General features: G+C 37.6%; 3 protein-coding genes and 1 long non-coding RNA gene across 5 annotated transcripts; 2 read left to right on the top strand and 2 right to left on the bottom strand.

Annotated features, from left to right (window-relative positions):
- The first annotated feature begins 35,212 nt into the window (after positions 1 to 35,212).
- Positions 35,213 to 38,660, top strand: LOC128014023 (uncharacterized protein K02A2.6-like). Its single transcript, XM_052597263.1, is given in 3 exon segments — positions 35,213 to 35,226; positions 35,364 to 37,906; positions 37,945 to 38,660. Coding segments are annotated over 3 exon segments (3,237 nt in total). The 3' UTR covers positions 38,625 to 38,660.
- Positions 38,661 to 67,238: 28,578 nt separating this feature from the next.
- LOC128014681 (uncharacterized) lies at positions 67,239 to 71,949 on the bottom strand. The gene is made up of 4 exons (XR_008183619.1): positions 71,626 to 71,949; positions 71,376 to 71,438; positions 68,308 to 68,358; positions 67,239 to 68,168 (listed from the first exon to the last, which is right to left on the bottom strand). It is a non-coding gene; the product is annotated as an uncharacterized LOC128014681 (long non-coding RNA).
- A 14,731-nt stretch (positions 71,950 to 86,680) lies between these two features.
- LOC128014669 (periphilin-1) lies at positions 86,681 to 97,167 on the top strand. Its single transcript, XM_052598384.1, has 5 exons — positions 86,681 to 86,764; positions 86,842 to 86,942; positions 88,152 to 88,219; positions 88,317 to 88,430; positions 96,714 to 97,167. Exons 1-5 carry the CDS (start codon positions 86,748 to 86,750, stop codon positions 96,912 to 96,914), a joined length of 501 nt encoding a protein of 166 aa, XP_052454344.1. The 5' UTR covers positions 86,681 to 86,747; the 3' UTR covers positions 96,915 to 97,167.
- Positions 97,168 to 97,402: 235 nt separating this feature from the next.
- prickle1a (prickle homolog 1a) lies at positions 97,403 to 122,116 on the bottom strand. Of its 2 annotated transcripts, none has more exons than XM_052598359.1 (8): positions 121,870 to 122,116; positions 104,792 to 104,965; positions 102,671 to 102,784; positions 101,840 to 101,977; positions 101,557 to 101,760; positions 100,489 to 100,675; positions 99,535 to 100,383; positions 97,403 to 98,843 (listed from the first exon to the last, which is right to left on the bottom strand). In XM_052598359.1, exons 2-8 carry the CDS (start codon positions 104,951 to 104,953, stop codon positions 98,032 to 98,034), a joined length of 2,466 nt encoding a protein of 821 aa, XP_052454319.1. In that variant the 5' UTR covers positions 104,954 to 104,965; positions 121,870 to 122,116; the 3' UTR covers positions 97,403 to 98,031. The 2 variants fall into 2 exon arrangements, with proteins under 2 accessions (XP_052454319.1, XP_052454318.1); XM_052598358.1 differs by lacking the exon at positions 121,870 to 122,116 and adding an exon at positions 108,559 to 108,752.
- Between the last annotated feature and the right edge of the window lie 22,063 nt (positions 122,117 to 144,179).

Raw genomic sequence — 144,179 nt, 5'->3', positions numbered from 1 at the left:
CTTATTTTATAGACTTGTATAAGACGATTGCATAACATTTTACAGTATAAACAATAAAGGGTAATGTTAACCCGTTTCTCCCATGATCGCGGTTACATCCGTGCGTTGTTTGGAGCTATCTGTGCCAGAGAATTCATCCAAAACGACTCGTGGATAAAATGTTATATACTTCAAATTTGTCAACGTCACTTAAATGTCTTACCTTTATGAAAATGTCGAGAGCAGACATACATAAACGGAGATATGTTTCCAAAGGTGATGTTTTTGCGTCGCACAGCTCCAACCCAGGCCATCCGACACCTCTTTGTTATACGTCCACTACAAGCTGTCCATGTCCTTTCTACAAACAGGGAAAACTAAAAAAAAAAACTTACCCCGCTGTTTAGTTTGTGACCCGTTCTGTCATGAGACTTACTATTGCAGCCTATCACACAACAAGAACGTACCATTTTACCACATTTAAGACCAACACAATCCTCCCAATTGAACACACTAGCATCGATACCTTACAAATGGCGGATATACCCATAATGCATTTCGTGTTCCACGAGTGTAACGTCACCTGACAATGAGCGATTTGTCCAAAAGACGAAGATTAAGACTAAAGCTAAAAGGGCTGCCAAAAGCAACACCGATTTCAGCCTATATTAATAACCTCTATGTAAAAAAACATAAAATACCGTTCTTACCAAATTCATTCAACACGTTATTAAATTATAATTAGCTTTTAAACACTGACAGGAACTTTCAGAGCCGATTCCAAAATTACTGCGTTTATAAAACAACTCTATGAAAGACTCAGATCACGTATCTAAAAAAATAAATCGCTTTAGTAAAAGAGAAATAATAAGAGGAGTGAAATTTCCTACCGTTGTGCTGTGTTTGGTCCTCAGGCGCCTCTTCACCTCGCTCACACGCGCGTTTACAACGCTAAATTAATCATCTTTGCTAATTATTATACATTTACCCTTACGAAAATTTACCATGGTTTTACTACAAATAAAACCAAAAAACCATGGTTACTGTAGTTAAACCATGGTAACCACAAATTAACCATGGTTTTGCTATATTTACCATATTTTAACCATGGTATTTGTAGTAAATCTGTGGTTTTACAAATGGCAGTCAATACGCCAAAAAACCATGGGTTACTACAGTTTTACTATAATAAAACCATGGTTATTTTTCGTAAGGGACTTCATTGTCAGCTTCAGGTACTTCATTTATTATTGTTCAACGAACTGTTTGAAACAAAAACAACAAAAAAGGTTGCATTTCAGTGTCTCTGCAGGGGATTATAGATCAACAGCGCCACCTGCTGTCGATATGCGGCTATTGGTAGTGATGCTACAGTCAAAAATCAGTAATAATTCACTTATCAAAATAAAATATATAAAATAATGTTTCTATTTTAATATCCTTTAAAATATCATTTATTTCTGTGATGTGCCGCTGTATTTTCAGCATCATTCAGTCTTCTGTGTTACATGATCTTCAGAAGTCAGTCTAATATGATGATTTATTATTAGAATTATTAATAGCTGTGCTACAAAATATTATTTTGGAATCTGCAATACCTTTTTCAGGATTCTTCAATCTATACATTTTTTTAAAGAACAGCGTTTATTAAAAATATAAATATATTCTAACAATATTAATCTTTGATATCACTTCTTATGAATTTAACACATCCTTGCTGAATAAAAGATTCTAAGATCTAATAAAGAATAACATTTCTTATATAAAAAAAGAAAGAATAAACATTTTCTGACCTCAAACTATTTAACTTTAGTGAATATTGTTAGAAAATATTTATATTTTAAATAAATGCTCTTCTTTGTGTGTGTGTGTGTGTGTGTGTGTATAAGCCCACTAACACACTAGGCAAGGCAAGGCTTATTTATATAGCACATTTTGTACACAATGGTAATTCAAAGTGCTTTACATAAAAGAAAGTAAAATAATCATGAAGAAAAATAATAAAAATAAAACAAACAATTTTAAAACTTTTAAAATGACAAAAAAAAATTACTTACTTAAAATGAATTTAAAACAGTTAGAAAATGATTTTACATAAAATAAAACTGAAAATAAAGTGCAATCAGTTCGGACATCGCTCAGTGCTCATTCAGTAAATGCACAGCTAAACAGATGAGTTTTGAGTCTAGATTTAAATGTGACTAGTGTTTTAGCACATCTGATCTCTTCTGGAAGATGATTCCAGCTGCAGGCAGCATACTCCCCTTGTTTTGTGTGAACACTTGTTATTTCTAACTGACTTGATCCTAGTGATCTGAGTGCTCTGTTAGGCTTATATTCAGTGAACATAGCTGCAATATATTTCAGTCCTAGGTCATTTAGTGACTTATATACGAGTAAAAGTACAGAAATAAGAAGCAAAGCACAGAGCAGTAAGCTAGAACGTCCGAACGCTAGCAAAGCCGGAAGCAATCCCTCACAAGCTAACCCCCACAAGGTTATTTTTTATTTTTTAAAAGACATTTTTAAAGCACACTAAGAATACCATATAAAAGCTAACAAATAGGACTACAGAGTTCTGTTCAGCTGAAATTATAAAGCATAGGTGATTTAAGGGTAACTGGGACAGTTTATGAAATTCTGTCTTGTGCAAAGTTTTTTTTTTGCTAAATTAAAAAAATAAGTTCTGTATCAGCTGAGAAGAGACGATGCTAATCATCAGAGGACCTCAGATGATGCTAACCCTGAATCAACAACAGAAACTAACAAATATTGCTACAAGTGTGACTGCATCATATTATAATTATTAATTATTAATAATATTAATAATGTTCATCGTCTGGCTGACTACGTCCTGTATTAATTTTCTAAAAATCCTGTCATACGTGCACAAATTGACAGTCACCACTTATAAGCTATTACTAAATATTGTAGAAACATAATTTTCTGTAAAGTTGCTTTGTAACGATTTGTATTGTAAAAAGCACATACAAAAAAAAACATCAGAAACATTTCTGCAGTACTGAAGATATTAAATATTTATCTGAGGAGGAAACTATATTGCATCATAATGAAAGGATGTGTGACGTACACTTTTCTGTAAACTGAGCCAAACATTTTTTCACTGAGTAAGAATAATTACTGTATTGCGCAACTTAGTTCATACTTAGATATAATTTTCTATGCAACATAACCTTTTATTTTCATCATCATCTTTAAGAGTTCATGATCATTTATGGTCAACTTTATTTCTCAGTTGATGAATCCATCCACAATTCATAAAACACAACACATGCAACTGAGGTACAAGAAGGCTTGACTTCCAAAAGCCATTGAAATCATTTTAAAATCACATCGACAGGTAAAAAAAAAAAGCCTCAGGTCAGATATTCATTTAACACAAATTAACTGTTTGACAAACACTTTCTGCTTTGATGTCCAGGTGTGAATTAAAAAAATATCTCAAACAGGCTCCAAAGTGCCGATCTGAATCAACCGAGTTGCGAACAGGCTCCGAAGTGCCGATCTGAAAACTTCAACCAAAGAATGTAAAAAATAACTCTATTTCTCTAATAACTCTACAACTCTATGAAAGACCTAGATCACGAATCTAAAAATAAATCGCTATAGTAAAAGAGAAATAATGAGAGGAGTGAAGTTTCCTACCGTTGTGCTGTGTTTGGTCCTCAGGCGCGTCTTCACCTCGCTCACACGCGCGTTTACAACGCTAAATTAATCATCTTTGCTAATTATTATACATTTACTTCATTGTCAGCATCAGGTACTTCATTTATTATTGTTCAATGAACTGTTTGAAACAAAAAAAAAGGTTGTATTTCAGTAATAATTCAAAATTATCAAAATAAAATAAAATAATGGTTTCTATTTTAATATCCTTTAAAATATAATTTATTTCTGTGTTTGTGCAGCTGTATTTTCAGCATCATTCCTCCAGTCTTCAGTGTAACATGATCTTTAGAAATCATGAAATTATGATGATTTATTAATTCAATTATTAATAGTTGTGCTACCAAATATTATTTTGGAATCTGCGATAATGTTTTCAGGATTCTTCGATGGATAATTTTTTTAAAGAATAGTGTTTATTCAAAATATATATCTCTTCTAACAATATTAATCTTTGATATCACTTCTTATCAATGTAACACATCCTGAATAAATACAATTTCTTATAAAAAAAGGATAAAAAGTTACTGAGCCCAAACTATTGAACTGTAGTGAATATTGTTAGAAAATATTTATATTTTAAATAAAAGCTCTTCTTTTTAACTTTTTATTCATCAAAGAATCCTGAAAAAAGTATCACAGATTACAAAATAATATTTATCAGCAAAACTGTTGATAATTCTAATAATAAATCATCATATTATTCTGATTTCTGAAGATCATGTGACACTGAACACTGGAGGAATGATGCTGAAAATACAGCTGCACATCACATGAATAAATTACACTTTCATGTATATTAAAATAGAAAAATGTTAATAATATCTTACAATATTACATGTTTTCCAGTATTTTTGATCAAATAAATGCTGTCTTGATGAGTAAAATAAATTCTTGTAAAAAAAACAAACAATCATTCTGATCCCAAACTCTGACCGGTAGTGTGTGTTTGTGTGTGTGTGTTTATATATATATATATATATATATATATATATATATATATATATATATATATATATATATATATATATATATATATATATATATATATATATATATACGCCCACTTACACACTAGGCAAGGCAAGATAAGTTTATATATATATAGCACATTTCATACACAATGGTAATTCAAAGTGCTTTACATAAAAGAAAGTAAAATAATCAAAGAAAAATTATAAAAAAAAAAAACAAGCAATTTTAAAATTTTTAAAATGATTAAAAAATTTACTTAATATGAATTTAAAAACAGTTACAAAATTCGTTTACTTAAAAAAAAAAAAAAACAGTGAAAATATAGTGCAATCAGTTCGGACATTGCACAGTGCTCATTCAATAAATGCACAGCTAAACAGATGAGTTTTAAGTCTAGATTTAAATGTGACTAGTGTTTTAGCACATCTGGTCTCTTCTGGAAGATGATTCCAACTGCGAGCGGCATAGAAACTAAAAGCAGATTCCCCTTGTTTTTTGTGAACCCTTGGTATTTCTAACTGACTCGATCCTAATGATCTGAGTGCTCTGTTAGGTTTATATTCAGTGAGCATATCTGCAACTGCAGTTTTTAAGGAGTTTGGAAATGTCCCAGAAAGAAGTGAAGTGTTCACCACTTCTAAGAGATCTGCTTCTAAGCAGTTAAGCACACTGTTGAAAAAAGATGTGGGAAGTGTGTCAAGATAGCAGGTTGATGATTTTAGGTGCTGCACTGTGTCTTCCAGAATGTTGCTATCAATTGCTTCAAAAATAGACAGTATCTTTTTGATATTGTGGCTGAATCTGTCTGACCTCTGCATTACTTGAGGATGTGCTAATCGCCTTCCTGATATTGATGATCTTCTCAGAAAAGAAGGATGCAAACTCATTGCATTTGCTGTCTGAGAGCATTTCACTGGGAATCTGACTTCAGTCTATGTCTCTTAACTTTGAACGCTCCTCTGGTTTCAGTTGTGTTTTTGTTTATTTTGGTGACGTAGAAATAAAATCTTCCCATCTGCCTGCACTTGAGTCTTCGCCTCTTGCGATCCGTGACACTACGTCCTTAATAACAATGGATGAAAAGTTTAGAGCCCTACTGATGATTAAGTCTAGAGTGTGTCCACCTTTGTGTGTGGGTCCATGTCCATGCTGAATCGACTGGTAAAAAAAAAAGCCTCAAGTCCAAATATTCATTTATCACCAATTAACTGTTTGACAGACAGTTCCTGCTTCGATGTCCTGATCTGAATTTAAAAAAAATCTCAAACATGCTCCGAAGTGCCGATCTGAATCAACCGAGTCGCGAAAATGCTCCGAAGCGCTGATCTGAATCAACCGAGTCGCGAACAGGCTCCGAAGTGCCGATCTGAATCAACCGAGTCGCGAACATGCGGCGAAGTGTCGATCTGAATCAACCGAGTCGCGAACATGCGCCGAAGTGTCGCCCTGAATCAACCGAGTCGCGAACAGGCTCCGAAGTGCCGATCTAAATCAACCGAATCGCGAACAGGCCCCGAAGTGCCGTTCTGAATCAACCGAGTCGCGAACAGGCTCCGAAGTGCCGATCTGAATCAACCGAGTCGCGAACAGGCTCCGAAGTGCCGATCTGAATCAACCGAGTCGCGAACAGGCTCCGAAGTGCCGATTTGAAGCTCCGAAGTCCTGATCTGAAACAACCGAGTCGCGAACAGGCTCCGTAGTGCCGATCTGAATCAACAGAGTCGCGAACATGCTCCGAAGTGCCGATCTGAAAACTTCAACCAAAGAATGTAAAAAATAACTCTATTCCTCTAATAACTCTACAACTCTATGAAAGACCTAGATCACGTATCTAAAAATAAATCGCTATAGTAAAAGAGAAATAATGAGAGGAGTGAAGTTACCTACCGTTGTGCTGTGTTTGGTCCTCAGGCGCATCTTCTCCTCGCTCACACACGCGTTTACAATGGTAAATGAATCATCTTTGATAATTATTATACATTTACTTCATTGTCATCTTCAGGTACTTCATTTATTATTGTTCAATGAACTGTTTGAAACAAAAAAAGGTTGTATTTCAGTAATAATTAAAAATTATCAAAATAAAATAAAATAATGGTTTCTATTTTAATATCCTTTAAAATATAATTTATTTCTGTGATGTGCAGCTGTATTTTCAGCATCATTCCTCCAGTCTTCAGTGTTACATGATCTTTTGAAATCATGAAATTATGATGATTTATTAATACAATTATTAATAGTTGTGCTACCAAATGTTATTTTGGAATCTGCAATAATGTTTTTAGGATTCTTCGATGCATAATATTTTTAAAGAACAGCGTTTATTCAAAATATAAATCTCTTCTAACAATATCAATCTTTGATATCACTTCTTATCAATGTAACACATCCTGAATAAAAGATTCTAAGATCTAATAAAGAATACAATTTCTTATAAAAGTGCCGATATCAGCTTCCGGCTTTGCTACCGTTTGGACGTTCTAGCTTACTGCTGTGCGCTTTGCTTCTTATTTCTGTACTTTTCTATAATTTTTCTAAGATTTTTACTTCAACAGATCAGCACAGTTTTCAAACAACAGATTTTTTGGCACAAACGCTAAAACTAAAAACATTGGGACTGGAATAATACTACAAAAAGAAGACTTTGTCTCCCACTGCTAACATCTTACATTCCTGTGACGGGAAAACAACTTCCTACATTCAAACAGAAGAGAGAGAAAATGCCTCCTGTTGGATCTACTTGTTGCATGAACTGCTGCAAACTTCTACAAAGGATTGTGATTCTTGAAACCAAGTTACTTTCTGGACTTCCAAAACAGATGGAACACTCAGCAGACCGTCGTCATGGACCCCCTCAGCAAACAGCCGGTGAGTCCCATGAATCTTCAGAATCTCAACAGTTTATACCAAGTGTAGAGGAACAAGCCAAAACTGATCGCCACTCTAATCGATGGCACAAACAGGGAGCGAGACCCAAAGGAACACGAGATATCAGATTGTCACAAGCTTCTCATATTGCTGCCATAGCTTCCTCTACCCCAGTTTCGACTATGACAAGGCCTGTAAATACTGGTATTCTACCAACCCCTATACATCTTGAGAACAGATTTCAAGCATTTATGAATGCGGGTGAGGAACCCCCATATGTGATTCAACATGGATCGGATCAGCCAGCAGCTAACACCGCTACTAACAGGCGCTCAGGGACGAGCAGACAGCGGCATTCAGTTCAGAGCGCAGCCGAGCCAAGGACTCTGATAGTGGGCCACTCTGTTATCAGAAACATCCGTAGCAGGACTACAACAACATGCTGCCTTCCTCAAGCAACGGTCTCTGATGTGAACAAGGAACTTCAGAACATTCTGATGAAGCACAAGACTGCAAATCAAATCATCATCCATGTGGGAAAGAATGATATTTGGAAAGAGCAGTCAGAACTCCTTAAGAAGGACTTCAGTGAACTCTTTGAAACACTTCGAAGACTCAAAGTTCAGTCGTTCATCAGTGGACCACTCCCAGCTAGGGGAACGAATATGTTTTCACGGATGCTTGGGCTGAACACATGGCTACAAAGATCTTGCAGTATAAAAGGAGTGAATTTCATCGACAACTTCAATCTTTTCTGGGGCCATAGACATCTGTTTAAACCGAATGGCCTCCACCCAAACAAACTTGGTGCCAGAGTGCTTAAGGACAATATCTACTTCTCCCTCCGTCATCCTTCAGCAGTGTGTGTCAATCCATTCAGCACACACACACCGGGTCCGAGTCATCATGTGGTTGACATATCCCACAAGGACACTGATAACACCACACAGCCAAAACAATCACTGCTGATAGACACTATCCCGGCTGAGCCCTGCCCACAGAGCTCCTCACAGACAGACTGTGATGTATCAAAACAGCTACAAGATTCAGCACCCAGGGATGACTTTCTGGAAAACAGCCAGGGAAGCCAGGACAACACATCACAGCCACCGGAAACACCAGAGACACAGCCCATCTCACCAGACACATTATCCCTTTCTCCAGCATCTCCACTTCTGTGCTTCTCACAGAAAATGGAGGAATTGGTGTATGCTGGGACTAAACTCTCTCACTCATTTGCTGCTAGCCCTCAGATATAAAAAAAAAAAAAAAACGGCGGGCCCCCCAACCACCTAAGCCTGTGGGCCCTGTTCCTGTGAGAGCTCTCCGACCGCTGCCACAACGCCAGGGCCCAAACCCTCTATCTGCTGAAGGTGAACCAAAAACAACTGATAGCAGCTCTCAGTGATATGTGTCGGGTCCCTGCTATAATAACAGCAACATTCACAAATGCCTGCAGAACAAGCGGGAACCCAGTGTGCCTGTAGCTTTCTCCATTTCAGTTTTATCACGTGATAGAAAGTCTAAGGCCATCTCAAGCCGAAGGGCAAACTCATCTAATCTGCGGCCTATTATGCATCAAACTAAGATTGATATAAAGACACAAAGCACTGCCATCAAGTTAGCACTTTTAAACATTCGCTCACTAAAAAATAAATCATTTCTAATCAATGACTTTATAACCACAAACAATCTGGATTTTATGTTTCTAAATGAAACATGGCTAGAAGACAGCTGCAGTGCAACAGTCCTAAATGAAGCAGCCCCTCCTAACTTCACTTACATGAGTGTTTGCAGGACTGTTAGGAGAGGTGGGGGTGTAGCTGCTCTATTTAAAGATGTCTATCAATGCAAGCAAGTGTCATTTCGTCAGTACTTGTCTTTTGAATATCTAGGGATTGTGCTGAAAGGTGCTCCACGCATTCTGTTTATTATTATTTACAGGCCTCCAAAATACTCTTCAGCATTTGTTGAAGAGGTCACAGAAATGTTATCAATAATTTCCTCAGAGTTTGACTGTTTTGCAATAGCAGGGGATTTTAATATTCACATAGATTACAAAACTACAAAAGAAATGATAACGGATTTAAACACTTTTGACCTGATTCAGCATGTGCATGGACCCACACACAAAGGTGGACACACTCTGGATCTAAAGGGGTCTTAACATCTCATCCATTGTTATTAAGGACGTAGCACTATCTGATCACTTCTGTATTTTCTTTGATATACTTATCTCTGCTACCATTGAATCTAGATCTGTCTCTGTCAGAAGGAGATGCATAAACGAGAACACAAGTGTACTATTTACGGAGGCTATATCTTTAACACCAAGCATTTCTGCAGACTCTGTTGATATTTTCCTTGATTCCTTCAACTCAAAAGTTAAGAATGTTATCGATGATATTGCACCAATAATAGTCAGTAAGAAAACAATTAGACAGAAATCAGTTTGGAGAAGATCAACAGCAGTTCAAACTATGAAAAGACAATGCAGAAAACCAGAGCGGATGTGGCGGAAGACGAAACTTGAAATTCACTATAGCATCTATAAAGACAGCCTTCATGCTTATAATGTGAAACTAGCCACAGACTGACAAACCCCCCAAGTCAGATTCCCAGTGAAATGCTCTCAGACAGCAAATGCAATGAGTTTGCTTCCTTCTTTTCTGAGAAGATCATCAATATCAGGAAGGCGATTAGCACATCCTCAAGTAATGCAGAGGTCAGACAGATTCAGCCACAATATCAAAAAGATACTATGTCTATTTTTGAAGCAATTGATAGCAACATTCTGGAAGACACAGTGCATCACCAAAAATCATCAACCTGCTATCTTGACACACTTCCCACATCTTTTTTCAGAAGTGTGCTTAACTGCTCAGAAGCAGATCTCTTAGAAGTGGTGAACACCTCACTTCTTTCTGGGACATTTCCAAACTCCCTAAAAATTGCAGTTGTTAAGCCCCTCCTGAAAAAGAGCAATCTTGATAACACAATTTTGAGCAATTTTAGACCAATATCTAATCTTCCTTTTATAGGCAAAATTATAGAAAAGGTAGTTTTTAATCAGATGAACAAATACTTAAACTCAAATGGATACCTGGACAATTTTCAATCTGGTTTTCGACCGTATCACAGCACAGAGACAGCACTCATTAAGATAATAAATGATATTCGCTTAAATTGCAACTCTAGCAAAATATCGGTGCTGGTATTGCTAGATCTCAGAGCTGCGTTTGACACTGTAGATCATAACATACTACTAGAGAGACTGGAAAACTGGGTCGGGCTTTCTGGGGTGGTACTCAAATGGTTCAGGTCATACTTAGAAGGGAGAGGCTATTATGTGAGTCTAGGAGAGCATAAGTCTAAGTGGACGTCCATGAAATGTGGAGTCCCACAAGGCTCAATTCTTGCACCGCTCTTTAGCCTGTATATGCTTCCACTAAGTCAAATAATGAGAAAGAACCAAATTGCCTACCACAGCTATGCTGATGATACCCAGATTTACCTAGCCTTATCTCCAAATGACTACAGCCCCATTGACTCCCTCTGCAAATGCATTGATGAAATTAATAGTTGGATGTGCCAGAACTTTCTTCAGTTAAACAAGGAAAAAACTGAAGTCATTGCATTTGGAAACAAAGATGAAGTTCTCAAGGTGAATGCATACCTTGACTCTAGGGGTCATACAACTAAAAAACAAGTCAGGAATCTTGGTGTGATTCTGGAGACAGACCTTAGTTTCAGTAGTCATGTCACAGCAGTTACTAAATCAGCATACTATCATCTAAACAACATTGCAAGAATTAGATGTTTTGTTTCCAGCCAAGACTTGGAGAAACTTGTTCATGCCTTTATCACCAGCAGGGTGAACTATTGTAATGGGCTCCTCACCAGCCTTCCCAAAAAGACCATTAGACAGCTGCAGCTCATCCAGAACGCTGCTGCCAGGATTCTGACTAGAACCAGAAAATCTGAGCATATCACACCAGTCCTCAGGTCCTTACACTGGCTTCCAGTTACATTTAGGATTGATTGTAAAATACTTTTACTCGTATATAAGTCACTACATGACCTAGGACAGAAATATATTTCAGATATGTTCACTGAATATAAACCTAACAGAGCACTCAGATCACTAGGATCAAGTCAGTTAGAAATACCAAGGGTTCACACAAAACAAGGGGAGTCCGCCTTTAGTTACTATGCTGCCCGCAGTTGGAATCAGCTTCCAGAAGAGATCAGATGTGCTAAAACACTAGTAATTTTAAATCTAGACTCAAAACCCATCTGTTTACAGAGCAAACAGGTCTGTGGACGATGCAGTAAACATCGGACTGCATTATGTTCTGCAACACCTAGACAGACCGGGGACTTATGTGAGGATCCTGTTTGTGGACTTCAGCTCGGCCTTCAACACGATCATCCCAAACCTCCTCCTGCCCAAACTAAATCAGCTCTCCGTGCCCACCTCCATCTGTCAGTGGATCAACAGCTTCCTGACAGACAGGCAGCAGCTAGTGAGGCTGGGAAAATACACATCCAGCACCCGTACAATCAGCACCGGAGCTCCCCAGGGCTGCGTTCTCTCCCCACTGCTCTTCTCCCTGTACACTAATGATTGCACATCTAAGGACCCCTCTGTCAAGCTCCTGAAGTTTGCAGACGACACCACACTCATCGGCCTCATTCAGGACGGTGACGAGTCTGCTTACAGACAGGAGGTAAAAGAGCTGGCTGTCTGGTGCACTCTCAACAACCTGGAGCTTAACACGCTCAAAACAGTGGAGATGATTGTGGACTTCAGGAGAAACCCCCCTGCACTCCCCCCACTCACCATCATGAACAGCACTGTGACTGCAGTGGAGTCATTCAGGTTCCTGGGAACCACCATCTCTCAGGACCTGAAGTGGGACAATCACATTGACTCCATTGTGAAAAAGGCCCAGCAAAGGTTGTACTTCCTTCACCAGCTGAGGAAGTTTAACCTGCCACAGGAGCTGCTGAAACAGTTCTACTCCACCATCATCGAATCCATCCTCTGCACTTCAGTAACTGTCTGGTTCAGCTCAGCTTCTAAATCTGACCACAGAAGACTACAGAGAGTAGTCCGGACTGCTGAGCGAATCATTGGTACAACCCTCCCTTCTATTCAAGAACTGTACTTATCCAGAGTGAGAAAAAGGGCTGTCAAAATCACTCTGGACCCCTCACATCCAGCACACTCTCTCTTTGAACTGTTGCCATCTGGTCGACGCTACAGAGCACTGAGCACTAGAACGACCAGACACAGGACCAGTTTCTTCCCCCAGGCAATCCATCTTATGAACAGCTGATAATAACTGCGAACACACTACACTTTATATTTATATACACATACACTTATTTATCTAACACACATACTTAGTATACACTTACATTTTGCACATAATACACATGTACATACATAACTGCATTTTGTAATATACCTGCCTACAATTGTCAATTTGTATATTGTCATTCACTATCTACTTATTTGTATTTTTTATTCTTTTATTATGTGTTTTATGTTCTGTCGCTGTCATTCTGTTGTACTGTGGAGCTTCTGTCACGAAAACAAATTCCTCGTATGTGTAAACATACCTGGCAATAAAGCTCATTCTGATTCTGATTCGGTTTAGCTGTGCATTTATTGAATGAGCACTGTGCTATGTCCGAACTGATTGCACTATATTTTCACTGTTTTATTTTATATAAAATCATTTTCTAACTGTTTTTAAATTGATTTTAAGTAAACGTTTTAATCATGTTAAAAGTTTTAAAATAGCTTGTTTTTATTTATTTTTTCTTATTTTTCATGATTATTTTACTTTCTTTGATGTAAAGCACTTTGAATTACCATTGTGTATGAAATGTGCTATATAAACAAACTTGCCTTGCCTTGCCTAAAAAAAAAGAAAGGATAAAAATTTACTGAGCCCAAAATATTGAACTGTAGTGAATATTGTTAGAAAATATTTATATTTTAAATAAAAGCTCTTCTTTTTAACGTTTTATTCATCAAAGAAGCAAAACTGTTGATAATTCTAATGTTTATATTCAGTGATTACGTTTACATGCAGCCAATAACCCGTTCAAAACCGGGATATTAGCAATAACCCGGTCGCGCACCGCCATTTAAACACCGGCAAAAACCCGGATATGCTCATATCCCGGTTTTTAAAAACCGGGATATTATACCTGGGGTACCCCTTTTCTAACCCGAATATTTGGTCTTGTAAACGCGTTTCGGCATATCCCCATCAAAATGTGTGTTCTGCGCATGTTCTATTCGCAAGGAATCTTGGTCTTTTGAGTCTTTGGATACAGGAAGAAGAATCGGAAATGACGCATATTGCGTATTACGTCCAGACGCTAACCGTGCGTCGCCGTTTACATCGGGATATTGGCGACTGATTACACATTCCATGTATACAGGAGTAACTCTCTCTGCTCACGCATGTAAACGGGTTATCCCGAATGTTTCAGAAACCCAAATAGTGACCTTAACCCGAATTTTAACAGCTTGTAAACGTAGTCAGTGAGCATATCTGCAACTGCAGTTTTTAAGGAGTTTGGAAAGGTCCCAGAAAGAAGTGAGGTGTTCACCACTTCTAAGAGATCTGCTTCTAAGCAGTTAAGCACACTGTTGAAAAAAGATGTGGGAAGTGGTCAAGATATTGAATCTGTCTGACCTCTGCATTACTTGAGGATGTGCTAATCGCCTTCCTGATATTGATGATCTTCTCAGAAAAGAAGGATGCAAACTCATTGCATTTGCTGTCTGAGAGCATTTCACTGGGAATCTGACTTCAGTCTGTGTCTCGTAACTTTGAACGCTCCTCTGGTTTCAGTTGTGTTTTTGTTTATTTTGGTGACGTAGAAATAAAGTCTACCCATCTGCCTGCACTTGAATCTTCGCCTCTTGCGATCTGTGACACTACGTCCTTAATAACAATGGATGAAATGTTTAGAGCCCTATTGATGATTAAGTCTAGAGTGTGTCCACCTTTGTGTGTGGGTCCATGTAGGCTACATGCTGAATCGATAGGTAAAAAAAAAAGCCTCAAGTCCAAATATTCATTTATCACCAATTAACTGTTTGACAAACACTTCCTGCTTCGATGTCCTGATCTGAATTTAAAAAAAAATCATTTTTTCACTGAGTAAGAATATTTACTGTATTGCACAACTTATATCATACTTAGAAATAATTGTATATGCAATATGACCTTTTATTTTCATCATCATCTTTAAGAGTTCATGATAATTTGTGGTCAACTTTATTTCTCAGTTGATGAATCCATCCACAATTCATAAAATACAACACATGCAACTGAGGTACAAGAAGGCTTGACTTCCAAAAGCCATTGAAATCATTTTAAAATCACATCAACAGGTAAAAAAAAAAGTCACAGGCCAAATATTAATTTATCACAAATTAACTGTTTGACAAACACTTTCTGCTTCAATGTCCAGATCTGAATTAAAAAAAATCTCAAACAGGCTCCGGAGTCTCGATCTGAATCAACAGAGTCGCGAACAGGCTCCGAAGTGCCAATCTGAATCAACCGACTCGCGAACATGCGCCGAAGTGCCGATCTGAATCAACCGAGTCGCGAACAGGCTCCGAAGTGCCGATTTGAATCAACCGAGTCGCGAACAGGCTCCGAAGTGCTGATCTGAATCAACCGAGTCGCGAACAGGCTCCGAAGGGCCGATCTGAATCAACCGAGTCGCGAACAGGCTCCGAAGGGCCGATCTGAATCAACCGAGTCGCGAACAGGCTCCGAAGTGCCGATCTGAATCAACCGAGTCGCGAATATGCTCCGAAGTGCCGATTTGAATCAACCGAGTCGCGAACAGGCTCCGAAGGGCCGATCTGAATCAACCGAGTCGCGAATATGCTCCGAAGTGCCGATTTGAATCAACCGAGTCGCGAACAGGCTCCGAAGTGCCGATCTGAATCAACAGAGTCGCGAACAGGCTCCGAAGTGCCGATCTGTAAACTTCGATCAAAGAATGTAAAAAAGAACTCTACAACTCTGTGAAAGACTCAGATCACCTATCTAAAAATAAATCGCTATAGTAAAAGAGAAATAATGAGAGGAGTGAAGTTTCCTACCGTTGTGCTGTGTTTGGTCCTCAGGCGCGTCTTCACCTCGCTCACACGCGCGTTTGCACTCAGAAAATATTTATATTTTAAATAAAAGCCCTTCTTTTTAATTTTTTATTCATCAAAGAATCCTGAAAAAAAGTATCACAGATTACAAAATAATATTTATCAGCAAAATAATGATAATTCTATTAATAAATCATCATATTATTCTGATTTCTGAAGATCATGTGACACTGAAGACTGGAGGAATGATGCTGAAAATACAGCTGCACATCACATGAATAAATTACACTTTCATGTATATTAAAATAGAAAAATGTTAATAATATTTCACAATATTACATGTTTCCAGTATTTTTGATCAAATAAATGCTGTCTTGATGAGTAAAATAAATTATTGTAAAAAAACATAAAAAATCATTCTGATCCCAAACTCTGACCGGTAGTGTGTGTTTGTGTGTGTGTGTGTGTGTTTATATATATATATATGCCCACTAACACACTAGGCAAGGCAAGGCAAGTTTATATATATAGCACATTTCATACACAATGGTAATTCAAAGTGCTTTACATAAAAGAAAGTAAAATAATCATAAAGGAAAATTATAACACAAATTAACCAAGCAATTTTAAAACTTTTAAAATGATTAAAAATTTACTTAATTTAAAATGAATTTATAAACAGTTACAAAATTTGTTTACTTGGAAAAAAAACAGTGAAAATATAGTGCAATCAGTTCGGACATTGCAGAGTGCTCATTCAATAAATGCACAGCTAAACAGATTAGTGTTTAGTCTAGATTTAAATGTGACTAGTGTTTTAGCACATCTGGTCTCTTCTGGAAGATGATTCCAACTGCGAGCGGCATAGAAACTAAAAGCAGATTCCCCTTGTTTTGTGTGAACCCTTGGTATTTCTAACTGACTCGATCCTAATGATCTGAGTGCTTCTGTTAGGTTTATATTCAGTGAGCATATCTGCAACTGCAGTTTTTAAGGAGTTTGGAAATGTCCCAGAAAGAAGTGAAATGTTCACCACTTCTAAGAGATCTGCTTCTAAGCAGTTAAGCACACTGTTTAAAAAAGATGTGGGAAGTGTGTCAAGATAGCAGGTTGATGATTTTAGGTGCTGCACTGTGTCTTCCAGAATGTTGCTATCAATTGCTTCAAAAATAGACAGTATCTTTTTGATATTGTGGCTGAATCTGTCTGACCTCTGCATTACTTGAGGATGTGCTAATCGCCTTCCTGATATTGATGATCTTCTCAGAAAAGAAGGATGCAAACTCATTGCATTTGCTGTCTGAGAGCATTTTACTGGGAATCTGACTTCAGTCTATGTCTCGTAACTTTGAACGTTCCTCTGGTTTCAGTTGTGTTTTTGTTTATTTTGGTGACGTAGAAATAAAATCTTCCCATCTGCCTGCACTTGAGTCTTCGCCTCTTGCGATCCGTGACACTACGTCCTTAATAACAATGGATGAAAAGTTTAGTGCCCTACTGATGATTAAGTCTAGAGTGTGTCCACCTTTGTGTGTGGGTCCATGCCCATGCTGAATTGACAGGTAAAAAAAAAAAGCCTCAAGTCCAAATATTCATTTATCACCAATTAACTGTTTGAAAAACACTTCCTGCTTCGATGTCCTGATCTGAATTAAAAAAAAATCTCAAACATGCTCCGAGGTGACGATCTGAATCAACCGAGTCGCGAAAATGCTCCGAAGCGCCGATCTGAATCAACCGAGTCGCGAACAGGCTCCGTAGTGCCGATATGAATCAACCGAGTCGCGAACATGCGCCGAAGTGCCGATCTGAATCAACCGAGTCGCGAACATGCGCCGAAGTGGCGATCTAAATCAAACGAATCGCGAACATGCTCCGAAGTGCCGATCTGAATCAACCGAGTCGCGAACAGGCTCCGAAGTGCTGATCTGAATCAATCGAGTCGCGAACAGGCTCCGAAGTCCCGATCTGAATCAACCGAGCCGCGAACAGGTTCCGAAGTGCCGATCTGAATCAACAGAGTCGCGAACAGGCTTCGAAGTGCCGATCTGAATCAACAGGGTCGCGAACAGGCTCCGAAGTGACGCCCAGCTCGTGACGACGTAACTGGACCAGACCATATTCGTTGCAGCGATGTCCCAAATAACGTTCCAGCGACGTAACTTGTGATTCCCACAAACGTGGAATGTGAATAGTAACCTCCTAACGAACAAACTGGCACGTTATGAGGACGTGACCTTACCGGATAATATTGGTATTATCCGGTATCGGCACTTCGAAGCGAACAGGCTCCGAAGTGCCGATCTGAATCAACCGAGTCGTGAACAGGCTCCGAAGTGCCGATCTGAATCAATCGAGTCGCGAACAGGCTCCGAAGTGCCGATCTGAATCAACCGAGTCGCGAACAGGCTCCAAAGTGCCGATTTGAAACAACCGTGTCACGAATATGCTACGAAGTCCCGATCTGAATCAACCGAGTCGCGAACAGGTTCCGAAGTGCCGTTCTGAATCAACCGAGTCGCGAACAGGCTCCGAAGTGCCAATTTGAATCAACAGAATCGCGAACAGGCTCCGAAGTGCCGATCTGAATCAACAGAGTCGTGAACAGGCTTCGAAGTGCCAATCTGAATCAACAGGGTCGCGAACAGGCTCCAAAGTGACGCCCTGCTCGTGACGACGTAACTGGACCAGACCATCAGGGTCAATGCAGCTAGCTATCAGGAGATTTTGGAGCACTTCATGCTTCCATCTGCTGAAAAGCTTTATGGAGATGAAGATTTTGTTTTTCAGCACGACCTGGCACCTGCTCACAGTGCCAAAACCACTGGTAAATGGTTTACTGACCATGGTATAACTGTGCTCAATTGGCCTGCCAACTTTCCTGACCAGAACCCCATAGTGAATCTGTGGGATATTGTGAAGAGAAAGTTGAGAGACGCAAGACCCAACACTCTGGATGAGCTTAAGGCCGCTATCGAAGCATCCTGGGCCTCCATAACACCTCAGCAGTGCCACAGGCTGATTGCCTCCATGCCACGCCGCATTGAAGCAGTCATTTCTGCAAAAGGATTCCCGACCAAGTATTGAGTGCATAACTGAACATAATTATTTGAAGGTTGACTTTTTTTGTATTAAAAACACTTTTCTTTTATTGATCGGATGAAATATGCTAATTTTTTGAGATAGGAATTTTGGGTTTTAAAGAGCTGTATGCCAAAATCATCAGTATTAAAACAATAAAAGACCTGAAATATTTCAGTTGGTGTGCAATGAATCAAAAATATATGAAAGTTTAATTTTTATCATTACATTATGGAAAATAATGAACTTTATCACAATATGCTAATTTTTTGAGAAGGACCTGTATGTTCACAACCAGTCAAAAATCTGGAATCTTTTCTTTATGGTTTTCAAGAGAAGTCTCTTCTGCTCACCAAGGCTAAATTAACTTGATCAAAATTACAAAAAAAAAAAAAAATTTAATATTGTAAAAGAAAAAAAAGAAGAAAGAAATAACAGTTTTCATACTCTTTTTCAAATATACTTTCAAACGTATTTATTGAAATAATTATGAGGCAAAGCTGAATTTTTCAGTAACTTTAGTCCAATCTTCAGTGTCACATGATCTTTTTCATATACTGATTTGCTGCTTTTTCATAAACATTGCTGATTATCATTAATCAGTGCATTTACATGCACCTAATCACATTATTGCCGCTATGATCAAAGTGTACATCTGCTCATGACGTACATGAATGATGTGAATCACATCTGCAGTTAGCTTACTACGGTCATTAGTTCCACTGAACTCTATTGGTAACGAAGGAACTTGTGACCACAGTTGGTTTTAGGGAAACGTACCCCATATTAGAAATGATGGGGGAAGAAAACTTAGCATTTCTGGAGAGTCACTTTTTTTCTTCATGATTATTTTATAAAAACAAAGTTCAAAACATTGAAAAAAAAGTAATCTTTTGTGAAATTACAAAAGTGTTCTTTACCAATGGTATTCAATTTTATGCATCCTTGCTGTTAGCTCCCCCCCCCCCCCCAAAAAAAAATATTTAACTGTAGTGTAGACAAAAGGTTTGGGCAGCACAACTGTTTTCAACGCAGAAAAATTTATTGAGCAGTAAATCATCATTTAGAATGATTTCTGAAGATCATGTGACACTGAAGACTGGAGTAATTAATGCTGAAAATATAGCTGTGCATTATAGAAATAAACTTTACTTTTAAAATATATTTAAAACTTTTGACTCACTGTGTACATTGCTACATTTAAATGAAAACTCAACTTGTAATAAACAATGCACACATTCTCAAAGAACTTACATTCTGGTGATTACTTCCTTCCCTCACTGCTGTCTTCTTCAGTCGTTCACAGACCTCCTTAGACAATTTGCAATTTGCATTTTGGATAAGTCACAAATTGCAATAGTTATATAACTATAATCACAATACTCAATTATATATATAATTATAAATATATATTGAATCAGCACACAAGTATCGGGATAGTATTACCCTTCCGTATTATAATACATTAGCACAATGAAAGATTATTAAGTCTTTCTTGTTCTGTCCCATCTACCACATGTTGCTGCCTTCATTACTGTGCTATACATTTAAAAGAAATGTATTTTACACACACACATACAATATGTATACACACAAACACACACACACACACACACACACACTTTTGCACATCCTGTCATACCGGTGACTGGGTGTTGCTGCAATAGACTCATTTTGCAGCATTAAGGTTAACGATTAATCGATTAATTGATCGTTAATTTAAACGACGATCGATCATGGAAATTATTGAAAATTGACATCCCTACACAGAAGTATAGAAATTCTGCATTGATTAAAAAAAAGCAAAAAACAACACTGATATCTGATCAGATTTACTGTCTCATAGTGACAGCCAATCACATTAGTTTTCTGGTATTGCATGCACTCGATTTGCCTGCGTCTGCGCTAGGGTATTTGCATAAGACATACTGTCTGGAGGACGGCTGCATTGGCGCTTGAAAAGTTTTCAACTTCTATTTAGAATTAATTTCTAGAATTAATTTCACCATGCTTGACGTCACACCATTTGAAACACATAACCAACTGAAATCAATTTAAATGTATTTAGTATTGCCTGAGTGATGCTGAAACAACCAGGTTTAGTTTTTCACCCAGGATAAACTGCTTCCTGTGGAACAGTCTCCATGAAGAATGATCTCGTGATCCTGGATCCTTGCTGCCATCCACTCGGAGATGATTTGGATGATATGTGTTTGTGTCTAAAGGGTAATGAATAAATGTTAAAAGAATACTGATAGCAGCACTATAGAGCATCACAGTCCCGCCCACAGCCGGTGCCGGAAGTAAAAATTCAATACAATTTCTGCATTGACATTTGGGGTAAAACCAGCTACGGCTGTACTAAGCGATAGTATATGCTGATATAAACGCAAAAGTTTCATGAGGCACTAACCTTGTTTTGAGATAAATGCCTTTTATTTGCAATGTCCTGGATAAGTACTTCATTATCCACAATCCTGAACAATCCCACAATCCTAGAGTGATGCATCTGATTGGTGGAACTCGTGTAACCTTCTGGTTAAACCCCGCGAAGGTCCGGGAAGACATCTCGGTTACGTATGTAACCACGGTTCCCTGAATACGGAACGAGATGCTGCGGTGACGTCACCGGTATGGGAACACCCCTCGGTGGGAATGTCTGAAGCCCTATACCATCCCGCCAATCCTATTGGCCAAATAGCGCTTAGCACTGCCCTACGCATGCGTACGCATCGTATACCTGAGTGCCATGCGCTATTTCTCTCAGATATCATGAACTGAAGAAATGCTATCAAGGTACGGAACGGCCGAGAATTAAATCCAGTAAAATGAACATCGGGCCACGCCTCTAGCGTGATTACAGCAGCTGTGTGAGCCGTCATAAACAGGCTGTCTTACTCAGCCTCTTGTGCCGTCCCTCAACTCTGAAGGCTGGATTGTGTAGAGTGTCTGAGGGGGGCGCTCAAGTGATAGCTCGATCCAATGATGCTGCGAGGCAGTCAGTGTTAGAGCGTGGGGACTACAGCGAGAGGGCTGGATGTGCATTAGCAGTCCAACAGGAAGGGAAGCACATGCGTCAAAGTCGCTGCGTTTCGTTGTGTATAATCCTGAAGCGTATCCACAGGCAGGATTTAATCCAACAAGATAAACATTGGGCCAAGCCGCTAGCGAGAACACGGCAACTGTGTGAGCCATTATAAATTGCTCATCTTTGTCAGCCTCTTGTGCCGTCCCTCAAACTCTGAAGGCTGGATTGTGCACAGTGTCTGAGGGGGCGCACAAATGATAGCTCAATCCAATGACGCTCGAGGTGCCTTTGCTGCGAGACAGTCAATGTTAGAGCGTGGGGATTGATGACGAGAGGCTTTCTCATTAAGAGCTGCCATAAAGTGAAGTAAATTTGTTGAGATTAGACACGCTTCGACACACCTTCGACGAGACTTTAGGCCGCGGCCGAGTTCGGCGCAATCCGTTCGGCTAGAGAGTATAACAGAAGTCCTCCATGTCAGCAATGTTGGTGAAACCATGACGTGCGCTGATTAAGGCTGCTTCCAGGACCTCGAAACCTCTTGGTGGAGGTCTGTGAAGAAGGGTAGCGGCTCACGGGGGGGATAGTTTAAGGGGAGGCGCGTTTCTCCTGTCCGCTCAGAGGGAGAGAACCGCATGTGCTGGCCAGAGCCTACTCTGAGTTCGAAGCCGCGGTGGACAAACATAGTTTGAAAAAGCAAATCTGCTGATTAACACACTCGAGTCAGGGAGAGCGAGCAAGTGGAAAAACTCCAGTGCATCACTGTATTCATAGTCAAGCCGCACATATCGCCCCTAACCAACACCTCTTGCGGGGCCTCAGCGACCTCAGAAGCAAAACGGTGGGGGTTAGACGCGAGGCGACCTATAGAAAATAGCGGATTCTTTTTTTTTTCCTGTAGCCGTAGGCTATCACAGAGAGAAAATGTAGAGAGGCTGCTAACGAACCTCTCATGAGTGCCTCCTCATGATAAACCCATTATACGGCTCTTACCTTTCGTTGACTCATCGCGTCCGCGAAGAGGAGTTAAACACTGCTCGAAGAAAAAACGATGAGAATGCGAGATGGTTTCCTTAGGGCACAGATGATTCGCTTTCCTGAAGGAATGAAATCTGAGTGAAATAGCGCGTGGCACTCAGGTATACGATGCGTACGCATGCGTAGGGCGGTGCCAAGCCATATTTCGCCAATAGGATTGGCGGGATGGTATAGGGCTTCAGACATTCATCACACCGAGGGGTGTTCCCATACCGGTGACGTCACCGCAGCATTGAAGTGACCTATGAAAGGGAACTGAAGATCATTAATAAAAAAATTAAATAAAATAAAATCCTTTGTTGCGTTTTTGCACGGTAGACTTATCAGTGCAATCATGATCTCTTTGGCTGCCATGATGGCTTTTTTCAAGGAGGAAAACAAAAGTGTTCAAAGGGTTGAAAACCACTTCAGATAGGATCATGTAACGTTAGTTGAGTGTAGTGTGTCCGAGGGTCAGCTTGTGGGTTTTGTAAGGGCCAGAATGAGGGACAAGATCTACAAAGTTTTGGTGAGTTTTGCAGGGAGGTTGGTAGCGTTAGTTAGCATTATCGTCCACTTTAGCTAGGCTACTGTAGCCTTCGTACGGTATGAGTCATATCAAGCATTTTATAATGCCACTGTTAAAACAATATTTAGCCTAGGCATACCTTCTTGTGCATTTACTGAACATTTGTGTAATGGCGACGACATGTGTTGACGACTGAGCTGTGATTTCAGTCAGGTACAAAGCACTGCACCATGTTGCTGACGTTATCGTTAACTGCTTTCACACACGCACACAATATATACACAATACACGATGATAAATATAAAAATCAATACACAATACCTATATAAAACACTATTTATTTACACGATTAATACTGAAAGAACTGCTTTTAGGGTGGAGTGCTTGGATTCGGTGCATAATTTCACAATTTGTCTTAGAGAATCTTCTCTGCAGCTCTCTCATGAATGAATCTTTGTTACCCAAGTTCTCTCTACGCACACCAGTTGAGGAAGTGACTACAGATCCACACAACCTGCTGCTCAGGATCTGCGGTCTCTTTTCTTGTTTTTCGAAACGGTCTTGGCACTTTACAGCCATTTCCTCCACCTCTTTCCACGTCCTCAAAAAAGTTCTCATCCCTGTACTGCTGCAGTGTGTCAAGCAATGCCTCAACAAGATTAACAGCTGTTGCCAGGTCCACTGAAGGTGACTGGAGCATATCGGACAAAAATGTTGACTGACCAAGAATTGTGTTGAAGGATGGCAAAAGCCCAATAAGTGTTAGATCAAGTTGTGCTAGTAAGCCTCGTGCTTCCACTGAGCGATCCCCACTATTGTCACAATCTCCTGAAGAAGACGAAATACTGCAGGGAGCCGATCTTTCAAAATGCTGCATCTAGGCTCTCAGCCTGCTGAAAGTTTAAAAAACTTTCATGTACAGTGCCATTGTAGTAATACCTTAAAACCAGAGACACCTGCTCCTTTTTCCCTAGATCTTTTGTTTCATCAGCGATGACCAGGGGTGGAAAAAGTACTCAAAAGTTATACTCAAGTAAAAGTAGCTGTATCTAAATAAAAAATGACTCCAGTAAAAGTAGAAAGTCCTCCATTCAAACTTGAGTAAAAGTACAAAAGTATCTGATTTAAAACATACTTAAGTACCGAAGGTAAAAAGTAAATATTCAAATTAACTGTAAATATCAATAATTAAGCAGATCAGTTGTTTTGGGAGTGATGTGCAGTGTTTTAATTGAACAAATGATGAGATTAGATACTTAAGAATTTGTTAGATTTACAATCAAAAGAGACAATGAAGAACCTTATCGCAGTATAGGGATTGAACTTTCAATAGACATGTTCCATAACATCATAGCTGCATCAAACATAAGATGTGCAGGATACAAGGTAAGACTGTTTCAGAATATCAATGGAGAAGAACCACCTCTTTAAAGAGTTAGTTCTCCCAAAACTGAAAATTATGTCATTTGCATTTTAGGGGCTAAATATCACGTTACTGGTATTGTCGCTTCGACCTGCGGACATGAATAACAACCACAGACTTGGCAACACTGACAATCTACACAAAATCGATTTTTTATTCTCAATTTTGATTTTGTGTTAGTTGTCGGTGGACTATGGCTCTGTGTAACTGCCGCTCCACCTGAACCGGTGTTGCCAAGTCTGTGGTTGTTTTTCATGTCCGCCGGTTGAAGAAACCCCAATCCCAATAACTTGATATTTAGCGCCTAAAATGTGAATTTTACCAAGGCAACCCTTCCAATAAACGTTTTTTTTTAACCCCGGGAAGCAATGTTTTATCGGGGAACCTCCTGGAACCGCGTTTGGGATAGTTTTGGACTAGTTTTGAGAAGCAACTGGTCAGGATTTGTTGAACTGAACGCACATGCTGGAGATATACTTCTAATTACAGGAGCGTCTTTACTGATGAGATGAGCATGAAAATCGCATTCGATTTTTTGCACAGCCATCCTGAAATTTCATTCACCCGTGGCAGGCAAAGAAGACATTTCAGCCAATAAGAATCTCCCTTGACTTCAGGGAATTCAAACATATCCTTGAGATATGGCCATGGATGATCCCTGTCGGTGTCGGGAATCACCTATTTTAGCGGTCATCTTCCACCTCGAACTAACTGCTGCGTGAGCGTATGTTGGCAAAGAACTCGTGAAGTCGCGTGTTCTTTTTTTCAAAAGAAAACAAAAATTTTCATTGGTTTGTAAAATCAGTGTAATAAATACTTGAAGCGGGCATGTGGAAATGTATCGGAGTAAAAAATAAACTTTGTCTTTAATAAAGAAGTGGAGTAAAAGTGAAAGTAGATGCAAATAAAACATACTCAAGTACAAATCCCCGAAAAAAATACTTAAGTAGCAAAAGTATTTTTACGTTACTTACCACCACTGGCGATGATGCTGAACACTTCACTGTCCTTAACTTCTTTGATGATTTCAGTCTGTACCATCTCTGCCAAGCCTTCCAATATTTCATTTGAATTCCACTGCTAGTGTATTTATAGTTCCCATAAGCACTCATTCGCTTCTTTATAAGAGGATCATGTTTGGCTACCTCTTTTCCAAAATGGCAATGAAGTTCTAGCCTGACTACGTCAGACTTCCTACCTCCGCTCAATTTCTGATACAGCGTCAGAGCTTTCTGTTTGCCACCGGTCTGGAAACAGCCGGGCCAATCAGCGAACAGAGGGCGGGCTGAGAGCCGTGACGTAGATGCGTAGATTAACTTCGCATAATCTGCAAAAGTCGTTTACAGCCATGTTCACTCCGGTATTTCGCTCGCATCATCATGTGTTTACAACAGGTTTACAGTTGAAGTTCAATCATAGATTTGAGTTCGATGCACGATGTCTGTGCTTCGATGCGGCTGTACAGGCGCATAAAATACGTCATAACTAAACGTATCTGATTGGCTTACGGTAACCAATGATTTTAAACTTTAGACAAGCGCCCCCTAGCGAGAGAGAAAACACTTCTCTATTGTGCCATTCCAGACTCTGTCTATGAAGCAAAGTGAAGTAGCAGAGTCTGGTATTACCAGGCTAATGAAGTTCCCTTTGTTGTTTGAATTCTCAGACTCTCTATGGCCTCTCTGAGAAATATTCTGTGTGGCTGTCAGTAGAACAACATCAGCAATTGTTTTGATATACAACTGATTTTCTTTGATTTTCTTTTCTCTCTCCTTGTTGATGGAATCTAATATGCAAGATTTAGTTTTAACAACATGCTGGTGTTGCTTCCATGCATACATTGCATTTTGATGGTGGTCTGATTTAGAGTGAGCTTTAAAGCCCCTCTCCCTACACAAGGCTTTTTTCCAGTTGGAAAAGCCACGGTTGTGGATGTGAAAACAGATGATGGTGCATTTGGAAGAGAGAAATGTCTGCAAGCATAACAAGAAGCAGAGTCTTTGCTTAATGAGTACTCAAGCCATATATTGTCCTTGTACCAGGAATCTTTAAAAGCTCTCTTCCGGTTGCCCATTTGTGTTTTGGGGAAAGACCTGATATGAGGCTGCATAGGTCCCTCAGATCTGGATTGAGAAATGTCTGGGATGAAGCATATGAAAATGGAAATCAGTTCTCAGTTCTGCAATTAAGTATTGGCTATTTTACATGTAAAATATAAAAAAGACATACCAGCAGGTCCAGTAGGAGCAGTATCAGAAGTGAGTGGAAGCTCAGATTCCGTTTCTGAAGGTGGGGAAGTATCCAGTTCTTCCACATCACTTTCACTCTCATCTGTAGCTATAACACAAAGGCAAATTAGTAAAATACAAGATTTTAACCACATAACTTTATACATTCATAGAATAACACTCAGGAGTGCACTTTTTTCTGTATGATACTGAAATTAGCAATATACTAAAGTGCCAATATATAAATATAGGGACTTATGTGATTTAAGCAAATGTGCAGCCCTGATTATACCATACCAAAGTCATATCACTGTCCACTTTCTAGTTTGTCTACTAACCTGGTCGAGGGTGTGCAGGGCTGTTCTGACCTATGCTTGCATCTTTCTGAACCAAGAGGTCTCCTGTTGAGCAGCCAGGCTCTGAACTCACTGTGTGTAAACCATCAGACAGACTCTCCCTCACTGGTTGGAATGGCTTTTTCTTTGCAAAAAAATACTGGATATCTCCCTGCCTTTTCATCCTGTAACACTGCCTGAGATAACAGAGGTAAAAAAAAAGGAGGAAAATTACTATTCGTTTAAATGCTATTGTTTTATTGGCAGATGACAAAAAGTTTAGACATTTTTTCTACATGAAGATGCAAATTATGAATATGGTGCGTTTTGAAGTGTTTATCCAAACAAACAATATTCGTAGATTCTACTCTAACGTTGTTCCGCGTCATCATGACTCATGCAGCCGCGTACACGTAGACTCTGATCAGACTCAGAGAGGCACCAGCACCGCTGGTTTCTTGGCTTGCAGTTTGTATATTAGTTAATGACAGAAGCAATGGTTTTAAAAAAGTATAATTGCAATTCTAATAAAGTCATTATCGAATCATGCAGTTAAAGACTTTAGAGTATTTGTTCTCAAGTCAGAGTCAAGTAATTTTCTTCATTTATTAGAGTGTAGTCACGTAACTCAAGACCTCCACCTCTGATAGTTAACGTATCGTTAGCTTTTAAGGCGAGACACTACAGGTGAATAGGGTAAAATTAAGAAATAATAGATATCACCATGAAACTTCCTCAGTTGATTACTTACACAAGTTCATAAAAAATTATTTACAATTTTTTTTGTATGTCTAAATATGCAAATTAGGCATTATCTCATTAAATATGCACAATTTTGCATATATTTGCGGACATTTGATAAACATGATTTTCAATTCAATTCAAGTTCATTTGTATAGCGCTTTTTACAAAACAAATCGTTACAAAGCAACTTTACAGAAAATTATGTTTCTACAATATTTAGTAGTAGCTAGTAGTTTGTGCACATTTGACAGGATTTTAGAAAAAATAAAAATAATAATAATAATACAAGACGTAGTCAGCTAGACGATGAACTATCAATATTATTAATTAAGTTATTATATGATTCAGTCACACATTTAGCAATAATTGTTAGTTCTGTTTGTTGATTCAGGGTTAGCATCATCTGAGGTCCTCTGAGGGTCAGCATCATCTCTTCTCAGGTGTTCTGGATCCAGACTGGAGCTAGTGTAAATCCTAGTTACCACGGGATGTGAATCCCCTGGCGAAACATAGAAACAAAATAGAGACATCATTAGCATCGATGCTGATCCAACAAAGTAAAATTAGTTCAACCCAAGCTAATGAATAAAAATGCATCTTTGATCAGATGCAACTACACTCACAAATAAAAGATACATTATTCGAATGCTTGGCGAAAGAGATGTGTTTTTAATCTAGATTTAAACAGAGAGAGTGTGTCTGAACCCCGAACATTATCAGGAAGGCTATTCCAGAGTTTGGGAGCCAAATGTGAGAAAGCTCTACCTCCTTTAGTGGACTTTGCTATCCTAGGAACTACCAAAAGTCCAGCGTTTTGTGACCTTAGGGTGCGTGATTGCAGAGACTGTAAAATTGGGGTAATATGATCATATTTTCTTGACCTCGTAAGGACTCTAGCTGCTGCATTTTGGACTACCTGTAGCTTGTTTATTGACGAAGCAGGACAACCACCTAGAAGTGCATTACAATCGTCCAGTCTAGAGGTCATGAATGCATGAACTAACTTTTCTACATCAGAAACAGATAACATGTTTCGTAGCTTGGCAATGTTTCTAAGATGGAAGAATGCAGTTTTTGTAACATTGGAAATATGATTTTCAAAAGTCAAATTGCTGTCTAATATAACACCCAGATTTCTGACTGTAGAGGAAGTAACAGTACATCCGTCTAGTTGCAGATTGTAATCTACAAGATTCTGTGTAGTGTTTTTTGGTCCAATAATTAGTATCTCTGTCTTATCCGAATTTAATTGAAGAAAATTATTTGTCATCCAATCTTTTACATTTTTAACACTCTCTGTTAGCTTAGATAATTGGGAAGTTTCATCTGGTCTCGTTGAGATATATAGCTGAGTATCATCAGCATAACAGTGGAAGCTAATTCCGTATTTTCTAATAATATTACCAAGGGGCAACATGTATATTGAAAATAGAAGGGGACCTAGGATGGATGCTTGTGGCACTCCATATTTTACTGATGATAAATGAGATGACTCCCCATTTAAGTAAACAAAATGGTAGCGATCGGACAGGTAGGATCTAAACCATCTTAGAGCCTACCCTTGAATACCTGTATAGTTTTGTAATCGATCTATGAGTATGTCATGATCTATGGTGTCGAACGCAGCACTAAGATCAAGTAAGACTAGAAATGAGATGCAGCCTTGATCTGACGCAAGAAGCAGGTCATTTGTAATTTTAACAAGTGCAGTTTCTGTGCTATGGTGGGGCCTAAACCTGACTGAAATTCTTCATACATATCATTTTTATGCAGGAAGGTGCTCAATTGAGCAGACACAACTTTTTCAAAAAATTTCGACATAAATGGAAGATTTGAAATAGGCCTATAATTTGCCAGTACACTAGGATCTAGTTTTGGTTTCTTAATAAGAGGCTTGATAACCGCCAGCTTGAATGGTTTTGGGACGTGACCTAAAGATAACGACGAGTTAATGATATTGAGAAGCGGTTCTTCGGCTACAGGTAACAGCTCTTTCAGTAATTTAGTAGGTACAGGATCTAATAAACATGTTGTTGGTTTAGATACAGTGATAAGTTTATTTAGCTCTTCCTGTCCTATGGTTGTAAAGCACTGCAGTTTATCTTTGGGTGCGATGGATGAAACTGAAGTGTTAGACGCTGTAGAATCTACATTCGCTATTGTATTTCTAACGTTATCTATTTTATCAGTGAAGAAATTCATAAAGTGGAATATTTGAATCAGGTGGCGTCTGGTAATTTGTTAATTAAGCCACTGTGCTAAATAAAAACCTTGGATTGTTTTGGTTATTTTCAATGAGTTTGTGTATATGCTCTGCCCTAGCAGTTTTTAGAGCCTGTCTATAGCTGGACATACTGTTTTTCCATGCAATTCTAAAAACTTCTAAGTTCGTTTTTCTCCATTTGCGTTCAAGACTATGAGTTACTTTCTTGAGAGAGTGAGTATTACTGTTATACCATGGTACAGTACGTTTTTCTCTAACCTTTTTCAATTTGATCGGGGCAACAGCTTCTAATGTATTAGAGAAAATAGTGCCTATGTTGTCAGTAATTTCATCTAATTCATGTGTATTTTTGGGTACAGATAGCAGTTGATATAGATCAGGCAGGTTATTTGCGAATCTTTCTTTGGTGGCTGGAACAATAGTTCTGCCCAGACGGCATCACTGCGACATATAGTTAATATCAGTTATACGCAGCATGCACAATACAAGGAAATGGTCTGTAATATCATTAATTTGAGGCACAATATCTATAGCAGTAAGATCGATTCCATGCGATATAATTAAATCTAGTGTATGATTAAAATGATGAGTGGGCCCGGTGACATTTTGCTTGACTCCAAAGGAGTTTATTAGGTCAGTAAACGCAAGTCCTAATGTATCATTTGTATTATCAACGTGAATATTAAAATCTCCCATGATTAGCGCTTTATCAACTGTAACTAGAAGGTCTGAGAGGAAATCTGCAAATTCTTTTAGGAATTCTGTAATAATTCTGTATATGGCCCTGGTGGTCTATACACAGTAGCCAGAGCAAGAGATACATTAGATTTCTTTTGCATGTCTGACAGAGTAACATCTAGCAGAAGTATTTCAAAAGAGTTAAACCTGTATCCTGTTTTCTGGGTAACATTGAGAATATCACTATATATTGTTGCAACACCCCCGCCACGACCAGTCTGACGGGGCTCATGCTTATAACAGTAGTTTGGTGGAGTAGACTCATTTAGACCAAAATAATCATTTGGTTTTAGCCAGGTTTCAGTCAAGCAGAGTACATCAAAACTATTATCTGTGATCATTTCATTTACAATAACTGCTTTGGGTTTGAGTGATCTAATATTTATGAGCCCAAACTTTAAAAATTGTTTTTGTTCATTTACTTTACATTTTTTTGGTTTAATTGCGATAAGATTTTTTCTAGATCCTACATTATATTTATATTTTGACCTCACTATTCGGGGAACAGACACAGTCTCTCAATAGTTTTTACAGCGCAAGTACTTTCAGCATTAAAGCGGGTGGAACAAAACTCATCATAATGGTTATTTGAGAATTGTCTTACTAGTCACATGGAGCGAAGTGTCCTGGAGATGTTGTCAGAGAGAAGCTCCGCTCCGATTTTGCTGCGCGAAACAGCCTAGGACGCTCCCAGAAAAGATTCCAGTTATTAACAAATAGCAGTTTCTGTTCTTTACACCATGACAACAACCATTAATTTAAAGCAAAAAGTCTACTGAACCTTTCGTGTCCTCGTCGATACGTGGGCAGTGGTCCTGACACGACGATCGTCGCAGTGGGTGTCGTGCTGTGAACCATCTCGATCAGGCTGCTGAAGTCCCTCTTCAGTGTCTCCGTCTGCCGCAGCGTGGTGTCGTTTACCCTGGCATGAAGCACGACCGCTCTGGGGCTCTCGTCGGCCTTCAGGATCGCGGGTATCTGCGCAGAAACATCGAGAACACGAGCACCAGGCAAACAATGAGTGTGCACTTTACCTTCAGCTAACGTAGCACTTACGTGTCGGACGATGGAGTCTCCGATGATCACAGCGTCGCGTCCTGTCTTGCGGAGGGGAGCGCAGCGGTTCCGGGTAGAGATCTCGAAGGCAGGAGGGGGAGAAGTCGTCGCCCGGGGCCTGGCTCGTGTCCTCCGCTGTGGATTCACCCAGGGTCCATGGTGTCCCGGCGTCGCAGTGAAGGACATCTGGGAAGATCGCGTCCTGGGTGCACCGGGCCTGTGCAGAGAAACACACGGAGTAGACGTGGTTGGACTGTTAACAGCACGCTGTATACTTACCCCGGACTTGTGAGCGTCAGCCCGGGATGATTCCAGCGCGGCTCTCTGCTCTCTCAGCTGGGCCTGCCAATCCTCCAGGTCGGGAATCTGCTTCCCCATGGCCTCGAGCTTGAGCTGCACAGAGTGGAGACATTCATCCGCCATTAAAGCAAGTAACAGTGAGTACAGCAGTGGTAATGTGTGTGAATAGAGTATTAGCAATGTAAGCGCAGTTAGCAGCAACCACGCTTGCTGATGCTAACTGGCTAAAAGCTAATAGCGGACCCGGGAGATCAAAATAAAACTAGTGATAGCGAGGCGCTCTGATTGTTTTTGTTGTAGAATACAATAGGAGGATATATTCACACGTTATATAAACGGAAACGATTATGTATAAAATTGATTTAAGTTAAAAATAGTCAATGAAAAGAATATAGTGACGGAGCTCAAACGCAGTACAGCCGTCAACAACAAACAGGAAGTGACGCCGGTTTAAAGCCAGGTGCTAAATTATTTTTTTCATTTTGATTGCACACAAGATGATAAAAGATGTTCAGAGGGATTTCAGCATATTTATATATTTTCTGCATTTTTTTTATTTTTATTAAAATGTCTCATTAATCAGGCCAGTAATGATTTATTAACAAATCCCTCTGGAGATATCTTCAGAATACAGAATATAAGTGTATAACTGGAGAGTTTGGTGCACATAGCTGCTACATAGGCTAAGATATTTGTACTGAAGGATGACAAAAAACTCATTTTGAGAAAACGGCATTTAAAGATTTGTAATGTAAAAGCTAATTTTTTTTTTAGTGGAAACAACTATTTACAGACACAATATCTTGTCAAATCCTTAGCGATGAACAATACAAACCAACTAAAACACATCAAAACCTATAACTCAGAATTTATGGCCTTCAACTAAACAGAAAAACTGTCAAAAACACTGTGGAAATGTCAGAGCACGTCACGTGATGCGTCTGAACGAATCGTGTTGTCGGAAATTGGCATCAGCCAATGAGATTCACTTTTAGTGTTAAATGCCCCATTGTACTTTCACAATTGGTTGCTGATGAAAAGGAAATGACCATATTTGGATCCGAGAACATTGTATGGGAGAGAGAGCTAGAAAGAGAGCTTTCCAGGGTGCAGACAGCAATCGCGGAGCACCAAGGTGATTTAGAACGCCAACTGAATTTATGAGAAATCTACAGACGCAAATAGACTAAAGGTGTAGTAAAATAAAGACCTATATGTGTATTTTGGACTTTTTTTCATCACAAGTCTGAAATAAGACATGTTATTGAAGACAAACAGCCCCAAATCTGAAAATTGACCAGTAAAAAAAACTATACTTTTGCATGTGTCTCACCCATAGACTGTAAAAAAAAAAAGTCTCAAGTGTGTAGCGTTAGATAAACATCATACGATTTGTTTCGTCACCTCACTTAAATGAAAAAAGTCGCTAATCGACTGCATGATTCAATAATGAATTTATTAGAATTGCAATTATACTTTTTTTAAACCATTGATTTAAATTGGGTTGTTGCCTATATCGGCGCGTTCGGCCGAAAAATAAGTAAATCGTAACGCAGTAAACCCCTTTTACATTCAGCATCAGAGGAGCAAAGTAAATATAATGATTAGCATCTTGGTCTGCTCTAAGAGATAACATCCTCATCAAACCTGGTCTGTCTAACACTGAAAGACATTAACGTTAGTACCAAACACTTCTTGCACTGCAACAACTCGCTAATCGAAAAACATAAGCTATATAAAATAGATCAACTTACCGTGTGCTTTTTTTCGTTAGAAAACAGCAGCTCGCTATTCTTGGTCCTCGTTGAGAAGCATCGCGAGTCGCGACGTAATCATTAGTTATTTACTAAACTGAAAGATTATGATTTGAATTTGTGAGTGAAGGGTTGACAAGTAGAAGGGTGGGGGCACACTGGGGGGCCAATCAGTTTTCAGGAGGGGCCAGTGCCCCCATGGCCCCTCCCCTGGCTACGCCACTGCTTGTACCTTTGACTTTTTTTGGATTTTCTATTAAATTTTTCATTCAAAATGATATGTTAAATGCTTATGAGTTTAGCCGTAGCTGGTTATCCTCACACATGCTCTAAAACTCTTTAGATACGTATTTTTCAGAAAGTCAATGGGACAAATGAATGGGAAATTTACTTCCGGCACCAAAGCTCTCTCGGGCTGTGGGTGGGACTGTGAAGCTCTATTGAGAGTGAGTCACCTTGCATTCACGCTGTTAATGGCTTTAATCTAACCAGGACATTTACATCTTGCAATCACACATTTAACTACCCTAGCCAACCCAGAACTGGTTTGTCCACTTTGCAGCCCCCAACACAAAAACCAGATACAGTATGTGTCATTGGGCTAAAATCAAATTATAACTAAACATACACGGCTTTAGCCTACATCAAAACATATTGGAAACGTTAGTGTACATTGAAGAACTCGTTACAATCTAGTGTTTACGAAACAGTCGCATTTACTTTGTCATTTTGGTCGAGAAGTGCAGTCTAAATGCAATGTAATTACAATACACTAAAACGCATGTGATTAAACTTACTTTGGCCAGTAAAACACTATTGTCATCACCTGCTGTAGATGGACCCAGCCACAGCAGAAAGCCTCGTAACTTTCCAAAGACTTGTGGCTTTTAAACTCTTGCATTGTGTAGTAACTTAAACCAAAAACAATATAATTCCCAATGTCCTTATGCGTGCATGGAGGTAAATGGTCCAGGTCTCTGTGCTGCTGCAGGCAGCTCGTATGGGTCGATATTTTGGATGCTTGAGAGCTTCTCCAAATACCGCTGTTTTGCGCTTGGTGTAACCTAAAAAAACTGTATTCCACTGTTCCTGTGTTCCATATGTATCGTGAGAGGTACTGGAGCAGTTTTTAACGCATCAGTAACTTCCAGGCATGGTAAAACAGTGCAGAATAGCAAGAACCTCCTCTACTACTGAGTTAACAACACATGAAAACAATCTTGTTTCGCCGGCGGTATCCTGCCAACATAGCGGAGACTGTGATTTCGAGGGAGGGGCTGGTGACTGGGTGGAATATGTCGAGAGACTGGAGCACTTTTTCCTGGCTAATGACATTGTGGATGAGGAGAAACAACGATCAATCCTCCTGAGTGTGTGCGGGGCTAAAACGTACAGATTGATCCGAAATCTTGCAACGCCGCAGAAACTGGGAGAGATCGGGTTCAAAGAAATTGTGGAGATGGTGCAAAATCACCTCAAGCCCTCTGTGATTGTGCAGTACTTCAAGTTTCACACGCATTCACGCAAGTCAGGAGTGACAGTGGCGGAGTTTGTGGCAGAACTGAGGCAGCTATCTGAGCACTGTGAGTTCAGGGCAGTGCTGGAGGACATGTTGCGGGACAGGTTAGTCTGTGGAATTAACGATGACGTCATACAGCACCGCTTATTGAGTTAAGCCACACTGACTTTCAAAAAGGCTTTGGACATTGCCCTAGCCATGGAGACGGCGGCAAACAACACGATGGACATAAAAAATGCAGGGGGAGGGACGCTATCAGATACTGCCCATTTTGTAGCAAAAGAAAGCAAAAGTAGTTCAGGAAGACCCACAGAGTGTTATCGTTGTGGGGGTCCGCATTTTGCAAATGACTGTGGCTTTAAAGACGCTGTTTGCCATAATTGCCAGAAAAGGGGGCATATTGCAAAAAAGTGCAGGGGTGCTAAAAATAAACAGACAAAAGGATGGGGAAAAGCACCTAAGCCCAACACACATCACCTGCAGAGTGAGGATTTTGAGGAGCAGTGCTCATTCAACATGTTTAATATCCGTGGCCAGCCCCGGGCTCAGCCCATATATGCAACAATTAAGGTGAATGGCAAAGAGCTGAACATGGAAGTGGACACTGGGGCCTCAGCTTCAGTAATCAGTCAAACCACATTCAACAGGTTGTGGAGCTCAGGGGGTGCACCTGCAATGGAAGAGACAAGTATTAGGCTCAGAACGTACATGGGTGAGTGCATCCCACTCGCAGGGGCTATCAAGGTGGACATTGTATATCAAGAACAGCAGGCCGCGGTGACACTGCTTGTGGTCGAGGGGGAGGGACCGAGCTTGTTGGGGTGGGATCTCCTCCAGAAAATTCACCTGAATTGGGGACAGATCTGGGGTGAAATCAAACATACCACTGTGGTACAGGACATCGTAGGGAAATATGCTGATGTCTTTAAAGAGGAATTGGGTACCCTCCGAGGGACCACAGTTAAACTTTGTGTGGACCCCAAAGCACAACTGCGTTTCTTCAAACCACGAACAGTACCATATGCCATGAAAGCTAAGGTTAAGGCGGAGTTGGAAAGGCTACAAAGGGCAGGGGTGATTGAGCCTGTGGAGTTTTCTGACTGGGCAGCCCCAATAGTGCCAGTGGTGAAGGAGGACGGGGAAGTGCGCATATACAAAATGACCATTAATCAGGCCTCACATCTCGACACCTACCCCCTACCGCGATGGGAGGACCTATTTGCTACACTAGCAGGTGGAAAAACATTCACTAAACTAGACATGAGTCACGCATATCAGCAACTTTTGCTAGATGAAGACTCTAAGCAATATGTGACTATAAACACTCACAAGGGCCTATTCAAGTATAACCGCCTGGTGTTTGGCGTTGCCTCAAGCCCGGCTATTTTCCAACGCACCATGGACAATCTGTTTCAGAACATTCCCCAGGTTGCCGTCTACCTGGATGACATTCTCGTCACAGGTAAAACAGAAGAGGAACACTTGCAAAACCTTGACCTGGTGTTAAAGAGAATGTCTGAGGCTGGGCTGCGTCTGAAATGCAGTAAGTGTGTTTTTCAAGCTCCAAGTGTCACATATCTGGGCCATCGGATTTCAGCTCAGGGCTTGTCTCCAGTCGAAGACAAAGTGAGAGCAATTAAGGAAGCCCCAACACCAAAGGACATTGCAGAGCTTAGGTCGTTTCTGGGTCTAGTGAACTATTATGGGAAGTTTTTACCAGACCTCTCGACCGTGCTGGCCCCACTCTACCAGCTGCTACACAAAGGCTGTGTGTGGAGATGGCAGCAGGATCAGGACAATGCTTTCCAGCACGTAAAGGGACTGTTACACTCAACACGACTGCTGGTACATTTTGACCCAGACAAGGAGGTCATTCGATCGTGTGATGCCTCCCCGTATGGACTGGGGGCAGTTCTTTCGCACCGCATGGAGGATGGAAGTGAAAAGCCAATCAGCGATGTGTCACGTACTCTTACTGCAGCAGAAAAGGGGTACTCGCAATTAGAGAAGGAGGGCCTGGCGGTTGTTTTTGCAGTAAAGCATTTCCACCACTACCTGTTTGGTCGCCCTTTTACCATCTTCACAGACCATAAGCCTCTAATGGGTCTGTTCAGTGAGACAAAGGGCAATCCACCCATGGCCTCAGCAAGAATACAGCGCTGGGCATTAACCCTGTCAGCATACCAGTATAGCATAGAGTACAAGGCGGGTAGCGACAATGCAAATGCTGATGCTTTTAGCCGTCTGCCTCTCCCAGACACACCACACCACACAGGCAGCGCCACTACACCCATGGCAGGTGTACTACTACAGACACACTGAGAAGCATTTTCGCAACACATGGACTGCCAGACACAATTGTGATAGACAACGGGCCCACTTTCACCAGTGAGGTTTTCAAGGAGTTTATGGAGAGAAACGGGATTCGTCATGTCTGCACTGCCCCCTATCATCCCGCGTCCAACGGCTTGGCAGAGTGGGCTGTGGAGACTTTCAAAGAGGGGCTGCGGAAGATGTCAGGACAATCGCTGGAAACCAAGCTCGCACGCTTCCTGGTTCAATACATGATTACTCCACACACAACTATGGGAGTGTCTCCAGCTGAGATGTTGCTGGGGAGGAGACCAAAGTCTCATCTGGACCTCCTCCAGCCAGACATCAGAGCGAGGGTTGCCAGGTATCAGGAGGAGCAAAAAGCAAGGCGGGACCAACATGCCAAAGAGAGACATTTTCACCCTGGGGACAGAGTGTATGTCAAGAACTTAGCCATAGGTTCACCCTGGTTGCCAGGGGTAATCCACCGCCAGACAGGGCCAGTATCTTTTGTTGTGGAATTATGTGATGGTAGGCAGGTGCGCAGGCACCAAGATCACTTGCGGGTCCACCATGATGGGGGAGGGAAGAGTTCTCACGGGGTTTCATGCAAAGTCAGTGGGGGCGGCTCTGCAGAGGCCGTGCCAATAGCTCCAGGGCACGCGGAAATGTCACATTAGGGTCTGTCTGAGCCCTCAGAGGAGGCACCTGATGAATTGTCGGAGCAGGCAGCTACGGCTGACCCTGCTCAGAGCCTACCTGGGGGACCAGAGCCTGCCTCCAGTGCAGAGGACACCATTCCTGAGCTTAGGAGATCTAAGAGACAACACAAGCCTCCAAACAGACTGACATGTTGAGCTACAGATACGCAAACGTTAAATATACCATATAAAAGAGTGTTGTTTGTTTAACAAAAATTTGATATTCATATTGCTACCAATGTTTCTCCTGGTAGAGAGGCACTTATCTTACAGTGTGTGTATTAATGTTTTATGTTTGCTCTTTAAGAGGGAGAGGTGTTGCAGAGGGACTATTTGCGGTGTAGGCCGGGGTGAAACCCGGAATGTTTGTTTGTTATTTTGCTTCCCCCGGTCCTAGTTAAGTTGTTGCACACCGGATGTTCTGGTATGTGTTGTTGCCGTTTTGCAAGCCAGTTTCTGTATTTGTTCTGTATCAGTTTCTGAGTTTAGTAAAGACGATAAACAGCAATTTCTGCGTGCATCTTTAAATACTCGGGTTATCACACTCATATTGATTTCAATTTGTCCAAAAGACCAAGACTAAGACTAAAACTAAAAGGGCTGTCAAAAGCAACACTGATTTCAGCCTATATTAATGTAAAAAAACATAGAATACGGTTCTTACCAAATTCAGTCAACACGTTATTCAATTATAATTAGCTTTTAAACACTGACAGGAACTTTCAGAGCTGATTCCAAAATTACTGCGTTTATAAAACAACTCTATGAAAGACTCAGAGCACGTCTCTAAAAATAAATCGCTATAGTAAAAGAGAAATAATAAGAGGAGTGAAATTTCCTACCGTTCTGCTGTGTTTGGTCCTCACGCGCGTCTGACGCTCTGCGGCGCGTCTCCGTCCCTCACACGCGCGTTTACAACGCTAAATTAATCATCTGTGCTAATTATTATACATTTACTTCATTGTCAGCTTCGGGTACTTCATTTATTATTGTTCAATGAACTGTTTGAAACAAAAAAAGGTTGCATTTCAGTGTCTCTGCAGGGGATTATAGATCAACAGCGCCATCTGCTGTCGACACGCGGCTATTGGTAGTGATGCTACAGTCAAAAATCAGTAATAATTCACTTATCAAAATAAAATATATAAAATAATGTTTTCTATTTTAATATCCTTTAAAATATCATTTATTTCTGTGATGTGCAGCTGTATTTTCAGTATCATTCCTCCAGTCATCATTCCTTCAGTATTACATGATCTTCAGAAGTCAGTCTAATATGATTATTTATTATTAGAATTATTAATATCTGTGCTACCAAATATTATTTTGGAATCTGCGATACCTTTTCAGGATTCTTCAATCTATACAATTTTTTTAAAGAAAAAAAATGTCTAACAATATTAATCTTTGATATCACTTCTTATCAATTTAACACATTCTTGCTGAATAAAAGATACTAAGATCTAATAAAGAATACAATTTCTTATAAAACAAGAAAGAATAAAAATTTACTGAGCCCAAACTATTTAACTGTAGTGAATATTGTTAGAAAATATTTATATTTTAAATAAATGCTCTTCTTTGTGTGTGTGTGTGTGTGTGTGTGTGTGTGTATAAGCCCACTAACACACTAGGCAAGGCTAGTTTATTTATATAGCACATTTCGTACACAATGGTAATTCAAAGTGCTTTACATAAAAGAAAGTAAAATAATCATGAAGAAAAATAATAACAAAAATAAAACAAGCAATTTTAAAACTTTTAAAATGACAAAAAAAATTACTTAAAATGAATTTAAAACAGTTAGAAAATGATTTTACATAAAATAAAACAGTGAAAATAAAGTGCAATCAGTTAGGACATCGCTCAGTGCTCATTCAGTAAATGCACAGCTAAACAGATGAGTTTTGAGTCAAGATTTAAATGTGACTAGTGTTTTAGCACATCTGGTCTCTTCTGGAAAATGATTCCAGCTGCAGGCAGCATACTCCCCTTGTTTTGTGTGAACCCTTGGTATTTCTAACTGACTTGATCCTAGTGATCTGAGTGCTCTGTTAGGCTTATATTCAGTGAACATATCTGCAATATATTTCAGTCCTAGGTCATTTAGTGACTTATATACGAGTAAAAGTACAGAAATAAGAAGCAAAGCACAGAGCAGTAAGCTAGAACGTCCGAACGGTAGCAAAGCCGGAAGCAATCCCTCACAAGCTAACCCCCACAAGGTTATTTTTTATTTTTTTAAAGACATTTTTAAAGCACACTAAGAATACCATATAAAAGCTAACAAATAGGACTACAGAGTTCTGTTCAGCTGAAATTATAAAGCATAGGTGATTTAAGGGTGATTGGGACAGTTTATGAAATTCTGTCTTGTGCAAAGTTTTTTTTTTTTTGCTAAATTAAAAAAATAAGTTCTGTATCAGTTACAAATTATCATTACTTACCTATAAGGCCCTAAATGGTTTAGCTCCTGCGTACCTAACTAGCCTTCTACCACGCTACAACCCATCACGCACCCTAAGGTCACTAAACGCTGGACCTTCGGTAGTTCCTAGGATAGCAAAGTCCACTAAAGGAGGTAGAGCTTTTTCACATTTGGCTCCCAAACTCTGGAATAGCCTTCCTGATAATTTTCCGGGTTCAGACACACTCTCTCTGTTTAAATCTAGATTAAAAACGCATCTCTTTCGCCAAGCATTCGAATAATGTATCTTTTATTTGTGAGTGTAGTTGCATCTGATCAAAGGTGCATTTTTATTCATTAGCTTGGGTTAAACTAATTTTAGTTTGTTGGAACAGCAGCTATGCTAATGATGTCTCTATGTGTTTCTCTGTTTCTGCTGGGATCTTCATCCTGTGGTAACTAGGATTTACACAAGCTCCAGTCTGGATCTAGAACACCTGAGAAGAGACGATGCTAATCATCAGAGGATCTCAGATGATGCTAACCCTGAATCAACAACAGAAACTAACAAATATTGCTACAAGTGTGACTGCATCATATTATAATTATTAATAATATTAATAATGTTCATCGTCTGGCTGACTACGTCTTGTATTAATTTTCTACAAATCCTGTCAAACGCGCACAAACTGACAGTCACCACTTATAAGCTATTACTAAATATTGTAGAAACATAATTTTCTGTAAAGTTGTTTTGTAACGATTTGTATTGTAAAAAGCGCTATACAAAAAAACAAAAACAAAAAAAAAACATCAGAAACATTAAATACTCATCTGAGGAGGAAACTATGTTGCATCATAATGAAAGGATGTGTGACGTACACTTTTCTGTAAACTGAGCCAAACATTTTTTCATTGAGTAAGAATATTTACTGTATTGCACAACTTATTTCATACTTTGATATAATTGTATATGTAATATAACCTTTTATTTTCATCATCATCTTTAAGAGTTCATGATCATTTATGGTCAACTTTATTTCTCAGTTGATGAATCCATCCACAATTAATAAAACACAACACATGCAACTGAGGTACAAGAAGGCTTGACTTCCAAAAGTCATTGAAATCATTTTAAAATCACATTGACAGCTAAAAGAAAAAAGCCACAGGTCAAATATTCATTTATCACAAATTAACTGTTTGACAAACTCTTTCTGCTTCAATCTCCAGATCTGAATTGAAAAAAAATCTCGAAACAGGCTCCGGAGTCTCGATCTGAATTAACAGAGTCGCGAACAGGCTCCAAAGTGCCGATCTGAATCAACCGAGTCGCGAACATGCGCCGAAGTGTCGATCTGAATCAACAGGGTCGCGAACATGCTCCGAAGCGCCGATATGAATCAACCGAGTCGCGAACATGCACCGAAGTGTCGATCTGAATCAACCGAGTCGCGAAAATGCGCCGAAGTGCCGATCTGAATCAACCGAGTCGCGAACAGGCTCCGAAGTGCCGATCTGAAAACTTCAACCAAAGAATGTAAAAAATAACTCTATTTCTCTAATAACTCTACAACTCTATGAAAGACCTAGATCACGTATCTAAAAATAAATTGCTATAGTAAAAGAGAAATAATGAGAGGAGTGAAGTTTCCTACCGTTGTGCTGTGTTTGGTCCTCAGGCGCGTCTTCACCTCGCTCACACGCGCGTTTACAACGCTAAATTAATCATCTTTGCTAATTATTATACATTTACTTCATTGTCAGCTTCAGGTACTTCATTTATTATTGTTCAATGAACTGTTTGAAACAAAAAAAGGTTGTATTTCAGTAATAATTCAAAACTATCAAAATAAAATAAAATAAAATAATGTTTTCTATTTTAATATCCTTTAAAATATAATTTATTTCTGTGATGTGCAGCTGTATTTTCAGCATCATTCCTCCAGTCTTCGGTGTTACATGATCTTTAGAAATCATGAAATTATGATGATTTATTAATACAATTATTAATAGTTGTGCTGCCAAATATTATTTTGGAATCTTCGATAATGTTTTCAGGATTCTTCGATGTATAATTTTTTTAAAGAACAGCGTTTATTCAAAATATAAATCTCTTCTAACAATATTAATCTTTGATGTCACTTCTTATCAATGTAACACATCCTGAATAAAAGATTCTAAGATCTAATAAAGAATACAATTTCTTATATAAAAAAAGAAAGGATAAAAATTTACTGAGCCCAAACTATTGAACTGTAGTGAATATTGTTAGAAAATATTTATATTTTAAATAAAAGCTCTTCTTTTTAACTTTTTATTCATCAAAGAATCCTGAAAAAAGTATCACAGATTACAAAATAATATTTATCAGCAAAACTGTTGATAATTCTAATAATAAATCATCATATTATTCTGATTTCTGAAGATCATGTGACACTGAAGACTAGAGGAATGATGCTGAAAATACAGCTGCACATCACATGAATAAATTACACTTTCATGTATATTAAAACAGAAAAATGTTAATAATATCTTACAATATTACATGTTTTCCAGTATTTTTGATCAAATAAATGCTGTCTTGATGAGTAAAATAAATTCTTGTAAAAAAACATAAACAATCATTCTGATCCCAAACTCTGACCGGTAGTGTGTGTTTATATATATATATATATATATATATATATATATATATATATATATATATATATATATATATATATATATTAGTGCTGTCAATCGATTAAAAAAAATTAACTAATTAATCGCACAATTTTTTAAAATTAATCGCGATTAATCGCAATTAATCGCAATTATAAGACTGAAACTTTTTGGATATGTAAATGTAAAATGTAAATAATTAATGTAAACTCAAGACATTTAATATGATTGTTTATAGGAATTTTTGTTTAACTTGTAACACAGATTTTCTCATGTAAACAACATACCTGCAATAAACCATCAATATCCTCCAAATTAACTGTTGGCTTGAAAGCCATATTTATTACAGAAATAAAAATACAGGCATGTAAGTACCATTTGAATTTCAAAACAATCAATGCCAATGAAAAACAAAAATGATTTCCATGTTGAATTCTAAGTGGACTGCAAAAAAATTCCAAAGTATAGTCATTGCCAGTGCTTTAAGTGGGCCGGTACACACCAGTACTCAGTACCGCCACTTCCAAATATAGCTCTTGAGCGTACCGCCACCTCTCCGTGCGCCCAGAACGTGCTTGTAGCGTACCGGTACGCTCATCTGGACATCTGTTTTAATAGAGGTTTTAATCTTTTACCTGCACTGCCGATTTTCAGAGCGCCCTTCACAATGCAAGCTTACTAATTCATCCCACCCAGAGCAGAAACTACATTACCCATTCACCCTTAAGTTATACAAGTGAATAGCGCATGTGTCGCTTTTCCTGCTGTTAAGTGTCAACAACTCAACGTGGCCGGAGAAGGTGTGTGAAACTCGTTGTGAGTTATACTAAAGCAAAATCTTGAGTATTTATTGTCTGATAAACATTAAAAACTGTCTGCGGAGGTTGAGTCGTCCTGCAGCCCCCGCTGGCTGTTCATTGGCTGCAGCATCTTTTTTCTAAGTTCTAAAAAAATACCGTAGACGGCAAGGCACAAATTTAGATATTTATTTATCGAATTAATCTATAGCCTATGCACAAAGACAATATGATCTTTTTGTCCCCTTTTTGTTTTAAAGCTTGATGAAGAGAGAGAGCGCAAGTTGCTGCAGCTGCGAGGAGGACAGTGATGCACGCGCACAGGGGTGATTGACAGTTCGCGGCACTGTGTACAAAAAATACTCCGCTACACAATTATTTCGTTTAAGCTTATTAACGTTAGCGTTACAGAAAGGTCTGATTTACGCACTGTTACAGTCATTGTTTTTTTTTGTTTTTTTTAAACAATGACATTTGAGTTCATGATTTTAATGTTGCTGTTTCTTGTGGCAGACTGAATGAAGAGTAATGTTTCTTGTGGCAGACTGAAGAGTAATCCGGCAGAGTTTTATAATGAAACTTTCCGTCTAAAAGTCCTTCCTTGGTCTTATCCATATTTCTTTGCACGTTGAACACACATAGGCCACAACTGGAAATAAAAAAAACTGCAACCGCGTTAATTGCGTTATTTTATTTTAACGCGTTAAATATTTCAAATTAATCGAATGCGTTAACGCGCTAATTTTGACAGCACTAATATATATATATATATATATATATATATATATATATATATGCCCACTAACACACTAGGCAAGGCAAGTTTATATATATATATATATATATATATATATATATATATATATAGCACATTTCATACACAATGGTAATTCAAAGTGCTTTACATAAAAGAAAGTAAAATAATCATAAAGAAAAATTATAACACAAATTAAACAAGCAATTTTAAAACTTTTAAAATGATTAAAAAATTTACTTAATTTAAAATGAATTTATAAACAGTTACAAAATTCGTTTACTTGGGAAAAAACAGTGAAAATATAGTGCAATCTGTTCGGACATTGCAGAGTGCTCATTCAATAAATGCACAGCTAAACAGATGAGTTTTAAGTCTGGATTTAAATGTGACTAGTGTTTTAGCACATCTGGTCTCTTCTGGAAGATGATTCCAACTGCTAGCGGCAAAGAAACTAAAAGCAGATTCCCCTTGTTTTGTGTGAGCCCTTGGTATTTCTAACTGACTCGATCCTAATGATCTGAGTGCTCTGTTAGGTTTATATTCAGTGAGCATATCTGCAACTGCAGTTTTTAAGGAGTTTGGAAATGTCCCAGAAAGAAGTGAAGTGTTCACCACTTCTAAGAGATCTGCTTCTAAGCAGTTAAGCACACTGTTGAAAAAAGATGTGGGAAGTGTGTCAAGATAGCAGGTTGATGATTTTAGGTGCTGCACTGTGTCTTCCAGAATGTTGCTATCAATTGCTTCAAAAATAGACAGTATCTTTTTGATATTGTGGCTGAATCTGTCTGACCTCTGCATTACTTGAGGATATGCTAATCGCCTTCCTGATATTGATGATTTTCTCAGAAAAGAAGGATGCAAACTCATTGCATTTGCTGTCTGAGAGCATTTCACTGGGAATCTGACTTCAGTCTAAGTCTCGTAACTTTGAACGCTCCTCTGGTTTCAGTTGTGTTTTTGTTTATTTTGGTGACGTATAAATAAAATCTTCCCATCTGCCTGCACTTGAGTCTTCGCCTCTTGCGATCCGTGACACTACGTCCTTAATAACAATGGATGAAAAGTTTAGAGCCCTACTGATGATTAAGTCTAGAGTGTGTCCACCTTTGTGTGTGGGTCCATGTCCATGCTGAATCGACAGGTAAAAAAAAAAAAAAGCCTCAAGTCAAAATATTCGTTTATCACCAATTAACTGTTTGACAAACACTTCCTGCTTCGATGTCCTGATCTGAATTGAAAAAAAATCTCAAACATGCTCCGAAGTGCCGATCTGAATCAACCGAGTCGCGAACATGCGCCGAAGTGCCGATCTGAATCAACCGAGTCGCGAACATGCGCCGAAGTGCCGATCTAAATCAACCGAGTCGCGAACAGGCTCCGAAGTGCCGATCTGAATCAACCGAGTCGCTAACATGCGCCGAAGTGTCGATCTGAATCAACCGAGTCGCGAACATGCTCCGAAGCGCCGATCTGAATCAACCGAGTCGCGAACAGGCTCCGAAGCGCCGATCTGAATCAACCGAGTCGCGAACAGGCTCCGAAGTGCCGATCTGAATCAACCGAGTCGCTAACATGCGCCGAAGTGTCGATCTGAATCAACCGAGTCGCGAACATGCTCCGAAGCGCCGATCTGAATCAACCGAGTCGCGAACAGGCTCCGAAGTGCCGATCTGAATCAACCGAGTCGCTAACATGCGCCGAAGTGTCGATCTGAATCAACCGAGTCGCGAACATGCGCCGAAGTGCCGATCTGAATCAACCGAATCGCGAACATGCGCCGAAGTGCCGATCTGAATCAACCGAGTCGCGAACAGGCCCCGAAGTGCCGTTCTGAATCAACTGAGTCGCGAACAGGCTCCGAAGTGCCGATCTGAATTGTAGCAGAAATGAGTCGAATCAGACAAATCAAAGAGTCTATCAGAGCTGTGTGCATTGAAACGAGAGCCGAACTCCTCAGGAAGTCATAAATCAGTTCTAGTGCCACAGGAACCAAGCAAGATAACCAACCAACCAACTTGTTCACACAACAGCTTTCAACATTAACACCAATAGAACAATTATTGACAATTTTAATTCGAAGAAGAGATTGTCAAATTTATTGTTCGTGATTGAGATGCAACGCTGGACATCAAATGTAAACCCAGGAGATCAAGTTAAATACTTGCATTGACTTCCCCCATCCAGCAGAGCCAGACTGAAATTCCTAAGGGGGAAGGGCTTTTAACCTTTGTCTTCACAGAAAAGTCCATTTGCCAGAGAATGGCAAAGAAACTGCTTGTTGTACATTATATATGGACCAGAATGAACTCAAAAAGACTTATAAATGAATCTTTCCATTGCTTAACTCCATATTCATTTATGTGTAACCCACACATTTGACTATCATGTATAATCACTTATTGTGTATGTCTTTTGATAACTATAGGATACATAGTCATGACTAGTATTGATATAATCAAATTTTCTTGCTTGATATTGTCCTGACAATCATTCATTTGTTAAATATATCATAATTGTGTTATAGGAATCATGTCCAAAATTAGATCCTGCGAGGCAGGAACCACATGCTTGGTAAGATAAACAAATGATTTATGACCCCAGACCCAAGACCATATCTGATTGGTCAAGGCAACACTTGAGGGGTGGCCAACAAGGAAGTTTAAATACGTTGGACACGATGCTTTTTTTTTTTTAGTCTGCTTTTAGTTCTAGCATTGCTTGTGCTATCAGTCATGCCTTGTTTTTTTTGTCTGCTTTAGTCGCTAGCTGCTGCTATTAGCCATGTCGGCTTTTAGTTCCAGCCTTGCTCGTGCTATCAGTCATGCCTGCTCTTAGCTTGTAGCTTTGCTACCTAGCTTTAGCTTGTAGCATCTAGCCATGCGGTTAGTCATCATGGTTCTTTGAGCGCGGTTCCAGTGTGCCTGCCTACTGCTTCTATGCCACAATGAGAAGGAACACAACCTAGTCTCGTCAAACTTTATTTCTTTTCTTTTCCGTTTGAGTTTCGTGTTCTGAGTTAAGTTTTGTAACGTCGAGTCTCCGCCGCCTGACCTCGGATGCCCGTTCAACTTCAACCAGCGCACACGACTCTGCACTTTCAGTCAACGCCCAACAACCACGGGCTTCCCAAGACGTCACTTCACTACTGAACTTCCAGCCAATCAGCGACACCGGGATACCCCTTTCAATGGGAGTTCCTTTCACAGGAAACTAAGGCAACGTATCCCCAGATATTTGTTGTGCTGGTGTATCTAGTATAATTTTAGTCACATTGAGGAACTCAATGCAAGGGCTAATTACGTGATTGATGGTTGTTCATGTCTATGCAATTTAACGTATTGCTGTAAACTTGGGATTCCATATTTCCATTCTCTTAAACTCATCTTTCCTTAACTTTCGACCTTCCTACAACTTGTGTGAATGTGTGTGTACGTGCGTTTATGTGTTAGATTAGTTTATATGTCTTAGATTTATCTAATAAAGCCTTATTCATATTGAAAAGAGAAGTATCTTGTGTTTTGTGCTTACAAGTTAATGTCTTAAACTGCCGATCTTGTTACTGTGCTAATTGATAGTGTTTCAGTATAGTTTGGATATTAGTATCCAGCGCAGATTTGATGTTAAACGGCTAGTTCACTGAATCGCAGGGCGTCTCCGTGACCAGCCGTGAAACAGTGATTCTGTTCAAATTCCCTTTAAAATCTTAAATGATTCCCTTTGAGCTAAATTGACCTGTTTCCCTTACAGAATCAACCGAGTCGCGAACAGGCTCCGAAGTGCCGATCTGAATCAACCGAGTTGCGAACAGGCTCCGAAGTCCCGATCTGAAAACTTCAACCAAAGAATGTAAAAAATAACTCTATTTCTCTAATAACTCTGCAACTCTATGAAAGACCTAGATCACGTATCTAAAAATAAATCGCTATAGTAAAAGAGAAATAATGAGAGGAGTGAAGTTTCCTACCGTTGTGCTGTGTTTGGTCCTCAGGCGCGTCTTCACCTCGCTCACACGCGCATTTACAACGCTAAATTAATCATCTTTGCTAATTATTATACATTTACTTCATTGTCAGCTTCAGGTACTTCATTTATTATTGTTCAATGAACTGTTTGAAACAAAAAAAAGGTTGTATTTCAGTAATAATTCAAAATTATAAAAATAAAATAAAATAATGGTTTCTATTTTAATATCCTTCAAAATATAATTTATTTCTGTGTTTGTGCAGCTGTATTTTCAGCATCATTCCTCCAGTCTTCAGTGTTACATGATCTTTAGAAATCATGAAATTATGATGATTTATTAATACAATTATTAATAGTTGTGCTACCAAATATTATTTTGGAATCTGCGATAATGTTTTCAGGATTCTTCGATGTATAGTTTTTTTTAAAGAACAGCGTTTATTCAAAATATAAATCTCTTCTAACAATATTAATCTTTGATATCACTTCTTAGCAATGTAACACATCCTGAATAAAAGATTCTAAGATCTAATAAAGAATACAATTTCTTATAAAAAAAAAGAAAGGATAAAAATTTACTGAGCCCAAATTATTGAACTGTAGTGAATATTGTTAGAAAATATCTATATTTTAAATAAAAGCTCTTCTTTTTAACTTTTTATTCATCAAAGAATCCTGAAAAAAGTATCACAGATTACAAAATAATATTTATCAGCAAAACTGTTGATAATTCTAATAATAAATCATCATATTATTCTGATTTCTGAAGATCATGTGACACTGAAGACTGGAGGAATAATGATGAAAATACAGCTGCACATCACATGAATAAATTACACTTTCATGTATATTAAAATAGAAAAATGTTAATAATATCTTACAATATTACATGTTTTCCAGTATTTTTGATCAAATAAATGCTGTCTTGATGAGTAAAATAAATTCTTGTAAAAAAAAAAAAACAATCATTCTGATCCCAAACTCTGACCGGTAGTGTGTGTTTGTGTGTGTTTATATATATATATATATATATATATATATATATATATATATATATATATATATATATATATATATATACGCCCACTTACACACTAGGCAAGGCAAGGCAAGTTTATATATATAGCACATTTCATACACAATGGTAATTCAAAGTGCTTTACATAAAAGAAAGTAAAATAATCATAAAGAAAAATTATAACAAAAATAAAACAAGGAATTTTAAATTTTTTAAAATGATTAAAAAATGTACTTAAAATTAATTTAAAAACAGTTACAAAATTCATTTATTTAAAAAAAAAAAAAAAAAACAGTGAAAATATAGTGCAATCAGTTCGGACATTGCACAGTGCTCATTCAATAAATGCACAGCTAAACAGATGAGTTTTAAGTCTAGATTTAAATGTGACTAGTGTTTTAGCACATCTGGTCTCTTCTGGAAGATGATTCCAACTGCTAGCGGCATAGAAACTAAAAGCAGATTCCCCTTGTTTTGTGTGAACCCTTGGTATTTCTAACTGACTCGATCCTAATGATCTGAGTGCTCTGTTAGGTTTATATTCAGTGAGCATATCTGCAACTGCAGTTTTTAAGGAGTTTGGAAATGTCCCAGAAAGAAGTGAGGTGTTCACCACTTCTAAGAGATCTGCTTCTAAGCAGTTAAGCACACTGTTGAAAAAAGATGTGGGAAGTGTGTCAAGATAGCAGGTTGATGATTTTAGGTGCTGCACTGTGTCTTCCAGAATGTTGCTATCAATTGCTTCAAAAATAGACAGTATCTTTTTGATATTGTGGCTGAATCCGTCTGACCTCTGCATTACTTGAGGATGTGCTAATCGCCTTCCTGATATTGATGATCTTCTCAGAAAAGAAGGATGCAAACTCATTGCATTTGCTGTCTGAGAGCATTTCACTGGGAATCTGACTTCAGTCTATGTCTCTTAACTTTGAACGCTCCTCTGGTTTCAGTTGTGTTTTTGTTTATTTTGGTGACGTATAAATAAAATCTTCCCATCTGCCTGCACTTGAGTCTTCGCCTCTTGCGATCCGTGACACTACGTCCTTAATAACAATGGATGAAAAGTTTAGAGCCCTACTGATGATTAAGTCTAGAGTGTGTCCACCTTTGTGTGTGGGTCCATGTCCATGCTGAATCGACAGGTAAAAAAAAAGCCTCAAGTCCAAATATTCATTTATCACCAATTAACTGTTTGACAAACACTTCCTGCTTCGATGTCCTGATCTGAATTTAAAAAAAATCTCAAACATGCTCAGAAGTGCCGATCTGAATCAACCGAGTCGCGAAAATGCTCCGAAGCGCCGATCTGAATCAACCGAGTCGCGAACAGGCTCCGAAGTGCCGATCTGAATCAACCGATTCGCGAACAGGCTCCGAAGAGCCGATCTGAATCAACCGAGTCGCGAACATGCGCCGAAGTGTCGATCTGAATCAACCGAGTCGCGAACAGGCTCCGAAGTGCCGATCTAAATCAACCGAATCGCGACCATGCTCCGAAGTGCCGATCTAAATCAACCGAATCGCGAGCATGCTCCGAAGTGCCGATCTGAATCAACCGAGTCGCGAACAGGCCCCGAAGTGCCGTTCTGAATCAACCGAGTCGCGAACAGGCTCCGAAGTGCCGATCTGAATCAACCGAGTCGCGAACATGCGCCGAAGTGCCGATCTGAATCAACCGAGTCGCGAACAGGCTCCGAAGTGCCGATCTAAATCAACCGAATCGCGAACATGCTCCGAAGTGCCGATCTGAATCAACCGAGTCGCGAACAGGCCCCGAAGTGCCGTTCTGAATCAACCGAGTCGCGAACAGGCCCCGAAGTGCCGATCTGAATCAACCGAGTCGCGAACAGGCTCCGAAGTGCCGATCTGAATCAACCGAGTCGCGAACAGGCTCCGAAGTGCCGTTCTGAATCAACCGAGTCGCGAACAGGCTCCGAAGTGCCGATCTGAAAACTTCAACCAAAGAATGTAAAAAATAACTCTATTTCTCTAATAACTCTGCAACTCTATGAAAGACCTAGATCACGTATCTAAAAATAAATCGCTATAGTAAAAGAGAAATAATGAGAGGAGTGAAGTGTCCTACCGTTGTGCTGTGTTTGGTCCTCAGGCGCGTCTTCACCTCGCTCACACGCGCATTTACAACGCTAAATTAATCATCTTTGCTAATTATTATACATTTACTTCATTGTCAGCTTCAGGTACTTCATTTATTATTGTTCAATGAACTGTTTGAAACAAAAAAAAGGTTGTATTTCAGTAATAATTCAAAATTATAAAAATAAAATAAAATAATGGTTTCTATTTTAATATCCTTCAAAATATAATTTATTTCTGTGATGTGCAGCTGTATTTTCAGCATCATTCCTCCAGTCTTCAGTGTTACATGATCTTTAGAAATCATGAAATTATGATGATTTATTAATACAATTATTAATAGTTGTGCTACCAAATATTATTTTGGAATCTGCGATAGTGTTTTCAGGATTCTTCGATGTATAGTTTTTTTTAAAGAACAGCGTTTATTCAAAATATAAATCTCTTCTAACAATATTAATCTTTGATATCACTTCTTATCAATGTAACACATCCTGAATAAAAGATTCTAAGATCTAATAAAGAATACAATTTCTTATAAAAAAAAGAAAGGATAAAAATTTACTGAGCCCAAATTATTGAACTGTAGTGAATATTGTTAGAAAATATTTATATTTTAAATAAAAGCTCTTCTTTTTAACTTTTTATTCATCAAAGAATCCTGAAAAAAGTATCACAGATTACAAAATAATATTTATCAGCAAAACTGTTGATAATTCTAATAATAAATCATCATATTATTCTGATTTCTGAAGATCATGTGACACTGAAGACTGGAGGAATGATGCTGAAAATACAGCTGCACATCACATGAATAAATTACACTTTCATGTAGATTAAAATAGAAAAATGTTAATAATATCTTACAATATTACATGTTTTCCAGTATTTTTGATCAAATAAATGCTGTCTTGATGAGTAAAATAAATTCTTGTAAAAAAACATAAACAATCATTCTGATCCCAAACTCTGACCAGTAGTGTGTGTATGCGTGTGTGTTTATATATATATATATATATATATATATATATATATATATATATATATATATATATATATATATATATATATATATATATATATATATATATATATATATATGCCCACTAACACACTAGGCAAGGCAAGTTTATATATATAGCACATTTCATACACAATGGTAATTCAAAGTGTTTTACATAAAAGAAAGTAAAATAATCATAAAGAAAAATTATAACAAATTAAACAAGCAATTTTAAAACTTTAAAAATGATTAAAAATGTACTTAATTTAAAATGAATTTATAAACAGTTACAAAATTTGTTTACTTGGAAAAAAACAGTGAAAATATAGTGCAATCTGTTCGGACATTGCAGAGTGCTCATTCAATAAATGCACAGCTAAACAGATGAGTTTTAAGTCTAGATTTAAATGTGACTAGTGTTTTAGCACATCTGGTCTCTTCTGGAAGATGATTCCAACTGCTAGCGGCATAGAAACTAAAAGCAGATTCCCCTTGTTTTGTGTGAACCCTTGGTATTTCTAACTGACTCGATCCTAATGATCTGAGTGCTCTGTTAGGTTTATATTCAGTGAGCATATCTGCAACTGCAGTTTTTAAGGAGTTTGGAAATGTCCCAGAAAGAAGTGAAGTGTTCACCACTTCTAAGAGATCTGCTTCTAAGCAGTTAAGCACACTGTTGAAAAAAGATGTGGGAAGTGTGTCAAGATAGCAGGTTGATGATTTTAGGTGCTGCACTGTGTCTTCCAGAATGTTGCTATCAATTGCTTCAAAAATAGACAGTATCTTTTTGATATTGTGGCTGAATCTGTCGGACCTCTGCATTACTTGAGGATGTGCTAATAGCCTTCCTGATATTGATGATCTTCTCAGAAAAGAAGGATGCAAACTCATTGCATTTGCTGTCTGAGAGCATTTCACTGGGAATCTGACTTCAGTCTAAGTCTCGTAACTTTGAACGCTCCACTGGTTTCAGTTGTGTTTGTTTATTTTGGTGACGTATAAATAAAATCTTCCCATCTGCCTGCACTTGAGTCTTCGCCTCTTGCGATCCGTGACACTACGTCCTTAATAACAATGGATGAAAAGTTTAGAGCCCTACTGATGATTAAGTCTAGAGTGTGTCCACCTTTGTGTGTGGGTCCATGTCCATGCTGAATCGACAGGTAAAAAAAAAGCCTCAAGTCCAAATATTCATTTATCACCAATTAACTGTTTGACAAACACTTCCTGGTTCGATGTCCTGATCTGAATTTTAAAAAAAAATCTCAAACATGCTCAGAGGTGCCGATCTGAATCAACCGAGTCGCGAACAGGCTCCGAAGTGCCGATCTGAATCAGCCGAGTCGCGAACATGGGCCGAAGTGTCGCCCTGAATCAACCGAGTCGCAAACAGGCTCCGAAGTGCCGATCTAAATCAACTGAATCGCGAACATGCTCCGAAGTGCCGATCTGAATCAATCGAGTCGCGTACAGGCTCCTAAGTGCCGATCTGAATCAATCGAGTCGCGTACAGGCTCCGAAGTGCCGTTCTGAATCAACCGAGTTGCGAACAGGCTCCGAAGTGCCGATCTGAATCAATCGAGTCGCGAACAGGCTCCGAAGTGCCGATCTGAATCAACCGAGTCGCGAACAGGCTCCAAAGTGCCGATTTGAAACAACCGTGTCCAGTGATGGGAATAACGGCGTTATAAATAACGGCGTTACTAATGGCATTACTTTTTCCAGTAACGAGTAATCTAATTGATTACTCTTCTCATCTTAATAACGCCGTTACCGTTACTGCCAAAAAATGCGGCGCGTTACTATAACTGATGATGAAGCTGTTTTTTTTTTTTCATCAGACCAACTAGATCTCTGAGCGAGAGGCAAATACTTTTTTTACTGTTCTTCCTTGGTTAGTGGGCAGAGCACGAGACAAGCGCATAAATGCTGACGATTGGCTGAGGTAGAGTAAAATTTCATTGTAAGCCAATCAGAGGTAGAGTTGGGCGGGTTTTCGAAAGCACGCATAGTAGTGATGGGAATTCGGCTCTTTTGACTCAGCTCACTGAAAAGAGCCGGCTCTTTGGCTCACAAACGGCTCTTTAAATGACTTTGACTATAATATTTCAATTTTTATTACATAATTATTTAATTTCTATAGGCTAAATTTGAAAAAATAGAGTTGGCTCTTCAGATATGCGAGCCAGCTCCCGAAGTTCAACTAAAAAAGCCGGCTCTTAGAGTCGGCTCATTCGCGAATCGCGAACGACTCATCAAAAGCTCATTCGCGAACGAGTCGATCCATCATCACTAACGCTCATTCGCGAACGACCCATCATCGGACAGGACAGGACACACAACGGACAACACAAGCCAGTCAGTCAACCAGAGACAGGTATGGCGACGAGCCCAAATAATCCAAAAGTAGCCTTCTCTAAATGGAAGTATATACATTACTTTTTCCTTCAAGAAATTAAAGAAACAATAAAAGGAAATATCAAAAGTTCCCAAAAATCTATCGTGTTATTTGCATTGATCCACTATATAAACATAATATCTACATACATGCCATTTGATTGGAGGCTAGTCTCACTTTGTCCCACAGCAACTTTTTTTTTTAGATGTGTGTACAATGTTTCATGTTTCTGTTAATAATGTATTGTATTAAGTGTCCATTTCATTATAATATTCAGATTTATCATAAATAATTGAACATGCACATGTATTTTAAGTTCCTTTAAAGAGGGGTAGAGGTGGGGTCACGTTTGAGCATTTAAAATGTAATTTTACTTGAAAGTAACGCAATAGTTACTTTCTTAAGTAACTAGTTACTTTAAAAATTTGTAACTGAGTTACTAATTTAGTAACTTTTTGGAAGAAGTAACTAGTAACTGTAACTAATTACTTTTTAAAAGTAACTTGCCCAACACTGACCGTGTCACGAATATGCTACGAAGTCCCGATCTGAATCAACCGAGTCGCGAACAGGTTCCGAAGTGCCGATCTGAATCAGCCGAGTCGCGAACAGGCTCCGAAGTGCCGATCTGAATCAACAGAGTCGCGAACAGGGTTCGAAGTGCCGATCTGAATCAACAGGGTCGCGAACAGGCTCCGAAGTGCCGATCTGAATCAACAGGGTCGCGAACAGGCTCCAAAGTGACGCCCAGCTCGTGACGACGTAACTGGACCAGACCATATTCGTTGCAGCGATGTCCCAAATAACGTTCCAGCGACGTAACTTTGTGATTCCCTCGAATGTGGAACGTGAATAGTACGTCCTAACAAACAAACTGGGACGTTATGAGGACGTGACCTTACCGGATAATATTGGTAGCAACAACATATTTTCACCTCACCATTACCTTGAAATACATAAAGAACTAATAAACTCAATCCATCTCTAGTGTAAAAAATAAACCTTATGAAATCTAATTGTAATCTAATTATAGGGGATTCATTGTAAATACATTAATTACATACATTCAATGCAAGCAAATACAAAAACATTACATTCTAATATAAAAGACAAAACACACTGCATTCATTCACAAATCAACATTTATTCAGCACTACTTTCTACAAATATTAAGCCAAAAAAACATTGTCATGAGCACAGAAAACTAAATACATAAATTCATAGATTACACAATATAAACAACAGATAATGTTTGTCTTATTAAGGATGGGGATAGTTAATGACGTTATCAGTGAAAATTATATATAATTATCAGTGTAATAATTGATACAACTTTACATAATTTGGTGCAGCAAAAAATACATGATAAATAGATATGAAACAATTCAGCAGATACTGCACAGAGATACTGCACAAAGTAAAACTGTTTCTTGAGCGTCGTATATGAGGCTCCTGGTATAAATGTCTGGTCGTGATGTGCTTTAATTACATGGCATGCAGGAAAAAATGTAGCTAATTCATGCGCACTATTTTCTATTTCATTCCCTCGATTTGCTAAATCATGTACAATATTTATACATCGAGGGAACGAATTAGTAAATCATGGACATGACTTCCTTTTTTTCTTGCATGTCATGATCAGGGCTCTGTGCTCACTATCAGAGGATAAACCTAAACAATATAGCAATTTCCAAAGAACCGTAATTCTTGAGCTTCTCAGAAAAAAAGCATTCATAAAGCTTAAAGATATGAAAAATGAACAATATAGAGATTTCTAACATCTCTCCTGTATTATTTGTCCTACCCGAAAAAACAGTTTTAAAGAAAATGAGCGTATTGACTTTCTCAGAAGAATCTGTGATCTCTGATTACTGACTGTGGAGATGACTCTTTCAGACAGTGCTGAGGAGGCAGAGTTAGGTGCAGGACAGCTGATAGAGAAGAGGAAGAGTGTGTTTCTTACCCCAGCAGCAGAAGACAGGCTCTTCTGAGGGAAGGACAGGAGGCTTGATGCAGTGTTTTGCTGTAGAACAAGGCTCCTTCTCAGCACCTGATCTTCTTCAGAAAAGAGTTCCTCTAGTGTAGAGTCAGACACTCAGATTTCTTGCAAACTAGAATCTTTGAATAACATTTAGCATATTACTGTAGTCATGTTCATTGTTTTTATTATAACACATGGAAAGTTTATGAGAAAATTGTTAAATGTGTTCTTCCTCCTCTTCTTCATCCTGGGCCATGTATTCCTTGAAAATTAAACTCTCCCGACTATAGCTGAGGAGGATAAGGCCATCCTTGAACAGCCGATATTTGAAACTGAGATTAGTCAAGCAATTAGGTTAATGAAAAATAGAAAGGCACCAGGCCCTGATGGGTATCCAATTGAGTTTTATAAGGCTTTTGCCTCTAAGTTGATACCTTTACTGTGCCTTGTCTATAATGAATCACTCAAACAAGGAAAGCTGCCTACATCTATGACCCAAGCCACAATATCTGTGCTTCCCAAAAATGACAAAGACCCCACTAAATGTGAGTCTTATCGCCTACTCACATGTGATTATAAAATACTTACAAAGATTCTCTCCTTAAGATTGGAACCTATAGTACCAAAAATTGTGCATCCTGACCAGACAGGCTTTGTAAAAGGCAGGCAGTCTTTTCATAATTTACGTCGCCTCTTTAACATAATATATTCTAAACATTCGATTCACTCGCCAGAAATAGTCAACTCATTAGACACCATTTCTCAATTTGGTAAATCCTCTGGGTACAAGATTAACCTCACCAAAAGTGTTTTGTTCCAAATTAATGTTTTGGCTCGGAATCAATCCTTCGACTCATACCCATTCAGGACTACAGAGGGCCCCATGACATACCTGGGAGTAAGTGTCACAAGTAGATATAAGGACCTATTCCAAAATAACTTCAAACCAGCTTTAGGACAAATCAAGGAGAACCTTAATCGCTGGTCTGATCTCCCCCTGTCCCTAGCTGGACGCATTAATTCAATAAAGATGGTAACGCTACCTAAAATCTTGTACTTATTCCAAACAGTCCCGATCTTCATACCCAAATCATTCTTTAAAGAGCTTGACAGGCATATCAGTACATTTATATGGAACAAAACTATACCTCGCGTACGGAAAACAGTTCTCGAGAGACGTAAGGAGAATGTCCGCTCCCAGTTTCGTTCATTCCCCTTAAAACCAAATATCGGCCCTCTAGATCATTGTCCGACGGTCAAGCCCCATCTTTCGGGTGGTGTCTCCCAGCTGTATACTGCTATTCAGGCCATGAAATGCCCATCTCTTCTGTCTCTTAAGGTACAGTGGGAGGAGGATCTAAACATAGAATTGATGGATGAAATTTGGCAAAGAGCTATACATAAAATATACACATCGTCTATCTGGGTTAGGCACAGGTTGATACAATTCAAAGTATTTAATTGCCTGCATCTCTCTAGGACCTAATTGGCCAAAATATATACTAATGCGGATCCCAACTGTACACGCTGTCACCAAGCCCCTGCCTCTCTGGCTCACATGTTTTGGTCATGCCCAAGCATAGGCACATTCTGGTCTGAGATATTTAATACATTCACCTACATCTGTAAAAAGAATATGGATCCAGATCCTATAATTGCAATATTTGGGGTGGTACACTGTAAATTTGGGGTATCAAGAGGCCAATCTCAATTAATAGCATTTTCTACACTGTTAGCTCGTCGACTAATTCTTACAAATTGGAAATCTTCCTCACCCCCAAAACACTCACGTTGGGTGTGCGAAACTATGTCCTTCCTCCGGCTTGAAAAGTTAAGAACTATAGTCCAAAACTCAGCAGAAAGGTTTCAGAATGTATGGCAACCTTTCTTGGATTATTACGAAACTGCATTTGATGCTAATTCTTTAGATTAAAAAAAAAAAAAAAAAAGGTATGTTGTCATCTCCTCTTTTCCCCTCTCTTTTTTGTTTTGTTTTTGTTTTTGGGTGCTCTATGTGCATTCTCAATATTTGTGTGAACCTTGGATGCCAATCTGCGACGAAAGGAGATATGTGAAATAATGTATAAAGTATGAGGTTTGTGGATGGGGATGCCTTGTATGACATAAGAGAATGTATGTCGGTTTGTGTTATGTACATTTAAAACAATAAAAACACTTTATACTCAAATGTCAAAAAGGTTACTCAAATCAATGAACAGCACTAATAAAGCCCCATTCTTACAGATCATTAACTAAAAAAAGTTGGTTTAGGGTTTGGTTACTCTTTAATACATTTAATCTTTGAATAAGGTTTTTTTTTTTTTTTTTTTGAACATTTAAATACATTACAGTTAATGTACAGTACAGTTTTGTAACTTGTGAAAATTACATTTAAAATTTTAATTTTTAGTTTTCATTTACCTGTACATAAGCACAACGTAGTGTTAATTTTCAAACTCTATTTACCGTGGTAAAGTGTCTGAAAACAATTAATATTATTATTAGAATAAAACTGCCAAATTTTTTAACTGTAGAGCTGTAGCTGAATAGTTAGGCCTACTACATTATGGTGGAACTTAATATTTAATAACATTTTCTGAAGTGGTACTTGCCTTGGTATAAAAAAGTTTGAGAACCAATGGTTTAAAGAAATGGTATAAAATGAAATCCTGCTTTTTAAGAACTTTTCAGTAAACCATTTCTTCTTTCCCCTTGTAGAGTCATCAAGGATCCAGTTTATTATTGAAACATTGGTAAGAAATTGTTCATCTGCTACATTGCACTGTCACTTCTGCTAGAGATGCTTTGACCTTTTGTGATAGGTTTTGGTTGTACTTCGTTTAATAAAAATGTACTGAATTTGATTTTTTTTTTTTTTACTACACTGTAATGTTAGTTTTGTGATTAAAACAGTGTAACTGGGGCCTCTGAAAACACTGCTTATGAATAATTTGTGAATTGTAAACTTTCATCTGAATAAATGAAATGGTTGGTTCTAACATTTTAGAGTCTCCTTCGGTAGAAATCTCATTCTGCATTCCCCACGGTAAAGAAGACACAGTCCCCCCTCGGGATGCCCTTACAGCGGTCCTGGTTGAAGGTTCCCTTCTCAAACTGTGCAACACATTTTCACTGCACAAATGTACACATCTCGTCATGAGACATTACTAAAACATGTTTTTTTACAGAAACTGTAGTTTTCCACCAAAATAAAAGATCAACTGATTTCAGTCATAAAAGGTACAAGGGTTTCTTTTGCAAGTGCTGCAAAATATTTTTCAAAAACCTTTAAATATTATTGTATTTGGATTGTTCTACTTCATGTTTTTAACAATACAACCATGCATACTATGCATAGTAAAGTTTGGGATTATTTTCATCTGATTTATACAGTATGTTTCCAAAATAAAACTGCGGTTTTACAGTTTTGAGCATGTGATAGTTTAAGTTGATTGTTAAAGCCATTGCTGCCAGTCATTTGATTGTTAGCCTTTATCATGTACTAGGATCTAATTGAACATACAAGTGTGTATTTATTCATGTGTCAGGTACGACGTTGAAATAACATCGTGTTATAAACGTTGATTAACTTTTCAATGTCAACACCTCATTCAGCGTTAATCCAAGGTCTGCAGAACGACCATAATTCACCTGTGATTTCAGTGTCTCTGCAGGGGATTATAGATCAACAGCGCCACCTGCTGTCGACACGCGGCTATTGATAGTAATGCTTCAGTCAAAAATAAGTAATAATTCAAACTTAAAATAAAATATATAAATTAATAGTTTATATTTTAATATCCTTTAAAATATAATTTACTTCTGTGAAAAAAAAAAAAAAATCATTCTGATCCCAAACTCTGACAGGTGTGTGTGTGTAGCACTTACACACTAATGCCCCACAATAATAAACATGTTAAATACACATTAGAGGAGGAATATAATTTATATAGGAGGATATAATTTTATATGTAATATTACATTTCATTTTCATCATCATCTATAAGATTTCATGATAATTTCTGTTCAACTTTTTTTCTCAGTTGATAATTCCATCCACAATTCATAAAACACCACAAGCAACTGAGGTACAAAAAGGCTTGACTTCCAAAAGTCATTGAAATCATTTTAAAAAAAATCCCAACGACAGGTTAAAATAAAATAAAAAATAATAAAAAAAAGACTCAGGTCAAATAATAATTTATAAACAATGAACTGTTTTACAAAAACTTCCTGCTCCGATATCCAGATATGAAGAAAAAAAAAAAAAGTCTACGGAGTCTCGATCTGAATCAACCGAGTCGCGAACATGCGCCGAAGTGCCGATCTGAATCAACCGAGTCGCGAACATGCGCCGAAGTGTCGATCTGAATCAACCGAGTCGCGAACATGCGCCGAAGTGTCGATCTGAATCAACCGAGTCGCGAACATGCGCCGAAGTGTCGATCTGAATCAACCGAGTCGCGAACATGCGCCGAAGTGTCGATCTGAATCAACCGAGTCGCGAACATGCGCCGAAGTGTCGATCTGAATCAACCGAGTCGCGAACATGCGCCGAAGTGTCGATCTGAATCAACCGAGTCGCGAACATGCGCCGAAGTGTCGATCTGAATCAACCGAGTCGCGAACATGCGCCGAAGTGCCGATCTGAATCAACCGAGTCGCGAACAGGCTCCGAAGTGTCGATCTGAATGTAGCGCCTCTCTAGCGTGCTCAACTATAATGAGAGGTGGCTATTTTGAGTTCTTTAAATATCTTTCAAATCAAATAAGTGAGGATTCACAAATAAATAAATGTATGAGTATCTGACTTGTGTGTGATTACTATCTTTTTAAATGAAATACTATTCCCCTTTAAATCACAATTTAAGCAGTAATATTCACACTTTAACAGGAAATTAAAAGTCTTGGAATTACTCTTCTCCTATAAACAATTTCAAATGTAACCCAAATTTTACTTTTTTCTTAATTAACTTGAAATATCAAAAGAGTCAGTAACCACAAAGGTTTAAAAATATATAAAACAGATTTATTTAGAAAAGAATGTCAGAAATTAAATATGTCTGGTCAAACTCACTTCTCACATCACAGATGCATTTAAATTCACATTCAACAAATAAGGGCCCAAGAAAATAAAATAGCCGGCAGAAACCTATCTTAAAATGAAATACCATACAAGTGTTCAAATGATGCAGGCCTGAATGTAGCTCGGGTACGTTGTAGCCTTAAACCCAATGGCTGTTTCACCATGCAGGCCAAACAAACAAATTTTACCTTTCTTCAATGTGCATGTAATCTCACGTGCTTCGGATCAACGGCGTCAGCAGCAGAAGACAGGAGAGGATGAAGAGAAGGTTCACATGGTTGACGATCTCAGCAAAGTCCATCACTGGACAACGCTATCAGTATCCGGGAAAGTCTTTGATCATCGTCGGTTTCATATTTTCACACAGGCTTAACTAATTAAGGTCGCTGGGCGCTATTTTATCAGCAAAGTCCATGCAAAACACTAACCACTAAATCAGCGGCTAATTTAAACTTATGTCTGTCGTGACGGATGAGTTTTTCACTCAAACAAACAGAACTATAACCACTAATTACTTGTATAAGTGTTCGTGTTGAACACTTTAATTTTCAGGTGCATTACATTAACAGTAGCCGTCATTTCCCCCCTCACAAACTCACTCACGTTCGTCTCACTGACGTCTGTCTCTCACTTCCTTTTTACCCTCGACCTCTCCAGTGATTGGCTCATACACAAAACTTTCAGAAATAAAATAAATTCACAAAACATTTGTATAACTCTTTCTTACCATTTTCACAGGCATCTTTTAAACATTTTCACATATATTATTACCCAACAAATATTTAACATTTTAAATGCTGTATACCGTAAATGAACATTACACCATATGTATTTCTCTCATTGAGCAGAATCAACATTTCTTTGCCGAAATGTTAATTAATTTTAACCTTTTTTAAGCTTAGACTATTTATTAAACTATGAAATTAATTATTCAAACTAGTACATACTAAAGAACATTATTTCAACCAGGTTACATGAATCAACCGAGTCGCGAACATGCGCCGAAGTGTCGATCTGAATCAACCGACTCGCGAACAGGCTCCGAAGTGCCGATCTGAATCAACCGAGTCGCGAACAGGCTCCGAAGTGCCGATCTGAATCAACCGAGTCGCGAACAGGCTCCGAAGTGCCGATCTGAATCAACCGAGTCGCGAACAGGCTCCGAAGTGCCGATCTGAATCAACCGAGTCGCGAACAGGCTCCGAAATGCCGATCTGAATCAACAGAGTCGCGAACATGCTCCGAAGTGCCGATCTGAATCAACCAATCAATCAATAGCACATTTCATACACAATGGTAATTCAAAGTGCTTTACATAAAAGAAAGTAAAATAATCATGAAGAAAAATAATAACAAAAATAAAACAAGCAATTTTAAAACTTTTAAAATGATTAAAACATTTACTTAAAATGAATTTAAAAACAGTTAGAAAATGATTTTACATTAAAAAACAACAGCGAAAATATAGTGCAATCAGTTCGGACATTGCAGAGTGCTCATTCAATAAATGCACAGCTAAACAGTTGAGTTTTAAGTCTAGATTTAAATGTGACTAGTGTTTTAGCACATCTGATCTCTTCTGGAAGATGATTCCAACTGCTAGCGGCATAGTAACTAAAAGCGGACTCCGCTTGTTTTGTGTGAACGCTTGGTATTTCTAACTGACTCTCCTAATGATCTGAGTGCTCTGTTTATATTCAGTGAGCATATCTGCAATATATTTCATTCCTAGGTCATTTGAGACTTATAGATGAGTAAAAGTACTTTAAAATCAATCCTAAATGTAACTGGAAGCCAGTGTAAGGACCTGAGGACTGGTGTGATATGCTCAAATTTTCTGGTTCTAGTCAGAATCCTGGCAGCAGCGTTCTGGATGAGCGCAGCTGTCTAATGGTCTTTTTTAGGGAAGCCCGGTGAGGAGCCCATTACAATAGTTCACCCTGCTGGTGATAAAGGCATGAACAAGTTTCTCCAAGTCTTGCCTGGAAACAAAACATCTGATTCTTGCAATGTTGTTTAAATGATAGTATGCTGATTTAGTTACTGCTTTGACATGACTACTGAAACTAAGGTCTGTCTCCAGAATCACACCAAGATTCCTGACTTGATTTTTAGTTGTTTGACCCCTAGAGTCAAGGCATGCATTCACCTTGAACAATTCATCTTTGTTTCCAAATACAATGACTTCAGTTTTTTGCTTGTTTAACTGAAGAAAGTTCTGGCACATCCAACTATTAATTTCTTCAAAGCATTGGCAGAGGGAGTCAATGGGGCTGTAGTCATTTGGAGATAAGGCTAGGTAAATCTGGGTATCATCAGCAGCTGTGATAAGCAATTTGGTTCTTTCTCATTATTTGACTTAGTGTAAGGAGTTTTATGAAATATTTATTTTTTACCACTCATGCCTTTTTGTAAATAAACATATTAGCGGACATTCTAGCTTTAATAGTGTTTGAACTTAAAGGCTTAGTAATTAAGCAACAAATCTTTTTTATGGATGGTAACTGTAATTATTACTGAAATATTATTAGTAATGAATTAGTTACTGCAAAATAAAATCATTAAAATAACTAAATTACTACTTACTGCTCAACTCTGACTTTCAGTGAAAAAAAAAAAGGTTGGAACATTCTCCTGCTGAGAAATAATTGATAAAAATGTAAGAAAATTTTTAGTGCTCAAGAGACATTTTTCATATCCAGCTTATTTGACATTCAATATCTCAGGACATAAATAAGGTAAGTTAAGATGTATATGTTTAAAATTTTGTGGTAATAGTATAAAGTTTCTAAAAGTTACAGTATTTTGTAATGAAACAGGACTTTTTGTTTCGCTCTTGACTCGCTGGAGTATACTATTTAAATACTGTTGCTTTCTGAGTGCCATACACAAAAATACCAACTCATAACTCCACGAATATAGCAAGGAGAGTCAAAAGTTATAGTCTGATTCTACTGTGACGATCCAAGGGGCTGGAGTATTTTATTTTGTCCAGCAGGTGTCTCGGGGTAACACTTTTTGTGTCTTTAGGTTAAGTGCTGTGATGCAGGTGTGGAAAATTGATTGTGATTAACCATGTTGCTTATAAGATGCTGGCTTTCTTACCCTCTGGAGGGAAGGAGATTGGGGCTTGGTCTCGGCTGGTCTTGCTGTTTGGTGGTCAGGCGGACTTTCTCACGCTCTCCAGTCCAAGGCTTGATGTTGTGTTTTTGTATCTTTATATTTTTTATGTTTTATAATATCTTCAAATCTAAATGACAGATTATTGTATAATTGGGCTCATTTTAATCCAAAGAATTTCAATTTTCCATGAGCTATGCATGTTTCATGAAGTTATGAATGGAAACGTAACCTATGTTTTTTTCTCAATTGGACAGCGATTTTAAAAAAGTGGACTTTTTTGCACTAGAGCACTAGAGTAACAAGTGAAAAAAATGAGCCTAGAGCCCTGTTGTTTTATTCTACGTCATGAGACCTTTCAGATGACATATGGCACATGAGTATCCGAGTTGTGTGATATTTTTATAAATATTAGAGTACATGGCAAAATTATTATTATTATTTTTGTCAGCAAATAACTTGGCACTATTTTGGAGTAATGTTCAGACTCTAAGCTTTCAAATGATATCTATTTTTTCTTGATTTTAATTCAGCAGTTTGAAAAATATGATTCGTAATAGTATCATAGTACAAGCTCACATTCTAATCCTGAAAGTCTTAAATGCTTATGTCTTATAACATCACCTGTGTACCTAATTACTGATTGTCTGATGAGTGTATAATTGCTGAACAAAAAGAGGTTTCAATCACAAAACGAAGATGATAAAACCGTCCGTTTGTTTGCATGCTTTGTTAAATATTTACATTTTAAAAGCATCGATGTTTTAACTATAGAATAAGTGATACATTGGTCATATTGATTTAATTTATAAGGACTCAAGGTTAATCACATATAAATACACTTATTTCTATTTTATTTATTTCTTTTTAACGCGTATGAAAATAGCCTGTTTATTCAGTCGATTCTGTTTCTGTTTATAAGCCACAGTAGCCGTCACATTTAGAATGAATGATAATATCATTATTTTTATAAAAGCTCCCGAACAAATTATTATATTCATTATTATATTTTTTTTGATGTGAGCTAAACTCTCGAGACGAGGCTTGTGACAGATAATATACGTTACTAAGTAAATACATATAATTAGAATATCATCAAAAAGTTGCGAACTTTTTCGCGAACACTAATTCCATTCAAAAAGTGAAACTTGTATATTATATTCATTCATTACACACAGACTGATATATTTCAAATGTTTATTTATTTTAATTTCGATGATTATAACTGACAGCTAAGGAAATTCACAAATTCAGTATCTCAGAAAATTAGAATATTGTGAAAAGGTTCAATATTGAAGACACCTGTTGCCACACTATAATCAGTTAATTAACTCAAAACACCTGCAAAGACTTTAAATGATCTCTCAGTCTAGTTCTGTAGGATACACAATCATGGGGAAGACTGCTGACCTTACAGTTGTCCAAAAGATGACCTTTGACACCTTGCACAAGGAGGAGAAGACACAAAAGGTCATTGCAGAAGAGGCCGGCTGTTCACAGAGCTCTGTGTCCAAGCACATTAATAGAGAGGAGAAGGGAAGGAAAAGATGTGGTAGAAAAAAAGTGTACAAGCAATAGGTATAACTGAAATCCATACGTTAAACATTTTGTTGTCTAAGAGCTTCATGTTACAACTTAACAGAAGAAATGTCAGTGACATAAGACAATAACATATTTAATTGTGTATTATGTAAAATGCCTGTAATTATTGCTTTAACTGTATTGATCATTTCTGCTTAAATACAGTCTTCATCTACTTATATGATTTTTATTATCCAAAAACTGTACAAATACTGTGGCATATGGACATTACTCTGACTCTGAATTTGAACGTTTCTATCATTTTTCAACATAGAAACATGCATTTTCTGTAAAGCTGCATTAAAATGTGTATTGTGAAAATCTGTATATGACAAAATCAAGCTCTTTTAATAAATTCATTTATATTCTTTTCAGGAACCATTTTACTTTAAGAGGCTAACATCAGAAGAGAATACATATTTGATAGTGAATCTTATGACAGTAATCTTTGAATGCTATCACATTTTACCCACAGTATGAATGTATTGATGTGGAGTATTGTACTATAAAGCACTGAACTATGAAACACATCACTGCTGGAGAGGATTCTTATTCATTAGAGCCAAGTTTTCCATAGACTGAGTCCTGGATATTTCCTTTTCTTCATCATCATCTTTATTTTCAAGACGAGGGTGTAATGTAAAAATATCACCTGTGATGTTTTTGAAATGAAGGGACGGTTAGTTTAAGGCTATAATAACTTCAAATAATATGTAATACATACGGCAGCACAAAGTTAGTTTAAGACTGTAATAAGACTATAATAACTTCAAATAATATTTAATACATACGTAAGCTCAAAGGAGTGAATTCAGCGAGTGATTCCTTTAACGCGTAATACCCTGTTGAAGAAACACAACATGAGGAACAGCAAACACTGCTCAGACTTTACAGACAGATAAAGTTTCCTCAGTAAGACTGGCTTCAGAATGATGATTCTTCTTCTCAAATGCTTTAGTCTCAGACTGAATACATTCAAATGCAGATTGTCTTCATGTTAATACACCATGTGATAAGATATTTATGTTTTTGAAATGAATTACACACAACACCGAATGAAGCGCTCGACTTATAAGCTACGTCAACATCTTTGTCTACGGGGACAAATTTTCTTTCTGTCTCTCAAACTGTGCTGTTCTTGAACTCTTCCTCATCTTCAGGAATGAGTTTTCTTTCTTCATCTTCAGGAATGAGTTTTCTTTCTTCTTCATCTTCAGGAACGAGTTTTCTTTCTTCTTCATCTTCAGGAACGAGTTTTCTTTCTTCATCTTCAGGAAGGAGTTTTCTTTCTTCTTCATCTTCAGGAATGAGTTTTCTTTCTTCTTCATCTTCAGGAAGGAGTTTTCTTTCTTCTTCATCTTCAGGAATGAGTTTTCTTTCTTCTTCATCTTCAGGAAGGAGTTTTCTTTCTTCTTCATCTTCAAAAACGAGTTTTCTTTCTTCTTCATCTTCAGGAACGAGTTTTCTTTCTTCTTCATCTTCAGGAATGAGTTTTCTTTCTGTCTCTTCAGTGCTGTTCTTGAACTCTTCTTCTGCTGTTGACACAGATTCTTTTATTTCTGTGTCAGGTTTTAAATCTGTAGAATTGACCTAAAAACTCAATTTTAATGACTTCGAAACTTTCCAAATTGAATATAGAATGAAAAGTGAACGGATCTGATGCACGAGTGTAACGCTGAGGTTAGTTTTAATTTTGTCTGCTTGAAGAATAATGCAGTCATCAGTTATGAGAAGAAAAGGCGAGCTTTGGAACAAATTATTACGTCATACAACTGCGTCTTTAAAGGACTGTTCTGTGGCACATTTACCCGCGGTCTGTCACTGTAAACTGTCAATCATCTTAATACAGCCACATCTCATGTCATTTTACTCTGCTTAGATTTTAAATTATTATTATTATAAAACATTTTTTTACATAATCATGCATTCAAAAATTGATGGCCAGAAGCCTACTATGTTGTAGATGAATTATAAAACAAATAACATATATATATATATATATATCTGCATATATATATATATATATATATTTTTTTTTTTTTTTTACCATATTAAATGATTATTAGTATTTACTTTTTTTCTTTTTTCTTTTATTGAACAGACTGTCAACACATTCAAAACAATTACAAAAAAAAAAAAAAACATAAAGCATTAAACATATCAAATGAGAAGCGAAATAAACAATATTAAAGGAATACATAAACTGCACAAGCATGCATAACTCAAATAGCTTTTTGTTTCTTTGAGGACAATATGGACTCAATAAAATGTTTCACTTAATTTTTAAATGCTATAAAACAAATTTTCGTTAAATATATATTTGTGAATATGTAGTTTAGCCATTAAAATTAAAAATTCAATAAGAACAAAAGTGTGGATCTTTTCATCTTTAGAGTTTTCAATAATGCCTAAAATATAAATACATCTTTCCACTGTAAAGTAACATTTTAGACAACGTTGAGATTTTTCCCCCCAATCAACATTATTCCCAAATTGATTAATTTGGTTTTGAAGCAACATCCTTCAGGAAAAGGGCTCTTATTGATCTGTTACAATTATTACAGTGATAGCAGAAACATATTTTACATATAGAGGAGTGATTGGGTGAGAGCTGTTGAAATTGCTAATAATTTTTTCTTTTTTTGCTGTCTAGACAACATACATATTTTAGGAGAGACTGTGCCTAAAATTATACTTAGCTTAGAACTTGCTCTAATATCTAATAATAATAATTATAAATAAAAATATAATTTTTTTATATAAAATGTCCTTATTATTCTAAATAAAGTAATGGTGTGGTGAAAAATTATGTTTGTAAATAAAATTATATGCTATAAAAGAAAAGAAAATGCTGAAAGTTTGTTAATATAAAAATTGCAAAAAATATGAAAAATTGAACCTGACAAGTTGTCTAATCTAGTTGATTTTAAAACTATTGTTTATTAGTTAGAGAAGTCCAGATAATAGGGTTTGGGCGTCGTGACGTCATTATTTGGCGTGGCCCTCCTTTACTGCTACTCGGACTAATGCGCAGTGTTTAGACATACTCCCTCTCATCCGTGTGTCTTAATTTGATTAACTGAAAATCTATTTCAACCATGGTAAACAGTTGCTGTATTGTGGGGTGTAATAGCGCAACACATAATCGCCATGGGGAAAATAAAATGAGAATGGATTAACTTTGCACGGTTTTCCTGCTTGGAGGCACGACTACGGAGACCATAACATCTGAATATTCATTTATATAGCTTAAGTCAACATTGAAAATAAGGGAAATTTCCCGGGTTGCTCATCCAAAATACGGGCAGATTTCAACATTCATCTTTTTGTTGCTATCTCTCTGCTGACATAAAAAAATTTGAACTACAAAACTGATGCATTAACTACAGATTGGCGTGAAATCGTGCTCTCACAACAACCACGCCATCTTAAAAAGCCCAACATCACGCTAAGGTTGCTCTCAAGTAAGCAAGACGATGCTTTGAAAACATCTGTTTCGCTGGAAGGACAAGGAGTAGCAACAGGACAACAACACAGAGACTTGACAGGTCTGATGGAGGGGCTAACGGGATATTTTACAGGAAAATACTAAAACGGGAAGACAGCGGAAAAGAGCTCAAATACATGAAAACTCCGGAAAAAAAACGGGAGGATTGACAGCATTGGACTACAAAATACATCACTGCTGGAGAGGATTCTTATTCATTAGAGCCAAGTTTTCCATAGACTGAGTCCTAGATATTTCCTTTTCTTCATCATCATCTTTATTTTCAAGACGAGGTTTTTTTTTTGTTGTTGTAAAAATCCAACCTTGTAATGTTTTTAGAAACATTTAATAACTTCAAGTAGTAATGCATACCTGAGCTCGCATATTTGTTTCGACGACAACTTGTTTTCCATCGAATTGGTGAAGAATCACGGCCTGGGGAACAGCAAACACCAGTGAATCAGCTTTACATGGACAAATTCAGTTTTTCAAATTAAGATTGGCTTCAGAATTATGATTTTCAAAATTCCCAGTCCAACCTGTAATTTTTTTTTAATGAAGGGACGGTTAGTTTAAGACTGTAATAAAACTATAAAAACTTCAAATAATATGTAATACATACGCCAGTAAAAAGGAGTGAATTCACCGAGTGATCCCTGTGACGAGCCTGCATCTGCTGAAGAAACACAACATGAGGAACAGCAAACACTGCTCAGACTTTACAGAGAGAGAAAGTTTCCTCAGTAAGACTGGCTTCAGAATTATGATTCTTCTTCTCAAATGCTTTAGTCTCAGACTGAATACATTCAAATGCAGATTCTCTTCATGTTAATACACCATGTGATAAGATATTGATGTTTTTGAAATGAATTACAGACACACAACACTGAATGAAGCGCTCGACTTACAAGATTTGTCACCATCTTCATCTTCAGGAACGAGTTTTCTTTCTTCTTCATCTTCAGGAATGAGTTTTATTTCTTTTTCATCTTCAGGAATGAGTTTTCTTTCTGTCTCTTCAGTGCTGCTCTTGAACTCTTCTTCTGTTGTTGACACAGATTCTTTTATTTCTGTGTCAGGTTTTAAATCTGTATAATTGACCTGAAAACTCATTTTGAATGACTTCGAAACTTTCCCAATTGAATATAGAATGTAAAGTGAACGGATCTGATGCACGAGCGTAACGCTGAGGTTAGTTTCACTTTTGTGTCACAAGCTTGAACAATAATGCTCTACCCAGCAGTCACCGCCCAGTTCTGAGGAGAAAAGGTGAGCTTTGGAAAAAACTATCTATCAATGTCATATAATTTACAACTGTTGCAATTACATGCACCCTGTCACTGTCAATTAACCCTGCTAATCAACAGATAATCTCATGTTATTTAACTTCCTACTGTATAGGAGAGAAATCTGCCAGCTGCGGGTTTGTGTGTGTGTGTGTGTGTGTGTGTCTATTTGTACACAAGATACTCGTTTTCAGTGTTTGGGAAATATTTTATTAAACTCCTGGGTCCGATGTATAAGGGACACAAAATCTCCAGTCCAAAGATATCAGCGAAAGTTTTTTTTCCAAGGCAAGTTTTTCACTTCACCACATCCATTCCACATTGAATAGCTTGTCGTCATTACATGGCTGTTAAAGGTCACTTACATTTTCATAATCCTTAATCTGTGCTCTAAAACTAACATAATGCATGTCTTTGTGTCATGCAAGGTCATCGTCAAATCTAGAGAAATGTTGAGACATGATGTATAATCCCATCGCGGAACATACGGGTTAGTTGCACTAAATTATAATAATAATAACACTAGGTTATAGTGTTATTATGTTTATTAGGTTTTTGTTTGATCTGTTTTATTATTGCTGTTAGCAATTGTTTTTTACTGCTACTCAACTTTTCAACTGTTACTATAAAATGATGAACTGAAATTAAATATTTTATTGCTGTTTGTCATTAATGTACAATGTTTTAAAAATACATATCATCAAAAAAATACTGAATTTAAATAAAAACTGTTGAATTCTAATTTTTTTTGTATTTTACATTTGCAATGACTTGGTTCAGCAGCTTTACAGCATTACGGATGGGTGTCTCAACTGTACCCATCACACTAAAAGCTGTTTATTAGTTAATTGTGGGAGATATGACCACTTGTGGATGTTAATATTTATTAATATATTGACAAATAAAGGAACTGTCATATGAAAAATCACTTATTTTCTATCCCTGGTTTTGGTGTGGTAAAAGAAAAAGCAAAAAGTTTACCAATTGTACCCAGTCTACTGTGTGTGGTTCCGCCAAAAATGAAACTTCTGTCATAGTCTCCCCAGGTTGTTCTAAACCTGCATTAAGATCTTTCTTCTGTTGAACACATCGGCAGGTTTTGGAGTCAGTCACGTCATCTCTCAGGTACGAGTGAAATGTGAGGCCACGGTCTAGAGTTCACAGTTTCCCCTGAGGAACAGCAGCCCGGCTCAGATTTCAGCCACGCAACGGCAGAGATGGCGTAATCTCAGTAAAAAGCGATTATACAGAGAATAGTTGAATTCACTTAAATTAAAATGCTACTTTGAGATGTAATTTTTTTTCTTCTGAAATTCTTGTTAAATGATTTTAATTTAACCTATGTAATATTGCCAACAATGCTGTATTCACCCAAATAAATTCAGTTTGTCTTGTATTTATTATGTGATTTTGCTTAATAATTCAATTCATGTTTATTTGTATAGCACCTTTTACAAATCGTTACAAAGCAACTTTACAGAAAATTATGTTTCTACAATATTTAGTAGTAGCTTGTATAGTAGTAGCTAGATAGATTTTGTAGTAGCTAGCAGTGGTGACTGTCAGTTTGTGCACGAATCAGTTCGAGAGTTCGGTGTGGGTTCGCGAATCATTTGAATCCACAGTTCGGGAGTTCAAAGCGGGATCGTGAATCATTTGAGTCAGTTCGGGAGTTCAAAGCAGGATCGCGAATCATTTGAATCCACAGTTCGAGAGTTCAAAGCGGGATCGCGAATCATTTGAATCCACAGTTCGAGAGTTCAAAGCGGGATCGCGAATCATTTGAATCAGTTAGGGAGTTCGTAGCGGGATCGCGAATCATTTGAATCAGTTCGGGAGTTCGTAGCGGGATCGCGAATCATTTGAGTCAGTTCGGGAGTTTAAAGCGGGATCGCGAATCATTTGAGTCAGTTCGGGAGTTCAAAGCGGGATCGCGAATCATTTGAGTCAGTTCGGGAGTTCAAAGAGGGATCGCGAATCATTTGAGTCAGTTCGGGAGTTCGTAGCGGGATCGCGAATCATTTGATCCAGTTCGGGAGTTCAAAGCGGGTTCGCGAATCATTTGAGTCAGTTCGGGAGTTCAAGGCGGGATCGCGAATCATTTGAGTCAGTTAGGGAGTTCACGAATCAAAGCTGTATATGGATAGGCATTTTTAATTAATTTAGTAGCTAGTTCTAATTACGTTTTCCACGCGTTTTTGGGTGTGATATGTGAACTCGTATTTTTTGTTTTAATGATTTGCCTTTTAACAGTATCACAAGCATTCATGAATGCATGTGAATTATCACAAAATTCAAGATATGGGGGTTAGAAAATGTATATCATTTTATGTAGTTAATCAATATCACACGAAGAGTGCCATTTCAGTTTTTCTCCAAAAATCAGCATGATTAAATCGTGATATTAAGTTACAACAAACAATAATTTAATTACAAATACAAAATGATGCAGAATATTGTAATATATGAATGAATAATAGCCTAAAGAACCTTTGTGCCAAAAGGGTTCTTTCTTGTCATTATAGAGCGTTTTTAGCATAAAAGGTTCTTTGGAGTTGAATAAAGAACCCTATGGTTCTATATAGAACCCCATTGAACCCTTTTTTCTAAGAGTGTTGTCCAGTAACTAATACTGTAATGCATTACTTTTTAAATAAATTAACTCCGTTACCGTTACCATATGGTTCATTGTCCGTCACTTTTTTTTTTTTAATGAATTAATTTTGACTGAAGTGCAGCCTAACCTGTTTGCAGCAGCGACGCATTGTAGGATTGGTGGATGCCAACCATTGTAAACACGAAGACGCACTGTGGACGTGTTTCCGTTTATTCAAGTATGTGCGGCATTCATGGCGAGTCAAGGCGAGAGCAACACGAGTTTCTCAAAGTGGAAATATGTTCATTATTTCACTTTAGTTGAGCATAAAGACAAAGACCTTTTAGTAAAATATAAGCTGTGTCTTTCTGGTTCGAATGTCCTATCCTAGTCCATGAATTTCCAATCCATGCGCTCAGATTTTGCAAACTGTACCCTCGGTTTTTATATCTGTACCCACGAATTCATAATCTGCGCGCGCACTTTCGCAATCCGTTCCCATGGATTTGTAAACTGTATCCTACTCACGGATTCATGCAGCAAGCTCCTACGTGTTAACATACAGTTTTAATGAATATTATTATGTGGAATGGGTCTACAGCAAAGTGTCTTAAGTGATTCTCTGTATGTTTTTCTCATACAGGTGAAACATTGTTGAAAACATGCACCTGTCTCTACTGTGGAGTCACCGGCTTTCAGTCAGATCCTTAGCATGATAACATAGATTTCATTTTTTAACAGCATTTATATAATACATACATATGTATATATATGTTTCTCGAAATTGATTATGAATAATTCAGATTGCTTTCATTTATTTATTTCAAAATGTTCTGTGTTATGTTGTCCATTGTTGATAGTTTTCATACTTAAGCTGTGAAAGGAACATTTTTAAGGGCTCAACACAACAGCTTTTATGATGCAGAAGCCACTTTAGTTTTTGATTCTGAATATATTATTCAGGTGTTTTGTTATTTATTTCAGAAATCCTTGTGATATACAACATTCAGTTTGTGCTGGTCTGACTTAATCAAAATAGTGTTTAAAAATGACTTTCTGTTTTACTTTGTGTTTGTTTAGAACATAACGCATAAAAGCACATTAATGAGAACATTAAAGAAAGTTCTTTAAAAAAGTAACTAAAACATTACTTTTAACAGTAATGCATCTCTTTTTGGTGCAAGTAATCAACAAAGTAATTGAGTTACTTTTTGAATTAAGTAACTAGTAACTGTAACTAGTTACTATTTCTTAGTAACTAGCACAACAATGCTGAGAGACCATTCTGAAGGCTCAGGAAACCTTTGCAGGTGTTTTGAGTTGATTAGCTGATTGGCATGTCACCATATTCTAATTGGTTGAGATAGTGAATTGATGGGTTTTTGTTAAATGTGAGCCAAAATCATCAAAATTAAAAGAACCAAAGACTTAAACTACTTCAGTCTGTGTGCACTGAATTTATTTAATACATGAGTTTTTACATTTTGAGTTTAATTACTGAAATAAATGAAGTTTTCCAGACATTCTAATTTATTGAGAAGCACATTTAACCCAAGTTGGGTTGTTTTTAACCCAGCATATTTTAGAGTTTATCATTTATTATATTTACCCATTAAAAATCTAAACTTTAATTTAAAAAATGGTGGATCTTTTCATCTTTAGAGTTTTCAATAATACCTAAAAGAAAATCTTTCCACTGTAAAGTAACGTTTTCATCGACATTGTTAACAATTAAATCAAGTACATTACAGACTGAGAGAAGTCCAGTGATTAGTAGCCGATTTCTAAACACCCTTGTTCTCGCAAATGCACCATGTTTGTAGTTTTTAAGCACTTTTAATTTGTGTATGTAGTTCTAAACCGAATCCAATATCCAAACTAAAAAAAACTACCTGAAATAATACACCATCCGGGTAATTGGCATAGGCTACTATTTTAACTAGCCGTGAGACACTTATTTTAATCAATGGAATCATCAAGTTTTTAAAGCTCCTTTCATACCAATCGCTCTTTGTCAGACACGTGGTTTTGTTGTGTGTGACGTCACCCTCTGCGCCATTTTTGAGGTATCGCTATTGACTGAAACAACCGCGAAGACAAGAATAGAAGTAAATAATAGAATAAATAACTAATATAACTACTAAGATAACTATCTAGATAATAAGTAAATATAACTCGCAAACCTGGAGAAGCAAAAGAACATTGTGAAAAGGCCGTACCGAGATAAACTCAATAATGCCAGGGACCGTTATATGGAGAAATTGTCATCCATTCATAACATAGATCCATATGAGCTGACTGCATTAAGTTGGAGTGCTGACCCTGCATTGCTACCTTCATCCTCATACTTAGACATTGTAAATTATATTGTTTATGGTATAGTGTTGTCAAAAGACCCGGTACTTCAGTACCAAGTCGGTACTAAAAAAATTTGAAAGTGACGGTACCAGGTTTCTTTAATTACCGGTAGTACCGAGGTCCCGTTCAAACCCGGTTCAGCGCTATGATTTCCGCCAAGCAGAAAACGAGGACGGAATCTCAAAATCCAGTCATGAAAATAAAACGTATATTTTAATATGGACAGTCATGGAATTTGTCAAAGTTAGCATAAATTAATCAGATCAAATCTCCATATGGACCAGTATCTGTAAATGTTAAGCCGCAAAAGTTGTTTGAAATATGAATCCGTGTTCTGCGCGTCTCTGTGTGAATGAATGGCAGAGACGTGCGGGTTTGTTTACTACATAGACTGAAGCACATGATGCTTGCATTAGCTTCGTGACCCCTTCTGTCATGAGACTAGATATGCAGCATATCACACAACAAGAACGTACCATTTTACCACATTTAAGACCAACACAATCCTCCCAATTGAACATGCTAGCATTGATACCTTCGATTATAAATTATTAGCTTTAATATATGCAGAGAGATTGAAAATAGTAATTGATAAAATAGTAGATGAAACTCAGTCTGCGTTTATAAAAGGTAGAAGTATACATAATAATGTGAGATTAATATTGGACATGCTGGACTATCGGTCTATTTTGGAATCGGAAAGCCTGGTTTTATTTATAGACTAGTTCAAAGCTTTCGATTCTATCGAACACGATTTTTTATTTTATACGTTAGAACATTTTGGATTCGGAAAACATTTTTGTTCAGTGATCAAAATGTTTTATAATGATATCTACAGTTATGTCTCCTTAAAACCAGTACTAACACCCAGAATAAATATAACTTGCGGAATAAGACAAGGATGTCCAATTAGTCCCAAGTTGTTCATTTTATGTACTCAGTTACTAGCATATCTGATATTAAATCATCCAAATTTTCAGGGTATACATTTTTTGATTACGAATTTCGACTCAGTCAGTTTGCAGACGACACTGTCTTCTTCCTTAGGGATAAATCTATGGTTAGCAATGCATTGCAAATAATTTAAATTTTTTCCAAAGCTTCAGGTCTTCGTTTAAATATGAAAAAGTGTGAACTGCGTTATATGACTGTTTAGATACAGAGTTAATGTCAATCCCTGTAAAAAAAGAAGTTAAATATCTTGGAGTTAAGATGGTTAAAGATGAAAAACAAAGAGAGGAAATTAATATGAAAGAAAAAATTGATCAAATACAAGTATCCTTAAACCACTGGCTTAGTAGAGATCTTTCTATTTTTGGACGTAACTTATTGTCCAAGGCTGAGGGTATATCCAAACTGATTTATCCATGTCAAATCTCTTTACATTGCTCCAAAGAACGTGAGGAAAATTAACTCTATTATATATAAATTTATCTGGAGAAATAAGACCTACTATGTTAAAAAATCTCAGTTGGTTAAGGAGTATAATGGGGGGGGGGGTATCAAAACAGTGGATTTTGAGGCAATAGGAACATTTAAAATAAAGTGGTTGAAAGAGTTTGAAGCCAGATTCAATATGGTTTCACATTCCAAAAAGCATTTTCAAGAGGTTTGGTGGGTTAAACTTTCTTTGGAAATGTGACTTTGAAATTTCTAAAATACCTTTTAAATGATCTGAGTTTCATAAACAAGTTTTGCATCATTGGAAGATGGTTTTTACCCATAACTTTACCCCTCACTGTGCCACCTTGTGGAATAATAGAGTAATTGTATCAAATAAAAAGTCTTTGTTCAACCAGCTTTGGTTTGACCAAGGCATTATCTTCGTTCATGACATTCTAGATATAAACGGTGAAATCTTACAGTTAAAAGAGTTTAAAAACAAATTTAATAATATTCAATGTTCTCTTAAAGAATATAAGAAAATCTGTAAATCTATCCCGGTGATTTTGATACAGCTGATAAAAAACTCAATTAGTTTTTTTAATGTCCAAATCAAACTTCCAAACTTAATGATAGGAGAATTAAACATTACTGACAAAAAAATGTGACAACAAATATTTAAATAAAGCTTTCAAAGGATATATATATCATGATTATGATAGGAAGACAAAACTTAAATTATTAGATAATCCAACGATTGCAGAAAAACATTGGAAATTTATAAAATGGCCAATTGCATCCAAAGTAAAAGAAATGCAATTTAATATTCTTAATAACTACTATCCATCTGCGGAGACACTGAGGGGTAGATTTGGTTTTGAAGTTGACCCTTGCGATTTTTGTCATGAAAACCCAGAACGAACTCAGCATTTATTCTTCCTTTGCTCAGTTAGTAGGAAGTTTTGGCAGGATGTCCAAAGATGGTTAAAAAATAAAATTAGTGAACTTGAACAATTTACAATAGAAGATATTCTTATTTATAATTCTAAACTGACAAGGGATCTTTCACTTTTGATTAACCTTATCATCATTATGGGTAAATACCACATTCATATAAGTAAATGGAAAAAACAATTACCAAATGTAAACTGTTTTAAAAATGAATTTCGTATGTTATTATCCTCCTTGAACCTTGTAAAAAATTCTAAACAAACTGTAGAAGCTATTTGTTATGCTGCTGAAATGTTTTTGATCCTGTAACACATATTTTATTATGTGAATAATGCCTTATTTTATTTATTTTTATTTATTTATTTATTTTTATTTATTATTTTTCATTGTCGAATCTGCATTTTGTTGATGCCTTGCCCGGTTTTCTTATTCTGTTGTCTCCACGAGGGTTTGTAATAAACACTTTAATAATAATAATAATAATTAAAAAAAAAAAGCAAAAAAAAAAAAAAAAAAAAAAAAAAAAAAAAAAAAAGCATTGATACCTTACAAATGGCGGCTGAACCCATAATGCATTTCGTGTTCCACGAGTGTGATGTCACCTGACAATGAGCGATAGTTTGTCCTCATTTAATTTTCTCCACAATTTTTTTAAACTAAGGCTACTTTGATTAACAATTTAACTACCATTTAAATAATGATGAAATATATAAACAATTACTGATGTAAAGTTTGAAGTGACATTTTCTCAGCGCAACACTTTATAAATCATCCAGACCAAAATACAGTAATTATACTTTATTTTATGTCCCTTCCTGTCAGATTAGTGCTAGATCTCCCGGATCCTGCAGAGGGCAGTGATTGGCTGATTCTCATTAATCGCGTCTCTCTGAAGAAGAGCGTCATCATCATCATCATCATCATCATCAGGTTCGACACGTGCTTCTTTAGATTAATCACGATTAATTAATTTATCAATATTAAAACAGTTACACTTCTGATTATACAGCTGACATTTAACACTGACGAGGTTTATGCATAAAGTAAACTAAATATATAGAGTAAATAATATATAAGCGTTGTCTGCACGTGTCATTAATAATCTAATTATTAATCATAGACGGTGAATTAACATAAATTTACGCTGAGTTCATGTAAATGTTGCCGTTTACATTGAAATGATTGTCAAAAGCGGCACATTTGACCTAAACCCAGCTTTTATTGTATTTTATACAACTAAAGCTATATATTTTATAGCACTTATATTTTATTCACTTTCACTTTTTAACATGCCCTTAAATTCATCAGTAAACATGCAGTAAAACTGTGCTGTCTCTCTATTAATTGGTGTATTAATTATCCCTCATCTTTAGCTAAACAGAAATGAATCTCAGTGGAATACAACATATTGAAACTGTCCGAAGATCACATATTAATATATAACTGTAGAGTAGAATTGATGAATTTGCTCTTGCTGTGATGAACTACGGTGATGTTAAAGTTGAACTGTAGAATTAAAATAGAATTCAAACTCTTCTTCGCTCTTCTAGATCAAGCTGCAGTTTACAGTAAGAAGAATCGGATCAGTGAGTACTGAATGAATGAATGTGGATGGAGATATGAGTGTTAGATGAGTGTGTGATTGTGAATGTGTGTTTCAGTGGAGGATCTCCGCTTCGGACCGCTCTATAACAGACGCACACGAGGAACAGCAGTAAGATCAGAACTACACATACATCTACTGGAGCACAGACTCGTATTTAGATCAGTCTGTGTCAGTATCTGCTCTGTGTTATAGTTTAAGAGAACAGAGCAGTGTACTGTATGACTGTACGAGTCACTAAAGCCTGATGATCAGACATGATGCTCCACACAACCCGTGCTGATGTTTCTGTGTGTGTGTGTGTGTGTGTGTGAGGTGTGGTACCGGACGGTGCGGGTGGTGCCCAAGCGTCTGTCCGTGAGCTGGCCGCAGGAGAGAGACTACAGACGCATCTATTACGGAGGAGATCATGGACTGATCCATCACCGCAGGAAGCTGCAGGAACACAGAGAGCACCTGCTGAAGCAGCGGGTCAGAGGTCAACCACAGGTGCAAGTTAGGAACACACGTTTATTAAAAAGAGCATACACCTTCAGAATCTATTATCTTAACACTCCAGCTCCGAAATAACATTAATCAATGTTATTCTAGTTTTTATATACTATTATAGTTTTATTCATATTTTGAATGGTCTTTTCTTTTTGTATTTCCAGTTTTAAATTTGAATACTTTTTTAATTTATTTTATATTTGTTTTTATATTTGTATTAGTGCTGGGCAATGATTAATCACATCCAAAATAATACAAGTTTTTGTTTATATAATATATATATGTGTGTACTGTGTGGATTTATTATGTCTAAGTAAGGACACACACATACAGTGTATATTTATACGATATTTACATACATACATAATACATTAATTTCCATAGAATTTAAATTATTGTAAATATTTAATAAATAAACATAATACTTTTTTTCTTAAATATATAGATGCATGTGTGTCTATATATATATATATATATATATATATATATATATATATATATATATATATATATATATATATATATACATACACATACATACACACAGACCGTACACACACACACACACACACACACACACACACACACACACACACACACACACACATATATATATATATATATATATATATATATATATATATATATATATATATATATATATATATATACTATGTGCAAATTGTTTTTTATTTTGGATGTGATTTATCGCAATTAATCATTGACCAGCACAAATTTTTATATTATATGCTTTATATTTTTTATTTTTAGATTTTATATATTATTTTAATTATATATAATTTTTTTTATTTAAGTTTTAGCATAGAATTTTAGTAATTTTATTGCTTCTACTTAAACTTGTTTCTGTTAATTTTTCAAAGAACATTTTATATATAATATTTATTTCAATTAACAAAGCTGTTTTTACTATATTTTATCATCATTTTAGCTTTAGTTAATGATAATAACCCTGCCTCTCATTATCTAGCAGACGTGTATAGAGACAGATTGAGCACATTAGTCAGATGCTATGCATGGATCCAGTCAGACCTACTGTACATCTGTGTCCTCTGGTTTGAGTGTTTGAGGGATGCAGTGCGACTGTGTGTGTGTGTGTGTGTGTGTGTGTGTGTGTGTTCCAGCAGGAGGCGCTGTGTTCCTGTAACACACTGCGAGAGCATCGACCAGCAGAAGCACAGGTGCACCTCAGGTGAGAGAGAGCGTCTGACTGACAGATACAACAACCAATCAGATTGTCCGTTAAAGAGAGTTGATCTAAGCTAATAACCACATTAATACAGCAGTTTTGGCAGTATGGTATGTTAACATAGTCATACTCATAAATACTGAAGTGAAATGATTTGCACAGCAGCATCCGTCTGTAAGCAGCTGTACAGAAAATAATCCACATTAAACTGACAGAAATGTGTCAAAATCCATTAAAATATTAATACAATCTCATTATTTCTCAAAGTAGAGCTGAATATACAGTACTGAATATCAATTTTATTTGAGTATCACTGATGTGCTTTTATATTTTAGATCAATATTTTAAACTAGTTTGTATTTGTATATAGTTTATTTTTTTTTTGTAACTGACATTTTAATTAATTTTTTTTTAAACGCAAGTCTATACGAATTTATTAGTTTTTTTATTTCAATTTTAGCACTTCACATTTAACAAACAAATTAAAATAATTTGAAGTTCTTTTTGTATTTTATTTTAGTTATGTAAAATATGTTAATGTAATTTCTATTAACAAAAAATGTTTTAGTTAATAATAATCAAGAAAATGATAAATCACCCAGGGTGGTAAATAACTCTTCTATCAATTTTGATTAAACTGAAAGTATTTTAATGTTATAATGTCATGATTTTGTACACATAAGAATATTACCACAGCAGTATTACACAAATCATGTCATCTGAAGAACAGTCAGTATATAATGTGACTGTAATTCCTCTGAAGGTGAGAGATGATCTCCAGCAGCTGTCAGCAGAGCTCTACTGATCTTCTGAGCTGCTCTGATGAGGAACAGTCAGTCACTGCTGTTTAACCACTTCAACTCACACGAGACAGTGGAAAAAACACTCAAATCTGATGTGAAGTCCATCAGAGTGACTGAGAGTGAGCTCAAGGGGGTGGAGTTTAGGGCGGGGCTTAGTTATATCAACTTGAAGGGGTGGAGACTTGATACTATGTGTTGGTTTTTGATCGTAAGTTAAGCTCTCGAAAGTGGAGGCAAATGAGTGTAAACTTGAAGGGGCGGAGTTTACTTATATGAGCTTGAAGGGGCGGAGCTTATGGTGTGACTTGGCTCTTTGCGTCGTTGTTGATTGGATGCTGATAAGTGGGTTTGGCAATCAAAACTGGAGGGTATGAGCTTGAGGGGGCGGAGTCTAAAGCGTATCTTGTGATGCGTTCATGTTATGTTGTAATTACCGTAATTGCGAGACGAGGACACGTGACGTTTATCTCTGTGCTGTTTATGTCCTCGGATTATCGGTTTATAAAATGAACCTGCGTGAATGAATGTGTCAGCTGTAAAACACAATACAGGTAACAGTTGCTCTAGAAATGTGTTATAATTACACTATAATGATTTCTTTAGGTTGTTATTACACGGATAGCCTAGATATCTAACGCTGTTTATGTTAATTAAGTGAATTTTGAAACAAAAATGACTAAATAACTGCTTAAGGCAGGTTTAGTTCTTCAAACTTGAAATGGTGGAGTTCAAGGCGAGACTTAATTATATGCATCAGTTGTTGATTTGGGCGTGGCACTCATGTAGAAGCGGTTGAGCGTGATTTTTAAAGGGGTGGAGTTTAAGGCGGGGCTTAGTTCTATGAGTTTGAAGGGGTGGAGTTTAAGGCAGACTTCAATAAAAAAAAGAAAAAAAATGATATAGTAGGAAAAAGTTTAATGTCATCATCATCAAGACCTGTAGTCAGATACTTGAGAGTTCAAAATAATTATGTCTGTCGTGTCAGTTTACTGTGGTAAACATTAAATAAGTGTGTAAGTGTGTGTGTATCAGATCTTCAGGGGTTTGTGATTGATTCACACTAAGAGCCGAATAACTACTCATAACCCAATAACTGAGTCGTTTACCGGCGCTTTTGGGAGTCGATTCGAATGAATCATTCAGAATGATTCATGTGTCAATAGGATATTGTTAAATGATTCGCATACATCCTAAAATGACACGCTCTATCTTTGGTTTTGATGGATGATGAATAGCAGATAATCCCGTCAGGATTCGGCTGCTGGTGTCCTGTGAACCTGCGAAGGCTCCTTTCAAACCTCTGCGCTCATCTTAATGATGTTTAATCCTCTGTTGGCTCATTGTGGTAATTACAGGTCTTTCCTGCAGTGATGTTTGTGTGTATCTGGTCGATAAAAGCAGCGTTTTGTGATGGTTTGGTGACCTCACCCTCTGCAGACAAACACTGCGGCCGTCAGACGGACGTCTGATCGATGCACGGAAGAAAAGACAGAAACATGATGATGAGAGAAGCTCACGAAAACACGTCCAACGCCAGCTCACCCTGAAATCAGAAGGAAAAAAGAATTAAATAAGAACTTACAGTTTGTATGAAGAAAAGTCTGCCATTTTTTTATTTTCATGACACATTTCTTATTAGTTCTTACTGCTATAATAGCCAGTTTTGCCTGTGTTATTAATTAAAGTAAAGCATTAAAGACAAGAAAGACAGTTCATGTAAAAAAAGAAAAAAAAATTATCAACTGATTTTTTTTACAAATTATTATTATTGTTTTAGCTGTAATTAAAGAATAAAGATTTATATTACTGTTATCAATTATTTTTTATTTTGTTAATATTAATATTAAATATTTTAATTGTTATTTATTGTAAATTACAATTAAGTACAATAATGCATTTTAAAATATATTACTTTTGTAAATGAAATAACAAATAGTCCTGTAAAAAACAAATACATACATATATGTATATAATTTTATTTTTATTTTGGTGTAATATTGGAGAAATGCTGTAAACTTTGATCTACAGAAATGTAGGAAATTGTGATAAATGAGTAAATCTTACAAACCTAGGACATATTGCATTATTTTTATTTGATTATTATTATATTATTGATTTAACGCCAATAAAAGAATGAAGGTATAAATATATTATTGTAACTATCTATTGAATTCAAATCAATAGCAATAATAAAATAAAAAAAATGTATTACAGTAAATCAGTAAAAAAAGTTTCATAATTGTAATAGCATTTTAATTTCACACTCAAAATGACAATGCAATGTCTTAAATTTGTCAATCAAATCCTCCAGCTTTTATTTTGGTGAAATACAGGAGAAATGTGCATGTGTAAATGCCTACAAACCTAGCTAGTGCACATCACATTATAGTTATATTTAATTATTTATTTTGTTTTAACTGTATTATTATTTTATTAGTTTGGACAAATTTAACAATACATGAATTAGAGTTGAATGAAATCAGAAGACGCAGTGCATTTGTGGTAGTTGTGTTGATTGTGTGAGTTGTGAGGTTTGATGAGATCCACACACGCCGCTGTTTGTGTGCTGCGGGAGTGTTTCTGCGTCTGCTGTTTCGGTCTCGGACCCGAGCAGTTGTCCGTCCTGCTGTGTGTGAGAGAGACCTCCTGCAGACCACTGCATTCAGATCCTGTTTCAAGTCTCCTGATTCATCCACACACACACTGACACATGCACACACACACAATCAAAGTGACACGCACATGCACTGATGCATCTGAGAAGCACTGATCTAGAACGTTCTCTGAACAAGACCAAATGCAGACGAGAACCTGATCCAGACACGTCCGGCACGTCTCTCCCAAACCACACAGAGGTCAGAGGTCAGCGACCCGGAGCCCGACAGACTCCACCCAAAACCTAAAGGCCTAAAACAAACAGAGGAGAAACTGAGGGATGTGTCCTGCACGCGCACCTGACCGATTTATTCCCAGAAGCCTCCTGTTCACTGATTGGTGGTGGCGCTGTTTCCTCCCAGCCTGGGGTCAGAGGTCAGAGGTCATCCAGCAGAGGAGAGGATGCGCTCATCATGAATCTGCACAGACAGTGAGCCGCTCGTCAGTATTCACAGATATGAGAGATGAGGGGGTTTGAGTCACTAATGAAGCTGTGTCTGTGGTCAGAGTTGATGGTGAAGGGGTCAAGCGCAGGACTGTGATGTCCTTCAGAAACACCCAGATCATCAGCATCAGCGGGTCACTCTCAGCCGCTCGCCCTGGAGCAGGTCAGTGTTATCTCACTGGCACACATCAGAGAAGTGCCTCTTCAGCTCAGGGTTACGGTTCTTAACTGGAGCATTTGATTTCAGCTAAATGTTGACATGTTTAGCAGAACCGTAGTATTAAAATAACTAAAACTGAAATTAAAATTAATTAAAACTATTTAGACACATAAAAAATAACAAAAGTATCAAAAAAGTATATGAAAATACATAAATTAAATTCTAATTGTTAATCAAAAATAAAATAGCTTATGAAACTACACTGTTTAACTAAAACAAGTTAATTATTATTTTGTTTAAAATATATATTTTTTTATAATTGTTTAAAATCATATTTTATTTAAATAAAAAAATTTCTTCAAGCTTCAAAGTAGTGGCACATCAATTATCTTTATCTTAAAAATTGTATTAATAATCTTTTATTTATTACAAAGGGAAACAACACAAACAAAATCTAATTTAAATTTAATTTAAAACTCAAAAATTTAGCCCATTTAACAATAAAACAGGCATGTAAATTGTTAAGAATATACCCTGAAAATAAAATGATACATAAATTAAAGTTTTGATCACCCTAAGTTATCATGATCACCTTTCCAAATAAAATTATACTCACATTTAATAAGTTTTGATCATGCCAAATTATCTTAATTTCAGTGAGTTTCCTAGTTTTACTTTTGCATGTTGAAACCTTTCCCATGCAGACAAATAAATTAATGACTTAAATAATTGCCTTATGATTTAATCAGAAATAACAACTCCAGACAGGTTTCTCCAACACTCATACAGCTTCCTGTCTGCCATTGCTCAGACAAACAGTTCAGTCAGACGCAAATCTCAGTTCTTTCTTCTCTCTCAAGACGTTTCTCTTTGCCCTTTTCAATCTAATTAAACCGTAAATCAAGACAGAAACAAACATCGGCTGTTCGTTGTACCTCGGAGCCTTTCTGTTGCATCTGGAAACCGCTGGAATGTGAATGAACGCGCTGTTTGTTGTTAGTAGACAGAACCGTCTCAAAGTCTCTCTTGTTCATTTCTCCTGCGGGAACATGAACATAAACACGCTTCTCCCTCACCAGCCAGTTTCCAAGAGCACAATTGAATTACACAGGGATGGATGTGATGAGGTTTTGGACGGATTGCTTTTCCATTCTGCTCAGTTTAAAGAAGTTTAAAGTTCTTCTGCGAGCCCTAGTTTCTCCATCTCTGCAGATGAACACAGGCCATCACCCAGTGATCTCTCTGGAGGACCAGCCCATGCTCCTGCATCCACCAGCAAGGTACACATCACTTCTGACCCAACACTAAGTTTAACACAACATGATCATTAGTTAACTGCCTTTAACGGTGGAACAGAACCCATCTCCTCTTCTGCAGATATTTTTCTCCGATCTGGATGAGATTCCAGGTTTGGGAGGAGAACCCGAGGAACCCACTCTGGAAGAACGCTGTGCTCAGGCCATCGATAACAAAGCTCTGGAGATCGAGGAGGTACGGCGTGAGGTTTGAGGAAACTACACACACAGAGCTGGGCAGATTACTGTAAAGTGTAGCTCATGAAGGCTAGCGTTAGCAACGGAGCCTACACTGTACAAAGACGAAAGGTGAGGAAACTTCAAAGTTTAAAGGCAACCAGCTTCAAGGAGATTTTTACGTTTTTTTCTCAATCTCCTGACACTGGTTGCCTTAAACTTTCAACTTTAGATTTCTTACACTATAGGTTACTGGTTCTATGTAATGTCATATGACTATTTTATTATTTATTATTATTTATTACATAAACTTACCATACAGTCCCTCCAGAAAAACACGGATTTTTTTTTGTGATCGTTGCGGGCAAAAATCCTTGATTTTGCGGCACGTTTTCTTAAAAAATGCGATGGAATATGCGGGATACTTTTGCAATTTTATGCGATGAAATTGCGTGAACTTGCAAAAACTGCGGTTTGATGAAAAAGAGAAAGGCTACTACCTTAATGTAAAGAGTAATTTCTTATTACTTCCTATGATAAGCGAGCATACTAAATCACAGAATATTTACGTTGCAATCTCTTACTGCAACGTAAATTATTTTACATACTACTAATATAATTACAACTGTAAGTTTTTGGTACTGTTCTGTAACAGAAAAGTTTAATTTTACAACTGTAAAGTTGCATCAACTTCTGAATGAAACTACAACAGTGTTAGTATCCTAGTGAGAAGGGGGTGTTGGGGGAATCACCTTTTTTCTTTAGTTCTCGCAATATAATTTGGCTCCACCATCACGTAACAAATCGGGAAACTGATCGCGCGTTATTTTGCGCTTATTTTTGTTGGCAAATAAGAATGATTTGCGTGCTTCAAGTTTCACCGCGGGGGTTTGCAGATGATGTTCACGTCACGTAATTACGTCACTTCATAAGGTTCCCATGGCAATAGGGGAAAATGGCGCTTTACTTGTGTGAAGTAAACACAACATTTTTCAACGTTCTGCTAATATAATGTGAGTTTTTTGCAACGAAAATACATGGATTATGAAATAATGCTAGCCCTGCATATTTTGCTTTCTGAAATCGGCAATTTATGCTCCAAAAGAGCGGCGTATTTTAAAAAATGCGACCCCGCATAAATATGCAGCCTTTGTCTGATTATGCTTTAAATCAAGCGATCGCATAATCGTGTTTTTCTGGAGGGACTGACCATAAATATACTGCACCGAAAAAAAAAAAACAGTGAAAGAAAATGTATAATATTTTGAAAGTCAACATCATAAAATTATATTTCAAGTAAATATTTTATTTAATGGGGTCATATGATGCTGCTTAAAAGAACATTATGTTGTGTATTTGGTGTAATGAAAAAAAGGTAAAAAAAAAACAAAAAAAAAAACCATTATATTCCACATACTGAACATTATTGTTTCTCCTCTATGCCGCGCTTTCTGAAACGCATTGATTTTTACAAAGCTCATCGTTCTGAAAAGTGAGGTGTGCTCTGATTGGCCAGATATCCAGTGCATTGTGATTGGCCGAATGCCTCAAGCGTGTGATGGAAATGTTATTCCCCTCACCATAGAAACCAGTAAAACCCATTACAGACAAGGCATTTGTTGCATCCAGTGGGATCATTAGCAATTAGTGTAAATGCTATGACACACCATTAAGAAAATAAATTTAAATAAGAAAATTGGTGACACTTTAGATTAGGGAACATACATTCAATACTGTGTTTAGAAATAACATAACAATTAAAAATGTGTGCTTTATGAGTACTATAAACAGCCAAAATGCTAGTATTAGTCATGCTAATAAGCAGCTGCTTTATAGCGAGAATTGGTCCTTAAAATAAAGTTACCGAAAAATGAATTTAGATACATAGAAAAAAATTAAGGTCCTTGTTCATTAAGTCTGAAATTTTCAAACGTTAAAAAATAAATGACGTCATGTGTCAATCACGATTACACACTGCCTCAGAAACTTTCATCAGTCATAAAAAATAAAATAAAAACCTGCATACGAACATTTCTGAGCATTAGGGAGAATCAATAAGTTATGAATGATCAACTGCCAATGTGTGAAAAAAACTGTAATCATGTAATCCATGAGAAGTAATCTGATTCTGAGCTTTTTAAAATGTTAAATAATTCAAAAGCAAGGGTTAGTTCACCCAGAAATGATAACTCTATCATTTATTACTCACCCTCGTAAGTTCAGATATTTCTGATGCATTGTGACAGCTGTAGGATACGATCAGGATCAGCGCACAGAGACATAGCAAGGACATCAGTAGAGTACTCCACGGGACATCAGGGCTTCAGTCTTCCTTCATTTTGGAGAGCACCCCAGAACATAATCAGCATGGTTTACATTCAGCGTGCGTGTGTTTTATCCTGAACATAAACAGCGCTGATTATCTTCTGGAGTACTCTCCAAAATGAAGACGGTGATTCTTAACCGTAAATAAATTAGGTTATTATTGTTTTCTTTGCACACAAGAAGTGTTTTCGTAGCTTTGTGAAATTACAGTTGAACCACTCATGTGACGTGGATTATTTTACATTATATGCTTACTGCGTTTCTGTCTATGGAGGATCAGAGAGCTCACGGATTTCATCAAAAATATCTTAATTTGTGATCTGAAGATGAACGAAGGTCTTATGGGTTTTGAACGACAGGAGGGTGAGTAACTAATGACAGAATCTTTATATTTGGGTGAGCTATCCCTATCATGTTTAGAAGCTGGTTTCATAATCCAGATTGCATGTAATCAGTGACTAACATGAAGACTAAAACCACCGCGCATTTCAGCTCCGGTTCACGGATCGAATATGGCTGGGAATGATTTGCCCAGACTTCATCCATCTCTCATTCAGAGCTTCAGTGATAAAATGCCTCTAATATTCTCTAATGTGTCCCAGTCCTCAAATAATTGCGGCAGCGCTGTGATTGCAACAGACCGGTGTGTGTTTGATTTGTAATGTGTTACAGACCATTGCCTTCCCACTGTACAGCTCGGCCCTGTTTGTGTGGTCCTCTCTTATCGTACCCTCACATCATGTCTCTCTTTCCCTCGATCGGGGGTCGAAACCACCTAAACGCCGCCACAGCGAACAAAGAGCAGCGAGGTCAAGCGTCTCACTCCTAAATATCAGCTCTATAAATACAGATCGTCTCCGGGGTGGAGAACTTCCTCCAGCCCTCGCTTGTGTTTCGGTTTTATGTCATTGTGTTATTGTGGCTTCACTTGGTGGTTTTTAAGATCCTGTAATGTTGGGAGAAATGTTGTAATTGAAGTTGAGTGTTTATTATTGCTGGTGATTCAGCGTTTTGGGACTTCTTTGAAGAGTCTCGGACAGAGAGTAACGTCATGTGGGTATATGACAGAAAATGAGATTAGTGTCACATTGGAGGAGAGAAAGAGATTTAGCTGTGAAGTAGGCTATTAGATATTTCATATAGAAACATTTCTGCCATCTGATGTTCATTGTTCAGGTCTTAAAGGGATAGTGCACCCAAAAATACTCATCCTCAGAAGTTTTTAGCTGAAAATGTGTTCTTTGGTGATCCATAAAATGCAAGTCAATGGCTACCGACACTTTGAGAGTCCAAAAATTATATGATATGAAATCAAATCCATGCATAGCTATGATAGAAAACACTGCCATCTAACAGTGCTTTAGAAGAAAATAGTAATATGTTAAAACATAAAGCACATACATAAACCCTAATGGGAAATAAAACAGTTATCAAATAAGCTTGTGTCTATTCTGTGTCCTAAACTCCTGAAACGTTGCAATTTGGGAAAGAAATCAATCAAATCTGTATGTATGCGTGTGTGTGACAATATTTACTGCAGATGCAACCCTTTGTAAACGTTAAGATTTTCACAAGTGATGTCTAGTTCACAAACGAATCATCTTTTGAAATCTTTTTGAACCGTTCTCTGATATGGACTCTCTGAATGAATCAGTTTACGGACTCTTTGTTTGATTATTGTAAATAATTTAAATTTAGTTATTTAGCAGACGCTTTTATCCAAAGCATCTTGAGGACAACAGAAGCAATCAAAACCAACAAAACAGCGATGATAAGCAAGTGCTATAACAAGTCTTGATTAGCTTAAAAGTTTTTTTAATTATGAATAATGTTCAGTTTCTTGCACAGACTGATCGTTTCTCTTCTTAAGACCTCAGTATATCATCAGGAGACATGGGTATTCATTTTTAATGCACAAAAATAGGCATTACATTTCATGAGTCACCAAGAATCACAGTTTCGGCTAGAAATCTTCTTTACTGATTTACTGAAGAAACAAGTCATCTTAGATGGCCTCAGGGTTAGTAAATTAAAAGCACATTTTCATTTTTAGGTGGACTGTCCCTTTAAGAACTGCTCAAGTTGACCGTGGGCTTTGTTTGTGGCTCTTAACTGCAACATTTAGAAGCTCTAAAAATTTCAACTCAAATTAACGTTTTATCAGGTTTCATTTATTTGACAAATTATTTTGTATTGTAGTGTCAGGAGCATCGTGCACATATTATTTTTGAGGGGGCACGAGTGAAAGGGAGGGGCTTGCTGGTCATGTGACAGAGCAGCAATGATATGTATAACTGATATAGATTTATGTTTAATTAAAACACTTTTTTTTTTAATATTCCCCAAACTATATAATTGATATATATATATAATCGATATGATTCATACAGAAAACAGATGATTTAAATGAAAAATATATTTTACAATTTTAAAGTGTTTACTGTATTTTTGATCAAATAAGTACAGTCTTGATTGGCTTTAGAGACTCCATTTAAAAACAAGGCCAATGATTTTTTTAGGTTATAATATAGACCTAACACCATAATATATGATATAATACCAAAACAAACCAAAGTATATAAACTGAGGACTGTAAGCTAAATATGTTTTTTGTAATAAGTGTACTAACTCTTCAGACGTTGCCCAAGGCTGCGAGAGCAAGTGTCCTGTAATTGAGTCTGGAGTCGTTTCTGGGTGTAAACCTGCTCATTAGCACCTCTGGGACGACTGTGGGACTCCAGCGATGAACCAACACACACACACACACACACACACACACACACACAACGAGAAGCTCCCCCGGAGGAGTGGAGAGGTTTTAAAGAAATACATTAACTTGTTTAGAGTCCTTTATACTCAAAAGACATTTCTGATTATTCCAAAGGAAAGGTCTTCATGACATTTCAGAAATATCCAATCATCTTATCTGTGTGCCACCTTCATACAGCAAAACCTCAGTTGATACTTTTATTGTTACAAAACAATTATTTCAAAAACTTAATTGTAAGTTGTAGATCCAAGTTCAATAGACTTGCATTTTAAAGTTACGTTTCTATTTTTCTGTTGTAAACCTTCATGTCTTCAAGAGCAAGACTGAAAAACAAACAGAGGATCTATTTTCACCGACGTTCAGAACAGATTCATGCTTTGAGGATCAACACATCAACAAATAATATCAGAATAACAATAATGGATTAATTTTCTACATTTACATGTTAAAATGTTCTAGCTCCGTATTTCTATCTTGTTTTCCAGTGTATATAAAATCAAGACACATTTACTTAATAAATGACTTCGCATTGTTTTATGAAAAATGTATCTAACTTTTGTTTGTTATTTCTTAAAACGAGAACAAATTTCAGCCAGTGGGATAAGAATAAGGAAAACGATTTCTATTTATTTATTTTTTTACACACTTGAAGTTACTTGGTCATTTTATTTTATTAATTTTCTATAAAACAGTGCTTATTTTGTTTTTTTTGCTTCTCAAGTAAATGCATCTCGATTCAAGAAAGTTTTGAAAATTTTTGCTTAAAACAAGAACAAATATCGGCCAGTAGGGTCAGAAAAAGAATATTAATTCAATAATCTTAATTGAATAATAAAATTAAATAATTTTACTATTTGTTTTCTTGTTTAGATAATGATATTAGAAAAACAAGACAAAAATACTGAGAATTTTTTTTTTTTTTTTTTTGCAGTGCATACATTGCAAAAATGATTTCCGTACTCAGTATTTTTGCATTTCTTTTTCAGTAGAAATAAATATCTAAACCTTCCTGAATTAAGATGCACTTACTTGAGAAGCGAAAGATATGACAAGATAAGCATTGTTTTTATGAAAAACTGATACAATTTTTGGGGTATATTTTGAGCAATAGCCAAAAATATGTTGTATTCGATCTCAATTTAGATATTTGTACTGTAAAACAAGACAGAAATACTTATAATTATTAATTTTTTCAGTGTAAACTCCATATTAAACAGTCTCCTTAAAATATGAATGCAGTTTAAGAGGATTCCACCTGGATTCTTTCAAACCCTCCGGATCTTTCTTTGGTTTCCAGTCTGGTTTTCTCTTTCTCAGGCCGTTTTGTTCTTCTTGGCTCACCTTTTGATTGAACCCAGAACCCCTCCAATCTGTTTTTAAACTGGACCTGACCGACTAAACGCTGTGGATAAGAGGAAACAGACCTCGTTCCCCTGTTGAACCCACTTCAGTAAACTCTCCTCTCATGCTCAGATTAACCAGAGACTCTTTATGGCTCTTGCAAACATAAACCAACCACCCAGAATCCCTCTCTTTCCAACACTGTCCAGCTCTTCCTCTAATGCTCCCCAATACGATCTTCTCTGAGGATATATCTCAGATATAACCTGCTTCACTCGGCTTGAGCTCAGACCTCAGAAGAGCTCCAGGGTGATTGTGTGCAATAATTCGCCAGCATGATTATAAACTCATTTCTGAGATGTGGCCCAAATGTTTTATGATGTTGGTGGAAAAAAAATGAGAGACTTTTGGAGGATGAACCCGTCGGACCTTGTAATTTTACGCTTTTCTCATGATCTCTTACAATGAGGCACTTATACTTACTTTTTACTGTTTTAAGGACGTTTCATATTCAAGTTCAGCTCATAATTAGGGCTCTTTGATTTGATATTTTTAGCTGTAAAGTGTGTAAATTGCTTTAAGTGTTGGCACTAAACCAGTATTTTTGACTTGTTTTCTATCAATCCAGACATTTTCTTTAAAAACAACATGAGTTTTGTTTTCTGAAAAATGCGTCGGATTGAGTTTAAGTGAGTTTTTGATTTTTTTAACAAGGCAAGATGAACTTGTGAACAATTAAAAAGTGAAAAGTTTATTTTTCTGACTCCACTGGCAGATATTTGTTCTTGTTTTAAGAAACCAAAACGCAAACTAGTTTATAGTTGTTCCCAGTGGATGGAGTTTACTCAAGTAAACCGTGTTTAATAGATGGCTGTGGGTAGGTTTACCAGGTTAATTCAAGTTGCAATATGGCATATAACTTCTATAACACACGCAAGACAAAGTGAGCATTACTTCACACACGTTTGATGTGAGAGAATGTAACGAAGGAGTCTTGGACGTCACACCTGGGACATATGCAAGGCATCATAAACCTCTTAAGCACCATTTCTGCACGTCTTTAAACCTGGTGGAGAATTTGTTGGTCTTTAAAGTCTGGTGTGAAATAACTGAGCAGTTCTAACAAGCGTCAACACTTTGCCTGCTTTTAGGTCTCCATGCGAACAGAATCACACACCTGTTTCTGGATATTTTCCCATAGTCTCTGGCCTCCAAACACACGGCTGTTAAGTTTAGAGCCAAGTGACTTATTCGCTGGAGGTCAAAGTGTCGTTTAGTACACAGTGAAACTGCTTTGTCAAGCTCTTAAAAAGCAAAGCTTAGGTTAAAGAAACAGTTTGTCCAAACAGAATAGTTCAGCTGAATAATTCACATTATTCACGTATAGATTTTTCTGAAATAAAAGCTTTTGTAACATTATACACTATACCATTTAAAAGCTTGGGATCAGTATCATTTATTTTATTTACATTTTTTGTAATGTTACAATCAGAAGATGAGAACGATTTCTGAAGATCATGTGACTGGAGTAATGATGCTAAAATTGAAAGGAATAAATGGCATATTAAAATAGAAATCAGTCATTTTAAATGGTAAAAACATTTCCCAATATTAGTGCTTTTGCTGTATTTTAGATCAAATAAATGCAGGATTGGTGAGCAGAAGAGACTTACTGTTCAAAAACTTCAATAAGCTTTGAAGACACTGTTGATTCGGTGCAGGTCTATCATAGAAATGGCCAACAAATCGTTTCCAGACATGAATAACACTTCAGACAAGCGCTTAACTGTAACTCGAGAGTTCATCTTTTTTAAATACCTCACTTTCAGACCTCAGATGAGTCCAACAGCTGTTCGTCTCTTCCAGTTGTACAAACAGGACTGCGAGACCTTTGGGATAGTGGTGAAGATGCTCCTCTCCAAAGATCCAACTCTCGAACCAATGCTTGTGTCAGTGCTGCATAAGAACCTGGTAGAAATCGGGGAAAAATACTTGGAAAAGCTCAGCCAGTTCATCTCTGAGGTGAATGCATTGGTCAAACCGGCCAAACCTAGCCATGATGGATAAACTGACCATGAAGCACTTTATCATGCTTACTCAACTTACAGAAACACCCTAGTTTAGTAGTAATGTTTGTTTGGTTTTTGCACATCTTGTCATGTTATTCAGCTCAGCTGTCCTTAGCACATTTGTTAAACTTTTAATTCAAGAACCACTCTTAACAGTTCATTGTTTACCTTAAATTCTGTATCTTTAATTAGCTATACTCAAAGATATTGGATTTTTGCTGTTATGAGAATGCAACATGTTCATCATTAAATAAAGCATATTCATTTACTCAGTGTTTGGCGTTTCTGTTATTGTTTAGCATGCCTTTGTCACACTGTATATACTGCCTCGTGTGCATATAGTGCATATAAAAAGCTGACAAAAAAAAGATTGTGATGCCGCATTTAAAGATGTCAATCTACAATTGCCCAGCCTGTACAATCCCAAATTAACAGACTCAACCACACAATTGATTAGTAGACGTAAAAATATAAAATGTGCAGGTATATAATATATTTATATATCTCATTTTTTATTATTAGCCTTATTGTTCCAGTTTGCATTCATACAGATTACAGTGATCTGTCTGTATGACCCATCAATAAAACGACACCCGAACAAGCTTTGGATAATACATAATGCATAATGTTTTGTAGTCAATGTTTTAATACAATTTGAGTGACCAATGTTACATACTTATTTTTAAAACCCTGATTAACAAAAGTGGAGATGCTGCAAACCTTCGCTCTTTAGTACTTCTTCCTTTAAAAAAAAAAATCTTTTGAAACTCAGGGATATAAAAATAATAGCTTTAACTCAACATTTTACAAAATATATACACATTCATTTTTGCAAAGTTAAATTATTGTCTCCTTTAGTTTCTAAAAGCGGCTTCATAAATATTATATTCTTCTGGTTCTTTCAAAGACTATAGTCACTCATCACCTAACATGCATTATTGCAGCAGTTAAGCATGGTTTAGATACTGCGTTGGCCATCAGCGTCACTGCATGGCAAGACCACTGTAATAAGTCCTGGACAGCCATGCAGAACAAATTGTATTCTAGTTCAAAGATACAGCTTGAGAAAGGCATATTAAGATGCAGATCAATGGTTTCAAACTCCCTTTCCAATTTTATGAAATTATACAGTTTTTGCCCTTCCGTCCTCGCTTCTGTTTGGACTTTGTCCTTGTGCCAAAAGGAAGTTCATCAGCATAATATTGGAAACGAGGTTGTCTTGGTTGTGGAATAGGCTGGCCCAAGAAAAACCCTTCCTCCTCTGATTCAGATGATGAAGAGGAGCAGGTAGAGCACCAGTCATCTTCATCCCCGTAAAGACGTGAAAACCTCTCCACTGCCGCCTGGTTGTGCAAACCGTACTCTGAATTGGCGTGGGCATAGGAAGGCTGACCGTGGTGAGCATTAGGACCTCGGCGGTCCTCCTTGTAACACATATGGGCCTTTTCTTTGGGCACCAAGTGAAGCGCGTTGTCCGAACGAGATTTACGACTCCTCCTTCTCCTGTGGTGATGACGAGGGCGCTGCTGGTCTTGCTCGTCAAAGTGGTACGCTCGTCTCCGAGTGCGTTCGCTCATGGGAGGCTGCCGCACCTCCAGGTCGTCATATCGTCCGTTGTCCACAACGTCATCTGAGAACTTCACCTGCTGTGGTTTGGACTGGGACTTGGACCTTCTTAGGACAGGTAAGTGAGGTGGTTTGGGCCTGTCCTCTGGGAGCGGCACCACCTGCTCCTGTCGCTCCTCTTCAATGACCTCCACACACTCCAGCTCAGAGGCCAGGCTCTTCAAGGAATTGGCGCTCCTGTGCAGCATTGATGAATTCAGAGTCCCCATGTTGCTGGCGTTCTCGCAGCGCTCAAGCTCAGAGAAATTTTGTAAGGAGTAGAGCAATGGTTTGTCTTTAATATCCCCATCAACTGAAGCACCTGAAAGAAACATGCAAGTTCAGTGCAAAGTATACATTCATTTCAATAGTCCACCAAAAGATGCAAAACTCCATAGAAAGCTCCTGGTTTGAATACCATATACTATACTATTTACCCAAGTTTCAACTCAGTGTTGGGGAAAGTAACTTTTAAAAGTAATGCATTACAGTATTGCGTTACTCCACAAAAAAATTACTGTGTTAGTTACTTTTTATGGAAAGTAATGCATTTAATTATTTTTATCACCTGGGTTGGAATGCCCATTTATTTTTACATTACATATTTAGCTGACGCTTTTATCCAAAGCGACTTACAATTGCTTTATATGTGTCAGAGGTCACATGCCTCTGGAGCAACGAGGGGTTAAGTGTCTTGCTCAGGAACACATTGGTGTCTCACAGTGGATTCGAACCCGGGTCTCTCACACCAAAGGCATGTGTCTTATCCACTGCACCATCAACACCCCTTTTTAATAACAGAATACCCAAAAACCCTTTCATACCAAAAGTGTAATTAATAAGCCTCAGGCTCTTCCTTTCAATTTTTCGTAACATGGAAAAGGTGTTGCAGAATAAAAAGGAAAACAAAGACTTGTGCTACTTTTTTTTTCTTGTAAATTTAAAAGCAATGCATTACTTAAAGTAATTGTTACCCCAACATTGTCAATTGCACATTGATCCTTTAGTCTCACCTGTGATGTTGGAGAGTGCCAAGGAGTCCATCGAGTCTCTGATGTTCTGCTCTGCTTGCTTCAGTTCATCTGTGATGCACTCCAGTGAGTCATTAAACCACTGTTTATCTTCATGCTTAAAGCTGGCTCCATGCTCCAAATCGAGCTCCTGGAGCTTCCTGCTGCTTGCAGGTCCAGGGTGGCTTCCGTACGCAGAGTCACCTAGTCCATCCTGGGACTGTGCCCAGTACATGTCTGCCTTGTAATTTTTACTGGCCAGGTTGCCATTCCCACCACTGCCTGGCATCCTTGACTCTATCTTTTTTTTACCCTCAGAATCGGCCGTCCAGAGGTCAGTCGGCCTGGTGTCGTCCGGCTGCTGGAACATCCCATGTTCACCAAACTTGAGGAGGAGCTGGGTCATGTAGTCCTCGTGCTCAGCCCATTCCTCATGGTCCTCAGGTGCTTCCTGCTCCTCCCTGTTCCTCCAGAAGTGGTTATCTGCGAAGCTTAGCTGTGACAGCTTGTTGGACAAGGTGTCATCGGCGTTCCCTGAGAGTCCGGGGAACTTGTAGTTGCCTGCGGGCGAAAAGAGAAGAGACTGTCGACACTGGTCTGCAGAGCGACTGCTTTTGCCCATCTTCACGCTGCGCCGTGATTCCCGAGATCTTGCGGATTGGAAAGCTGAATCTGAAGAATCTGAAGCATGGACGTCCTCCCCAAGGCTGCAGGCCTTGGAACAGTAGATCCTGCCTTCTTTGGGTAGAAACGGACACCCAAGCAAGGAGCCCTTGCACTGAGCGCAGCTAAAACAAGCATCTGTGGCGTGCCAATGAAGGCCATCATACGTCATTTGGGCATGGTCCACTCCTAGAAGAAAATAAACAGGAGTTAAAGGTCAGCTTCTCAAAGGCGAAAGCGTAACATGGTTTGTGGTAAATGACGTCGAGACATCAGAGAGACATTTGGGCTTACCGATGTGTTCACCGCAGGCCTCACAATACTCCGCGTACAGAGACTCGAAGCAACCGCAGCAGTACGGCCGACCATCCTTCATGATGTACCGCTGACCACCCAGGATGGTCTCGCATTCAAAGCAGGAAAAGTGCTTCATATGCCAGTGACGACCCTCTGCTTCCGTGCACTCATCCGCAAAAATTATCTGAAAGGACAATAACAGCAACAAATGAGTGATTTCACTTTTACTTCACCACATATATTAATTTAAATGTATACTTTTAAGAATATACGTTAAAGTCAGAAGAACACAGACTGCAGGAAAGCAGGTTTGACTAATCAGTGGTCTGGCGCTTGCAAGTTAGAAAAATCACCTCTGCTCGTTTGCAAAAAGTGTGTGCACAATGATTCATTTTGTGATTAGTTTTTGGATGATTCATTTTCCATTTGAGTCGAGGTTGTGGTGTGCGAAATACAGTTTATCTTCTGCGAAGTGTTGTTTTAACAATGTGCGAACTGACATTATCGAGTAACATTAAATAAAAGTTAAAGTTAGCATTAAGTGGCATACATTTTAGAAACAACGTTGCCTCAGTTTTACCAACCAAAATAATTCCAAACAAAGATCACGGCAATGTTTTGCGTCTCTGAGCAACACACAGGATGGTGTTTCCTTATTGAATGAATCAGCTTTTTGAACAAATCGTTTGAATAAATGATTCAGTGACTCACTCAATAACAGTAAAATGCTTTGTTCCTGACTGAATCTGCTGTTTGAACTAATCATTTGAATCTCAATGACTCACTCACTCATCTATTTGTTCATATTTTAAATGTCAGTATTCAACGTTTATATTTTAAACCAACTATTATTTTTGCATTTGTAACTGCATGTTAAATGCATCCCCTCTGAGCTACATTAAACTGTGTAAATACATCCAAATGCCACTTCAGATGCAGATTCTAAAATGTTTTCATATGTTGCAATGAAAGAGACTAAGCACTGGAGGAAGTGCCTCTTATGCCTACCCAAAGATTAAAGAAACTAAATAATAATGAGCATGGCCTTTGGAAAACAAAACTCACCTCATCACAAGAGGAACAGCGTGGCTTTAGTAATTCAGCATGATGCCGTCCACAATGGACCTTGCCATCTTGGTAGAAGTAAATGAGATCAACCAGGAGCTCATTACAGGTGGAACATGTGAAGCACGCTGGGTGCCAACACTGACTAGGTCCTGCCCGTGAAGCAAACACCACCATCTCCCCTCCACTCACGTTCTCTCCACACTGAGGAGGAAAAATGTTTAAGCAATCAGCACCAAACAGTCACTTGCTAGAGCACAAGACTCTTGGTTCAAACACCTACGTGTTCACACGCCGCATGAAGCATCGTCCTTGGCAGCAGTTTCAGAGTTCCTCGCCCGAGGGCCTCTTTCTTTCTCTGCACGCTAAACATGTGAAGCTCCTTCTTCTCTTCTTCGCTGAGAGACTGGCAGTATCGCACCTGAGGGAGACATTTAAAACGTGTTTGCTGTCAAACTATTCAGAAAGAAGCCCTCGCGGACCACATGCAGGTTTTTTGAGCAAGGAAGAAAAGCATCGATGGAGAACTAGAGAAAGTATTGAGGGAGTTATACAAATACAAATGCGTGAAATGTGATCCAATAAATCAGACTGCACTGCAACAAAAGTAAAAAATTATCTTAGCTAGGCCTATTGGTTGCATAACAGTGTTAGTTTAGCAAACCTTTTATGCTAATCCCCACTGAATTCCACCCAAAAAGGAACACCTCTTGATTTAAAGGAAAAGATTAAGTCATAAGCAATGCACGTTTGAGCCGAGACGCCACAGTGCTACAGATAACAATAAAATTGCATGTTATGTGACCAAAATCAATGCCAGATCGAATCTCCCCAAGCAGCATTATACAATCTTCCCCTCAAAAGTCTCATTGTACACACACCCACAGAGATACGAAGTGACAAAGCCTCTTTCTGTGATGGCAAGGGAATGTGGTGAAGCTCTAAACCCCGTGAAGCTAAAAACACACACACCACGTTTCAGCTAAATGGCTATTTGAGGGGGTTTTGAAATGTGATGCGTGGGCATTTTGGACTGCAGCGATGCTGGGGAAACAATAGGGGCTTTCATGGCTGCTGATGAAGCTCCTGCTTTCCATTGTTTCTATAAACTCACCTCATTGTCATGAGGAGGGAGCTGGTACAGGAGCTGTTTGATGCGGTATTTCTCCCCGGGGCTGTTCACATAAGGGACTTTGTCCTCAGGTAGACAGGAGAAGTACAGCTGGACCTGGAGGCGAGATGGAGACAGATCGGGTCAGTCAGAGTATGTGCAAAGTCCAAAAGGAAGCTACCAACAATGAACTAGACAACAATGAACAAATCATTTTGAACCGTTTTCTATTTGAATATATTTTAAGATTCAATTTATTCTTGTGATTTCAAAGCCGAATAATTAAAAGCTGAACAATAATTGCTTTTTTGAGCCGTAATGTTAGAATGATTTCTGAAGGATCATGTGACTGGAGTAATGATGCAAAAAAAATCAGCTTTGAAATCACAAGAATAAATTACATTTTAAAATACATTCCAATAGAAATTACTTCTTTTAAATGGTAAAAATATTTAAAATTTGTTACTTATTTTGATGTACTCCAGATCAAATAAATGCAGGCTTCCTGAGCAGAAGAGTAGTGTATCTATCACAAGTGAACTGATCAGACAGTGTGTTTTTGTTGTGCGTCATGAAAGGCGTATCAGGTGCACCAATCAGATTTTTTTTGGCACGTCATTCCTGTGTATCTGTCAACAAAACCCTGAGGACTAAGTTGACCCTTGAGACTTGAGACACCAGTTTGGGCTTTTTACTGTACTCTATTGTGCTTCTTTGACACTGTGACCTATGCCTTATGCATGGCTCCCTTTATGAGCGCTGGTCGTAACAGCCCCCAGATAAATAGCTGGACTGAGCTTGTCTTTTCCTGCATAAAGAGTGTCGAGTCAGTCTACTGGAATGCCATTTAGACCTGTTGAAGAGTGGCACCATAAATCACCCTCATATTACCTCTGGTACTGAGCCGTAGGCCCTTGAACAACGCTATTCTTGAGTGTTTGTGTTCTTCCCAACAATAATCACCTATAATATGCAGGGCAATCCACAGAACGGCTGCCATAAAGGCATTACAGTTGACTCTTGCATTTAACACAAAAGCTGCACTGGGATTTTATGGGTCTCCAAATCGCTTTAGACCTTTTCCCTCACCCGTCACTTCAGATTTTATTCAGGGGTGCTCTCGAGGGCAGCCGGGGGGGGGGAAGTGTGGGACATCGGCTGGAAACGGCGCGCCTCCAGCCACGAGAGGACCGCCTTTGTGGCCAGTGGCAGGAAAAAAGTTTGTCTGTTAGCGAGCCGCTTTTCCTCATCGCTTCAAACCCTTTTGTCTGGCAGCTTGAGATAATGACTTGCAGATTTTCCATGAAGTAGTTTGTAAATAAAAAGCAGCATTTCCTGTTCCCAAATGCCTGTGGGGTGCTTCCTTCACAGTGTTTAGCTGTGTCTGCAAAAATGCAGTCGGTCCTCTAAATCTTAGTGACTATGACAAGCTCTGCTGACAAAATGATTGGCTAACATTTTGGAATTTTAATAAAGATCACATCTGGTGCATTTATTGTATAACAACTAACACATCACATGTTGAACTGCATGTTACTATTCAGTCAGAGTCCTTCCCTAACACTGAAGACATTGCTGTTAATGGACTGCAGTTTTTCCCCATCGAACAATGTCAAAATCAATACATTTTTCTAAAGATGTTGCCATTTTGGGTTTAGACTGCCTCTGTTTTCTAACCCAAATGTGTTGTTCTGACATAAAAGCAATGAGGTAAGTTCTCGGTTAAATGCGATCTGTGCTGGCAATTTTCAAAAAGAAATTATTTTTAGTTTCACATTCTCCATTTGAAAGGCCTTCAAAATGATGTATGATTTGTCGGAATTGGACATAAAATGACTGCGCTACAGCGCTTTTGAAAATCAATGGAGTCAGCAAAGTCACTTTTGAGAAGAATCAAGTTCGTATTCTGAAGGTTTCAAAGTAAAATCAGCTAGCAACCTAACACAAATGATCACATTAAAATCCCTTGTATTTACTAAAAATAAACTGATTATTAAAACTACAAAAGCAGTTCAATCAAGACCAGCCAGTGATTTCCTCTTATATTAACATTTATGAGATGGCTTATATATTAATGCCTGCAATGCATTCTAGACTGTCACGAACCAATAGAGACCGTTTTACCTGCTCTGGTCGAAGCCCCGGCGGCACCCATGCGTATTCCTCCAAGGCGCAGCCAGAGTCGTCATCCGAGGTGGAGCTGCGCTGGAAGCCGAACGCGAGCTTGTTGACCTTCGGCTCCATGTCGAGCGGCCTGATGGCGCCGTGGAACCCTCCGGAATTCATCAGAAAGTCGTCCTAGAGAGGAAACAGTGTGTCATGGATCACAAAACCACATGATAAAACGCCTCGTAAGATGCATTGTATTGGGATGAGAACAGAAAGGCAAATGGAATAAAGCAGCATCCTAAAACATTAACGACAGTTACGGTGACTTCCAGCCTGGGGTGGAGGCCTGTTAAATAGATTCTGCTCATAAAACGATGGCAGTTTTATTATTACTGCTATTGTGCAGAGTTTTGCCGTGATGTGGTCGGACATTCCCTTCAAACTACAACCATCCTAACTCTTTTACAGTCTATTTACTTTAATGCATTTTCCTGACTCATCATCACCGTGGAAGCTTTCTGGTATTTTCCATGTCCTTCTACTGGGACGCTCTTCTGGTTAAGTTAAGCACTAATGCACGCCATATATGACTTTCCCCAACAACAGTTTACTTCAGACTGAAATTTCTCAAGACACGTTCTTCCCCGTCCCTCCTTTGAAGTCCATTCAGGACACAAAGCACAACAAAGCCATATGGTAATGCTTTGAAACCATGTCTTTCTTCAAGCCCCTGTGCTGTTTGTTGAGGACGGTGTTTTAGAACCTGCCACACCGGATCACGTCCTGCTGAGTGACGTATCATCTGACGCTTTGATCTCTGGAGCTGCTGCTTTTGGAATGAAAACAGGTGAGACGGATGGACTGAACATGCTGACAGGTGTTAGTTCCTCGTGTACAGCAATTTGGACTGGTTTGAGAAGATAAATCCAGATAGGTTCATCAACAACGAAAGAGGGTGAATCTAACAGAATCAAATCATGTATCACACCAATGAAAATGAGTAGATCTTATTTATTTCCCAATGCTGTAAGATACTGAGAATTATGAAAAAGGGAAAATGTGCTTACTTTTTTTTTTAATGAAACTAATGCCACATTGTGGTAAATATCTAAAACTGGCTTAATTATTTAAATAATTACTGCATGTACTCGAGAGATAATTAATCTTCCATGTTATGACTACCCAACCAGATCAGAAGTAGAAAGAGTAATGCATCAGTAAAATCCCTCAAAACTGATTCACCGTAGTAACATTTTCACACACATTATAAGAAGGCTCAACTATACATTAAAGCTGGGCAAGTCTATTGCATTGCAATTAAATTGATATTGTATTCGTGCCAATTGAGTTTTCGGAGCAAATGCAAGCGTGCGAAACCCTTTATGATGGGGGACAACTGAAATGACCCCACATGGTTGTCTGATCAGGTCTGAAATTCACTTCAGTTGAATTCTGTTGAAATCATACGGACAAAATAACCTTTACATGACTGGATAAAGGCTCTTGTAAGAATCATTAACCTGGTTTTCCAATTTTGGCACAAGATATATATTCCCTGCCATGCTACAAGTCTTCCCAAAACCCACTAGGACATGGTATTTTCTTCAGAGGAAGTCACTGATAGAGGAAAGGAGCTCAAAGTGGCAACACCCATTCTGCTAAACAGTCTCCTTAAGTATGCTAATTTCTGTCTTAGATGCCATCAGCATCATTTCCTGAGCCCCCAGATCTAATCAACATCCCAAGTGAAGAGAAACCGCATCGAAAATAAACAGTTATTTTACGATTGAGTGGTTCTGAGTGAATCGCAGGGACCTCGGGGAAACCAAGGCAGTTCCTGTCTGCGCCACTCGCCCTGAAAAAGCCCTCCAGCTCAGAGTGTTTAACAGCCTGCTCTCTTGTAGAGCTGCTTGTTAACATGACTTTGGAGGTCTGAGATGCATATCTGTTAGATCCACCCACGGGAGGCCTGAATGGCCCTCAATAGGAGGTAGATGGGTGGAGGCTGAGTTGCCTGGGGAGGGGATGGACCCCGGTTATCACACTGTGTAACTGCTAGCAACTTATATGGTAATGGACCCTCAGCATAGCAAAGAACCATCCGACTTCTAGGGAATTAATGCATTTCAAGCACCTTTATTCTTTACTCTAAATTCTGCAATACTTCACAAGGCTAATGAAAATCATACGACTGTTCAAAATCAATGCAAATGCACGCTCCAAAAGAATAATTTGCATGTGTGTTGCAAGGATTCCCAGTGAAGACATAACAGATTTAATCTTGAATAGCTCATTTCCACAACTTTAGAGCAACTGTGAAGTTGCAGTTCTCCTAGAAATAGCATGTGTTAAACCAGGTTCAATTACTGTAAGCGTAGTATTAGCTATGCCAACAGAATCAAGTTTTCAGAGACAGTAAATGAGACCATAATCTGACACAACTATCCCATTTTTCTCAGCTAAATTAGTCAGAATGACACTCATTATAGGTACATTAAAAATGATGTGGTTAATGAGATGATTATGAATGGTGTGCATGTAAAAACAATAGGCCCAGTAAATGTGGAAACGTTCATATTTGGCAGATCCTCTGGCACTGATGCCACTCCATTAGTCCGGCCCGTCAGGACTTGTTTGATTTGGCACGATCCAGGTCTGAGCCAGTGCTGGAATTCTGTCTTCGGTTTAATGTTAAGAACAGCAGAACTGGCAGATGATGTGAGCGATTCCTGCGCTCCACGAATGAGGAGTTTCTCTCCACGGCTGTTGAGCCAGTAATAAAACTTCAATCCAACAAATACATGTTTCTCATGACATGTCACTTCCAAAAACATTTGAATACAAAAGCATCTTTGAATCTTCTCAAACAAACAAGTACAAAACTACAGCAAACTAAAACGTAAGCTAGAACTAAAACCCTTAGATGGGCAATTAATTAATTTTTTTTTTTTTTTTTTTTTTTTTTTTTACTAGTGGCCAATAAATCACAGATAGGTATAGTGGAGCCAAACAATACTGATATATTAGAAATTATGCTATTTAATGATGGCAAATAAGACGTATGTAAAATATGTATTAAATTAAAGCACCATTTCACCTTTAAAATATTTAGATTTCTCAATTTATTGGAAAACATTAAAATTGCCCACTTTGGTTAATTAACCAAACAAACATGGATATCAGTCCAATTACCAATTATAGAAACTAATGAATAGTTTTTGCCCCCCAAAAGTCATACAACTGCTATATCAAAAACATATTTCCAATTTAAAATGCTCTTATCATACAAGAAAAAAAATCTTAAAATGGGACAAAATCAAAGTGGATGTTTTACTGAAAGCGCCATCAAAGAATACTAGATGTTAGAAACAGGAAGGATGGCAGTGTTGACTCATTTTTGAGCATTTGGGTGATCTTCCCAAACTTTTGGCCAAACTTTGAAGAACTGGAGTGTTATTCCAGGACCAAATGGTTTCAAGGCTTGTCCCAACAGACTGAAGACCACCTGCGTTCTGACCCGCTGGAGCCAGATGACTAGAAGCGTCTGATATTTACCCACAACACACCTCTCTGACACCTTTTTCTTTTCAACAGACCATGCAGAGTTTGAGCTGCCCCTACAGTTAGACCTAGATCTGAGAAGTTTACAAAAGCTTCCAAATATAACTAGAAGAAGTAGGACGTGGCACAGCAAAATATAGGTTAAATGATTCGCTCCTAAACCCCTGTAGGAAAGACTTTCAATGTGATATACAAAAGGAAAAACCCAACAGTGACCTTACCTTCACGCTCAGCAACGTCTTCAACCTATTCAATGCTTTCCAAATTAAACAGTGTTCACCAAAAGTCCCGTAGATCCTTGACTACATGTTTACAGTTTGAGCCTCATCCCCTTTAAATCCAAAGCAGACGGCGTCTCGTAATTCTCATGCAGGACGTGTACAGTAGAGTGTTTGGAGAGCAACTCCAGCAGATGTCTCTTCCATTTACTGGAGTCCTGTGGAGCCACTCCCCCAACAACTGAAGCTCGGCCCTCAGCGTGGGCCCTGGACCCTCTAAACCAAACCCCCTTCACTACAAACACAGAACAGCAGTGGTCAAGTTTCACAAGTTGAGCAACTCATCTTGTTTTCTTATTAAGTGTGAAAACACTCAACAAATCACGCATGTTCTTTCTTATACATGCAAATCTCATGTCAATGTTATCGGGATCTGGTCTTATAGAGTTTAGAATTGAACATGTTATTTGCAGTTTGTTGAAAGGGTTTAAAAAAAAAGGAAAAATGGTAAATAATTAACATTTAACATTTTCTTTTTCTATATTTTTGTCTAGTTTCCCAGTACAACTTTCTAAACATTTTAAATCAAGTTGCATAAGATGAGAAGACATCTTAAAATAAATAAATACATGTGAACTAATTGTTACAATAGAATAAAATATTTGCTAGTGGTGTCCGAAAAAATAAACCTGTTTTCAGTTTATAAAAAAAGTTTATTTTTGTGACCCCAGATATTAAATCTGGAAAATGAGACTTCAAAAAAATCATTTTGATGTAAAAAGCATATTTCGTTTTTATTTTATTTTAAATCAACCGAAAAGAAAATATAGTAAGCAGAAAATTTTTTTCTCATTGTATACTAAAAATCTCCATTTTATTTTGTCATTTGGCTCTTTAAGAAAAAACACGTTTAAATCACGAATAAGTGTTCATAAACTGATTTTATCTACAGTGGCCCTTTATGCATTAATACGGTTTCAGTCATACATCACTCTTTCCCTTCTCAAGACAACAAAGATGTCATCGGGTCCAGACCACAACACCCGAAAGACTCCACATGGTACCTTACAGAGTGTTTATCATGCAAATCAAAAAAGGCCATCCCTATCAGAGCCAATCCACTTCCATACCACTGTTTTGATGTTAGTATGTGCACCATTTGGGGAAATACACTCTTTGGGAGGCTAGTCCAAACTAGAAATGCTAGAACTGTTCAACAGTTGCCAATCCACAAGGAGACCCAGACGAACGAGGCTTTTCCTTCATACATGTGACAGAAAAACAAACCTACAGGAGTTCTTTGAATGAACACATCTGAAAGATTATGATGAATGCAGAATGGAAATGAATTCTCGCTTTGTGAGCGCTGTACGGTCAGCTGCCCAAGTACTGACCCCACGAACCTCAGGGTCCTGCCTAGAGAGACAGTTTACCTCATTTTCCTTCATTTCCTGTGGAATGTGCTAAAGGTGAAGACCTTCCTGTTGTTTAAACAAACAACGAGGACGACGAGGACGAGGCCTTGGTTTCCTGAATGAGGGATGCTTGAGGAAGTTATGAAACTGGATTCTTCTACCCAGGGTGGGCTTTGTTGTTACCTCAAACGGCGAGGTACAAACCAACAACTTTGTGCTCATGAAATGAAAACTTCCCTTGGGGTTCGCGAAAAGTGTCGGATTCAACAGCTCGGCTAATTGGCCAATGATGTTGGCTCCCATTGTCGAACCAAACAGGGCAACAACTGTACCTTAAATCCATCTTAATTGTCTTTTTCCCCCAAAACCAAATCTAACCTACCAATATAGGATGCTTATAACAGATCCCGAATGCTCACTAAGCCTTTTACGACTGTTGGCCTGAATAAAAGGGCTGGTAATGGCATGGTGCTCATGGAGTTTTTTGGAGGACAACGCCATTGTTGCGTTCAAGGCCACAGAGGTGCAAACACAGCAGGAGCCGGTCCAAAGCACAGCCCTTTTTGTTAGAGAAACAAAGAGGAAGAGGGAACTCGTACCCCCTCGTATCAGCGGCTCGCCGAAAGATAAACAAACCCTCTGACTTACTGAGAGGCTTTTCATGCATCTGAAACGCTGCGGCACGTACTAAAAACAGCATTTAAATCCCACAGTGTCAGACTGTAGATGGAAAAGAAACAGCTTTGGGGTCAAAATGGATTATAACTGGTACTTTAAAAGAAGCTAACAACTACATTTTTGGTTCTCTATACAAATTCACAGCTTGAGAAACTGGAAAAAGTCACTTTAACCACACTGTGTTTCATGCAGGTCTCAAACGTGTCCCTGGAGCACATAACCAGTCTGAAGTCTCTGGGCTATATTTGCAGCAATAGACAATAATTCATTGTATGAGTCAAAATTATAAATGTTTCTATTATGCCAAAAATCATTAAGATATTAAGTAAAGATCATGTTCCATGAAGATGTTTAAATTTACTAATATAAATATATCAAAACTTCATTTCTGATTAGTAATATGCATTGCTAAGAACTTCATTTGGACAACTTTAAAGATGATTTTCTCCATATTTAGATTTTTTTGCTCCCTCAGATTTTCAAATAGTTGTATCTCAGACAAAAATTGTCCTCCGAACAAACCACACATCAATGGAGAGATGATTTATTCAGCTTTCAGATGATGCATAAATCTCAATTTCACAAAATTGACCTTTAAGACTGGTTTTGTGCTCCAGGGTCACAAATAATCATTGCAACGGTTTTGGTTCATTAAAAATACTGAGTGAAAAGGTCAACTTTTCCAGTGAAATGGTTTAAATATAGTGCAATATTTATGCATTTTCTTCTAAAATGGCTTTTTTCCCACTCAGAATTGTCAAATCCAACCAAAAAGTTAATAAAGATCTGCTAAAAAAGCTATTTTGTTGTGTGGCACTTCAAGCACTATTGAGCAAGAACGCGACTGATAAATGAGCTGTAGTGAGTCGAGTCCCAGGTCACTGACGGATGTGAATGAAGTCATTTATAAAAACTCCTGAGCCAAAAATACCAAAGTCTTCCCGAAACCCTAGAGAAGAGCCCTTCACATGAGAACTCTATCTGTCCTGGTTTTCAGGACGCCCCTGAAAATAGACCAATCCATCACACTTCTTTCACAGTTCAGGGTTGAACAAGGATTCCTGTGGAATATAAAACAGGCCAAGTCACACATCCCTGACCCGGGAGCCTTTCTGAGCACAAGAGGGGTCGTAAATCTGATGGTCACAGTGATTCAAACAGCACCTCACACCTGGCTCCAGCCTCTCGGGCTGTAAAACAGAAAGGCCACTTTGACCCGGCGTGACCGGACACACTCACACTGAAGAGAGTCGCTTTAACACCAGCTCCAGGACGCTTGTAGGACTCAGAACGACTGACCCATATTTGACAGCGTCCTAAATTCAGACTCTTTATGTGGGCTAATTATCACATGGACGACTGTGTTCATGTAGAAGACCATTAAACGACTACATATAGACATATAATACTGCCACTGAAGCAGGGATATTAAAATACTTGCCTTTTGGACTTCGACGTTACTTCAATTAATAAAACATTTAGTCCTTAAGACTGAATAAGATATTTGTAATAGAAAACACAGTGAGAAAATGTCTTCGCTCAGTAAAAATGATTTAATATTTAGTTATTTGATTGAAATTTGGTTTTTCACTCAGAGTTGCCGTAAAATCAACCAATAAACCAATATAAACTGTAGGGGTTACACCTATAACAAGATAAAAACAAGATTTCTCCAATGAGAAAATGATTTTAAATCTTTGATATTTGAAACAGAAAACCAGAAAGAAATACTGTTTATATTCATAAATACTTCAATATTATTCAGTTATTTTTTCTAAAATGTTTCCCAAAGTTTAAAAAAAAAAAAAAAAAAATGCAGAAAATAAGTCAAATACTTGTTCAGAAATTAATTGTAAAATTTTTCATAAATACTAATATTTAGACATTTGTTTTGAAATGGCATGTCATTCAGAACGGACATAAATTCAACCAAAAAGCCAATACAGACTGGATAAAAAAACATTTGGATTACAAACATTTTGTGTTAATATACACAAAAGTATTAAACATAATGTGATGCATATTTTTTTTTTGTGTGACACAAATGAAACGGGTCAGATTTGGCACTCAAAATAAAGAAATAATTTTGAATAAAACCATGCCAATTAAATGTATTCATGTAAAAAATATGAAAATTGGTTAATTTATGTCTAGCGATAGAACAAGCAGTTTTCAATTGGTTTAAATTAATGATAATGTAAAAAACTGGATTTATTGATGATAAACATAAACTATGGCCGGTTTCATTTCTGTATGACTGAGAAATATGCATCACATTAAGTTTATGAGTTTATGTTAAAACTGTCCAATCCAAATAAATATGAATTCGATATACCATCTCACATTTAAGCCTAGATTATTTAACGCGTGTTGGGATACAACATAATAAACGCTGTGGATCTTGAGGTCAGGCTGTGTGTATTGGCTCTAGATATCCCAGCATGCCTTGGGGGGCTGGTCTCTGAGGGTCAGACTGGTGCGATGGACCTGAGTTTGGCTATTTATGACCGTTAGCAGCTATTGTTGCAGATAGACCTCAGTTGTGTCCACTCCTTATCATAAAAGTGAGGCTGTTCTGGGACTTTAATGACCTGCCAATGGCTGTTATCAGAACACAGGCCTAACAAAGGAACAGCCATAAAGAACAATAAAGTGCTGTTATCCTACTGTAAAAAGCAATGGCCGCGGTCCTAAAGAATAGCGAGAGGTCAACTCTGCAGCCTGATATTGACTTAGAGAGATTATCACTGTCAAACGCCCACAGATCCCTTCATTTAGTGGAGAATCAAGCAAAACTCAACCCTAATGATACCAAAAGTCATCTCTGGTCGACCACCATCTCGCTAAGACTTATTCAATTTAAGCTTCAAGTCAACTACTGAAAAAGGCCTGTTTTTTTTATATAAATGAATGTACATTTGTAATAAAAAAGTGACTTTAAAACCACCTTTATTATTTATTGATTAACTTTTTTTCAGTGTTCTATGAATGCAGGGTTTTTAATTGTTAAATAAATCCAAAAATATTTTTATTACTTAAAATTGAAACTAAATATTAAGTGAAAAAAAAAAACATACTTATTTCAGCCAGTTGGCAAATAAATATTTATATTTTTAAATTACTTTTAAGCTATACAGACATAAAAAAAATGAAAAGTAAAAGAAAAATATATAGAGAGAGAAATATAAAAAAAATATATAAAAATTACAGAAACAAGAAAGTAATAAACATTTTACTACAAATATAAAAAAATTATATAATAATAATATTAACAAAAACTATACAGACATTTAAAAACGGTATAAAGATATTTTAAAAAACAAAACTTAATAAAAATGACAAAAACTAACTTAAATTATATTTAAAATCTCTGAATAATTAAAAAAATAAATATCAAAAACTATACAAACTTATTTAAAAAACATTTTTTTAATTATAAAAATTACAAACAATAAAGAAATAAAAAAACTACAAAACTAAAAAACTATATGGAACTATAAAAAAAACGATGTACATAGAAATATAAAAAAAAGCGATTAAAAAAAACAAAAACACATGAAAAGTTCAGAACTTGTTATTAGTATTATAAAAATATCTATTAAAAAAACTGTACTAGTGTCTCAATTATACTGAAATAACACTGACTCCAGTTCAGCCAAAGTCTTAAACCGTAATAACCAAGTAATACTTGAGATGAAACTTGACTTTGGAGTTCAGGAGATGTTTGATCTCCTAAAAACAGATCATTAATGTTGGCTCTCGTTTTGGTGTCTAGTGAAGGGTTAACTCTCCAGACGTCACATCTGCGGTGCTCGAGCAGCACCCCGGGGTGTTACGAGCAGGAAGCTGCTTTATAGAGGCCACTCGAAGCACACAATGAGCGTCTGCACACACACACACACACACACACACACACGCGGTCAGAGAGGTCGAGAGGGGTTTGTGCTGACAGTTTAGTGACAATGTAACAGTTTACATACACAACAAAGACAGTGACTTACACACAATCCTACTGCGAGAGCAAACTGACATTCACACTCAACCATTAAAGAAAACCTGCAGGTTATTACACCCAGGAATATATTACAATATAAATAACATATATTAAAACATAAAAAGTATTTATACAGCTTGGTACTACAGTAATGAGAATCGATCTGAAAACAATCAGCAAAAATATGCAGATGGATCCCAGTTATGAGAACTTTGGTGATTAACTGCTGAATATAAAGTCATTTTGCTGTGAGACGTGACCTGGACGTGTTGTTTTCATGAGGTTCACCAGTAAATGAGCACAAGACACACTCACTGAGTGATATGAGCGTCACCCAAAAGAGTGTTTGAGTGCTCCATCACACACACTGAACCGAGCACATGAACCGCTGACACACACTTCATTGGGCAGCGTTCACATCATTAAGAGAAGCAGGGAAGTTAAAGAGGCCCTGAAACCTCCCAGAATCCCTTCTGAACTCTCCCTCAGGTACGGCCCAAATTACCCACAATCCCCCTCAAAACCACCGTCGGCTTCATTGAACGGGGCTTGTAATGGATTTGACCCAAAGCGGCGACACACACGGACTGACCGTGGCAATGGAGGTGTGACAGCCTGTGACCTTTGACCTCTGGTCCAATAGTGGCCTTTTAGAGGCAGCTTTCATTGCCCTCATGTGCCTTTGAGTTATATTTCACTTTACTGAGCCTAAAGGTCAGCCGTTCCCAACCTTTTGATCCAAACTCAAGGGTGATACATCAGAAACAGAGTTATTATAGTGAACTAAAACCATTTCATAGTTAAAATATATTTATATATATTTTATATTAGCTTTTGTCTAAAGTAACTAAAGCTGAAATAAAAATGAATAATAACTATATAGACGTATAAAAAAAAAAACACAATGAAAATGAAAAAAACTTGAACTCCAATTAAAATACAAAATATAGAATCAAAATAAATCTAAATATCAATAAGAACTATAATAGCATCTCATTGGTACTGAAATAACACTGATCGGAAAGTGTTTAAATAGAACGACAAATTATATTAATATATTAACATATGATTAAATCATATTGCTTTAGACAAATAGGCCAAATATCTGTTCTTTCTTAACAGTCATTATTTGGATAAAGCATCTTCTAAATGCATATGTAAAATATAATAACAGGCAAGTTAAAAAATAAATAATACTAATTGCTAAATAAACTCTCATTATTTACTTTATTGCTTATGGTTTAATATCACTGTAGGGTGCCTTTTGACGTCCTGTACATAACTCATTTGCCTTGAAAGTAGGGCTGGACGATTAATCGAAAAGTAATCAAAACCGAAAATCGCCGGTTCAACACACACTGATGACGCGCGAGCGGTGAGCCTTGCGTCTTCACTAAACTTTGTCAGCTGTGTTTGTTTTCTGGTTTGGACATTCAAGCGATTAGAGGAACGGATGTGTATTATTATATCGAGCTGCCATGTTGGCGCAGCTGCATTGTGGCACGAACACTCATATAAACAGCTGTGAAAATCGCTTGACATTTAAATATTTGACTTAATTTTTTTTTAGATCGGATTTTTTATCTTATTGGAATCGATAAGAATCAGAATCGATAAAATTCGAACGATACCCAACCCTAGTAAGAAATGTTACGCACATAGATGAAATAACTGCTGATGGTCAATCATATTTACAGTACAAACCTTGTCGGTGAACTATGAGGGCACAAAAAACAAAACAGAAACAAAATAATCGTTCATTAATCGTAATCGAGGCAAATTGATCGAGGTTTTGATTTTAGGCCATAATCGTCCAGCCCTGATTGAAAGTGTGTGTTATATTAGACCTAGATATATTCATAAAATATTTTTTGGGCTCTTTAAATACATTTTCTAGATTTTTTTTTTTTTCAGTGTTATTTTCCTGTCACATGCACTGCTCATTAAATTCATAAAAATAAATCATAAATTGTTAAACATGTTGTTAAATAAGAGATAACTCAGTTCGAGTGTATTGATCATTTGGTAATAAAAACTATAACGTCTGTCCATGTCCCTTGAATTGTCCACCGCGTTATATTGGGGAACCGCTCCTTTAAGAATTTTATTTGATTTTTTTCACATTTTAAGGCAAACAAATAACCCTGTTTAGGAAAGGGTCACCATACCTTTCAGGAGATATAATTAGCATCTTAATTTTGCAATGGAACGTATTTAATATATGTCTATGACAATCTGTTCACAAAACAATACATAAATAATGACTTACATGTTCACAGGCTTTAGAAACACGGCAAAAGAACAAGCATGTGTGGAATGATTTAGCATTGAATCTAATATCCTAAAGCTCAACAGCGCGTGTGTGTGTGTGTGTGTGTGTGTGTGTGTGTGTGCACATCTGGTTTTCTGCTGTCCCAATGTTTTCTTTCAGCCTTGAGCAGGAAGACAGTGTGAGTCTTCCAAACAAACTCCTGCGCTTTGATCACCTCCGTCTGCTGTCTGTCTGAACACACACACACACACACACACACACACACACGGTCTCACTGTCCTCACTGTGTCACTCTGTCAATATTGACCCACCTGTAGCGTGACCTTTGACCTCACCTCACCACATCCTCCATCAAACACACAGTCAGGAAGCACATACAGTATGAACACACACCGCTGAACAGAATAACTCCACATATAGTAGTCAAACCAAGCGGCCTGTTAGATATTTCCCATGATTCATGCTGGCAAGGAGGCCTAGAGATCCACATCCGCTGCATCACGAGGCACACACTGCGAAAGAGAAGCCAGCCTGCTGTAATCTGACCAGAATAATGTGTAGCATGTGTCGCCGCGGCCAAATATAATCAGTCTGTGCTAATGAGGCCTGAACACACATCTGACTTCTCACCGCAAGCAAGTCGAGGGTTAAATCACTCGCTACTACAGCAGACCTTGATTCTCACAGCTGATTAAAATCAACATGAAATGCATTTTATTTACATAATCGGCCATATTTCCAGGATATTCAGCAGCATCACACTATAAACGTGTTTTAGTTGCACTCCTCTTCACAGATTTGTAGAAATGAAGCATTGCATCAGAGTCATGTTTTTTTATCATCTGAAACATGCTACGATTACATCACTTGCTCACCAACGGAAGTGAATGGGTGCCGTCAGAATGAGAGTCTGATAAAAACATCACAATAATCCACAGCACTCCAGTCCATCAGTGAACATCTGGAGAAGACAAAACCTGAAACACATCCAGCATTAAGATGATTTTAACTCAAACACATAGAGTCTATAATCATAATAACACTTCCTCCAGTGAAGACGTGTTCTGGTCTGAATCAGGAGAGAAATCTGCACAGATCAAGCAGAGTTAACTTGTGGATTATTGTGATGTTTTTATCACCTGTTTGGACTTTCATTCTGACGGCACCCATTCACTTCCATTGGTGAGCAAGTGATGTAATCGTAGCATGTTTCAGATGATAAAAAACATGACTTCCATAAAACACAGTAAATCAGTTTGGAGCTCATGCTGACTTTAAACTAATAGTTTGTCTTAAATGTCTTGACAGCTATATTTTTTAAGCACTTTAACCCTTTAAGACCTGTGGGTAAAACAGGTCACTTTCATGTTTTATGTGCTATTTTGCAAGTGCAAGGCAAAACATTTTCAGAAAACAAATGGCTTTCACAACATTTAAGTCTTTGACCATTAATTTTGTTTGGTGAGTTTGTAGACAGAATTATAAATATATATATATCAAGAGGCTTTTTTTGTTCACACACACACACACACATGCATGCATTTGCTTATGCACCCACACATTCATCACTAATACAAAAAAAGCATGCAGATTACAGACAATCCATGCTTTGTTTGTATATCTACATAAACAGGCTGACGGGAAACTAGATGCACAAGCCTCATGATGAACCAACTAAAAGATCGAAAAGAAACAAATAATGCACATAAACTCATGAAGTCAACATTAATAACGAAACATGATTCTGATTAACCCCATTGAGTTTCTGTTTCCACCATTACAGACACACCTCGCCCTCATATTCCCTCCGGCCCTGATGTTGGTCTCATAAATCCCCGCTCTGACACGTCTGTTCGTGAAAGACGCTGTTATTCTTCCTCCAGGAGCTCAGGCAGTCGACTCTATAAAAGCGTTTGACATGAACGCAGAGCTGTGATTCGTTTCGCTGGACACAAGCAGCGCTCTGTGCTCCAGACGTTAAATCAACACACACTGGCACGAGGACTTCACTCTCCAGTCTTCTGGCCGACTGCCACACACACTCACAGTGAACGCTCCATCTGTTTACAAGAGCGGCCTGTAATCTCACGCCAAACACACACATTAACACCATCAGAGCAGAGAGAGAGCATCACACACATCTCCTGCAGGACTGGGAACATCCCAGCCATCCCGAGCCTGGTGCACGCTCACTTGAGAAGAAAAGTGATATCACTAACCATTCTGTATCAGGAGGCAGAAAAAACTAAACATTTCTATTAGAGAAAAAGAAATCTCAGCCTTTCTGAATCTGTTCAAACATCCCTCTAAAATGACTTAAACTGATTAACTAAACTAATTATAATGCAAATAATTAAATGTAAGAGTTCCAGAAGTTTGTGGAGCCATTTCAGCATTTAACCAATGAATTGACAAATAATAAATACACATTTTGATTTTGACAAACACCAAAATGGATGTAATAATAAATGTTTATAATTGTAAGACTATTATTTTTCTTGAGCTTTCCAGGTTTTCTTTACTTGTTCTAACTGGTTTTGTTTTAATTTAAAGCACATTAAGCCATTAAAAGTTTTGTCCACATTAATATTCAAAGTCTGTCTAAAATAATTTGTAATTTAAATAATTACATTTCAGAATTCCAAAAGTTTTAGAAGCTTTTTCAAGGTTTAACCAATATTGACAATGGATGAATGGAGAATGGAGAATTCTTGTTCTTCAATAAAATAAAATAAAATAAAATAAAATAAAATAAAATAAAATAAAATAAAATAAAATAAAATAAAATAAAATAAAATAAAATAAAATAAAATAAAATAAAATAAAATAAAATAAAATAAAAAAATAGCCATTGAGGGAGCAAATAAAAAAATAGAAATATTTATTTATTTATTTTGGTTATTTTAGATTAATTTTAAGTTTTTGTGTTAGAATTTTAAGCCTGGAAACAATTATTTTAGGAACACAGGAAGTTTTGTCCACAGCTATATTCAAAGCCTGCCTAAAATCATTCAGAATGATATCCATAAAAATAAAAAAAAACAACCATTTTATTCATATCCATGACTTTTCAAGGTCTAGAAATCACACTTTCCTCATATTTCCAGGTTTCCCAACAATCCTGGTTCTTGTCTTGTTTTTCCTCATTTGAAGTTGAATCGTGTTAAATCACTGGAAGTCTACTGGACATGGTTGAAACCAAACAGACTTTATCCAAGAAGACAAGAAGAAAAGCCTCACTAAAGGTGCATTAAATCAAGGCTTAGAGTCAGTCAGTAAAAGCACAGGTCTGCACACCACCACTAGAGAGCGCCACCATCTCAAGCACTTCAAGTGTTAAAGACCACTCACTGACCAGTAGTTATGTCAAGCACACATCAATGCCATGAAGCAGGTCTGTCAGTTTCTCCTGAAGGCTCTTGGGCATCGTCTCGCTCTCACTTGAGCCTGGTTTTGGTGAATGTGTCTCCACATGGAAACTGAGTCCTGTTGACGTGCGCTCCCCTGTGGGGCCGATCTCTGCCAGCTGGCACCAGAGCAAACGGCTTCATGACTGCTGTCACAGATATCAGTGAAGATAAACTCCTACTGTACCACGCAGAATCTGATTTCAACTTCCCTTCTGGCTCAAACTGCGCTAAAACGGATCGAATAAACAGAGAGCGCACGGAAAAACACACATTTCCAGTCCAAAGCTTCTGGCCAACCGTTCTTCACTGGAACAGAAAATAAAGAGAATCTGAAGATTCTTCACACGGCACAAATATCCAAGTCTTCAGAAGTCATGTGATGGATTTACACGAGGAACAAACCCAAATTTAAGCTATTTTGCATTGACATTCATAAACCACTGCAAAAGCAATTATTTACATGCAAAGAAGCGGCTATCTAGTTGCTACAAAACCACAAAAGTTGCTTAACAGTAGTCCATATGAAGTCTTCAGAAGTCATGTGATGGACTTACATGTGGAACAAACCCAGAATCAAGTTCAGAATCAAAAAAATGGCGTGCCTTTGTTGTCAAACGCCAATGAATCTCAAAGATTTCAGAGAAGCAGGTGAGAAAAAGGACTTTTGGTCAGTTTCCCATGCACAAATATCATGATATAACAAAATATCGCTTATGGATGACTGTTTTGATGGTCATGGCCACTATAAACCTTTGTTGGTTCCCAAAAAGAACCTTTCAGCAAACAGTTCTGAAAAGAACCATTATTTTTCATAAAGATTCTTCTTCCACTATTAAGAGGCTTCTATACAACGGAAAGTTCCATGAATCTTCAAAGATCTTCATCAATCCCAGCACTCAATAAAAATACCAGATAGGAGTTTTCATGGAAAAACCAATTTTGGTTCATCAAAACACCTTTCAAACAACAGTTTTCAGAAGATCCATGTTTTTCTTAGTTTAACATTTTTTTTTTAATAATCTAAAGAACCATTTCCACTATAAAGAGACTTTTGTGCACTTAATGGCTCTTCATGGAACCACTGATGCCAATGAAGAAGCTTTCTTTTTAAGAGCGTCTGTAAAAAGCCAGTGATACCGATCAGTGACGTGAAGTGAAAAGCATGAGGAGCAGCCCTCGAGGAACTTCATGGAAAAACTCTGCAGATTAACATCAAACCCTTCTGGTTAAGCTGGAGATGGAAGATAACCCGCAGTTTTCTGGGTTCAGAGCAGTTGTCACTGAAGTGACAGGCACAGCTGGGTCCAAACAAACTCTTGGACACACATGCAAGACATGCTTTAGTACACAGTGTCTCTAGCCCTTTCTTAACGAGTGACCTGGATAGCGAGTTTAGAAATAGAGCAGAAGCTCTCGGGACACTTCTCCTTTCTCCACATAATAACTCAAGCTTCACGAGTCTCGAACCAGGAATCCCACAAAAGAGCAAAAGATTTAACCACTATATATATACACACTTATCAGCCGCCACGCATCAGAACTTACCCTAATCTCTCGACCCAAAAAATGCCCTCTCCAGCACAGATGGTGTTTATTAGCAGAGCAGATCCGGGTTTGCGCTCATTAGCGTCGGTCACTGCTGCTCCGGAGCTGTACCCCGCATATCACAGCTCAAACACACACACAGATGAGTGGCACTGAGTGTGTTTGTGTGTGAGGAAGTGTGTCGGGGAGGTTTGGGTCCCTCCTGCGCGCAATCACACCGCTGCGCGTCCGCGTGCGTCACGTGAGAGGCGCGCACACACGCGCGCTACACTCTATGAAAATGTCATTTTTCCATCCCTAGCCTTTACAGAACTATTACACTTGAAAAACACTTTAGGGATGCGACTTCTTTATATTTTAAATATATGTTTTTAACATTATAATAAAGCACTGTTCCTCTTTACATGACTGTGGGGACGAGCAGTTTTATGATGCTTAATTAATTAAAAGACAAACATTGCCACATTGATGTCACAAGAAGGTGTAATTGTTCCTACAATTATGTGTTTATAACTATCAAATATATTATGTAAATTACATTTTAAAAAGAAAATGCTGTATAAATATTGTGAAATATATGATGAAATGAGTGAAAGCTTAACAAATATCATTTATTTTGAAATAAAATCACACTGATGGCCATAAGTCCACTGTCTATTTCAGTTATCAGAAATGATGATTTCATATAAAGCATTCAGCTGAACTCACTGCTGTGATCTTTATTGTTAGGGAATTGTACAAAACTAGAATGCACATGGATTTAACTACTTAATTTAGTGAGTAGACCATGACTGACAACATGTGGTTCGATACCATGCAGCGTATATTTTTTTTTAAATGTATTTTTCATGAAAAATGTCACTGCTGTCACTTTCCTTATGATTAAATAAATGCACAATTTTTTTCAGTGAGTTATGAGCTACTTTTAGTCTTAAAGCATTGGTTAAGTGAGCCATCTTCAGCTTGTCAAACACACGCTTCAGTCCATCGTAAACATCAGATCAGACATTAATATGTTGAGTTAGGTCCACAGCTCAGAGTGTTTTGGAAATGTGAGTTATTCCTGCGTCTCTCCTGCAGTGGATCAGCAGGGTTTCTTCAAGGCGTTGTGCTCACAGATATCATATCTCAGACCTGGTTTACCGCGGTCAGCGTGCCTGAAGACATGCTAAACCATTAGCCCCAAACCTGCCCGTCACACTCGCTCTTATCTACCCCTTATCTGCGCTTTATCTGCCCCAATATTTATGGCCGAGGCTCGTAAAAATGCTTTCAGCAACATGATGGAGTTGTAGACTAGCAATGGCCTCCACTTACACTGCTTTCTAATGGACTTTCCTTGTACTGTGTAATTTATCCTCAGATTTATGGGCTTCTGTGGCGGGAGAGGGACTAGTAACAAATTTATACATGAACCACATCATAACACACCAATGTTTTGTGTGCTGTCATCCATTGGATATTTCAGATTATCATTCCCACCATAAGCAGAACATATTTAGAGCCAAAAAACCTAAAATCAAAATTTATTGCGCAGATGTTGCTTTTTCAGAGCGTATCATGGCAGAGCATCAACTTTATCTGAGATGTTTCACCAGAATGGCTTCGGTGATTCAGAAGCAGACACCAATGAGAGAATTATTATTATTCCTTTGCAAACTTTGTTTGTATAAGTAAACATTATTATTATTAACATACAGATCATTTGAATTACATTTCAAATGCAAAAACATATATTTTACTTATCATTACTCTGATAACAATACTACAGTAAGAATCAAAGGTTATGCCTTCTTTCTGGGCGGAGTTATGCAAATTTCCCACACAGTGACATAGACGTGTGGGGGCGTGTTTAAATGAGGAGTTTGAGTGGACGAGTCTTAACTTTGATAAAGAATATCTCTTTGGATTTGAGACTTCAGTCTTTGCAACTTTAGGGATTTTATCTTTTTACAAACAGCTTGTTACACTCCAAAGAGAAAGGAAAACTTGAAAGTGCATCATATGACCCCGTTAGAGAGCTCTTCTCTGTAAATGTGCATTATAAAGTGCCCTGCTGTCCGAACACAGAACGTTCTCCTAACATTAGTGTAACGTTCCATTGGTGCTGTTTTTGGGGAACCAATTCTTAACATTCTTAGAATCGTTTTTTGGAACCTGAATGAACATTGCACTCATAGGAACACAAACAAGATGTTCTCCTAACGTTCTCTAAACCTAAACCTAAACGTTGTAGGTTTTAATGTTAGAATAATTCATTTTCTGACTGGGTTAGGATTAGCATGGATTAGCATCGAGACTGTCGAGCACATCTTCACTAATGACACACAGACCTGTGAAAGCGTGAGCGAGGACTTCCTCCTCCCTGTCCTCATGACGTGTGGACCGAGCGTTTAATCCTTAAACAAGATTGAGAGCTCAGGCCGTCTCCCGCAGGCTAAGCGCTCCAACAAACTCTGCTAATTAGGCAAAGATGCGGTTTTGCTGTGGACCACTTCCGAACGTCCCAGCGGAGAACCAGCACAAGTTCTTAATCTCCTGCCGGGATTCTCCTCCTCTTTCCTCCTCCTCCTCCCTCTCTGGATGGATTTTGTTCTTTGAATGGAAATCTAAAGCAGTTTTCCCCCTTTTTTATCCATTCTAATAATTAATTGAGAGGTTTCCGGTGTGAAACAGGCTCTTGGCTCAAGGACAATAGCATTCAGATCTTCCACAATGAGTCTCTGCCCTGCGTTTGTACGTTTGTACATATTCAAGGCATTCATTCTTGTTTTTTCCAAGAAAATTACTTTATTTGCCATTTTATGCCAAGCAAAATAATATTTTATGTATTAAATGTGATTTTACGATGTTAGTCCACATAAAAAGAGAAAATAATCAAATGAGGTGACGGATCTTACATTTTTATGATTGGAAGTTTGATATTTGTTAAACCATTTCTCAATAACATTTCATGCAGTAATATCTTTATTTGGCTGTTTATCAGTACTGTGATATATATACGACTCCATGTAAACTTCACTTATTATTTTTGTCTTTTTTCAACAAAACATCTAAACATTTTAAATCAAGATAATTTTATTTTACAAACACTTGTTCCTAGAACAAATTGGGAAAATGAGTTTTTGCTTAAAGCAACTATCTGCCAATGCATGGGGTCAGAGAAATAAACTTGTTTTTGAATTAAGTTAGTTTTTCTAACACAATATTCAAATATTTGTTCCTTGCTTTAAGCGTAAACTCACTTACTTTTTTTTTGCATCTCAAGTAAATGTATCTTGATTTAAGAACGCTTAGATATGTCTACTGTAAAACAAGACAAAAATAGTGAGGAAGAAAATCATTTAAAGCAGTGTTAATAAATCATTTGATGCATTCCCCTAAATAAAACTGGAAAATATTTGCTTAAAGCTCACTTTGATTTAGTGAAGCCTGGCAGAGAAACAAGGCCTCACTCAACTGGGGTCATTAAATAAACCACTCAGTAGATTTAATGTAATTGACCACTGGAATAGAGCGATCCTGCTGCGCTGCGTTTGCTCAGGAAATCTGGAGAATAAACAAAGGCAGGAAGACAAACAAACAGAAGGAAGGATCGAACCCATGCTCCAGTCACCTGGCTTCAGTCCACCATCAAACATCAGCCAATCAGAGCTCAAAACCCCAGCCTGAGAGACCTGGACGTCTGTCTGATCAAACTGTGTGTATTACTAAAGCAAACACTACTTTAGCTTTACTGCATCAATCTCTTCAAGCTTTAATTCAGTGTTAGCTCATTAACTGCTGTGTTTCAGACTGTGTCTTGCCTCAAGATTTTCTCTGGTGTTAGTCTCAAGTTCTGACGTTTTCCCAGAATTCAGCATTGGTATTTTTCGCAATTCTGACTTTTTCTCCAAATTATGCATTTTCAGCATGCAATTCTGATTCATGTTCCCTCCAGAATTCTGTTTGCATCCCACAATTCTGACTTTCCCCCCAGATTTCAGCATTTGCAACCCAGAGTTATAACCCCCCCCCCCCCCTCCCAGAAATGCATATCAGAATTCTGACTTTTTCCCATGAATCCTTTTTGCATCCCGCGATTCTGACTTTTCCCCCAGAATTCTGCTCTTGCATATCATAACCCCCCCCCCCCCAACACACACACACACACACACACACACACACACACACACATAACTCTGTTAACTTCTCTCAGCTCTGACCTTTTCCCAGAGTTCAACATTTGCATCTTATAATTCTATTTTTTCTCCCCAGAATTCTGCATTTGCATATCGGAATTCTGACTTTATTCTCAGAATTCTGCATTTGCATTCCACAACTCAGACCCCCCCCCCCAGAATTCTGAATTTAGATCCTTCAATTCTCTCGGAATTCTAACTTTTCTCATCTTCCCCCCTCAGAATTCTCTTGTGACTCTGCAACAGAATTTTAAAAGTGAAAACTGGAGGATGTTAACCTTGTTTCTGTGTTTTTTCTTCTTATCACAATTCTGACTTTTCCCATAAGTATGCGTTTACATTAATAATTCAAATTTGCTTCTTAGAATTCTTAGATCCATATTCCAAGGCAGAAACGTTTCCATAGGGTTAGGATCCATCTCAGAAAAACATGTCTGGGTCACATTTCAAAATTAAATAAAAAATCTATGTAAAATCAATCAATCTAAAGAAAAAAACAAAACTTTTTTTTTTGCATTTGAAAAACAATCCTATTGTTATTACCCTTTCAGTGTTTTGCATTCTGCCATTATCATTATTTCATGAGATTTAGAGTTAGAAATAAGTCTAAACCAAACCTTGACCTCTTGACAGCAGTTATATAACTATATTTCTACTAGCATCATCCGCAGCTTTGTCTGGTCCTCAGTCAATTCTCCTTGAGGCTCGAGAGCGTCAGAAATCTGTCAGAAAAGTGAAATACAAACATCAAGTGCAGGTAAAGGTCAATCTTTAAAAGCAGTTATTATTCTCTTGATTATTATTTAAGAATGTTATGATATTGTACTGGAAAACAGGACTAAAATACACTAAAACTACCTTTGGTTAAAAACTGAAGACACACAGTTGTTGTTGTTTTTGACCTGAACTGTTTCTGACCTTTCGAGATGTTACGTATAATCAGGTGGAGCACGTGAAACACTGGACGTTCCTCTGTGATTTTGGAGGCTGGACTGAATGTTGTCCTGAAGCTCCAGGTGAGTGCCTCTGGATTCTGCTGGACACATTTCCACAATCGCTGGAGTTGTTCTGGCAGCGTTCAGCATTCCCTGCTTTGATCCTGAAGTCTCTCAGATTCCTGACGTGTGGAGAGTGATTCACAGCCGGAGGGGGATCCATCCAGACGACACAATACTCCCCCTGTGCTTCTGCGTCAGACTCCAGCCGTCTGAATCAGTCAACACGAGCGCTCCAGAGCTCAGTTACTGGAGGAAAACTCAAGCCTGGCTCGGATCTGATTTCTTCCAGTGACAACTTCTAAAAATATTTATCAACATGATTGCATATGATACAATTATTTTCAACCTTGATCAAGTTCAAGCACAAATAGCTTTTTTAAAGGATGCTTTGAGAATGTTTTCTCTCTGTTTTTCTGCATTAATTCAGAGCGCTGGAGTGAAAAACACCCGACACTGGGCTTCCACTGGCTCTTCCTCATTTACAGTCAACATGAAAACACTTTATAGACATCTCTGGGCTTGAAACACATGCAGTGTCTGCTTTGAGGACTAAAGGATGAAGAGAAAACATCAATAATTCATTTCTCCTTACGCGAGGTAAAATGTCAACATGAGTCGTAATTTCCATCACATAATCACTGAAAATATGGCGGCCTGTAAAACGCTGTCACAAACGTGTGTTTATTCCTGCAGACGAGTGTGTCGTGCACTCGATGTGTCTCATAACTCAGCAGGGTGTGTGTGTGATGAATGTGAACGCTCTGGAGCGGATGAAACGCTTCTTTCAGACATCTTTCTGAAAATAAACAGCCCTGTATGTGAGTGTGTGTGTGTGTGTGAGTGTGTGTGTGTGTGAGTGTGTGTGTGTGTGTGAGTGTGTGTGTGTGAGTGTGTGTGTATGTGAGTGTGAGTGTGTGTGTGTGTGTGTGTGTGTGTGTGAGTGTGTGTGTGTGAGTGTGTGTGAGTGTGTGTGTGTGTGTGTGTGAGTGTGTATGCGTGAGTGTGTGTGTGTGTCTGAGTGTGTGTGTGTGTGTGTGTGTGTGAGTGAGTGTGTGTGAGCGTGTATGTGTGTGTGTGCGTGAGTGTGTGAGTGTGTGTGTGTGTGTGTGCGAGTGTATGAGTGTCTATGTGTGAGTGTGTGTGTTTGTGTGAGTGTGTGTGTGTGACACAGAGAGAGAGAGAGATTATACATTTGATATTTGACATATTATAACTAATATACACTCACACACACATAACTACATAATATATGTGTGTGGGTATATACACAGTGATTATTTTTATTTAAAATAAAATGAACGATACAATTTATTATTTATATTATATTTATTATTCGTTATTTTGATCATTAGTTTTTGATTTAGATTCTCACTAACCTTTAATTATTTTCTTTTGTAAAAATAGTAAAGATACGCTCGTGTTGTTTGAAATGGATTTAGTTAGTTGTATGTGAACCGAGTGAATCGTGTCCCGCTCCTGGACTCTGAGACGCGTGGAGAATGTGTGTGTGTGTGGACAGCAGCTGTTTTAAACATGTTTCACACACGTCTGCTCTGTCATTACAGACCTGCCGCTCCAGTTATGAAATCAATGCCATAAACATCAGCGTTAAATATACGAGAGGACACATGCTTCCCCCTTTAGAGCAAGAGCCGTCCTGCCCAGATTTACACCGCTGCCACCGATGAGAGGGAAATATGTGAGCGACACAGAAACTCTTCACTAACACCATCAGAAAACCATTAAACATACACAGAGACCTGCTGGAAAGCTTCCAGACTGACTGCTTCTGACCAGACGTGACCTGACGTGACTCGTGTCCTCTGTGGTCCTCAACACATCCTCTGCATCACGCTCGCTCTGGTCAATATACCGTGTGTCTGGGATCTGCTCTAATTCTGCTGTCTGTATTAAGATGCTAATGTGGGACTCGTGCTCCTGCGCTTCATTTCTCTCATTGTCCTGAGAACGGGCAGAAGGGCGACGTTACCCAGCATGCCCCTGGCCCTCATTAACACACTCATGAATCATGCAGAGCAGAAATCCTGAAGGAAAGGGACACCTGGGATCAGACGCGTCTCTGGAGGAGCTGAGATAATGATGATCAGAACACATACAGTGAGTGAGACTGAAATATACAGCTTTTCATTTGTTAAACAAGATAAATATTACAAGCTACAGGACCCGCACTTGGGCCCTGAAGAAATGTATATACAATGTATAATTATTGAAGATATAATAAGTTTACATATAAATCATAATTTTGTAAAAAATAAATAAATAAAAATAATTATAAATATATTAATATTTTATATTATATTAACATTTTATACATTATTATATTAATATCTTATATATATTTAATGTATATATATATATATATATATATATATATTTAACCTGATAACTGTCACTCACATTTTTGAAGATAGACTTGAATGTGCATGATACAAACCTACATTTTTATATTTCTCGACTGAAAACATTTTGTAACATGATTTTGATGTGCCATTTACATGGTAATGCAATGTCTGATTTTAAAATGGGTTTTGAAGGATGAATTTTGAGATTTTATGTTTTCAAGTGATATATAACTTCTGATGATTTCTAAAATGTGATAGAGAAAAAGGCAACGAGGAAGTCTTTTTTTTAAACAAAGGTCAAAGCTCCTTTTGTAATGTAGATTTCTGAGGGTGCACTCTTGTCATAAATTGATCTATTACTTTTCCTACATAATTTTTTAACAAAAGATATTGGTATAATATATATTTGGGAGTCTTAGACCTTTCCAACGATATATAGTTTGTCAAGATTAGATTAAATTTGATTGTAATATAGTATAGTCAACGTAGGTGTCCCGTATACGGGACGGGGTGTCATTTAACAGGTTAAAAAGAATATACTAAATTATATAATATTAATACATATAATATTAATATAAAATGTTAAATAAATAGATAAAAAATTATAAAAATATAAAATCTTATTAACAGATATATTACAGTATATTACAGTATGATTTTTATTTTTGTATTAATTAAAATTGCAATTATCATTAATTACAAATGCATCTTAAGTTTTAATTTTTATATATAATAATATTTTTTATATAATAATTATATATATATATATATATATATATATATATTAATATTTTATATTATATTAACATTTTATACATTATTATATTAATATCTTATATATATTTAATGTATATATATATATATTTTTTTTTTTTTTTAAAGAATATACTAAATTATATAATATTAATATACATAATATTAATATAAAATGTTAAATAAATATATAAAAAAATTATAAAAATATAAAATCTTATTAACAGATATATTACAGTATGATTTGTATTTTTTTATTAATTAAAATTGCAATTATCATTAATTACAAATGCATCTTAAGTTTTTATTTTTCATATTTAACACATCCTCAGAAATGCATGCCGGTCTAGTTATACGAGTCTTCAGTAAGATGAGTTAACTGTGAATCTGTGTAGTTTAGCACATCTCTAATGTCTCTGCAGAAGCAGCACACCTGAGAATCTGTTCTGGTGCATCATGGGTAGAAAAACTACAATCACTGTGTGTATTGATGACACTTCATTGATTTCATGTAAATCATGAATATAAAAAGGCTAAATAATTTACAAAGTTATTCACCCTGTGATCCATAATCAATACTTTTAATCACATATTGGCATTAAACTCCCTCAGGAGTGTTTCACGACTAATGTCTCGCTCGGCTGATTAGCTTTTAAATGACCTGGAGTGAAAATTGACTTTTATATTTACATTCCTGACAACTGCTGCCTTCCAACCACAGCGACGGATGAACACAGAAGAAGATAAGATGAGATACGAAACAAACTCTGTCCTGTAAATCTCTCCATTCATCATGCTGTTGTGATTCATGCTTTTCTCAAGCAGAAACAGCTGGATTGAGTGAAATGTGGCGATATAAAGACGGTGATAAATGTACACGGGGAGAAGCGGTGTGTGTTAGAGGATAGATGACTCAACAGATCCGTCATGCACACATTACAGCGTCTGATCGGTGTTAAACACGCCATGGCTCCAGATCACACACAAACACACACAGATGACACTATACAGGTAATCTCCTGTTATTCCCTTCAATCCAGAGAGATTACACTGGAGAAATATAAACTTGCCCTGCCTTGCCTTGCCTAAAAAACAAATGCAGCCTATAAAAACAGCACAGAGTTTGCAAAATAAGCAGTAACAGGAATCGCCATGCAGCGGGCGGAAACTGTGACATCTATTAGTTCCTGTGGGCAGATCTTGACATCATTCACAGCTCTATCTGTCCTGTCAGAGCGAGGATGGAGGTACCAGCACTATGTAGTGGAATGAAACACCTCCATCCCTCCGTCAGTCTCACATTACTCACTGTGCCGATCAAATCATGAACACATCAGATCCGATCTGTCCTGTCCGCCCATGTTTGTCTAGTTTAGGTGATGATTCCTCTCAGATCAATAGTGACTAACACTCGTGAAAATGCATGACATCGGCCGAGAGCATCGGGGAGTCATCTTTTGTTTTGATTGACAGCTGCTCCCTTCTTGCCATCTGACCTACATCTCAAGATGGAAGAGTGTCTGTTCCTCATTGTAGACGGTACCTTATTTTTATAAGAACAACTGTAAGAGCTCGGTGTAAAATGTTTGAGACGTTCCAGTGAGAATAAAAGGTGCTACGAATGTCCTAAAACTGTCTAAAAACCAGGACACGCATCTACATAACACAAAACTATAGGAAGTGCATAGCGAATGCATTAATCACCAATCATAACAGTACAGAAACTCCTTAAAAACACTTGAACTCTTCACTCTTTCTCTTTATGTGACTTCAGGGTTCAAAGCCACGTGAACCCTGGGACTGGCGGGGTCAAAGTTCATGCTATCAGACATCGTGACTCCATGCTTCACCTCAAGTGAGATTACAAACTTCTTTTCACGGTCTTCCAACGAACTTCAGAAATACCATGGTCCACTGCCAGAAAGAAAAAATATATATAATGATAATACATGATAAAACAATAGTACAAAATATCTATGAGAGATAAATAGTAGTGCTACTACTAATACACCAAACACAAGAGGTAAAATAAACAATGCAAATGTTTGCTGATGAAAGTTATAGTAATTTCTTAAAACAGTCCAGTGCAGGTGCATTTTTATTCCTATATTTATTGATTAAAATTGTAATGCGAGCTTTGTTTTATCATGCATTAGATGAGAAGACACACGGTTTGAGGAGTTTTAATCGTGCTTCTTTCTTTAGCGATCCCGCTAGCTCTTGCACATGTGTGAGTGTTTTTCACAGATCTGTGATGAATGCTGTGCATAAACCTGTCGTCTTCATTAAAGGGCGCCGAGCGAAACACAATGATCTCAGTGCGGTTCTGTGTTGCAGCGAGCGTCAGATCTGCAGTAATTACCCAGTCACCCCTGGGGCACACCGCATCCTCAAACCACCTTCACATTGACACTGACCTACACACTCTTCAGAAACAAATCCTCTCAGGGTTAAAGGTTGAACATTTTCTCCAAAATGAACACGAACACATTCTACGTCACAAAGCGTTGTTCCGAACATGCTGTTGCTTTTACACAACACGAAATCGTGACATTTCAAAGCCTGAACGTGAAGTACGTCCCTCATGTGTCAGTTTCAGTCGAAGCGATCGGTTCTTGACCAGAATAAGACTTTATGTTGACAGTCAAAATCCAGACTTGATTGCTGTTGTTTCTCTCACTATTCCTCCGTCTTTACCGACCAAACACTGAAAGTCACAAAACACACTTTACTCCGAGCACAGAGTGTGTTTAAGACATTTCACACTGACACACAACTAACAAACTCACTCAGTAGTAAACAGTCATACCTCACGGGCCAAATACATACAAACACAGGCCCAAATGAAACACTAGTCATCTTTCAATAAGAGCGTAGAGATATAATATTAATCTGAATCAGCTCAGGTTCCCTGATGAGAAATATATGAGTTCATATTGAGGTCTCACAGTGGTTTCTGAGGAGCTAAGACTTTCGTTCTTTATTTTATTTTAATTTTTTTAATTTTTTTGGACTGTTTTTTTTTTCCGTTCGATAATGTTTTTATTTATCATTTTGTATTTTATGGGGATTTATGGTACTAAATTATATTTATGAAATAGTTATGATCAATTCATTACCTGTTAAAACCATGATTTGCATTGTAAAAAACGCTATACAAATAAAGTTGAATTGATTTTTTGAACAACAGACCTGAAAATGAATTTCTAACTTAAACTGTGGTAAACCTTGAATGCTAGTTTCTTCTCTTTTTAACACTTAAGACACTAAGCCGAAAAAGCTTAAAAAGTGAAATTAAAACAACTTTCGGAAGTTTATTGCAGTGAAAAACGCAGATACTATTTTCAATTTTTATATGAAATATATACTTTCCAAAACCTGTTTAACTCATAACTGTAAGACAATGAAAGCCATGAATCTCACAGCAGAGGTTCAGAATTTAAAGTTGATATCACAAAAGATTTGGGCGCAGTATCAAACGTGTTTTGTTTAGTATTTGTAGTTTTTAACCCTGCTTCAGAATCCCTGGAGACAGTGTGTTCTGCGCTCTGTATATTTCCCTCGTTCAGTGTTGACAGAGAGCATTCTGGGAAGGCTTTAATGGCCACATGATTTGATGGATGTGTGTTTCGATGGTCCTGCATCTCCTGGAAGAATGACTCCATACATCACGGTAATTGAGTCCGTCAAAACTCGGACCGCTGACGATTAAACGCTAAAAGCCCCGTAAATGAGCTGCTTCTGGGAAACACAGACACGGTTTAGTTTCTGCTGAGGATCAATTAGCCGCCGCTAATGAAATAATTAGACACAACTTGGTCTTAACCAGCACAGAAACTCACTAATGATTAGTATTTGGGTAATTGTGGTTAGCTTGAGCGTATGATTAACATGCATTTAAAAAACAACTAAAGTTTGGATCTGAATGTAAAATGTAACAGTATATGAGCTTTATCTTTCTGGGCTTCCTGGTTTGAGTTTCCCTTTTAAAATATACATATTCCCCCACTGTTAGACAATAATAATCACCCGACTGTGTTGAGTGTGTGTGTGTATGACGTCACGTCAGGTCCAGGTCAGTGAACGCGTGCTGAATGAACGCCCTGTTCACCAGACTTCCTCTGAATAAACCTTTACACAAGCCCACGGGAGGATTTATGAACGCCTGTTTATTATTTATTTTCTTTAAGGAAGGAAAGAAAAGAAACACGACACCTCTTCCAGACTGATTAACCTTAAAACTGCAGGTTAACAGCTTTATGAGCAATCAAATGTAGATTTGAGCGCGGGGAGAGGACTGGAAATGAGATTATTGCCTGAGATTTAGAGTCTAGACACTTATTATAACTCTATAAAACAATCACTGTGTGTCATTGAGTCACTTAACTTCATGCTCAGATATAGATGGTAAACATGGTCGGGTTGAAAATAATCTTGAAAATATCTCGGAGGTTTCTCAAAGACAGCAATGAAACTCTCTAGATCTTTGTATTTCTCACACACCCTCTCTGTGTAAATACAGCAGTGGAAAGCCACGTGTGTGTGTGTGTGTGTGTGTGTGTGTGTGTGTGTGTGTTTCGCTCTCTGGCCGTATAAGGGCTTGGGCTGATGTGCAGATCTGATCTACAACAGCAAACGGAAAACAGTTGCTAATTCTGAACGAACCATCGAACCTTCAGTTAACAGACTTCAGAGTTATTCCAGCGCCAAAGAATCAAACCTGTGCAACCCATCAAAACACACAAGCTAGTGAAATAAGGGCCTAATATGTCAAAATATAGATATAGATATATATATAAAGAGCCAGTTGGGAGTTTTTGAACCTCTTGCAGAATCTGCGAAAATGTGAGTAGTTTTAACAAAATAAGAGAGATCATACAAAATGCATGTGATTTTATTTAATACTGTCTTGTGTAAGATGAAACATGTTTACATTTAACCCACAAGACTAAACAATAGCAGACATTTTTACATTTCCCCATTCAAAAGTGTGATTATGTGCTTACCTGGATGACCATCACTGTTTTTTGTTTTGTAATGGTTAGTTATTAGTGTTATTTTAATAATTTCAGCAATTGTTTTGTCTTGTGGACTAAATGTAAACATGTTTTATGTAAAATATCTTACAGAGGACAGTAATAAATAATAAATAACATGCATATTGTATGATCTATCTTATTTTGATACATTTTCTTACAATTTCACATATTCGGCAAGGGGTTCAAAAACCTCCAAGTAAATTCGTATTTTATTTATTTTTTCCTAGAAAGATTTCAGAGAAAAAAAAAAGTGGCTTATTTTGTCCATATTTGTAAATAACCATAATTGCTGTTGTAGATGATGATTAATACTCTTATTTACAGAATCCAGTCTCTTGAAACTTGAGTAGCCTAGAGCAGACACACACGCACACACACACACACACACACACACACACACACACAGGTGTCATTAAACACTCAGCCAATCAGAAAGCTCAGTGCACGGCTGCATTGTAATTCTGCACCAATGATGTTTCACAGTGGGCGGAGCTAAGAGCATGACACAGCAACAATAGAAACTCACATCAACACTGAGGAGTTTATTATTCATTTTCTTCAGTGCTGACTGGTTAGTTCTCAGTGTGGATGTCTTGAATCTCTCAGTGTCAAATATGAAGGAGATAAAATGCAAACCTGCTTCACATCAGCCGCTTGTCACTCTTCACTTCATCTCGACTCAACGAGCCTCAGCTAAACAATACACAGGATTTATGTTCTTGTTTAGACATCTTTTGCTCACCACAGCAAAAACTGACGTAAAGTGACAGAAAATGAGCCACAGATGTGCTGAATCTTCACAATATCTCCACACATCTGCACCGCAGAGACAACAGATAGAGATATTTATACGTACACATATGCATATAGATACAGATATATAGATTGATCTAATGTAACAGGAAACACATTTATAATGTTACACGAGTTTCAAAATTAATGTTGTTCCTTTGAACTTTCTATTTAGCTGTGAATCATGAAAAATCAAATGTATCAGTTTTTTTTTTTTGCAGCAGCAGAAGAATAAAGTTATATAAATACAGTATATATCACTATGTTCTTATGTGTACTGTGTTTATATATTATGCATATAAAAATACACACTCATACAGTACATATTTCGAAAATATTTACATGTATATATAAATACAATTAATTTACAAATATAACATATTTTTCTTAAAGGGGTCATATGATGTGCTTTCTATTTTTCATTTTCTTTATTGTGTTATGTCTCCCACAGAATGATTTATTGCATCTAAAAGAGAAGGCTGATCCAGACCGGGCTAAAACGACTCGTTCAGACGCGCTCCTACATGTCTACACAACAATGTGGAAATATTTGCATAATGCCGCCCAAATGTTCACGCAAAGAAAGAAGGTGTGGTTTCAGGAACACAGTTAGTGTTGAAGGAATCACGTCAGGGAGATGTGTGTGTATCTGTGCATAAGCAAAAGCACTTTATCAAGTCTTCAGAAAGTAGATGCACTGAGGAATCATTGGTTACAGAAATCGTATTGTCAACAGAACAGCACAACCCAGATGTTTATGGTGCATTTTATGGTTTATTGTTCTATTTGACTTTAATTCATTTAAAGTTCATGTTCACACAGGTTTTTTGTGTGGTAGTATCAGTTAAAGAGAACGCCCTGTGCTGTGTGAGATCTGATGTGTGTATGATGAAGTGCAGAAGGTCCCGCTGTGTTCGGTGTCCCGACAGCTGGCGCTCGAAGCACCGAGTGTGACTCCCTCAGCTCTGCTCTCAGCGTGAGGGTCTTCCTGCTCTTTAAAGCCCCTTAATCCCCATCAGATTAACCCGTGGGGGGAAAACAACCCCATGCTCTCTATTTACACGACATACGGCCTCCTAACCCCCCAAAAATGCCCCTGAAGGCAAACTCTCAGATCTTTGGAGGAACCATCTTTTCATAACATGTTTATGGCAGCACGGTTGACCTCCAGACTGTCTTTGAATAGAAACATTTAACTGGCTAAATCAAATCTATCAATAAATGGTGTAGGGTTTACATAATTATCAAGATATGCCAAGTCACTAGTTTACAGTGTATATGCACGGCAGAAAAAGCTAACTTTATTCTTTTTAAAAAGGGAATTATGTGCAATTAATTACAATTTAAACCCTTGATTAAACTACTAGATTAGACTACTGGATTAAAACCAAGATTTAGATCAAAGCATGATCAAATTAGTCAAAATATGTAATAATCACCCATCCAATGGACCAGTTTTCACACAATCTGAAGCCACACCAAACTCCTCTACTGGATCAGAATCACCTGACTTCTGCAATGACTCACCTGCACCATTATAAGGATGTTCTGCTCATGTACTCATCGGCTGGTTTAAGGTTAACAGCTCCTCTGTAGATCATCACTTCCCTCTTCAATCCTGAGCCTAATGTGCTGAACATAGCTGCTGTTCTTCCCTGTTTATTGGCCTTCTGGAGTTGTTCTGGAAGAGGAGTTCATGTTCCTGCTGACCTGTTTGTGCTGGAATCCTCTATATCCTAATAAAAGAAGCTCAGTGTCCTTGTACTCATCTTGCTCAGCTTGGTCCTACTGTGACCGAAGACCAGCCCTTAACCGAAAGTATAAATGGAGGTTCAGGATCCAGACACTTCTCACCCGTTTCGCTGAACTGATACAATCACTTTTTGGCACCACAGCTTCATCGATCTCCATCCATGATGAACTCTTCCGAATATGCTAACAGATATGTCTATACACGATAACACTGTGACTTTACGAATGCCGCCGCTACCAGCTGAAGTGGCACTGAATAATTTCCTGTCTCTCCACACTTAAGCACTTGCCATACTGAGGAATCTTCATCACCAGCACCAGAACCCATGTCAATGGATCGCTAGCATCTAACAACAGCTTTGTTTGTACTGTGGATTGAACATCCATCTCCTACTGGCCTTCCCAGTACTACCTTCACACCCAACGGTGTTTACTGTCTATATTAACCCCAAATCTGCCTCACATTAGACGCATTTCCACTGTCGGGCCAGTGCGAGCCAGGGCTTAAAGCGGGCCGGGCAGGGCTCATAATCTTGGGTCAGTAGCACCGAGGCCAGAATAGCGCAGGGTTTCCACAGTGGAGCTTGAAGCTCCGCTACACGTCACTAAACACGGCCTTTATACGCCTCTCAGAACAACGTCATGCAACCTCATTATTTCACCATCAAAGAGAAGTTATCAGAAAACTAAGAAATAACTCACTGGAATATGCGCAATCACAAAATAAACATGATAAAAGCGGCTGTTTGTTTGCATGCTTTGTTAAATATTTACATTTTAAAAGCATCGATGTTTTAACTATAGAATTGATTTAATTTATCAGGACTCAAAATTAATCACACATAAATACACTTATTTCTATTTTATTTATTTATTTTTAACGCGTATGAAAATAGCCTGCTTATTCAGTCGAGTCTGTTTCTGTTTATTAGCCACAGTAGCCGTCACATTTAGAATTAATGATAATATCTCTATTTTTATAAAAGCTCCAGAACAAAAAACATTATATTTTGATGATATGCAACGTGTAATGTAAACTCACGAAACGAGACGACTGATAAAATGTTACTTAATAAATACACAATTGTGATAGAGAATAAGAAGCTGACGTCTGATTTCTCCAAGCGCTCATATTTCACGCCATGTTTATATGGTAACGTTAATGTTTAGCGTGCATAGTCTTTTACATCGCTTATAAATATTTCTGCCTTGTTTAGTGATTATAATCCACATCGGATCAAGTTATTTCAAACACTCGCTGCTGACTAAGAGTGAGTTTTGAGCTCAACTGATTTAAAAACGTCTTTAATGCTGGTGTTAAAGCTGTTATCTTTCTGAAATGATCCGCGCTGACGCTCTCCAGACGCTGAGAAACTCCACCTTTGTTCGTAACCCCTCCTCTAGCCCCAGCTGGCCCGCTTTGGCCCAAGGTTTCGTCGGGCCAAAAAACCCTGGCCGTTGGCCCCGAGGAAGCCCCGGCGAGGCACGATCAAGCCCCGGAAGTGACAGTGGAAACGCGACTGGCCCTGGCACGCACTAGCACGCCCGGTCCTAGCTCGCTAGTGGAAACACGGCTATTGATGCTCTCCCAATCCACTCCAACAGCTCCTTTACAGCCAAAGTGACTCCGGTAACGTCATCTCCTTCTAATTCCTCAGCCAAAACCATCTTCCACGGCACAGGAATGTGACTTGATATCAAATTACCACCATACAGGGAAAATCATTGGGCTTGGTGTGTCTCCTGTTCTGGTGCTGGAGGAGTCAAAATCATCCTGGGGTGCTCTGTGGATCACTAAAGCCCCTTTCACACACACCGCAATATTTCCGGAAAATTGCCGTGTCGCCTTCTGTGTGAAAGCAACCACGTCTCGGGATTGATTACCGCATTGAACCCGGGTCGGGGACCTAGTAACATTGCGGGGTTCGACCCGGGACGAGCGTTGTGTGAACAAAAGCCAGATCTAATTCCGTGTCGAAGTGATTACGTGCGTTATCGCGCGACTCTTTTACCGGCTGTTTTGAAGGAAGATCAACATTCGTGACGAAAACATATGTGCAAACTGTAATGAAGCAGAGATCAGTTAGTTCCTCACTTTCCGCGCTGACGCCGAGATCGTTTGCTTGCTTCAGTGAAAGTATAACGTGCCTAGCGTTGTCGACACGTACATTACACGTCACGCGCTGATGTCACGTGTCGTTACGGGATCTTCAAGGGTTGTGTGTGAAAGCACGCACATATACCGGGTCATCACTGGCAGTGTGAAAGTGCCAAATCTAGCGACCAGGGAACAATTGCAGGAACACTTTACCTGTGTATTTGCCAGAAGTTTGAAAGGGGCTTATGAGTACCGGGTAATGCCAAATGGACTCTCTAACTCACCTTCAATCTTCCAAAACTTCATGGGAAAAAAACATATTCCGGGACATGCTCAATGAGTTTGTCATCATTTACACCAACGACGTCCAAATCTACTCATCCAGTCTGACAGAAGATAAACGGCACGTCACGCAGGTACTTCAATGTCTCCGCACACACCAGCTCTATCTAGAACTGGAGAGGTATGAGTTCAGGTGATCAATCATCCAGTTCCTGGGATATATCCTGACACCAGAGGCAGCACTGATGGACCAGGGCACGGTGGCACAACCCACCACAGTAAAATAATTACAAACGTTACTTGGATTTGCCAACTTTTGCAATCGTTTCACAGCCCAGTACAGTCAAATCACTGCTCCACTTACATCCCTTCTCCACCACGGGTCGAATTCCCTGTGCTGGATTCCAACTCAAATCAATACCAATCCCATACAGATCCATGCCTCTCTTCGTGGTCGAGGTGGATGCTTCCTCTTTTAGAGTCGGTGAAGTATTATCCCAAAGGATGGATGAACCCCCAGAAACCCAATCCATCTGCGTTCTTCTCCAGGAAGCATTATGACATTGGAAATCCCAAGCTCTTGGCCATCAAGCTCGCTTTGGAGGAGTGGTGGCACTGGCTAGACATCCCTTCGAAATGACCACCGATCATAAGCACCTCCAATACCTCCAGGATGCTAAGATGCTAACAATTTTGGTTGATGAAATAAAACAAAATCTTGCAATAATGTTATATTCAGACAATGGAAGTCACATAATATTAGCTTCTTGTTTAATGGACTGTTGTTTGAAATCAATATCACATTTGCAAACCCTTAATCATTAAAAGCTATCACTCGTCTTAGTTCATCACAATCTCCAACAAAGTTCCATTATAGTCAACGCAGCTCTAGCCAACACAACAAAATGGCAATAACACAAAGCTTGAACTTAAACTCTTGTGAAAACAAAAAACATCATAAAAATGTCAGTAGAAACGATACTAAATACCACTGCTCTGGGAATTTGCGGGATCCTGGATCACAGCACAAGTCTGAATATAAATCATCACTGCATATTAAACATGATCCTGATATAACGCACAGGACCTCCTCAAACGGCTCGTCTCAATCTGGGTATGTGAGGCATTCATTGGCCTGTTTGAGAGGTTTGTTGGTCTTCTGACGTGACTGTGATTGCTCTTGAGGAAAGAGGAATGCTGATTGCTGGGTTTCTGCAGGATTACAGCGGTTATTGGCTGGAGGAAGTGGATCTGGTGTGTGCTGTAAGTAGAAGCAGGTGCCGGTCCTTCAGTGAACACTGTTTTACTGTACACACTGTGTTTGCACAGCTTCACCCGCTCATGTGTTCTCCATTTACCCTTTCTTTCCTCTTGACGTCCGTCCACAATCATCTGGTCAGAATCCAGCGCGACTCGGATCCGTCTGATTGTTTGTTCAGAGAGAGCTGAGGATCTTATCGAATAAAGGGCAAATTCACAAATATGTAAAATACTGCTAAAGTCTGCGAGTTTAACACACGATATTCATGTGTTTAAAGCTTAAATATGCTGGCTCGCACAGGTTCCCCATATGGCCAAACGTTAAAAAACGATTTCGGGCCAAAATACATTTCAAACAGTGAAGTTCTTGATGAAATATTTGAGGATCATATAGTGAGAATCAGCACGTCTTGTGATGGAGGAAGTGCGAGGGTGCTGCTCTATAAAAAGAAACGTCAGATCAGTTCCACCAGACAGATTTTATCTCGTGGCAACACTTAGCATGTCCTTGCCGAGCTATTTTCTGTCGTGTCCCGAGGCGCATTCCCACTTAAAACTGTTCCTGTTTAAAGCTACGGGAGTGTGATAAACAAAATCACATCTCCATACCACAGTAAACAGAAAACAGACCGAACCGGCCTAACATGAGCTGCTGGACTGAGATGGTCCTCCGAAAGACCTGTCAATAACAACATCTGTAAATAATAACATTAAAGTGAAGGTTAAAATAAAGATTCATTCAACCCAGATTAATTACAAATAAAACTATAAATTAAAGTTTTCAAAAGGTGCACATTAAAGAGGTGTTTGATTGTATATCAGCTTTTATTTTATGACTTTAAATGTGGTTTATATATTTATCAGACTAAAATAAAACTAAATACATAAATAAAACAAATAGAAAAAAAATAATACAAATAAATAGGTTTTAAAAACAGTTCAGTAATAATAATAATAATAATAAAATACACTAAATATATTCAATAAATAATTAAATAAATTACTGATTATATGAGGAATCTAGATATCACAATTGTATATAGATTTGATAGTTTTTGTGTATATCAGCTTTCATTTTATGACTTTAAATGTGGCTCATTCAATCACATAAAAAAAATAAAATAAAAATTCAATACATAAATCAAGAAAAACAAATGACATAAACATAGTTTTTATAAATATAGTGCAAAAATAACATGCCATGCTCCGAAATTCAATAAATAATTAATAATGATCATATTAGTGATATCATAAAAAGACAATTTATAGGCCTACATAATTAACAGGTAATAATAATAATAATAATGAAGATTTAATAAAAAAATTAAGAATAATCTGAAAAATATAATTTGATAGAATACACCAAATTATAATAAGTGCATGAATTAATGATAATATAATTACTGATATCACAATAAGACAATTTATTTAGTATTAACAGGTGTTTGTGCATCCGATTTTATTTTATTTTATTAACTTTAAATATGGCTCATTCAATCATATTAAAATAAACAAATACATAAATGTAAAAAATAAATACTAATAAAATATAAATAAAATCTTTTTATGTTCAATTATAATAATTTGATGAAAAAAATACCAAATTTCAGTAATTAATTAAACGAATTAGTCATAATGATAAAATGTATGATATCATAACAGGACAGTTCTTATATAATTTACAGTGTGCATATGTCTAACAGCTTTTAATTGCAAATGTGGCTCATCCAGTCAGATTAAAAAACAAAACTACTGCATTACATAATTGAAGTTGTATTGCTGTCCCATATTTAGTGCATTAAACCCATCCCAGCCGAGTAATCGTCCGCTGTCGCTGTCTATCAGCATCTATCCATGTCTAATCAGCAAACGACAATCAAAATTAGCGAGTGAAATCAGGAGCTTGACCTCTGACCTCCTCTGATCTATGACGCGCTGCTGGCTGTTCTGGTATGAGTTACAGACGAGGTTAACAGAGGGTCAGAGAGCCCAGAAACAGGCCGCAGGGATACAGGGCGCTCACAGATAAGAGAACAGAGAGCCAGTGTTTACTCTGGAGCGGCTGCAGGGGTCACAGGGGTCACAGGGGTCACCGGGGTCACACCAACGCCATGATTTCAGCTCTTTGAAATGGAAACAAGCCGATGGTGACCCTCCAAAACACACTAAACCAATCTCATTAGACTTTTTTTAGACTTCCACACACTGTAACGCCATTGATACAAGTCATTACCGCAAAATAAATCAAGCTCCCAGTCGTCTGACTGTATATAACGCCACTTAATATCAAACATTCATGAAATACTATTTATGTGTAAGCATGAATGGCTATTATGTGAAGAGACTGGTAAATTACAGAGTTTAGAATAAAATAAAATAATAGAAAAATATATATATAATAGTGAACACAATACAATTAAATAAAAATTCAGTAATCATTCTGAAAACTATTAAAATGCTTATATAAATTCAAAGCAAAACAATGAAATGAAGTAAAATATGCAATGGAAAGCAATCCAATGGATAGCATAGCATAGCATAGCATAAAATAAAATCCAGGTTATTTTTGTGTGCGCTGTCCCTTTAAGAATGAAGAGCAGCACAGGAGCTGATTACAGCGGTATGTCTGATCTTCAGAGGAGCTTGTGAGTAATGCATTGCAATAAACCCTGAAATCACAGAGAAAACACAGATTTCACCTGCTAACATGATCATGTTGAGCTGCTGGGTGTCATTTCTGTTTCACCAGTGGCTCCAAACCCATTTGCTGATTACGTCTGTGATTGGTCAGT

Source organism: Carassius gibelio, chromosome B25 (genome assembly GCF_023724105.1).
Source record: "Carassius gibelio isolate Cgi1373 ecotype wild population from Czech Republic chromosome B25, carGib1.2-hapl.c, whole genome shotgun sequence".
In the NCBI taxonomy this organism is placed as follows: Eukaryota; Metazoa; Chordata; class Actinopteri; order Cypriniformes; family Cyprinidae; genus Carassius; species Carassius gibelio.
The sequence above is the reverse complement of the archived record's forward strand: the minus strand, read 5'-3'. Positions and strand labels throughout refer to the sequence as shown.

Bases quoted from the DNA above. Each gene is read 5' to 3' on its own strand.
- LOC128014669 (XM_052598384.1), top strand. The intron at 86,943-88,151 runs GTCAGTGTTATC...CCATCTCTGCAG, and splicing joins AGCCGCTCGCCCTGGAGCAG to ATGAACACAGGCCATCACCC. The intron at 88,431-96,713 runs GTACGGCGTGAG...CGTCTCTTCCAG, and splicing joins AAGCTCTGGAGATCGAGGAG to TTGTACAAACAGGACTGCGA.
- prickle1a (XM_052598359.1), bottom strand. From the start codon at position 104,953: ATGAATTCCGGAGGGTTCCACGGCGCCATCAGGCCGCTCGACATGGAG. The intron at 102,785-104,791 runs GTAAAACGGTCT...TCTCGCCTCCAG, and splicing joins CGGGGCTTCGACCAGAGCAG to GTCCAGCTGTACTTCTCCTG. The intron at 98,844-99,534 runs GTGAGACTAAAG...TGTTTCTTTCAG, and splicing joins GGCACTCTCCAACATCACAG to GTGCTTCAGTTGATGGGGAT.